This window comes from Nothobranchius furzeri, chromosome 11, assembly GCF_043380555.1.
Source record: "Nothobranchius furzeri strain GRZ-AD chromosome 11, NfurGRZ-RIMD1, whole genome shotgun sequence".
NCBI classification, from domain to species: Eukaryota; Metazoa; Chordata; class Actinopteri; order Cyprinodontiformes; family Nothobranchiidae; genus Nothobranchius; species Nothobranchius furzeri.
This window is the reverse complement of record NC_091751.1, coordinates 49,258,857-49,400,721: the sequence shown is the minus strand read 5'-3', so window position 1 is coordinate 49,400,721 and position 141,865 is coordinate 49,258,857. Positions and strand designations below refer to the sequence as shown.

The following is a 141,865-nucleotide window of genomic DNA, read 5'->3' as shown; positions in this document are numbered from 1 at the left end:
GTTTCTCAAAAGTTGCATCTAGTTGGATTGGATTACAGAAACATGATGCAGGAGATGTCAGGCTTTCAAAAAGAGCCGCTCAAATTTGAATCCGGGCAAAAAAAGTGGAATATCCACCAAGATCTTTTTAAATATTGTTCAGAATAGAAATATGTTTTATTTGTTAGCAGATCATGGTCACTTTCAGTGTGACATAATACATATTTTCTCCTTTTTTAAGCTTGAACTTTATTTCAATCTCATGAAATGGTCCAAAAATAAAATTAGCAGATCAAAATCAGCTAATTTTCTATATGATTGGCCTAGTCGCAAATTGAAATATAATTTTCTTATTTATTTAATATTTTTTAGATTTTGTTTGGAAGTGCACCTTATAAATCCTGTTTCACTGCCCCACAGCATGAAGTTATATTTTACTCCCAAGATATTTTTTATTCATCTTTTATTTGTTAGCTGCAACTTTTCAAGATACCAGCAGAAACAATAATCAGAAATTCGCTTTCCAAACCTGAATCCCATTCTATTTAACTATCTGACACCTCTGTTCACATCAAAAACCTGCATGTCTGACATCCATCTTTTTTAAGGAATGGTGTAGGATTTAATATTTACATCATTATTCTCCAGCAGCAAAGAAAAAGCTGACAGGTTTTTACTTCTGAAGAGCAAAGTGTGTAAAATACTGTAGTTATTAAACCATGTGGGTCACAGCTGATAGTAGAATAATGGTGTTATGCAGCCACTGCATCACTGTCTTCATGCTGTTTGGATTCAGGTAAAACACCACACTTCAGACACACTAGAGTAAACAAGTGCACACACACACACACACACACAGAGAGAGAGAGAGAGAGAGAGAGAGAGAGAGAGAGAGAGAGAGAGAGAGAGAGAGAGAGAGAGAGAGAGAGAGAGAGAGAGAGAGAGAGATTTCCTTCTTTTGTGGACCAGAACAAGCATTCCCCATCCGAGAGCAAAGCACAGAAACTGAAACGATATGGACCTTCAATAAGTCCAAAAAGATTAAACTCTTAGGGGTCTTCGTTGAATTAGTGTTTATTTGGCATGCCTTAAAGCATTTTAGTAAATATTTTAAGATTTAATTACATTTAGAAGAAAGTTACCAAGATGTGGCTATTTCAATTTATTTCTATGTTGGCATTTAATAACATTTGTATTGTAGGTTATTATAAAAACATTGAAAATTTCACTTTCATACAAATGAATGTCTCAAAAATATGCTTGTTTGCTGAACACAATACTTAGCTCAAATTGTGTAGTCCTTCTGGGATTAAAATACATGTTGTTAAAATGATTGTACTTCATCTACATTTTATTACCAGCCTTTTCTGAATATTTGCTGATTTTATCGTTATTTTATCATATCTGCTTTACGTTGCAGCTAAGCTTCTGAAATGCTCTCTGCTTTAGTTTCTCCTCCACCTTTTCTACTGAAAGGACAGGCCTTACTGGTTAGGTCGTTGCTCAGAAATGATGCACTGTGAACCGACTGCTCAGTTTTGCTTGGGGCATGTCGCTAGGCAAGCATCATGCTAATGTATCTCATGATGATGTGGACAAGTTAACAGAGAAAAGTGGTAGTGGCCTGTGGGATCTATACCAGGGTGTTTAAGAGAAGCTGAGACAGAAACTATGACTGTTTGGAAGCCCAGAAGAGGAGAGGAGACTGCCTTCTGCTGGAGTAAACAACATCCATGGTTTAGAGACCAGAGCTACTTCAAATCTGAATAATAACCCACAAAACAAATTCATGAAGATTTACTCGCAGCTACAGAAATTGTTTTGTTTTGGCAAAAATAAAACGCAACCTGTTGAGGTTATTTGAAGATGCACAGTTTCTACAACTAGAAGCAGCTGGAGACATTCCTGAAGAAGGAGAGGAACAACAAATATTTCGTATATTCTCCAAATGTCGAGGAAGGATCTCGTCATTCAAAGATGTACCAAGTTCCCAAAGACCTGAATGCTGAACATTCTTAATGTGATATTTTATTATTATAAATTGTGTTAAAATAAACTACAAAGACTTTTTGCTTCAGATTTTCTATATTTATGTGATTTCTGGAATGTCCGTTACTCTTTAAAACAAATCAACATGTACACACAACGGTAGAACATCATTTTGTATAGTTAGTATATTTCAGAAAAAAGAAAATACTAAGATTAGTGTAACCCTATAAGGGTCCTAGACCTTAAATAACAATATTTTTATCTAGTTTTGAAGGCTGTTCTTTTCTTATTTATATAATGGGAGGGGTAAGGTTGACAAAACTAAAAAAAAAAAGTTTTATTTTAATCAAGCAATTATATAATAAGAGTGAAAAAAGAATAAAATAGACTCTTGCCAATTGTAGATCCACCACCAGAGGGCAGTAGACATAAAGAGAACTGTATATGGCTTAGGACTGCATGGTTGTGCAGTTTTATGGCACTGTAGCAAGAAGGTTGCAAGTTCCAATCCAAACTGTGGCATTCCCTGGCTCAATATGCATACTTGTCTGTACTTGTGTACTTAAGTCCTTGTGAGGTGTCATCAACGATGGCCCAAGAACTTTTCCTAAGTATGCATTATGACAAATTCGCTCAAAGTTCCCAGTTGTGTTCTTGCTCCGCCCATTAGATTGTGGATGCATCCTTTTGTGGACTTGGGAAAGCAAAGTATCCCACAATGCATTGTGTTGCAACTGTTATATTTGGAAAGTCAGAGGAGAAATCTACGGTAATAACCGTTTAGTTTTATATCAGAAATACTAATGACGAAATATTAAGTCAGGGTTAGCGTTAAATGGTGTGTAAATGGTAAAATGTGATGTGTGTATTTAGGTTTTTACTTTTCACAATCCCTCAAAATGCTAATTAGCTAACCCACTATATAAAAAAAGCAGAGTAGCTCTGTTTTGATGAAAAATAAAATTTTGTATTCATTTAACAGCCGAAAATGCTGGTATTTTATCAGTGGAAAAAATATAATACAAATAATGTGTTTTCATTGTTGTTTTGTTATTTAAGGAACAAACTAGATGTCATGTTCTGTGTCCCCTTGTTCCCCAGCTCCTCCAGTTCCCACTCCAGGTTTTCCTTGTGTCCCATTATTATCCCCAGCCCTCCGTAGACTTCCCTCAGGTGTCTTTCTAATCATTCCCCATTCCTAATCTATCTTTATTTAGTACTCCTTATCCCTTTAGTTATTAGTTGTTTATTTTTGGCCCTCAGTCTTTAGGTTTAGTTTTTGTGTTTTATAGTGCCCTCCTCTGGTTCTGTTCCTCATTTAGATAATATTATGCACCTGCTTTCCCTCCAGCCTTCACTCCACACACCTGCTGCCTGTTTCCCTAATTGCTCCTCTATGTGTATAAAAGCCTTGTCTTGTCATTCAGTGTTTATTGGTCCATTGTTGTTTGTAAGCGTTGTTTTGGTGCTCTGTGTGAGCTTGCGTCTCGTTCTCCAGGTTTTGTGCTCTAAGTGAGCTTTTGTTCTCCTGCTTTTGGAGTTTTGGATTTTGGCTCGCTGCCTTGGATTTATTTTTGTTCATCCTGCAAAAAAAGGATTTTTACTTTATATCAACTCCTGCCTCTTGTCATCTGGGTAAATCTGCATTTTGGGTCCTAACCATCCCTCAACGTGACACTAGACTTTTATTTTTTTGCCAGGTCCTTTAACCGAAGCTAGAAATAAGCAGCACTTGTTGCCATGACGCAATGGAGTACGGTTCTGTTCCAAATGCCATCCTCATCCTCCGATGCTCAGTAGAACCTGCCTTCTGGTGTCCTTGCCAAGAACATACTTGTCGAGTATAGCGAAATGGACCCTTTTCTCCCCATGCATGTTTGAGTTTTCTCCTGATTCTCTGGTTTTCTAAAAACGTGCATGTTATGTTGATTGGCAACCCTAAATTGCGACCTATAATATCATTTTAGAGACCACATGTTTTCTTTTTATTATTGATTTTTTTAAAATTTATTATCACATTATGTTCTTATGTTGTTTTGTGTCTTTAAAAGCCCAGTTTGGACTCGTCTCAGCCTAAAAATGACAGACCCATTTCCAAAAAGCTCTTTCTTTCTAAAATGTTGGATAAAGTTGTGTCTGATAAACTGATTATTTTTTCGGAACTACAATTTTGATAAGTTCCAATCTGATTTTCGTACAATGCATTCAACAGAAATGCCTTTGCTCAAAGTTTTCAGTGACATCATGATAGCTGCAGACAACAAGGAATTTTAGTATTGTTGGATCTTTCTGCAGCTTTTGACCCTGTTCATCACAGCACCTTAATTAACAGACTTCGTGACTCGGCGAGGACCTCTGCAATTGGAGAAACTAGACTGGTTTAGATCATACCTGTTTCAGTGTGTGTATAAACCAAATCATGTCAGATTCTACCAATCTGCTCTGTGGGGTAACCCAAGGTTCTGTTTTAGGTCCCCTCCGGTTTTTACTATATATATATATATATATATATATACACCCTTTGGACAGATAATGGATTCATTTCATAATGTCTTCTATCACCTATAAGCAGATGACGTTCTGCTGTACTGCTCATTTAAAGAGTTTCATAAACAATCTGGGTCTAAGTACTCAAGTGTCTATCAGCATCGCCAGCTGGCTAGAAGATAACTTCCTTCAGTTAAATTCTGAAAAGACTGAATGTCTGATAATTTCCCCTGAGAGTATGGTTCCCCTGATTAATCAACAAGTCAAACTTGAGGAATTTGGGTGTTGTTGACTAATCAATGTATCTTGAGGTTCACTCAAAAGCACTGGTCTGAAGCTGTTATCATTTGAGAAACATCTCCAAATTGAGAAGGTTGGTGTCGACATGAACTTGAAATGGTTATCCATGGCTTATTCTCCACCCATCTAGATTACTGTAACACACTTTTCACATGTTTTAACAACAAAGCCCTTGACCGACTTCAGTTGGTCCAGAACTCTGCAGCAAGGCTCATTACTGTAGCAAACAGAAGAGCTCACATCACTTCTATTCTGATGTCTCTGCACTGGTTACCCGTTAACTTTAGAATCCATTTTAGAATCCTGACTATAACTTTCAGGGCTCTACATGGTCAAGCTCCTCCCTATATTATTACTATATTACTCACTATATTACTGAAAGCCTTGTGATTCAACCCAAGCCCTCAGGTCCACAAACCAGCACCTTTTAGAAGTTCCAAAGACCAGATATAAAATTCAAGGTGATCACTCTTTCCAGGCTGCTACACCCTGACTTAGGATTGAACTTTACGTTGCGTTGACAGTCTGGACACCTTTAAAAGGCAGCTGAAGACCTTTTTATTTAAATCTGCTTTAACTGAAAAATATTGTTTTTTTTTATAATCTGTATAATTACATTTTCTGATTTTAAATAACTTTCATTTGTTTTATGGTATTTTGTTGTTTTGACTTAAGGGTCATTTTATGATGATTTAGTGACTTTATGATTAGTTTTGTTGATCTTTGTGAAGTACTTTGTGTTTTTTCTTTCTGTGATAAGTGCTGTATAAACAAACTTTACTTGCTTACTTACTTACTTTTATGGGTATCTATGTTCTAAATAAACTTAAATCGTCCCTACTTTTGAGTATAAATGTTGTGTCCTGTTTGTCTCCATGTGGCCTTGTGACTTGTCCATGATATTCCCCCACACTTTGCCCAATTACTGCAGGAGCTAGACACCAGCCCCTTGTGACCTCACTCAGACTGAGTGAGTGAGTGAGTGAGTGAGTGAGTGAGTGAGTGAGTGAGTGAACGAACCCTGGGGCTTCTTGCAACTGATTAAAGAAAACTTTTGTCCATTTTTGAAACTTCAACAGCAGTCTGGTGTTGTTGTAAGACTATCCTGTCCCGCTTTCAGCTCTGGCTTTATTCTCATTATGAATGCATGTTAAAGGTTGCGCTATATTGACTATTATTAGAGTTGTCACAAATAAATAGCTCTGAGAGACGATTGTTCATTTGCCATGCAGAAGATGGCGGCGCATCAGTGTCTCTGTGGGAAAATGGAAATCCTCCAAGCTCTGTATGATTAACAAGCAAACGTGTGTTCATGACACCTCCTGTTAGTTTTTAATCCGTGTATCGAGGTCTGTCTCCTTCTCTCACCCAAAAAATGAAATATTGTAAAGGTTAAATGTGCCTTTTGGCTAATTACAAAATCTCTGCTGCACTGCTGCTCCTACAGCCGTGTTTGTCAGAGAAACAGAGCTTCTGATCCTTGACATCCATCTGGCATGATTAATGTCACCACCAGTATTTATCTGCATGTCTGCAGTGACAGACTTCTTGGGATGTCTTACCTTCCAGACCCCACCATCTATCATCTCTCTCTTAGAACCTGTATCTATTTATCTGATGCTTGACAAATTACCTAAAATAAACAAAACACACAAGAGCTCGTTACCAAGAGATAACCATGAAACACATTTAGCTGGTGTGAGAGCTGAATATTACAGGATCCACCAGTCAGGTAAGTTCATCAAGTGTTATTTGAGCCCGGAAAGCAGCCATCACACTGCAGAAACTTCACAGAATCATCTCTCCTTGCATTTTGATTACCTGAATAATGGGACTCAGGTGTCGGTGTGTGTGTGTGGTGGCCGCTTCCCTGGAAGTGCATAATTGGCAATCTTCCAGGGCATTTGACACAGGTTCATGTCAAATATTACACTCAGGAGATGAATTTTTCCTCTACTTCATCTACTGCCATGCATACTCATTTAAGACGACTGCCATTAACACACCACTGCTGTTTTCCCCTATCTAACATCATCATTCATGGTTGTTCGTTGCACAAAATATCCTTTAATTCAAAGAAAAATGTTAATTTATGAGTTAATCATGACATCTTGTTTGTAACAATGATACTTATTTTGAACAAGTATTACAAATACAACGTTTTTATAGAACTGTTTCACATTAACAGGAGAAATTGGCATTTAAATTAAATATTAGAAATTACTGGCATTAGCTTTTACTCTTTTAATGACATAATATTTACATGTCATACACATATTATATATCGAACTCTTCAACTACTTCTCATCTCACTCATAATGTCAAGGTAAAGTGTCTGACGGTGTTATCATGCACTTATTACATCAAGACTGGATTACTGTAATTCATTACTCTCAGGAAGTCCACAGAATGTAGTTAAAAGTCTTCAGCTTGTCCAAAATGCTGCAGCTAGAGTTCTGATGAGAATTAAAAAGAGAGATCATATCTCTCCTGTCTTAGCTTCCTTACATTGGCTACCGTTAAATTCAGAATAGATTTTAAGATCCTCCTTCTCACATATAAAGCTCTTAATAATCAAGCTCCATCATACATCATATGTGGTATATTTGCCATATTTTGCACAGATAATGTTTGATGTTTACGTATGATAGCAGATCTGTTATGTTATGTTATTTATGTTATGGGGCGACGGTGGCACAGGAGTTAAGTGCTCGCCCCGTACTCGGAAGGTTGCAGGTTCGAGCCCCGCTCAGTCTGTCACTGTCGTTGTGTCCTTGGGCAAGACACTTAACCCACGTTGCCTGCTGGTGGTGGTCGGAGGGACTGGTGGCGCCAGTGCTCGGCAGCCTCGCCTCTGTCAGTGCGCCCCAGGGCAGCTGTGGCTACATCGTAGCTATCACAGTGTGTGCATGTGTGTGTGAATGGGTGAATGACTGATTGTGTTGTAAAGTGCCTTGGGGGTTCCAGAACTCTAGAAGGCGCTATATCAAATAAAGGCCATTAGTTACCTAAAATTATGTATTCTTTTTTTCTTTTTGAGAATGGGACCACATATTATAAATTAAGAGTTGGACTTCATGGGGATATATTAGGTATAACTAATTTAACCAAATACCAGTATGAATCACAAACAGAAGAAAATAAGATCCCAAATCTTTAAAAAGTGGAATTTCTAATTAAAAACATCCCTATGTTTCCTTTTTTGCAGCATTTAATGAAATGTGTGAAACTTTATTTTTCATAATTGGTTGTTATTTTTTTAACACAATAAAACACCTAAATAAAACCTGAAGCATTTATTTTAGTGAACTTTTTCCTGTGAGACAGGTTTTGCATTGCTAAATTGTGCTTTATCCAACATATCTGAGAAGTTTTTTTTTATATATTTTTCATCACATCTTCAGTTTTTCTTGTAACTTCAGTTTTCATTCAATTCAATTTTATTTATATAGCACCAAATCACGACAAGAGTCATCTCAAGGCACTTCACATAATAAACATTCCAATCCAGGTCAGTTTCTTAAGCCAATCAGAAAAAAAAGTTTCCTGTATAAGGAACCCAGCAAATTGCATCAATTCACTGACTAGTGTTAGTGTCTTTACAGCAATCCTCATATTAAGCAAGCATTTAGCGACTATGGAGAGGAAAACTCCCTCTTAACAGGAAGAAGCCTCCAGAGGATCCTGGCTCAGTATAAGCAGCCATCCTCCACGACTCACTGGGGATCGAGAAGACAGAGCAGACACACACACACACACACACACACACACACACACACACACACACACACACACACACACACACACACACACACACACACACACACACACACACACACACACACACACACACACACACACACACACACACACACACACACACACACACACACACCAAGCAATGTGTCTATGGTTACATTGTGATTTCTTGTAAGTATTTCATTTGGCGAGAGATAAACTTTATTGTATTTATCCTGGTGAATCTATAAATAAACAGGTAAACCAGCAGTAGCACATCCAACGTCAAGGAAAGCAAAATGCTATTATCAGGAGAGGGAGAAAGGTTAAGTGGTTAGCAGCAGTGTGCTAGACGATGGCCCCCTCCATGAGGTCACCACAGCTCAGCAGAACATCATTGTAGCTTCTTCTGGGGAGAAAAACACTTAGAGAAAAAATTGAAGTTAACAGCTGAAATTGCATAAAATAATACAGTTAAAAAGCAGATTGTAGAAGAATGTAGTAGAGTGTGAAGAGTGGTTAGTGTATCCTCCAGCAGTCTAAGCCTATAGCAGCATAACTACAGAGATAACTCTGGATAACCTAGCCTTTTTAGATGGAGGCATGTTGGAGGCTGGGCAAGGGAGAGCCGTCTTCACCGACTGTACACACCACCCCCCTCTACTCCCCCACTTGTCCAGATCTAGGCTAACATCAGATTTTAACCATAGGCCCTATCAAATAAAAATGTTTTAAGCCTAGTCTTAAAAGTAGACAAGGTGTCTGCCTCACGGACTAAGGCTGGGAGCTGGTTCCAAAAGAGAGGAGCCTGATAACTAAAAGATCTGCCTCCCATTCTAATTTTAGATATTCTGGGAACCACCAGTAAACCTGCAGTCTGAGAGAGAAGTGCTTGGTTAGGAACGTATGGAACAATCAGATCACTATGTATGATGGAGCTTGATTATTAAGAGCTTTATATGTGAGAAGGAGGATCTTAAAATCTATTCTGAATTTAACAGGTAGCCAGTGTAGGGAAGCTAAGACAGGAGCGATATGATCTCTCTTTGTAATTCTCATCAGAACTCTAGCTGCAGCATTTTGGACAAGCTGAAGACTTTTAACTACATTCTGTGGACTTCCTGAGAGTAATGAATTACTGTCATCCAGTCTTGATGTAATAAGTGCATGAACTAGTTTTTCAGCATCACTCCTGGAAAGGATGCTTCTAATCTTAGCAATATTCCGAAGGTGGAAAAAGGAAATCCTACAAACCTGTTTAACTTGGGATTTGAATGACATGTCCTGGTCAAAGATAACACCAAGGTTCCTTACTTTGTTCTCTGAGATTAATGTAATGCCATTAAGGTCAGGTGATTGACTAAGCAATTTCCTTTTCTGGTCCAAAGATGAGAACTTCCGTCTTGTCTTGATTTAAAAGCAAAAAGTTTAGAGTCATCCAATTTTTTATGTCCTCAAGACAAGCCTGTAATCTACCTAACCGATTAGGTTCATCAGGGTTAATGGATAAATATAACTGAGTATCGTCAGCATAACAGTGGAAGTTTATCTCATGCGGTCTAATGATTTTAGCAATTGGGAGCATATGTATAGTAGAAAGAAATTGTCCAAGCATTGAACTCAGTGGTACTCCACAAGTAACCCTGGAGTATGAAGGAGATCAGACAGGTCTATCAGACAAGTAGGATTTAAACCAGCCTAGCACTCTTCCTTTGATCCCTACAACATGTTCAAGTCTTTCTATAAGAACATTGTGATCTACAGTGTCAGAGGCAGCACTGAGATCTAACAAGACTAGAACAGACACAAGATTCTTATCTGAGGCCAGGAGAATATCATTTTTAACTCTCACTAATGCAATTTCAGTGCTGTGATACTCTCTAAAACCAGACTGAAATTCCTCAAACAGATCATCAGTGTTTAAATGCTCACATACTTGGATGGCCACTATTTTCTTCAGGACTTTGGATAAAAATGGAAGGTTAGATATTGGTCTATAATTCTTTGGGTCATCTGGATCCAGAGAAGGCTTCTTAAGTGAAGGTTTGATGACACCAACCTTAAAATCCTGTGGTACATATCCATTTACTAAGGATAGATTGATTATATCTAGAATAGCGGCAGTAACCAAAGGAAATGCATCTATAAATAATTGACTTGAATCTGCACCGAAGGGCCTTGAGTGTCTGTTAGTGCCTGTTTTTGTCTTCTTAAACTTTTGCTTTGCACTATCTTCCATTGGGAAAAGAGAAGGAAACTCATCTGTGGGTTATCCTGTTGTCTAGTAGCTCCGGTTTGGGCCAGTTGAAAACAATAAGTGCAATCAGAGGCTGTAAACAAGCTGTTTTTGTCCTCCCTGAAAGCACTCATCAGGTGATCTAGGTGGGCTGTCCTCTCACCTAAAGCAAAGCTTAAAAGCGACTGCAGGCACTTTCAAACAGACTTGAATCTGCACCGAAGGGCCTTGAGTGTCTGTTAGTGCCTGTTTTTGTCTTCTTAAACTTTTGCTTTGCACTATCTTCCATTGGGAAAAGAGAAGGAAACTCATCTGTGGGTTATCCTGTTGTCTAGTAGCTCCGGTTTGGGCCAGTTGAAAACAATAAGTGCAATCAGAGGCTGTAAACAAGCTGTTTTTGTCCTCCCTGAAAGCACTCATCAGGTGATCTAGGTGGGCTGTCCTCTCACCTAAAGCAAAGCTTAAAAGCGACTGCAGGCACATTCAAACAGACTTGAATCTGCACCGAAGGGCCTTGAGTGTCTGTTAGTGCCTGTTTTTGTCTTCTTAAACTTTTGCTTTGCACTATCTTCCATTGGGAAAAGAGAAGGAAACTCATCTGTGGGTTATCCTGTTGTCTAGTAGCTCCGGTTTGGGCCAGTTGAAAACAATAAGTGCAATCAGAGGCTGTAAACGAGCTGTTTTTGTCCTCCCTGAAAGCACTCATCAGGTGATCTAGGTCTCAAACATTGCAATCAGCTGCTGCATGAACATCTCTTTCCAATTAGTAGCACAGCATAAGTTTGGTGGCATAACTGAAGCGTCAGCGGAAGCGTCAGCCCTTGTGTCTTAGCCCCTCCGGTGTGAAGACATACGTGTCTACCTGCGCGTGTCCACAGAGCAGGTACTCAGAGCAAACAAACACAACCCAGACGCTGCTCCATCAACACCTAGCAAAATGTGCCATTATCCTATACCTGCGATCACTAGCATCAGAGGAAGGTCACACACAGCAAACCGTTTTCAAAACCTTCAAAACCTCCGCTCGCTAAAACCAACACCCCCTGAAGACACCCACCTGTCCATGGGACTGTGGAACTGCCAATCAGCTGTAAACAAAGCTGACTTCATTACTGCATATGCTAACCACCTGTCACTCGATGCACTGGCTCTCACTGAGACCTGGATCAAACCATGTGACAATGCTACCCCATCTGCTCTGTCAGTTAACCACACTTTCACCCACACTTCTCGTGCATCTGGCCGAGGTGGTGGAACGGGCATGTTAATTTCCAATAAATGGATATATAGTCAGTTGCTACCAATCACTAAGTACAACTCCTTTGAATACCATGCCATCCAGGTGACTGTACCGAAAAAATTCTTTTTGGTTGTCATATATCGTCAACCAGGTCAACTCAGAGAATTTCTTGATGAACTCGACACCCTGCTTTCCTCCATTCCTGAGCACGACTGTCCCACAATGGTCCTTGGAGACATGAATATTCACCTGGACAATCCCAGCTCATCAGGCTTCCTCTCACTAATGTCATCATTTGATTTAAAACTAGTACAAAGCCCTCCAACTCACAAAGCTGGAAAAGCACTTGACCTCATTTTCTCCAGAAACTGTGCCATAGACACAATCTCTGTCACACCGCTGCATCTTTCGGATCATTACTTCATCCATTTCAGCACGACTCTACAAGGGAGGTCCACTGCTTCCTCCCCAATGGTCTCATTCCGCCGCAACCTCCGCAATCTGGCACCCAACTACTTCTCCTCTCTTGTTGCCTCCACTCTTCCATCTCCCAGCACATTCTCTGCTTATGAAGTGAATGAAGCCACTGAGTCACTCTGCTCCACACTCGGCTCTTGTCTTAATAACTTGTGTCCTTTAGCCACTAGACCTGCTAGAGCTTCTCAGTCGCACCCTTGGCTAAATGATACCCTCCGGGCTCTACGCACCAATCTTAGAGCTGCGGAACGGAAATGGCGCAAAACAAGACATCCTGGTGATCTATTGAAATTTCAGGAATTACTGTCCTCATTCTCTGCCAGCATCACTGATGCAAAGAAAGCTTTCTACACTGACAAAATTCTCAGCTCTACTGACTCTCAGAAACTATTTTCAACATTCAAAACTCTGCTCAACCCTCCTTCTCCACCTCCTACCAACAATCTATCAGCTGACACCTTTGCCTCATTCTTCACTGACAAAGTGGCAGCGATAAGAAAACAGTTTTCTCAACTGGCCACTCCTGAACATTCACTACCACAATCTCCTTCAAGCCCAACCATCTCAGACCCTACTGCTTCATTTTCCTCTTTTTCCCCTGTCACTGAGAACTGTGTGTCCAAGTTTCTCACGTGCAGCCGCCCTACTACATGCCCACTTGACCCCATTCCAACTAAGCTGCTCCAAGCTATTGCTCCCACAGTAGCCGCAGCAGTCACACATGTGAGCAATGCATCACTGATATCCGGTACATTTCCCATCTCTCTCAAGCATGCTCAGGTTAAACCGCTGCTAAAAAAAAAAACATCTCTTCCTCCAAATCATGTGGAGAACTACCGACCTATCTCTCTCCTCCCTTTTCTGTCCAAAATCATTGAAAGGGTGGCTTTCAAGCAGATTACAGAATACCTCTCACAAAACTGTCTGCTTGACCCTTACCAATCTGGGTTCAAAAAGGGCCACTCCACTGAAACTGCTCTGTTAGCAGTGAGTGAATCCTTAAAAGAAGCTAGAGCGACTGGCAAATCCTCAGCACTTATCCTGCTCGACTTATCGGCTGCATTTGACACTGTCAACCATGGCTTCCTTTTGTCCGCACTCTCTACCATGGGCATCACAGAGAAAGCACACGCCTGGTTTGAATCTTACCTCACAGGACGATCATTCAGCGTATCTTGGCTTGGACAGTCCTCTACCGTGCACCACCTTGCCACAGGAGTCCCCCAGGGCTCTGTATTAGGACATCTTCTCTTTGCCATATACACCACCTCACTGGGTGAGATCATTCAATCACATGGCTTCTCCTACCACTGCTATGCGGACAACACCCAGCTCAATCTGCCATTTCCACCGGACGACCACACTATCTCAGCACGAATATCAAACTGTCTCTCTGACATCTCAAAATGGATTAAATCCCACCATCTCCAACTCAACCTCTCTAAAACTGAACTGCTTGTCATCCCAGCAAAACCATCCATTCAGCACAATATCTCAATCCAGAATGACTTCCTATCTCTGGCTCCTTCAAAGGCAGTTCGAAATCTGGGTGTTGTGATTGATGAACACCTGGCCTTTAAAGATCATGTTGCCTCTGTTGCCCGTTCATGCCGCTTTGCGCTGTACAACATACGTAAGATCAGACCATACCTAACACAACATGCCACCCAGCTCCTGGTGCAATCTACTGTCATCTCCCGCCTCGACTACTGCAATGCTCTTCTAACTGGTCTTCCAGGCTGTACTGTGAAACCTCTTCAAATGGTCCAGAACGCAGCGGCGCGTCTGGTCTTCAATCAGCCTAAAAGAGCACACGTCACCCCTCTGTTCATTGAGCTCCACTGGCTACCACTAGCAGCACGCATCAAATTCAAATTGCTAACACTAGCATACAAAGTCCGAGACGGTACGGCTCCCATCTACCTGAATCCTCTTGCAAAGGCTTACGTCTCGACCCGGCCGCTCCGGTCATCACAGGATTGTCGGCTAGCAGTGCCTACACCACGCTCAGGACAATCCAGACTTTTCTCATGCATCGTTCCACAAATGTGGAATGACCTTCCTAACACTACCAAAACTGCGGCTTCCTTTTCTATTTTCAAGAAACTCCTGAAGACCCTGCTCTTCAGAGAGCATCTTCTCAACTAGCACCTTGTCTGCACCCGTCCCTCCTCTCTACTGTCCACTCCTTGTTCCCTCCTCTCCATGACTGATGTCAATTTGTTGTTGTTACTATTGTTGTTAGCCTCAAGGGCAAAATGTCGATTATCACTTGTAAGTCGCTTTGGACAAAAGTGTCTGCTAAATACATAAACATAAACATAACATAAACATTTGGTTGGGATTGGATCTAAAATGCAAGTTGAAGGTTTAGATGAAGCTAATATTTTTGATAACTCTGAAAGCTCAACTGGATCAAAACGGTTCAAACACAGATGAGGTTCTACATTTACCTCTGATGCTGCCTCACTTACTGAGGAAGAAGAAATCGCACTAAAGAGGATGCTAAAGATTTTGTTTCTAATAGAATTAATTTTACTTGTGAAAAATCCCATAAAGTCGTTACTGCTGATGGCTAAGGGAATAGATGGTTCAGAGCTATGATTCTGTGTAAGTTTGGCAACTGTACTGAAAAGAAATTTAGGATTATTCTTATTCTCCTCAATTAACGCTGAGAAATAAGCAGTTCTAGTTTGTCAAAGCTTATTTTTATAAAGCACAAGACTATTTTTCCAGGATAAGTAGGACTCCTCATGGTGCGTAGAGCGCCATGTTCTCCAATTTTCTAGAGTTTTTTTTAAAGCTCGGAAATGAGAATTAAACCAGGGAGCTAACTTCCTGTCCCTAATTACCTTCTTTTTTAAAGGGGCAACATCATCTAATGCCACATGTAAAGAGGAAGTAACATTATGAACTAAGGCATCAATTTGTGAGCGGCTATAAATGAAAATATTGCCCTCTGCTACGTTCCTCTGAGATGCTGAGGACAGTAAAGATGGAACAGTTGATTTAAAAGATGCAACAGCATTGTCAGATAGAAACCGACTACAGTGAAATTTACTTTGTCTCAAGAACTCAGTTATAAAAAACTCAAAGGTTATCAGAACGTGGTCCGAGAGGACTGGATTATGTGGAAAGATCGTTATTTCCTCACACTCTATGCCATAAGTCAGCACAAGGTCTAATGTATGATGGCAGGAGTGGGTGGAGCTATGTATTCTTTGAGTTAAACCAATTGAGTTTAAGATATTACTAAAGACTACATTGAGGCTATCATTTTCAGTGTCCACATGAATGTTAAAATCCCCCACTATAATGACCTTATCAGTATTTAGCACCAAATCAGGTAAAAAAAAAAATCAGAAATCTGATCCAAAAACTCGGAGTAAGGGCCTGGTGGACGATAAAAAACTACAAACGAGAGTGGTTGTACAGTTTTGCAATCTGGATTAGGAAAACTAAGAATAAGATGTTCGAACGAACTGTAGATATTAATTGGTAAGAGATTGATTAATAAGTCCGAATGAAAAATGGTTGCTACTCCTCCTCGTCGCCCTGTACTTCGAGCAATATGATGATTTATATGATTAGAAGGAGTTGACTCGTTTAAACTAACATAGTCCTCTTCCTGCAGCCAGGATTCTGTGAGAGGGCAAAGAAATCTGACTATCACAAATCAAGTCATTAACTAAAAAAGTCTTAGAAAAAATTGACCTAATGTTCAATAACCCACATTTAATTTTTCTAATTTTCTGCTCAGTTGAATTTGTTCTAATATTTATGAGATTTCCATGATTTGCTTTATTAAGCCTGATATTTAATCTGTGTGATTTTGGCCATGGGCAGGACACAGTCTCTATGGGGTAGTGGGTGGGTAACAGTACAGAAGCTGCAGAGGGGTGTGTTAAACTACGACTCTGCTTCCTGGTCTGGACCCTGGGTTGTCATGGAGGACTAATAAAACTGGCCATGTTCCTAGAAAGAAGAGCTGCTCAGTCCAAAGAGGGATGGTGTCACGTTGCCGGTTAGGAGGAGGTTAGGACCCAAGATGCAGATAACACCAGATGACACAAGGCAGGAACGTTTTAAAGGTAAAATCTTTTAATTAGGATGAGGAACCAAAAATCCAAAATGGCAGGAAGTCAAAAACCAAAGTCCTGAATACCAGAACGAAAGCTCAACATAGAGCACAAACCAAGAAACGAGGCACAAAAGCTCACATAGAGCACAAAACAACGCTGACACAAAACAATGGACCGACAAGATATTGAGACACAGACAGGGCTTTATACACTGGGGCATGATGGGAGGCAGATGGGCTGCAGGTGTGTGGGGAGGGAACCAGGTGAAAGCAATTAACTAATCAGGGAGGAAACTAACATGACCTAAGAGTAAAACCTAAAGACAAAAGCAATCACATAACTAATATTCTAAGGGGAAGGAAAACTACCAACACCGGTGGGAAAAAACACACTAAAGAGACTATTAAAACGAAAAGCTGAAACTATAAAAACTGCATAAGGGTGACTGGGGAGGACTGAAGGAGCACAGGACCTGGGAGAGATGATCTGGAGGGCTGTAGATCTGGGAACACATGAGGAAGATGTAGACAATGACACAAGAGGGCGCTAGGATACACAACAGGAGAACCTAGAGACGAAAGGAGAACACCAGGAGACATATGAGGGGAGACCATGACAGATGGATGCCGTCTCTTCGTATCAGACCAGGTTTTCCCCAAAAATGTTTCAAATTATCAATGTAGCCCACGTTGTTTTCAGGACACCACCTAGACAACCAGCGGTTGAAGGACAGCATGCAGCTAAACATGTCGTCACTGGTCCGATCAGGCAGGGGGCCAGAGAAAATCATGGAGTCCAACATCGTTTTGGCAAACTTACACACCGAAGCAACACTCATTTTAGTGACCTCCAATTGGCGTAACCGGGTGTTGCTACCTCCAGCGTGAATAACAATCTTACTGTATTTACGCTTATCCTTAGCCAGCAGGTTCAGGTAAGATTTAATGTCGCCCGCTCTAGCCCTAGGTAAACATTTAACTATGGTTGCTGGAGTCTCTAATGCCACGTTTCTGACTATGGAGCTGCCAATGATCAAAGTCGGCTCGTCAGTGGGTGCGTCACTGAGCGGGGAAAATCTGTTAGAAACGTGGACGGGTTGGTGGTGGCCCAAGGGCTGGGTTCTATGCTTCCTGCATACCGTCACCCAGCCGGCCTGAGGTCCCGGCTGCTCGAGTTCTGTTGCAGGATCGCTACGGGGTGGTTCTGAGCTAGTTAGCCCCACGCTAGCTAAGTAGCTACAGCTGTTTACGGGCTTTTCAACAGCGCAGAGCCGGGCCTCCAATTGCGACAGCCTCGCCTCCAAAGCTACAAAAATGCTACATTTATTACACACACCATTATCACTAAAGGAGGCAGATGAGTAACTAAACATCTGACACAGAGAGCAAGAGATAGGAGACGGAGAAGCAGAGACAGAAGTAGCCATAGCTGTGCTGAGGCTAAGCTAACTGGACGAGCAAACTGTTCAACACCAAATAAACTGCGTGTGGTTCCCTAAAAGCTAGGTAGAACAACAGAAAATGTGTGTTTTAGCATGCTTATGTGCTACAATAACTCAGAGATATCCTAGTACAGAGAAATTAAATCAGTTTTAGCAAGCCACAAACACCAAACAGCTACACGTAGTGCAACACTGAAAACAGGAAACGCCTTACCGCCAGGGAGCGTCAGCCGACACGGTACTCGGACCAGTGAATAAAACAGTCTATTTTAATATAAAATCTTTACAAACAGGAATATGATTTGAACAAATCCAACCTGTCACAAAGCAGCAGGGATTACATTTGGAATGACTTTATTCCCAGTTTATTTTTGTCGGGACTTTTCAGTCAGAAAATGCAACGTTCACCCGAGACCATACACGGCCTTTGTCTCAAAACAAGTCATGAAACACCTCAAGGGGAAGATATTTCTAGCTGGATTCAGGTCAGTTCTTTTCATCTGAAGCATCGTTTGTTGTTATGACAGCTCGCCCACTCAGGTTTCCCAAAGGTGCACCACAGAAATGGAGTTAAAGATCAAATCTGGTCAAAAGACTAAGGAGACCTTCCCTCATACAAATAAACATTTTACATCAGGAAGCTGGTCAGTAAAATGTTTGAAATGAATGCCGTCTTCATGACATGTTAAAATCATGGCACTGAAATGACAAATATCGAGTACTTTGTCCATCAGGCGTGTTGTTGGAGACTTAGGCGTCGGGGATGTTGTAGACACTCTCTTTGGGCCACCTGCTGCTCCGCAGAGTAAAAAAGATTTTCTCAGGAGAGTTGAACAAATCTTCTTCGACTGAGGATGACATCAGAAGAACCCCAGGACACGTTCTTATACAATGCTCTCTTGGAAATGTCAGACTATTTTTGTAATGGTGTGACACAAGTCTCCAAAATTGCATTTTATTTATATTTTATTGACGTGAAATCCTCTTGTGGACCGTTGGAGGGCAATGTGATTTAGGTGCTGTGTCATCTGTTTAGCAGCCCTAACAAGATAACTGACATCTGAATGAAGATCACGGCCGAGCCATTTTTTCTTATGTGGTATCTGTCACGCACAAACCTACAAAAGTTATGCATTGATAAGAAGTTGTTGACCTAAAAATTTGCAAAGAATCAACATAAAATGTACCAAACCCAAGAGAAACCACACTAGTGTCGCACCTGCATCAGGAATAAAAAATAACAGCACAGTTTCAGTGACACATCAGAACACTCTTACTATTTTTACCACTCGTGCTTTTAACCAGACTGCATGCAGCTGCACTGAAGGTCATCTAATGTGTCCAAGTAACAATTGGCTTTGTGCACAAAACTGGAGTCTTTCCAAGTGACATACCAGCCAGACAACAGACCAGCTCCAAAATAGCAAACCTAACAAGACTTAAATGTTTCAAGATCTTCTCTTGATGCGGTTGGTTGTGTCATGAATGGTTGCTGCAGCAGCCTGTCAACGACAATCACCAGGCAGGGCCCTGAGGAGAGAGGTCAGCAGCGGGGTTGGATCCATTTTTACTCAGATTGACAAAGTTTCCATTTGTGTTTCCAGGTTAATCTCAGCCAGACGATGACAACTTTAGTCATGGTTGTTTTAGGATGATGAGGAACTAACAGTATGTTTTTCCTTCAACTTGTGATTATTTTAAGAAAAATTGTGCCCTGTTCATTTTGAGCAAGACAAAGAAACCTAAAGAGGAAGAGCAGGCATCTGTTCCTTTTGTAATTATTGACAGCATAAACTAAAAGCAATATTAGAAGTCTATTTTCTGCCTTTTCCTATTATATACTATTCAAGTGAGCTGATTCGTTCTCTTTGTCCTCCTCCTCCTCATCCTCCTCCTCCTCGTCATCATCATCATCATCATCATCATCATCAAGAACAATAAAGACACAATTAAGAATAGTGGGAAAAATTTCCATTAGCTTAAATTTTACCTTAAGCTAAAATCAACTGTTAAAATGATCTTTCACACATTATTAATGCAAATGTAGACCCCTAAAAGAAATATGGTGGATTTAAAGGTGCAATATGTAAGGATGGCCCCCTGTAGTCAAATTTGGTAACTGCAGTCCATTTTTCTAAGAAAAAAAAAATTTCTCACTGCCTTACCTTGAGTTTCATGGCTGTTGCCAGTTAAGTATCAACAGCAGAAGATTCTAGATGACAAGCAAAGATGAATCACACACAGTAAGTTAAAAATAGATAAATACATTTTTATATCTGGTGTTAGCACTCTTGAGTGTTTTATGGTAGGGAGCACTTACTAAACCTATTAAGGTACTTTGTCTCTGGCATTAAAGGACATGTGGGAGTTTGTGATCTTGCTGTTAGCTTGCTGTTATAGCTCTGAACGACTCATTAAATGAAATAAAACTCAATGATTGACTCATAATTCACTTCACACACATTTTACTTTAATATTGAGTTGTTGGTATTTGGAAAAAGTAGCTTGAGCTATTTTTAGAGCCTCCAATTTGCTCCAAATTTACCTTTAGCTGTTTTAGCTCAAAGTTAGCTTCAAGCCTGCTTCACCCGATATTAGAAACGAAAGGATGTTGGGGCTTCTTAGGGGTACAACTTCTGGGTTGCTCCTGTTTAAATGGAATTATATCTTTAAACAAATCTGGAGCTTTATGTTTGCTGGTGTTCAATTACAAATGCCTGCGCTGGAGTCTTAGCTCAGTGAAGTTTCAGCAACCTCACAAATTCACAGAGTGTAAACAGTTGCTATGTCCCTCTTTTGAAAATATTTTGGTTAATTTTAGGTATTTTTATTTAGCTACGTCCCTCTTTTGTATTTTTTTAGGAGAATAACCGACAACTCCCGAGCCGGCTGACAATAAAATCTGTTTATGCATAACCACCCTTCCAACGTGATTGAGACAATAGACTGTTTTGTGATTATTTCACAGTAGAATTTTTACATATTATGCCTTTCACTTTCAACTCAAAGATTATAAAGGGAAAACAATTTGCTTAGGAATTCCTCTTGTTTAGATTCCTGATTTGATTAGTTCATCATTTTTGTAACACGATCCTGATGTCTGTCCTTTTAAAGAGAAACCCAGAGAGGAAGATAAATCCTTCAGATCAAACATGTAAGAGTATTAAAATGAGATGACTAAGATCAGCTAAGCCTGATTATTATTTTTGTTTGATTTTATGTTTTATCTTTGCTCTCCTTTAGAGATAGGATGAGAATCTTGGTCTTCCGGGAGGGGCTCGGAGTAGATCTGCTGCTTCTCCACATCGAGGTGCCAGTTGAGGTGGCTCGGGCATCTGGTTAGGATGCCTTCTGGACGCCTCCCTGGTGTGGTTCTCTGGGCACGTCCAGCCAGGAGAAAACCTAGGACACGCTGGAGGAACTATGTCTCTCACGTAGGGAATGCCTTCAGATTCCCCCAGAGAAGCTGGCCTGAGTGGATGGGCCTCTCGGCTGCTGCCGAAAATGGATGAACTGTATTTGAAATTAAAAGAGCTCCTTCTGCAAATAAACAGCATGTTTAGTCTCAAAGAACATTCTTCAAATGTAGGGACTTCGCTTATGAATGAAATTTCATGATAAAAAACAATAAGGGACTATGAAATCTAGTCAGAACTAAACTGATTTTTTTTATTTACAAGTTTCTACTTCAGATAAACCTAAATTATCACAAATTATGATTTTTATGATATAAAAATGTGTTTCTCACATCTAAATTTCAAAGAGATAATATAACTTTCCCTACCATTTTTTGTTGGCAGCACTTGAATTGACATGTCACCCATTACTGGTGATAATATAAAGTATGACACTTAAAGGAATGTGCTTGAATGAATTTACATTTTAATTAAATGTTTGCTTTATTCCATTCTTGCATGATTTTTACAGCATTACAACATAGAACACTTGAGTATCAATGACAACTTAAACTATCACCTTGATCAACAACAATTACTTCCCAAACTTTTATCTTTGTAGACTCTGGACTTTTAGAGCATCTGGTTCTGATGCAACAACCCTCGTAAAGCTGAGATCCGACAGGAACAACTCCCTCTGACCCCATTCTGATCTGGATTTAAGTTTGAGTACTGCGAATCCCTCTGATCAGACCAGCTAAATGCTCGTCATCCTAATAAAGACTCACCCTGGCACGTCATGTGAGCACTGCTTCCCCACTTGAGAGTTTTAACAACAATCAGGGATAATTGCTGTTCATCACGTCGCATTGTGGCATGCAAACTTAAACACCTTCAGCAATCATGTCTGCTTTCCTCCCCTCCTCGCTGATAACTGTTACACTTCACCGGACAAGGTCAACGGGTGAAGATAGGTGCGTTTCCACAAGGTCTTACTGGTGCTGATTAAAATAGCCTGGTTATTAGAAGAAATCTTGCACTGGAATTTCAGCTAATGTAGGTTTCCATCCTATAGGATGCACACAAATACTCCCTCTCTTTCACACACACACACAAAGACAGCAACAAAGGTTTGTCTTAAATAGAAGCACAAAGACATATCCTTTTATAGTCCTCTCCCTGTTGTTGGCAGCCTGGTTGGTTGTGGAAAGGGGGGAGGTAGAGGTGACACCTGTGGCCAGAGGATAAAGGGGCTCTAATCGTTCACCTTTCTTTGCAGCGTGAAGAGGGATCCTCATCTCTGTCGGTCCTGAGTTTCTCCTCTGATGGCCCCGAAGAAGAAGGAAGAGCCAAAGCCGGCAGCACCAGCGGCCCCTAAACCGCCAGAGCCAGAACGCCCCAAGACTCCAGAGTTCGACCCAACATCAGTGACGGTAAACCTCCATCTTCATTTAATCAGACCAATTTCATGAAAATGATTAGAAGTAATAACATCAAACCTGGCAGTGCAAGCCACATTTCTGAGCAGCTTTTATTAACAGAGCTGCAGAGAATACGAGGTGAATTGCAGACACGTCATGTCACTCAGCCCCACGAGTCTCAGTCAGAGCCAGTTGTAATTACTGAATCGGACGTCTTGGAAAATGTATTTTCTGCTGACTTGGCCCCTTCTCAATGGATGAATGTTTTCCTTGTTAAGCAAGCTGCCGTGTTACAATAGAGCGTGGCTAAAACCACAGTATGATTTTCATTATGTCTGTGAAACGCAGACCACCCGCACCTCCTCTCAGAGAGGGGAGGGGAGGTACACAGATTATTATAGGTTTACTTTTTCTATCTTTAAAAGTGTGTTAGATCAGTTTTGGGTAACGGTTTCTTAAAGTTTGTGGTTTGCAAAAAAAACCAGATGTTAAAGTTCGGGGCACCAAATGACTGGAAACCAAATGCAGTGAGATTAAAACGTTATTGTGAAAGATATTTGGTTTCTAACAGGAGTGCAGAACATGTGGTAAATCTAATTTAAAACACATCTGTCTAATAATTTTGACCTTTTTTATTTTTAACAGTCATTTAAAATGTTGTAATGTTTAATTTTAGTAATAAGCTGAAGGAAAGCCACTCCCAGAATGAAAAACTAAATGTTTTTGTCATTCTAAATTTGCATGCTGTGCAAAATGTCTCCAACCTTTTGCTTTGATCTTGACATTTGAACTTTTTTTAGATCCCAATGAAATTAAGTAGCGTCTCTTTACTGCAAACTGCAGTAAATATAAAATCAAATGATGCAGACTGTAGTTATTTAGAAGTGAAGGTCTTCTTCTCGAAGATGCACAGGTTTTTTTTCTTCTTTGCTTTATTTAGTCTATATTATTTAAATAAAGTCTGTTTCGTGGAATGATCTCCATCCTCGTATTCCTTTGTTTATTTTGTTTTTTCTCAGCTGGAATTCACTCCTGAACAAATTGAAGGTGAGGCTGTGTGTCGTGTGTGACCCATGGACTGTGAGCTATTTATAGAGAATAAATGGTTGCTCACACACTAATCTCCTCATTGTGTGAGAAACGTTTGGCAACAGCTGGTGATGCACTACTGTAGATCAGACTTTGGCTAAATAGTTATTTTTAATCCTTTCAAGTCAGTTTCCCATAGAGTCTGGCTTCCATGGTTTGGATTCTTCTAGTTATCGTTTTTATCTGACGTGTGCGGTTACAGATGATTTATCTGCTTTTGGACGACAATGAAATGGATAAAAATGCATCATGGCTGTTTTGTTTACAGACTTCAAAGATGCTTTCCAGCTGTTTGATCGAACACCAGCAAGTGAGATGAAAATCACTTACGCTCAGTGCGGGGACCTGATCCGTGCTTTGGGCCAGAATCCTACTAATGCAGAGATCATGCATGTTCTTGGAAAACCTAAACCTGAAGGTTGGTTATGTGGCATGTTAAAGGAGCAATAAGTAGGAAGTTTACTGTGAAATACTTGCCAAACAGTCTAATGTCTCAATCATGTTGGAAGGAAGGTCACATTGAAACAGATTTCCTTCTCGGCCGGTTGGGTGGTTACCAGGTTTTCTCCATTTAAAGCAACACTGATTAAGTTTCCCCATTTCTTCCTCCTACCTGTTAAAAGAGGAATTACAATGATAGTAAACAACCCTGGTGCAGCCTGTTGTAGCTAAGGCAAACAACAGGTGAGTTTCCTTTGCCAGAACTTCAGGGTAAATGCAGCAAGAGGGAAATTGACTGGGCGATCCCAAGGCCCGGTCTTCTTAGCTGTCCTGCCTCCATTTACAGTTTGGCCCTGTAAGGAATGTGCTGAAACACCAGCACATCCCAACTGCTGCATCGTGAGTTACATCACCGATTGGTGCAGAATGCACCAACAACTCATGTTTTCCTAAATACAGGTTCTCCGCCCCGTATGCATTTCCTTTTTCCTACGACAACGTCATTTTCGACTGAGTTGCTACCAATAGACGGTGTTCCCAGCTACCAACTGCACCGAGCCTTTTGCTGGGCCACTACGAGTACCTATTTCTGAGCAGGTACTTAGAAGTTTCCTGAAAACGACCCGGAAAATTGCTATTTGGCCTGCCCGGTCAAGTGGAACCATGCACATGTCAAGAGGTTCTGGTGAGTTTACCCTGAAGTTCCAGAAATGGAAACACGGATAACGAGATAACTTATGCCAAACCCACAATGTCAAAAGATCCACATTGTTGGAAAAACAAAAAATATTACTTACGAGTCCAGTAGCAAAGAAGCCAGGTCACTATCAGTCCATGCTTTTATAGCCTCCTAGCTCCCTCAAGCTAGTGTAGGCTGTGCCGATGTTCACTCTTTGCTTTCCATCCAAGACACTACTCTTCCTTTTTTACTTCCAGGCTCCACCATGATGTCAATGAAACAGAAAATTCTTCTTTTTCTTTCTCTTGTGCGTTTTATCAGTGAACTGAATTGGCTAATTGCTAGCCTTTATATTAGCTACCAACACAGTAAACAGCTAACAGCCTTTAAGCAGGCAGCTCCCCTTGGTAAACCTACCCAAGCCACAAAACTGTTAAGTGTGATTTCTGGTCAGCAGAGGGCTGCAAAGTGCTGTCCAGTCTGAAGTTGGTAAACTTTCTATCTCGAGAATAACTGAATCCAATTTCAAAGCAGTAGCTTACATGAGTAAAACCTCTTTGGTGTTGCTTCAGAAAGGCCAAAGAGGGACGAAGTCTTTGTTTACAATCTACCCTGCCTCCAGACTGCCTGGTTCCAGAGCAAATCATATGTGAGCCCACAAGGTTGCAAAGTCTTCAATGGAAGTACTGCCCCGACAAGATATTTCAGCTGGCAAATAGAAGCAGCGTTGTGGGCAGGATGTTAGCTAGTAAAAGGAGCGGCCCAGAAGATATTTCTTGTAAACCTAAGAAGCCACAGTGTCCTTCCCAAAAATTGAACAACAATAGGAGAGAAAAAAATACTAAATTCAACATTCACAACCTTTTTTAAAAGTGAAATTTGAGGGACCAAATAAATTTCAGGACAGATGAGAAAGAAATAAGTCTGCTCTAAAAATATCTCAAGCTACTTTTTCAAACACCAACAACTCGAAATGCATTCATCTACCTATCAACTTACTGTGAATGACTCGTCTCATTTGTCTCTAGAATCTTCTGGCAGTGACCCATAAATGGCATCCACCATGAAACTCACAAAGGGGAGTGGCTGAGAGCAGGCTCTTTTACTTAAATGCATGGACTGCAGTATCTAAATTAGACCACAAGATGTCACTCTTACTTCATGCAAGTTATTCTTCCCTACATGCAAAAGATTAGATCATTTTCTTGCTGCTTCCCACAGATATGCAGACCAAAATGCTTGACTTTGAGCAGTTCCTCCCAATCCACCAGCACATCTGCAGAGCCAAGGATCGTGGCACATTTGAAGACTTTGTTGAGGGTTTAAGGGTTTTCGACAAGGAGGGGAATGGGACGGTCATGGGTGCTGAGCTCAGACACGTTTTAGCAACCCTCGGTGAGCCTATCATAATATGTGATGATCTCAGAAGGTTATGAACTAAACGACTCAGGCTGAATGGAAATGTTTCCTGATTACAGGTGAGAAGATGAGGGAGGATGAAGTGGAGCAGCTGATGCAAAACCAAGAAGATGCGAATGGGTGCATAAATTATGAGGCTTTTGTAAAGTACATCATGGCATCCTAAAAAAGCAGTTATCTGTTTTAGACTCAGTGCAAATCTGGTGTTCACATGACATATTTAGAACAACGGAAAGTGAGTCTAGAAACCCAAATACATCCCAGGAGATCTGTGTTTTTAAGTAAATCCCATCCTTGTATATTTTCACCTTTATTGTCGACTCATTATTGCTTCACCTTGTTTTAAAGCCTCCTAATTAATGATGTGGTGGTCCTTTCTACGTTTTCTTTATCTTAGTAAATGAATGTAGTTATGCTGTTAAGAGCATGGATCTGTAGAGTTCAAAATTACAAAAATGGTTTCAGACAATGTTAAATAAATGAAGAGAAAACAAAAACTTTAGCTGTTTTTAATATTTCCTAATAAGGGCAGGTCATTTAAAACAAAATGTTATCATGTTACAAATATATATTAACAATTAAAATATGGCAAACAGGATATAATTCTAAATATGTGCAAAAAGTATCCATTACATTGCAAGGTAATGTACAAAATATCTGTCAAGAATGGCACTTCCTCTCTTCAGCCAGCAGAGGGAGCTGGTATTCAACGTTTTATTTCATTCCAAACACTGGGGATCTTTCATTCACTAGCCTTTTTTTAAAAACACCCCTTTTGGCTGCAGAACAATGAAATATAAATAACGTTGTTTTCCTTTCTCTGTCAGTGCAGACTGAAATTCAAAGTTGAATTTTGTTTATTATTCACCTGAAATCTTAACAAACAAAGTATTTTACAGTTTTAAAGCCTTTGTCTGGTACTGATTTGATGACAGGTGTTTTATTTTAATTAAAATCACTTACAATACTGTATAAATATGAAAATAATATATGAATATGAAAAGTAAAAAATATTTAGAAAGTTGTATTTTCACACCCGTATGTAGTTTGATTATTTTTCCCCCTTTTTTTCAGCCCAGATGCATGCTTTTGGTGCTAGACTGTTGTAAATGTCCACATTTTGGTATGATCCACAGCTCATTTTACATCAGGGTTTCACTGTTGGTTAACTCACCGTAGCAGGAAAGAGCTGGGACCTCAATATGGCTGCAGGTACCAGCAGTGTTGTCACTCATAAAATCAGATGCTAAAAATAAGATGTTTTATTTGAGGTTGTTTATGGGATTATTTGGAACTCCTGCTTTAGCATGAAGTGAAAAATGAACCCTAAAACAGTCAAAAGTACTTTTATGAAGACTGCATGATCATTATTTTTTTGACCAGGGTCTCATGTTGAAGACAATTTTCCATTTTTGCATAAAAGGGGTTTTCATAATATTCCACAATGGTCAATATTTAGCACATTGTTAATGATTATGTTTATGTTTGGGTATTTAGCAGACGCTTTTGTCCAAAGCGACTGATGAGTGATAATCGGTATGTTGACCTTGAGGCTAACAACAATAATAACAACAAATGGACATCAGTCATGGAGAGGAGGGAACAAGGAGTGGACAGTAGAGAGGGGGGACGAGTGCAGGGAGGTATAGTTTAGAAGATGCTCTCTGAAGAGCAGGGTCTTCAGGAGTTTCTTGAAAATTGAAAAGGAAGCCCCTGTTCTGGGAGTGCTTGGTAGGTCATTCCACATTTGTGGAACGGTGCATGAGAAGAGTCTGGATTGTCCTGAGCGTGGTGTAGGCACTGCTAGCCGACGATCCTGTGATGACCGGAGCAGCCGGGCCGAGACGTAAGCCTTTGCAAGAGGATTCAGGTAGATGGGAGCCGTACCATCTCGGTCATTGACCTTAAAGATGAATCAGGATTCATCCTGGTCAAGCTGTCAGTTTGCACAGTCGATGCAAGACCACACACACACACACACACACACACACACACACACACACACACACACACACACACACACACACACACACACACACACACACACACGTTCAACATAAGGTCACTTTAGAATTGCTAATTATCCTGACATGAATTTTCTGGACTGGCAACCAGAGTGTTTGGAGGAAATTCACACATGCATGGTGCAGAATAATAAACCCACACAGAGAAATGCCACCAAAGAAATTCAGACCCGAGATGTCTTTTTGTGAGGCTGCAGTATCCCTGCACACAACAGTTTATACTAAAAATTATGCATCTATTTAAGTTTAAAATGCTAATGTGTTATTGTTCAGAGGGTGGAAAACATGCAAAGGATTCAATAAAGCACAAATTTTAAGAATGTACAAATTATGTTCAAGAAGTAGAGATCTTAAAAAATATGCGTTTACTCCTGCTGGTTAACTGGAAATGCTAACGTCTGTGGCGGAAATCCACATTTTTTATATTCTCAGACTAACTTTCGTGGATTCACACAAAGAAGAACACAACTATTTTCACAAAGTTTTCCTCTCACATTTGGTAGAAGAAAAACAAAAGGGAAACGTGACACTGGTCTGCAGCTTCAGCGTTCCGGTTACCTCCTACGACTCTCTCTCAAGGTTGTAAATTGCACCAATTTGACTGGTCTCCCTTCTGCGCCAATCCAGAGGCGCAGGACGAATATCAGAAAACTGGCCTGTTTTACATCAACCTCAGACTGACCCTTTTCTCAAGATAGGAAAACAGAAAAGGTAGGAAAACTACTTTAAATACTACTTTAGGGTTTTTCTTCTTAATTCCATGCATGAAACAATAAGATGTGTTTGGTCCTTTTGTCCATGCCTTAACTGATGTTTGTAATAAACTCACAAAAACGTAAAAAAAAAAAGCCTGACCATTTCAAGCAATTCTCGAGAATAATTGGCACATTCTGTCAAGAATTCATCCTTTAGATTAACTTGTGGTGTTAACTTTGAGACTGAATACTATGAGCAGATGTAGATAGTAAATCCAATGGTCTAGTTCCACAAAACTGGTGGCGCCCCGATTAATTAATATGAGGTTATAAACAATTAAACAAGCTAAATCTATGACACATTTGAAATCTAGATATAAAGTTATCGCTACACGCCTATGTGGCCATGTAAAGTGCACATGGGCCCTGGATTAGGTTTTGTTTCCATAGGTTTGACCAATCCGAGGGTCTGTTTGGAGGCATCTCAGGGAGGAGGGGTACTGTCATGAATAACTCTAGTTCTGTCACATTCTCTTGCTCCACCTCATTCTCAGCTTCACTAATAAGGCACAGCTGAGCCTCTGAATTCAGTAGAGCAATGCCACCTGCGTCTGCATCTTACGAGGAGCTCTGCTCCTCAGCACAATTGCCAGATGGACTTCCTGCCCAGCATTCCAGTGTTTCACAGTTTCTTGATTTCCTCACAGTTGCAAACCCAGCCTGCCTCTAAGTAAGCCTTCTGTCACCATCCTTGTCAGATTTAGTCTGTGGATTATCAGGTCTGAAGCTTGCCCTTCTCTGACCTACAGTAGCATCAGCCTTATTCTCATCAAACTTGTGCATTCTCATTCTTGTGTGCACCGACCTGGACCTGCCTCACCAAAAAATGGAATAGTTCATCCAACTTAAACAAATTGAGTAGAGTAACACTAAATAGTTTTTTTTTACATTAAGCTAGAGCTTTAACATTGATCTCAGTGATTTTTGGGTTAGAAACTTGACCAGTTTCATATTTGGCACCACTTTGCAGCCCACTGCTGGTCAGATATTGCACTTACCAGTTTTGTGGAGTGGGTAGGTGCTCTAGAGGGTGCTCTTATACCTGCATTACAATGTTAGCTTTTTAAGTTTGATGATCATCAATTAAAAGCACATGAAGAAGAAAAATAAGAAGTTTGCTTTACTATCATGGCAGAGCCTGGAAGTAAAACTAAAAGGGTAACGTATTTGGAGGTGAAGTAAAGAGCTAAAACCAAAGTAAACATCGCCGTGGTCTACACTAGCTTGAGGAAGCTGAAAAAGGCTATGAAATCACAGGCTGATGGTGACCTGGCTTTGTTGCTATTGGAAATGTAGGAATTAACTCAGTAATAATGCTGTTGGTCCAACAAAGTGGATCTATTTGATTTGTGGCTTATTTAGTTAGAGTTGTTTCATGTCAGTGTTATCTCGTTTTTTGGTAGCGCTTGGCTACATTATGCTGCTGCAGGGTTGCTTACAGTAGTTGTAATTCCACTTGTAACACTGCTCTGCGTTACATAAAATTGGTAAAAAGTACTTTAATTAACCGTTTTGTTAAAATGTTTAACTTGACAAATTTAATAACATTAAATAATTTATCATGGATGAACTTAATTCAATAACTCTTTTCCAATTGAAGCTAATAATTGAAGTTGAATAAACACTATTTTCTTTAGTGCAGGCCCAGTTAGATTTAGTATGATGACTTGAGTGTATCCTTGTTAAAATAAAAACATCCTTACTTTATTTCAAGCATGAGTCAAACTCCAAAAATAGACGTCCCATCTCCCACAACAACCGCTACAGCATCTCTTCAAGACCCAGAGTCGGATAAAAGTGTCTCAGGTTTTCACAACTCCGGTCTGTGATCCGGGTTCACTCAAAAAAGTTTCTTTCAGCTTGAACTTGTCAAACTAAAAGTTGACAAGTTCAGACTTCAAACTGAACATAAAAACATGACTTTTTTATAACTAGTCGTGTAGTTTATGCCACATTAGATACTAGCACTCAGACACATACCTTTAATGTGTATGAAGTTACTATGGAGGCCTGTAATGGAGCCCATTAAAAGTATGTCGCACTTAAAACTTGAAGCAATTAAAATTTTCTGACTGCTGTTTAATTTTAGCTGATTGCACTTTAATATAAAAATGATGAAAATTAATTAACAAGGGGACAGATCACATCTGCTGTTTTTTTGTCTGATTCTTTGTTTGGGGATGCGTACGTTTAGTCCTGAGGGTTCCAGCATGGCAAAGCCTGAAGTTTCTGCTCCATTTCACTGCAGCTCAGCCTGAAATGCATGAAACTGCATCCAGCAGGAGCTCTCTCAGGGCATCTTACCTTCCATGATTAATTTAATATAATTATATCTTTAGCTGCTATGTTTATAAGCCACGAAATGACAAGCTTCAGTAGAACAAATTAGTGGTATTAGTTTAATCAGAATGGTTTTTCTTTACATGAAAGTACAAGTGGAAATATCACAACGGCATTGAATATAGTTTTCAAAAACAGGAAATAGCTTACTTGTCACAAAAATGCACTTCCTTTTGTTTTTAAGGCAACATGGGTCAGTTTCTTATTTATCAAATAAAAAGGTTTGACATCAAACCGTCTCGTACACTTAATGCACAATAACTAATGTATAAAATAAGAAAAACTTGGTTTCATTTGAACAAAATCCATTGGAAACGTGACTAAAAAAATACGAGTGATCTCTTTGGTGAGTTTGAAGAAATGACTTGTTAAAACTTGTTCATGAAGATGTTGTTTTTAATAAATGCAATGTAATTTTCTTCGTTTGTAGATCTTATTGAGGTCATGGAGGGATGTGCAGGAAATTACCACTGCACATGTTGTGATGATGCAGCGATGCAGGTAAAATATTTACATCAAATCACTCCAGATCATCAATATTTCATAAACCAGCCATCATCAGTCCAGTCAAGCAGAACACTGGTGCTCACTGCCATTTAACAAAGATTATAGAATACAAATGTTAAAAGCTCATGAACAACTGAGTAAAAGTTCTGTGCAACGTTCACAAATACAACATGTTAAAAAATATGTTCATTAAGTTTCATTTTACATTTTTACACCCAAGGAAATACTTCAAAAGTTCAATAAATACATAAAACTAAACTCCAAATCTTTAGTAAGTGCTTAAGAAATACACAGTAATACATCAATACAACAAAAACAGCTAAATGGGCTAAAAAATTCACAATGTTATTGTTTCATCTATCTAAAATATTAAAATGAGCTTTTTGGCCCAAATCTTTCCGCAAACATTCTGGGTGACATCATGACAAATCAAATCGTCAATGCGATGACTCACAGAGGAATGCCAGCATGAAATTTGAAGTTTGCAACACAGAACAGGCTTTCATATTTTGTAATCCCTTTTGAAATGAATCCAATCTGCTTTCTTTTTACCCATCAGCAAAAAAGTGAAGTTTTTGTTGTTCCAAGTCACAACACTGACGAGCCTGTTTCCGGTGGGATTAGCCTTGTGAGGCATGATAGCCGAGATCACATTGAGAGAAAATGGTGACCTGAACGGAGCGAGGCTTAAGGGAGAGCCTGGTTCCCGCTCCTCCGGCTTCTCCTCTTCAGCAGCAGAGGCTTAGTTGTGACACTGATTATGAGAAAGCCACAAGGATTTCATAAGCCCAAATAAGAATTTAATCTGCTTTTACTGTGCTTGCACATCAAAACCCGTGCACATCACCTAATGTACCATGTGTATACATTGCATAAATGAATAAAAATCATTTTCACTTTGTAAAACAATAACATTTATTTTATATTTATGTTTTGGGAAAGCACTACAGTACAGTGTGGGACTGCTCATCTTGCAGCCTCGAAGAGTTCAGACATCCTCCTTCTGTTTCTTTTGACTTTAATTATCTTGCAAACCAAAAATTGTGAAGAACAAATAGCAAAATGAAAAATAAATAAGACAGTAAATCTGTAACAAAATCTTTGTCAGAGGAAAAGTTAAGTCAATGTGTAACTTTTTGCTTTTGATCATATTTGAAACAAGTTGCTGGTTTGATGGATGCATCGTAATCAGTTACATTTCAAGTATTATTGGTTAAGTGTGTGAACTGTAGATCCTGCCTATGTATTAATCACTAAACAGCAGAACAGTGATAAAATCACTCAGATGTGCTGCATTGTGATCGTTCTGCAGAAAATCTGTTTTGCAGTTTGTTGCTCGTGCTGAAGAAACTCATGAAGTTTATTTCCATTTAGATGCTTGTCAGGTTCAGGGTGTTTGTTTCTGTGCTCACACAGCGGTGGTCTGTTTGATGCTGTGAAAGCTAATCCTGGTCGGAGATGTGGGGATGGACATGGCTCGAGCCACTCGCACTCGAAGAGCATGGTTGTCCTGCCAGCGATGCCAACGTTTCCTAACAGCCGAACGAACCTGAAACAGTTAGGACATGTTGTAGGATTTAGCATAAATACAAATGCATTCATGCAAATGATGTGACATGATAAATAAAAAGTTAAGTGGGTATGCCCAGAACATTATTTGATATAGCCAACATGTTGATTATACAACTGACCGGCGAGACAGCCTCAGGAAAAATGAAAATTTAGGTAGAAACAGCAGAGTTCACAGATTTAAACTTAAACGTTTCATGAAATTATTTCTCATTAAAGGTGCAATATGTAAAAATGACCTCATGTAGTCACATGATGAGGTAACTGCAGTCCTTTTTTCTAAGCAATAAAATCACTTTCCAACTACCGTTCTGTAAGTTTCATGGCTGTTGGCCATGATCAGCACCAGAAGATTTTAAGTGGCAAAAACAAAGACGAGTCATAAACAGTAAATTAATAAGTAGATAAAAACATTGTCATATCTGGTGTTAGCACTCTTGGGTGTTTTACGGTAACATACCATACCATATATATTTGTAAAGCACATTTAACCACAGAGTGTCAGCTGATCAAAGTGCTGAACAAAGAAGGGGCAGTAGAACTAGCTAAATTACTACAAAGTTAAATGCCCCCGACAAACGGTGAGTAAAACAAAGTTTCAAAAAGCAAAACACCTAAAACAAGAGCATAAAGCAAGGCAGTATAACGTACAAAACATCGAAATAAAACATAAAAGGCAAACCAAACAATTAAAATATGGGTAAGGCACTAAACTGTGCAACGGATATAGAAAAATAAGCAGAAAAGCTGAAAACACACTGTTATGGCCAACCGGAGGATTTCACCACCCGAAAGCCAATTTGAAGAGATGTGACTGTCAAATCGAGCACTTACTAAACTTATTACGATAATATTTCTCCTGCATAAGAGGAAAATGTGGTTAGCCGTTTTTATAAAACAATGCCGCCAATTTGCCGCAACGCTGAAGCGGCAATCAGGAGTCTCAGGCCGTTTATAAGTGGTCAGACAGACAATTACCGTAATATTACTACCACGCGAGGCAGAAAGAAGGCCGCAAAATTCGCACATCGTTATGCTGGCATGGTGTGCTTACTGTATAAGACACACCGTTACGGTAATATTACGCTGATTTGCTGGCACAATGTGTCTTGTAAAAAGGGTTGTTGTTTGCCATCTTGCTGTTAGCTTGCTGTTCTGAATCCTAATCCCTAACCCTGTTCTCATTAAAATGAAGCAAAACACCTCCATTGACTCATTATTCATTTCACACATACATTTCACTGTAATATTGAGATGTTGGTTATTGAAAAAGTAGCTTGAGATATTTTTAGAGCCGGCTATTTGTTTCTACTTCATCATTAGCATTGTTACCTCAAAGAATACATACTGCTCCTTTAAACCTCTGGAGGCAGGCGTTGCAGATTTGCAACGTTAAAACCTACCTGTTACTCCACAAATGTATTTCATGAGCTTTTTTTTTAACTCAGAAGTACCCCTGAAGGACTTGGTTGTTCATCCTTTTATCAAAACTCATTTTGAGCCTGAGAGGGTTAAAACATGTAGTCAAAACAAAAAGAGAACATGTTGTTGCAATAAACTGTGAGATTGGATTACAGAATGTGCAGAGGTTTTAAAAACACAGCGGTGAACGACATTATGAAGGCTGAATTTGCTGGTTAAATTAGGTCTATAAGAACAGATGATTTTATCTAGTTGCATTCAATTCATAATCTTTCATTCGAATGAAAATCAGACTGATTAAACACCAGAGGCAAAGCTTTTGCTTATTTCCTGTTTCCAGTCTGTCTGATCGTAGCACTTTCTTTTAGGGACAGATTCTGGATTTACACTAAATAGCACCTTAATGTGTAACAGATTTAAAATTTTAAAATAAAACATGAACTACAAAATAAAGAACAAGATCATTGTTTGAGTTTGATTTTAAATAAGTATGGCCAATTTATTACAAAAAAGTCTTGCAATAAAAAACAAAAGTTGCCCCTTGCTTTTATTTCTTTTGCTAAAAAAAATTGCAAAAATGAATACTTTCTACTAAATTGCAAATCCTCATCAAAGTTAGTAATTCTACATTCCCAACTGGGATGAACGAGAGCATGGAGAGGGTTCATCATTTTTCATAATTACCATCAAATGCTTGTATTGGCTTTAATCACTTTCAAACAGCTGCTGGGTTTCTGGTAATCTGCTTTTATTTTAATCAGAGGAAAATGGCAGCACTTAGTGAAGGATTTCTCTCAGGTTTAAGGCCTGAAAACAGAGCAAAGGTAAAATATCTCTTCTTTTATTTCTGTTGAAGCTGCTGCTACTGCCAGACTGAATTTAAACAAAAATATAACTCACAGTAGATTAGATATAAAAGGGAATTTAACAATTTCAACAAGTCCACGAGGCTAATTATTAAAATTATAAATCAAAAGGCACATTGCTGACAGTCTGTAGTGACTCACCTCTCCATTTAGAAAGCAGTAAAACACCGACACAAAGAATCCCTGAAACAGTAAGACGCATTATAATTAGATGAAAAGATCACACAATTCAAATGATGTAGTCATTAGAGAGGCAGAAACATTGAAATTAAGAATTTATTTTAGGAGTGAATTTTGTTATGGCAAAAGTGCTGAAACTCTGTCTGAAATTATTTGTTATTCTTTTACTCGGTTCAACAAGATCACAGAAAGATTTTAAAAAAAAGGGAAGCGCACGGAGCAGTAATCATGCCCACATGGCCCCGTTAATGTTGACAGCTGAGAGCACTGAACATAAGGCAGGAGGGACGGAGTCAGTGTAAGCACCGCCAGGATGCTAGCCAGAATTATCCTCCCACAGGAAAGCTCAAAATCAGCTCAGAGACATGATAAAAGTCCACAATAATGGTTCCTTACAGACACAGAGTGTCAGGTTTGCTTATTTAAAGTGGATCACTGTTCTACTACATAAATATTCTCACTCTCACCTGAAAAGATTGCAAAAAGGAGTTAAAGTAGATGAAAACTATTTGTGAGATGTCATCCCCTCCTGGATTCACGAAGAACAGCATGTAGGTGATACCCAGCAGAGGTAGTAGGACTAGCGTGGCTTTCACAGCTTTTCTGTTGAAACAGGGAATGGCATTTTTTAAAAGGTAAACGTTATTTGATTCATCCCTGTTAAACATTGTCATAGTATAATATAGAAGAGATGTTGACATTCTGTTTGCATTTAATTTAATGCTACACCCTCCTAAAAATAAAAATATTAAAAATAATGGTGCTTATGATTATATATATATATACATATATATATATATATATATATATATATATATATATATGTGTGTGTGTGTGTGTGTGTGTGTGTGTGTGTGTGTGTGTGTGTGTATGTGTATATATACATATGTCAAATCGCTCTTCTAAAAAAAAGAAAGAAAAATAAATAAAAATTTAGGAAGGTATGTCAAATTTATTACAGCAGCATACATGTAGTATTCATCTTATAACTCTCAGCAGAACTTCCCCTGAACTCTACACTACACCTCTCTCTCTCTCTCTCTCTCTCTCTCTCTCTCTCTCTCTCTCTCTCTCTCTCTCTCTCTCTCTCTCTCTCTCTCTCTCTCTCTCACACACACACACACACACACACATATATATATATATATATATATATATATATATATAATATATATATATATATAAGCAGTGCTCTACTGCCACCTAGTGTTCAGCATATATAATAATAATTGAACTTATATAGCGCTTTTCAAGACACCCAAAGACACTTTCACACACTCACATTCACACACTGCTAGTGATGGTAAGCTACTTGTAGCCACAACCGCCCTGGGGAGGTCTGACGGAGGCGAGGCTGCCATTTGGCGCCATCAGCCCCTCTGACCACCACTAACACAGGCAAGTTGGGTGAAGTGTCTTGCCCAAGGACACAACAGCAGGATACCCCTGGCGGGAGCTGGAATCAAACCCATGACCCTCCGATCATGAGGCAACCCGCTCTACCACCTGAGCTACTGCTGCCCAATATATATATATATATATGTGCAATGTGCAAATATATACACATTCCAACAAATCCCACAATGCTAATGTAACGTACCAAAAGGTCGGTTTTGACCTATATATATTGACCAACATAGTAACCTTTCATCTACAGCATGAATCCACTTTCTATTTGGCCTTCTAAATCCAGACGGTTCTGTTCAGTGCGTGTTTACATACAGAAGACCAAACATCCAGACAAATGTTCTCTCCCAAGGTTCTTGCACTCTCTGTGAAAGTCAGACGTCAACATTCTTCACTCTGAATAAGTGAAGACTCCACGATTTTATAGTTATAAGTTAAATAATCATATGTGATTAATGAACAAGATGTTTAAATGAAATGTTTGAATAATCTGTGCATAAATCAATGAATTTGAAATGAATATTGTTCTTACAATGATCCATTTATATCACAAACCAGTAAGTGTTTGATTTAACAAGTTAATTATTGTTTACACTCATACACATTACAATAAAATACATATTAAGGTTAAAAACATCTTTGTATCTGCAAGAAGGCATGGCTTTCTGAGGAATGTTTTGGTAAAGTCTTCCAGACATGGCCCATTCTGATGTGCCAGAATACACTGGAAATGATAAATAATGAGTTTATTGAAACAGGATTTACTTCCCAATTAATTCAGTTTCTCACTGACCCTTGAACTGGCCAATTCGGGAAAGAAGCATTTTTGAAACCATCTTCCCTTTTGACCTCCTGTCAAAGCCTCTCTGCAACGCTGCGGCTGATACCAGACAACCGGCTCTTCTAAGAGCCAAACAAACATCAACCTTAGATGCAAATAAGCATTCCAGCTTTTGGGCTTTACCTAAAGGGATCTCAGACTGGATGGGTCTTATCGGAATTGTCTACGGGTTCCTGATATCAGAGTTCACTCCACCGGCAGTGACCATCGACCCCCCGGATCGAACGAGAACCTCCACACCAAGGGTGTGTAGACTTGGCATGACAGATTGCGTCTGATGCTGTTTTTAATAAACAACAAATTCTTTTACATCCAGATTTCACAATTTCTCTTGGATACGAAGGACGGTTGCTACAACATCTAGCTTCCATCACAACACCTCACATCCACCACACCACATCTCATTATTCACATCTTGTCATGTATAAATTATTAGTTTAGGAAAAAGAATTAAGTTCATTTTATAAACTATATACTGACTTTGTCTGAATTAATACAAAGTGTGTTTATGGTCCCTGAACAAGTAAAAGTATAATCTTCTGATTAAACATTCAAAGATCAATCAGATTTAAATTTCACAATTATATGGAATCATCACATCTTATTGGTCATAATTAATATGTATTAATTGCTACATTAACGTATATAATGAGACCTGTGGTTACAGTGATATATTCATTAAAGTGTAGGTATATGTCGTATGTGCCTCATTAACATTATTTTCAATTTAAAATTGCTTTGAGGCAAAATGTCTAAAATGATTAAAATGTGATTAAGATTAATTATTTACAAAGCTTCTAATTCATTAAATTAATTTTTATTCAAGTCCAACCCTAATATATATATATATATATATATATATATATATATATATATATATATATATATATATATATACATCCATGTAACGTCCAGCAATGGTCAGTTTAGGTACAGTCTGACCTTTCAACATCTATTCAACATCTGGTCAGAAAAGAGACACAACAGTGCATATGTTCCCTTTAAATGAGCCTGGCTTCATACCAGCTGGGACTCACAGACTCTGCAAGTCTGAAAGATAAACAATAGCTTTCTTTCCCAAGGTCCCATCTGTCTGCCTCCACAGAAGGAAGAACTCCAGCTCGAATCAATTGCCAAATTCAAGAATTATTTCCTAAATAAATATATACTTCTTCCATGACATATAATCTAGATAATCATTAAATAAACATTTGTTTATTACTACTAATAATAATTATAGTATAATGAAATGATTCATTAATCTGTGCTCACTGAATGGATGTTATGTTATGTTATGTCTATCACTGCAGTGTGTTCAGCATGTTTATACGGCAAGGTCCTCACACCTGCATTCACACAAGAATGGGCTCGACACACGGGAGGCAACATCGCCTCTCCTCCATTCATTTTCAATGAGACATGTGCGACAAAGCGCTATTTGCGGGTCTCCCTCCTACCAAGCGAAACGCGAAAAACCTGCGTGTGAAATTTTGCGCTCGTGCACGTGTTGTGCACAGGCGACCCAGCAACACGATCCCAGAAAGTTGAAACATTTTCAACTTTTCATCGCTGTCGCTCGGACGAGGACCAATCAACGGAGGTTTTATTCACTGACCAATGAGCGGACAGGATGCTCCGTACATCTCCGAGCAAACATGAAGGAGAAGTTGATTATTATTATGTTTTATATAGTAAAATCAGAAGTAAGACTTCACATAACTCTAGCAGCACCTTGTGAAACATCATATCTACCACTTTTTTAACTCTGAACCGCTTAAATAACCTTAAGACCCTCCAACCTGACACAGCCAAACAAAACAACGGAAGTTTCGATTTCGCCATGGAACAGAACGCGTAGATGGCTTTGCCGCTGGCTGCTGCCGCGGATCACCTCCCGTGTGTCAGGTAATAAAAGCGACGGCGACAAATTTCGCTGATCGCGGTCATTTGTCGCCTCCCGTGTGTCGAGCCCATAACAAGTACGGTTAAGTTACTCCAACACATAACTAGGCCTTTTAACCAGTCAGAACATCCGGTATCAAAGAAGGTGTGTTTCTGAGTTGTCTTGGTAACATCTCCCAAGCTGTCAGCCTTTGATTGGCTGTGCAAATCATAGCATCAAAACCTTAAAACTGGCTCATGCTGAGTGATTCAACAGTTCTAGAGAATCGCTCAGACCGGCCATCTGTAGCAAAACCTCTTTAACCATCAAAGATTTTGACACGTTGTCAAAACCTTTTTGCCTCTGCAAAGCTGATGAGCAAACAGTTCCTGCAGAAACAAAGCTGATATTGTTAGACTCCTTAAGTGTCCACCAGATGCACGGTTCCATCCAGCTGTTGTGACCCGAGACATCTCTGGACTGAAGAAACGGTACCACGGTATTCTACAGCCCTCCGGTGCCATAGGTCAGCCGACCCCTGCGACTTTCGGATCCACCAAGAGGGTCTCTCAAAAACGGATGAAGTAGACATGACAGATTGCGTCTGATGATCTTCTGATGATGAGAACTTTATAGCTTATAGAGCAAACCAAATTCTTTTCACCAGAACTCAGCTTACTTTGATAAGGAAGCTCTGACTGACATCGCATTCACACATAGGTTCCTTCATCACGTTTAGTTGCATCCACTCACAGTAAATGCTTGGTTAATTAGTCGTGTTTTAAATTGTTTGTAAAATAAATTCTTACTTTTATAAACCTGACTCTTTCTTGTAATAACACCAAGTGTGGTTGATCACTGAAAAAGCAAAGAACCTAGATCTTCTGAATTAAATCCTAGAATCTTCTCAATAATTACAATAAAGATATTGCAGGTTAATATTTTATATTTACATAGAATATTACATCTTCCTGGTCATAACAAATAAAAATAATCGATTTGCCTATATAAAAATCATCGATTTGCCTATATATTCAATTCAATTCAATTTTATTTATTTAGCGCCAAATCACGACAAGAGTCGTCTCAAGGCACTCCACATAATAAACATTCCAATTCAGGTCAGTTCATTAAGCCAATCAGAAATAATGTTTCCTATATAAGGAACCCAGCAAATTGCATCAAGTCAGCAATCCTCATACTAAGCAAGCATAAAGCACACTTTGCACACTCACATTAGAAAGCAAAGCAAAGAAAACTAAATGTGATGAAAGCTACAGATGCCACAAAGTAATGTGTCTATAGTTATATTGTGATTTCTTAGTAAATATTCTATTTGGTGAGAGATAAACTTTATTGTATTTATCCTAGTGGATCTATAATTAAACGGATAAACTAGTAGTAGCACATCCAACGTCAAGGAAAGCAAAATGCTATTATCAGGAGAGGGAGAATGTTTAAGTGGTTAGCAGCAGTGTGCTAGACGGTGGCCCCCTCCATGAGGCCACCACAGCTCAGCAGAACATCATTGCAGCTTCTTCTGGGGAGAAAAACACTTTGAGACAAAATAAAGTTAACAGCTGAAATTGCAGAAAATAATACACAAAGAGCAGATTGTAGAAGAAAGTAGTAGAGTGTGAAAAGTGGTCAGTGTATCCTCCAGCAGTCTAAGCCTATATCAGCATAACTACAGAGATAACTCTGGCTAATCTATCCTATTTAGATGGAGGCATGTTGGAGGCAGGGCAAGGGAGAGCCGTCTTTACCGACTGTACACTCCACCTCCCTCTACTCCCCCACTTGTCCAGATCTAGGCTAACATCAGATTTTAACCATAGGCCCTGTCAAATAAAAATGTTTTAAGCCTATTCTTAAAAGTAGACAAGGTGTCTGCCTCACGAACTAAAGCTGGGAGCTGGTTCCACAGGAGAGGAGCCTGATAACTAAAAGATCTACCTCCCATCCTAATTTTAGATATTCTGGGAACCACCAGTAAACCTGCAGTCTGAGATCGAAGTGCTCGGTTAGGAACGTATGGAACAATCAGATCACTGATGTATGATGGAGCTTGATTATTAAGAGCTTTATATGTGAGAAGAAGGATCTTAAAATCTATTCTGAATTTAACAGGTAGCCAATGTAGGGAAGCTAAGACAGGAGAGATATGATCTCTCTTTTTAATTCTCATCAGAACTCTAGCTGCAGCATTCTGGACAAGCTGAAGACTTTTAACTACATTCTGTGGACTTCCTGAGAGTAATAAATTACAGTAATCCAGTCTTGATATAATAAATGCATGAACTAGTTTTTCAGCATCCTGCACTGGAACACAGTTTAAACACACTTTAAATATTCTTTCTCTGCCTAAAAAAACGTTGTGTCTGATTAGAAAAAAACATAAATCCAAAGCAGTCTGGAAGCCTTAGATTGAAGTTGTCTTTACTGTGACACTACAAGTACTTTGTTCTCTTGTGTGAGTTCCTGTTCCACTTAAAAAATGAAAACAATGATAGCAGGTGCTGGAAACAAGCTTGCCATTTCAGCCATCAGGAACATGAGAGGTTTGCTACTTCTTTCCAGTGGCTAATGGTGGGGCTAAATTAAAGAGTCTCTCGCAAAAGGCACAGTAATTACCTTGGCCTCTGCAGATACAGGATTTAAGTATGACAGACATATCTAATCCAGAACCTTTTCACTGCCTTCAGAATATTATCTCAAATCCTGATGTCTGCCATTGGCTCTTTGTGAGGTTACTGAACCAGTTGCAAACAGAGGACTCAGAAAGATGAAGAGGTCATAATCACGGTGATTCATTTCCATCAGGTTAAATGTTTGAAAATGAGAACTGACTGAAAAGCATACTTATTTTAAGCAGATGTTGAAATTTGTTCGTTTTATATTTGCACAGCATCATTAATATGTGCTCCTTCGGACACAGAGTTTTTTTTTTTGAAGGGATCCATTTACAACAAGGTTTATTTGACTTAAAATTATGTTGGTTAAAGCAGCAATTCAGTCTCCCCCAATTAGGAATTATGTATGATTTCCCATGAATCCATATAAGTGATAATCTTACTCTGTACTGAATATAATGTAAGCAATATGTCAATGTTTTCTTACTTAGCCCACTCCTTGTCCTGTACAACCCCATACAATTTGAATGGAGCGCCACTCAACATTAGCAAATAGTGTTCGACATCCACTTACGTACATAAGTCAATAATGGAGCATGCACGCTCGTTTGCAAAAGTACCTAGACTGAGAACATGAGATTTTTTGTAAAACAATGGGTTTTGACTCTGTTGATCAGCTTAAGGTGAGTGTTCATGAATGAGAGGCATTGCTTCCAGTCATAATCACAGAAGTAGGGAAAGGGGCTAAAGGTGCAATGCTTTGTTTCAGCCTCTAGGTGGTGCCCTCTGAGAACTCTGGATTTCTTTCATTAAGCACAAGTTTTTGGGTCTTCTGCATGTTCTGTTGACAACCATCGTGCACATCTACTGAAATGGAATGCAGCGCTGATCATCACAAAAATGTGTAATGGTGGCATTTAACGTCAAATTTTTTTGGTCATGTAGAAAGGTGAAAACTAATATTCTTTGTAATGCAAATCAGTATTTTCCCAACAGGAGCAGACGATGTTAGCAACCAGGTGTAATTAAAGAGCAAGTCACCCCCAAATCAAGTCTTCTTTGCTGATAAACTACATAAATGAGTGTCTAATTGTGCTGAAGACATGTGTAGTCAATAATTTGGCACTTCAATGTATCTTAGTTAAAATTTAAATATTCTGCCTAAAACTGTCAGTGTTGCGCTGTCATCAGGTAAAAACTCTGCGCTGTATTTGAATTTCAATCTGCCACCACTATTGGCTAAGAGGTATGCTATTTTAACTGATACATTATGATGTCACAATGCCATTGTGAGCCTGTGTGTGTATATTTGTCAACGGCTCTGCCCTCGGTCTGCCAGGCAACAGCATTAGTAGCATTTTTCAAACATGAAGTGGGAGTGGAATAAGACTCTGGTAGGGGGTGACTTCTCTTTAAAGAGCAAGTCACCCCCTACAAGAAACTTACTTCACTCCCACTTCATGTTTGAAAAATGCAACAAATGCTGTTGCTTGGCAGACCGAGAGGGCGGAGCCGCTAACAAATACACACACACACACAGGCTCACAATGGCATTATGACATCATAATATACCAGATGACATCATAGCATACCTCTTAGCCAATAGCGGTGGCAGATTTAAATTCAAATACAGTGCAGAATTTTTCCCAGACGACAGCGCAACACTGACAGTTTTAGGCAGAATATTTGAATTTTAACCAAGATGCACTGAACTGCCAAATTACTGACTACACGTGTCTGTAGCATGATTCGACACTCGTTTATATAGTTTATCAGCAAAAAAAATGTGATTTGGGGGTGACTTGCTCTTTAAGTTGTTAAAATACCACAATAAAAATAAAAAATAAATGTAAGACTATGTAGTGTACTTATTGTTTTTTTAATGTTGAAACAAACAAATAAGTAAAACAGGCATGCCTTTATTTTTACACTTTTTGGAAAGCTGAGATGTTAATGGATACATGATGAAGGAAAAACAAACTCTTCACTAAAGACCATGTAAAAGCTTTAGACTAGAAGCATGGATTTTTGTCTGGAAAAGGTTTTCCAAGCATTTTTTCTATACTAAACCCAACCGCAGTTAAAATCAAGTTCAATGAAAAATAATTTTGCGATTAGAGATTAAATTAATTCTGTGTATCACACTATAAACCAAAGAGTCCAGAAAGAAGCAAATCCAGATCAGGGCGACGGTGGCTCAGGGGTTAGGATTTCGCTCACTCTCCTCCTTCACCCTCCTTACCTGCTAGTGGGGGTTAGAGGTGCCGATGGTGCTGGTTGTGTGTAAATGGATGAATGATTCACTGTGTAAAGTGCTTTGAGTCTTCTTACTCAACATTTTATGGTTTGTTTTTCAATAGTTTTTTCATACTTTTATCCTAATTTAACCTGAGCACCATTTAGTGCTCCAAACATTATGGAACACTGCGTCCTTTTCATTAATTTCTATCTCAAATGATTGTTTACTTTGCTTGTAGAATCTGTTCTAGCAAGGCCCATTAGAGAAACCATTTATGGGTTGATTTTGTGATTTATTGTTTTTAATTAAAATTCTTGGCCTGAGAATGAAATGGAAAAAGAATAATTGATGGAAATGTGGAGCATTAATGGAAACATTGTTATTTTATTGAAAACAAAACAAAGTGTGACATTTAACATACTTACCTGTATTGTATGGTTTCAGATGTGGTTGACGCTCTTAGTTTCGTCATGAGAATTCTGACTATGTTGAAGAGAAAAACAAAGTTTATCTGGAACAAAAAAAAAGACAAAAAAATAAGAGGTGATGAATTTCTCTAAAGAACACAGAGGACAATTATCGTGTGTGAACAGACAAAGCTGTCTGTGAACAAGTGATGAGAACAAAACAAGTCAAAGTAATGGTGCAAAACATCACAAGTCGTCCAGATAATCCAACATGAAGGTGAATCTTTGATTGCATTTAGTGCAGCTCACCAGGAGCACAAGTATAACGGGTCCCTGGTAAATGTAGTCCATATATTTTCCTGGTTCTTTACCAAACCAACATCTGGTGGTAGAGAAAAGGTACATTAAATGAAAGAAACGGTAACACTTTAGTTTAGGGAACACAAATTAACCATTAATTAGTTGCCAATCAATAGGCATATTAGTGGACTACTAAGTCTGAACTAATCATTTTAAGCACTTATTAACAGCTTATTAATAATGCCGTAATTCTAACAGTAACAGGGCATAAATTAAGAGTTTTATCAAAATAAGCCATTCATAATGGTTTGTTAACTGAAAGTAAATGGTTTGTTGCTGATTAACACACATACTAAGTAGCTCAAATCAATATCTGGGGTAACATATTCTTGCCTTTAAGTGGTTATTTAATACTCAAATACTTGTAATTAGGTATGAACACAATCTGACTTTAGAATGGGGAACATATTCTTGCTCTTGCTCTATTAACATGTGGAGTTTGGTGTTTATTTACATAATACCAGAACATAATATTTTTGGTTGTTATTGCAGAATAACAACTCCCCCTTAATTACTTCTTTAAAAGCCACATATTGATCTGAGCTAATTAGCATGTGCGTTAATCAGCAATAAACCATTTACTTTCAGTTAACAAACCATTATGAATGGCTTATTTTGCTAAAACTCTTAATTTATGCCCTGTTAAAATTAGAATTACAGCATTGGTAATAAGCACCTAACAATAGCTTCAAAACAACTAATTCGGACTTAGTACTCCACTAATATGCATAATAATTGGCAGCGATTTAATGGTTAATTTGTGTTCCCTAAACTAGTTACCAAAGAAATATTCATTGGTAGATAAAATGTTTATTTTTATTTGAATGCTTACTGTTCATTTTCATTATACAGCTTTCCAATGGCCCAAGCCACAATTATTGGACATGGAATACCTGAAAAAAGTCATCAAGTTAAAATAAATTATAAAATCAACATATCTGGACATAGATCTTTTTACATTTTCTAACAATAATTAACATTGTATAAGATTATTTCTTGATGTGGTAACCTCGCTGCAGTCAGCTCTTGTTTTTTTTTTAGAAAAGTAGGTCAGAATAATCCCATAATGTACTTAAATCAAACCCTTTTTCTTCTCTGAAAGGGTAGTTTATTAGTTGAAGAAACAACATTTTGATGGCTTGAGAGGCTACAGAGAAAATACATCAATAAGGAGTCAAAACTACTTTACTTTAAAAAGGTCGAGTAGGCAACTAATGGATCCACGTATTAGAAAAAAAATCTTCTGCTGCTTTGTCAAAGGAAAATAGAAGTATTTGTGTCATAAAATTGTTAATAATAATAAAATAGTTTACATTTCATTTGTACACCCTCATAATATATATGTGTGTGTGTGTGTGTGTGTTTATACACACACACACACATATGTATATATATATATATATATATATGAGAGTAATGAGTAATAGAGTGAAAGTCATCCATGATACATTTTTTTAATGTTATTACGTTTGTCAAGTTAAACAACTTTAACAAATTAGTTCATCCAATTACTCTTCACAAATTTAACGTAACGAAATTGGCAGGAAACAAAATCAGGTTTTTGATATGTTCAAAAAACATTCTAGATTTTCTGCAAATGAATATAATGTGTGTGTTTTTTTATTTATGGTCAAAATTTCTAAAATAACACTTTAGCTTTGTGATAATAACCATGTGTCATGACATGAGCATGAATATTTATAGGCTCAATCAAAAACAGCTGGACCTTTACCAGCCCCAGGTTTTTCTTTATATTGAGGTAAAAAAAAAATATTATTTCAGTCCTTTTTGTTGAATTATGAACATCTCAGTATTAAAGTCACCAGACTGCATTAAACAGGCAAGTCAGGAAATGAGCTTCAGCTGTGTTAAATCAAAATATAGAAATGTTACAGATATATCTTAGGTACGATCTCCTCTCAGCCCATTCTCACAGCTGTTAAACAAATTAGGGTTTAGTGGTGTTTGCTTAAATACTTTTTTTTTTACCACAGCATGAACTGCTTGTAGCAGACATTCAGCAAATGAAAGACCAAGTTCACAATTTTTTCAGTACATTTAAAGTGGTCTCTAGTTTTTAAAAAAATGAATGGATTGTGAGTCCACCTCTGTTTGAAAAAAGCTCTGGCGCTCCTGTTTCAAGAAGTAGAAGTTAGACGAGAGGAGAGCAGAAGATGGCAGGTTTTGGATTCGTATGTCCTGGTGTTCAGACATCTCACCTCTGATTGGCTAACAGCAACATAACTCTACCACTGACTCTGTTTGCTGAGCAACATTCAGTGCGTTTACATGCAGCCAGTAACCCTTTTAAAACCCGAATATTCACAATAACCCGGTTCCGCAGGTCCTTGTAAACACCGCCAAAAACCCGGATATGCTCATAACTGTTTTTTTAAAAAACCCGGTTACTACACCTGGGGTAACCCTTTTCCAACCCGAATGCTTGGTCGTGTAAACGCATACCGGGATATCCCCATCAAATCGTGTGTTCTGCGCATGCTCTGTTCGCAATGAATCTTGGCCTTTTGAGTAGCGAGACGTCTTGTACGCGCCAGAACACCGGAAGTAAACAACAAGCTGGGAGCAAACTGGTGAGTCGCGGCACAGCACCACACTTTGAGTGACGAGGAAACTAAAGCGCAAACAAACGCGGTCACTGTCTCTTCCGAACTGGGAAACATGTTGTTGTTTTCACGGATACCAGAACAAGAAGAACCGGAAATGACGCATATTGCATCTGGACGTAGTACATACGTCCTGACGCTACCCCAATGTCCGCAGTTAAATTGGGTTATGCACGTTAGAGGTAACTCTTTCTATTTATGCTTGTAAACGGGTTATTCTGATCAACTCAGAAACCCGAATCCCGACTTTAACCCGATCATAACCCGGATATTGGCTGCATGTAAACGTACTGATTGATGCTTTATTTCCACAAATACCACAAGCCTGAAAGAATTCTGCCATGTTGTGGAGTTGCTAATGCTAATGGTTAGCTTCTACTAAATGAGATGTGCTCTGCTCTCTCCGGGATGCTAAACCAACAACCTTCCCCATGCTGAGTCAAGATGGATGAGTCCATGAATGTTAAATTGATTATATGTTGTAGATCTGACAGGCTTTTCTAATCTGGGAAGTTTCCGCGTCAATATTCCATCTACGGCTAATGCAGAAAAATAGGTTAGAAGATAATGTTCACATTTGGCTTGCATGTGAAACTCAGAGTGACTAATTATATTTCTAAAATAACAAGTAAAAATTGAAGACTGAAAACAAAGGTTATTAAACCACCCATATCTTCCTTGAAAGTATTTTTCTTGCAAAGAAAGTTTAATTCTCACTTTGTTATATGTATTAATAGTAAAAGGGAAATTTAGGGGCTGAGGGACGTTTCATTAACCCTGTAAAGGGTCGTTTTAGCACATACTGGCTTAAGAACATGATTTAAAAATATGAAAAATTTGCTAAGTATCCCTTTAAAATGTTAGATCATCCCAATAAAAAGAAAAAAAAAGTAGTTTAGTGCAACAAAAAGACATTTCTGATCAGGGTTATGTCTGACTGGGTGATGGAACTCCCTCCAGGATTAATGAAGGCAGGTCTGAAGCAGACTAACTAAATTAGTCTGTATTTTCGATTGTGTGACTCTGCTTTTGTGAAAACAAATCAAAGATAAAGTAGAGATTACCTAAATGTATTTTTTTTTGTTTTTACACGTTTCTGTCACGTTTTATTTCTTAAACCAGCTGAATTAAACATTTACTGCACTAAAAGAAACTGACAAAAGTAGAATTGGATGCTGCGTTAGGCTGGAGACAAGTCAAGCTTTTCTGCACACATCCACACTTTACTACTCTGCATCCCAGTTTAAGTGGATTCGGGCAAACCCAAGAATGTGTGTCCCTCAACCTAAATAAAGTATTTGAAGTGATCTTCATGAGGTTGCCTGACTGGCCGATGTGGAAACCATTTTGCTTACTGTAACATCCTTTCATACACTCGGTTATGCAACTCGACACAAACTCAGCATAATCTCCTACAAGTTGGTTGATTGAACATGGCGGCTTCTTTGAAGCTTTTGGAGACTGCATTTAAAATGAACTCCACTTGGCCAGGCTCCAGTCTGCCTCACTGATGGTTTGTTTTTAAGAAGCAAAGGTTGGTGAAGAGAAACAAGACCATTAGTAAGATGGTCAAAATTTTCTAAGAGGAGTGAATACTTGTTTGATGTTGTGTAACGCCAATTTATCATTTTCTCTGCTTACAACTCCTGTTGGTAAAAATATGGCTTGAGGGCCTTATTATAGTGTCCAGAAATAATAAATTGCATGTGCGTGTTTGAGAGAGAAGTTGTTGATTGCTGCCCTGTCACTATTTAATTATGGTGACACTGTTTATGTCCACTCTTCTTCATATATTCAGAATTCTATGGAGGAGGATTTTCACTGAGCAGTTGGTGGTAACAAGCTTTTATTTTCACACACAAAGTTCCATGTGTGACAGTAGCATAAGGATCCTTCCCAAATGCAAAAGCAATGCATAATTCAGTATGGATTTCTTTCTGGATGGCCTCTTTTCGGGGGGAGGGGGTGTTCATCCAGCAAAGTCCGAGTTTAGCCAAGAACAAAAGTACTGCTGCCACGGCTTCAATTACCAAACTTTCACTGCAGTTCATGCAATGTCATTTTACAAGCCATGACGCCAGTTTTTCATCACACTGGGAATTATAAGGGAATATTCCAATTATTTTTACTAAGTTAACACGGCCAACAAAATGTAGCATTCCTGGTGAATTCCATGTGCATACTTACACCAGCCGATGAAGAGGAAGACCCACTTTCTCAACTTATCTGTTGAATAAGTCATCACGATGGCTGTGTGAAGGTAGCATCCTTCGACAAACATCCAGAAAAAGTTTGTCACCACAAAATAGTTGTATACGGTTGTAATTAGTCGACACCAAGGCTGTGAAGGACAAACTTCAGAATCATTCAAAGGAACAGTTTGGAGTTTTTAAGACAAATGATTAATGATTAAAATGCTGAATAATTCTGTTACCTCATTACTCTCATGGATGTTATGGTCTATCAGCTGAAGCAAAAACCACATAACGTTCCGCAGGATGAAAGTGGTGATCAGATTCCAGTGGATGATGTTTCGAAGACATCGTATGCTCCTGAGGCATAAACCATATTGTGATGCTTGATTGCGATTAAAGATATTTATTTTTAAAATCATGCATGCAGAAGGAAATCTGTTACATGTTGCTATCTCATTAATAAATTTATTGTAATTTCAATGAATCTCTGCAAACAATCTCTTCAGGTGTGACATGCTGTCTTTGTAATTAAGAAATTCTGTCTTAAGCATTTTTTGCAGATATTATTTAGTCTCCGAGAACAAAGTAAGTTATCTTTGACCAGGAGATGTCATTCAAATCCCACGTTAAACAGGTTTGTAAGATTTCCTTCTTCCACCTTCTGAATATTGCTAAGATTAGAAGCATCCTTTCCAGGAGTGATGTTGAAAAACAGGTTCATGCATTTATTACATCGACTGGATTACTGTAATTCATTACTCTCAGGAAATCCACAGAATGTAGTTAAAATTATTCAGCTTGTCCAAAAGGCTGCAGATAGAGTTCTGATGAGAATTCAAAAGAAAGATCATATCTCTCGTGTCTCGGCTTCCCTATATTGGCTGCCTGTTAAATTCAGAATAGATTTTAAGATCCTCCTTCTCACATATAAAGCTCTTAATAATCAAGCTCCATCATACATCAGTGATCTGATTGTTCTATATTGTAGTGGAAATCCACTATTTATATCCTCAGGTTAACTTTGTTCGGATTTACACGAAGGAGAACATAACTATTTTCACAAAGTTTTTCCTCTCACATTTAGCAGAAGAAAAAAAGGGGGAATTTGAAACTGGCCCGCAGTTTCAGCATTCTGGTTACCTCCTACAACTCTCTCCCAGGATCGTAAATTGCACCAATTTGACTGGCCTCCCTTCTGCGCCAATCAGGAAGAGCAAGAAATATCAGAAACTGGTCTGCTTTCCATCAACTCTCAAACTAACCCTTTTCTCAAGATGGGGGAAGTTGTAGAGCTTCCCATAATGTCCTCCTGGGAGCTTCATGACTTGAGTCTTTATAAACCTTGCATTCCTGTTTATCTACAAACAATGAAGGTGTTTAGGATGTTTACCTTTAAAATAGAAATCAAGGTGCTCTAAGTTAAAATCTTATCAGCCATAGACCTAAACTGTTTGTTTTGTGTTTTCTTTTATGTTAAACCTCTGTCATTTTGTGTTTCTCCAGTTAAAATTCATGTTAATGGTAAAACTGTCCAGTTTTAAGACAAAAATTTTGTTCTTCTCTGTTTAAAGTAATAGTTTGACCCCCATCTGGACCAACTTTGGTAAATTGTGATCATTGTTGGAAAGGCAGAGGTTATGTGTAAGAGCCTCAGTGCCGTCAGGTGGTTAGGGAGTGAAATACATGTGGGTGTGACAAAAAGAAAGTTTATAAAACCAGAAGTTCAGACCTCGTGTTAGCAGAGCAAAGAACAAAGGATGCCTTAAGCAAATCTCTGCGCGCTGTTTCCATCTTGGCCCAGCAGAACCCGGCAATTTACAATTGTCAAGTAATTAGCTCGCAAAAGTTACAGTTAAACTTAGGAGCAACTCCGTTTGTTTTGTTTTGACTTCCTACGTGAAACCGGAAGTCTGCGTGTTCGGTCGAGTTCTCACATTAGGAGTAAAAGCAATTTGGAACAGTTTGATGATTCGGCTCCGTTTGGGATTATTTGGGCTCGCGATCTGAATTCCACGTTTCGAGGCCGCTGAAGTGAAGGAACCTTGAGTCAAGCCACTACAGGAGCACCTCCTTCTACATACCACAGACGCTGTTGACCTAAGCTGAGGTGCCAAAGGGTCCTACGGCCCCTGAAGGCCGCATTCAAGCTTCTGGACCCGGCTGAACCAGCCCACAGGACACCTCTTTGGCGACGGAAAAAAGGTCTGTGAAGCATCTCATCTGGCTGAATTTTGTGCTACGCCCGATTAGTGAATTCAGATTAGTCCATTTCTTTTATGGCTTGTCTTATTTCGATCCGAAATTCACGTTTAGCCCTCAAGACCCCCTTTCTTCTTCTGCCATAACGAGCCACACGAACACACACACACACACACACACACACTCCCTTTTTTCCCCTTTCAGAAATTATTCCTAATAGTTACTATAATCCTATGTGTCAGCAAATGTCCATTTTTATTACAGACTAGTTATGTCATAGCCCTGCCATAAAGCTTTGGATTCATTCACTTACTTATTCTCATGCATGAAACAATAAGCTGTGTTTGGTTCTCTTTGTCAATTGTCACAAATGATGTTTGTAATAAACTAACAAAACACAAATAACGCCTGATCATTGTCTAGCAATTCTCGGGAATAATCGGCACATTCTGTCAAGAACTCATCCCTTAGGTTAATTTGTGGCGTTAACTCTGAGACTGATTACATTGCGAAGATATAGATATTAAATCCAACGGTCCAGTTCCGAAAACTGGTGGTGCCCCGATTAATTAATATAAGATTATAAACAAGCTGCCATGGTCCGTGGTGAGCTGCCTGCCTGTAACCCTGTTTTCTTCTGAGCATTGTTCACAGTTGGGCGTGTCTGAGAGCTACCAGCTGCAGCTGATCCCGTCATCAAGGCCCAGGGGATTTAAGGAGCAGTGTGACACTACACCACGCCGGATGATTACTCAGTTTGGGTATCTCTAGCCTTTAACCTGTCTCAATCCTGTTTTATTGATCCAGTATTTGCTAGTTCCTGTGTGCCTGCTAGATCCTACATATATGCTGGATAACCTGACACCTGACAGGTCCCTTAAGACTCTCTCCTGCTCTCCTCCAGGTTTCATTCCACTCCCCACAATCTCCACGTTCCCGCGGACTCCTGCATTCCAGATCACACCGTTTCCTCTCCTGGCCGCCCGCTCTCAGCCGCTCACCTGCCCTCACCTACCTCCGTTTCAACCCCTCCTCTGGACTAACAGTTTCTTCGCCTTCTGGATCTCCTCAGCTCACCAGGACCTGACCAAGCCCTCCCGTGCATCTTTCTTCTATCCGCAAACAGAAAGCTCCCGCCTAACTACAGATCCTCCTATTATCTCCACTGGATATTCACCCAGTCTCCCTCCTCAGAATCTTGTTCCTGGAGTCCTGCGACCAGTGCAGAGCTGCTTCAGTTCCCGTCACTCCTCTGAGCTCCCCGTTTTAAAATAAAACTCTTTTCTTTCACTTATCTGTTTCCTGTGAGTTTATTCTGCATGTCGTGGATCAAGAAACTACCACCCAACATGACACAAGCTAAATCTATGCCACATTTGAAATATAGATATAAATCTATATTTATCACTACAATAACTTCTTAACCGCGCACTTCGCTCTCAGACTGCAGATTTACTGGTGGTTCCCAGAATTTCTGAAAGTAGGATGGGAGGCAAATCTTTTAGCTATCAGGCTCCTCTCTTGTGGAACCAGCTCCCAGCTTTAGTCTATGAGGCAGACACCTTGTCTACTTTTAAGACTAGGCTTAAAACATTTTTATTTTATAGGGCCTGTAGTTAAAATCTGGACGAGTGGGGAGTAGAGAAAGGTGGAGTGTACAGTGGAGAATACAGTCGGTAAAGACGGCTCTCCCTCCAACATACCTTCATCTTCAGCGCCTTGGGCTTCCCGACAGGGTCGCGGAAGGTGCTTTATAAATAATGCTTTGATTGATTGATTGATTGATAAAAGGCTAGGTTATCCAGAGTTATCTCTGTAGTTATGCTGCTATAGGCTTAGACTGCTTGAGGACATACTGACCACTTTCCACACTCTACTACTTTTTTCTGCAATTTGCTTTTTAACTGCATTATTTCCTGCTATTTCAGCTGTTAGTGTTTTTCTCCCCAGAAGAAGCTACAATGGTGTTCTGCTGAGCTGTGTTATGTTGAGAGCCAGGGGAGATGGACCCAAAATACCGATACCCAGAACAACACGAAGCAGGAGTGGATGTGAAAGAAAACATTCCTTTATTAGGATGAAAAAATAAATAAAATCCATGCAGGGCACGAAGCCAAATAACCTAGAGACCTAGAAACCTAGAAGGGCAAGAAGCCAAAACCTAGACACCAAGAAGGAGGGGGGACAAAACAACGCTGACATGAGCAATGGACCAACAAACACAGAAAGACAGGACAGGGTTTTAAACTCAGGGGCTGGGTGATTAGGAGGATTGGGCACAGGTGATACCAATAACCAAGAGGAGCAGAACAGGGCATGTGAGGAAACCCCTAACTAAAACCTGTTAAACCAAGCTACTGAACTGAATAACTTAAAACACTTGTAGAAATTAGACACTGGAGAACTAAAGATAATAAAACTAATGATCAATGAGTAAGAGAACCAAAAACACTGGAAGACAGGGGAGGATGATACCTAAAGGGATAAATGAAATAAGGATGATACCTAAAGGGATAAATGAAATAAACTATCAACAATAACAGAAAACTAATGATAAGAAAAGTGACTAAGGGAAACATGAGGGAAACCTGGAGAGAACCTGGAGGGGGCTGGGGACCACAAGGAGGCACCTGAGGGGGGATGCAGACAAGGAGACACATGAGGAACACAAAGAGACACATAAGGGGAACCTAGAGAGGGATGGAGAACACAAAGAGACACATGAGGGAGACGCAGACCATGACATGCTGTGGTGGCCTCATGGTGGGGACCATCGGCTTGAACACTGCTGCTAACCACTTCAACATTCTCCCTCTCCTGATAATAACATTTAGCTTTCTTTGACATTGAATGTGCTACTACTAGTTTACCAGCTGAATTAATTATAGATTCACTCTTGCTAAACAGAATGTTTACTTAGAAATCCCAATGTAGCCATAGAAACACTGCATGGTATATATGTTGTGTGTGTGTGTGTGTGTGTGTGTGTGTGCGCGCGCACGCGCTCTATCTTCTCGATCCCCGGTGACTCGTGGTGGATGGCTGCTTATACTGAGCCAGGATCCTCTGGAGGTTTCTTCCTGTTAAAAGGGAGTTTTCGTCACCACCATCGCTGCATGCTTGCTTAGTATGAGGATTGCTGTAAAGTCACTGACACCAGTCAGTGACGTGATGCAATTTGCTGGGTTCCTTTTATAGGAAACGTTTTACTGATTGGCTTAGGCCCTGTCCACACGTAGCCGGGGATCTGCCAAAACGTAGATATTATTCTACGTTTTGGCCTGTCATCCACACAAAAACGGAGTTTTTTCACACGAAAACGGATCTTTTTAAAAACTCCGGCCAAAGTGAAGATCTGCGTTTTCTCCGTTTTGGGTGTCTGCGTGTGGACAGACAAAACCGGAGTTTTAAGGTCCGCAACGTCACTTTCCACGACAAAAAAATGCTGACATCACGTGTGCGACCTGTGTTTACACTAGCCGACAGCATGGATGCCCTCAGAGCTGCGCTCGCTTTATCAATCGTCCAAGCGCTTTTTGCTTGTTTGCTTTTGCAAGCGGAATTACTGCTCCTTGCGGAAGACCACAGACGAAGGACGAGGTTAAAAACGGGGGAAGTACTGCCGCCTACAGGTCTGGCATGTCCTTAACAACGTATTTATCCGGGTATGTGTGGACAGAGTTTTTTTTTAAAACGAGGTGGTGTGGATTTAAGTTTGTGGAGGGGCGGATATTCGTTTTAAAAAAACGGCTACGTGTGGACTAGGCCTAAACAAACTGACCTGTATTGGAATGTTTACCATGTGAAGTGCCTTGAGACGACACTTGTCGTGATTTGGCACTATATAACTAAACTTGAATTGAATTGTTAAACAATAAATACCAAAATATAAATCCATCTGCATGTAAAGAAATGTTTGACAGTCCTAAAATATGTTCAAGCTCCTATAGTGTTGAAACTGTCATGTGTTTCATTTTCATTGAAGGGGCTACTTTTAACTACCTCCATTTGTGCCTGATTTACCTGAGCTACTGGTTTTTGCCAAAGTACGTTTTCCAGACAGCACTGGCTGTTACTAACATGAAGACTTTTGGAGGGAATGTGAGCTGATTTGAGCTCATGACAGATTTTTTTTGGTTGTTTTTTCACTTAATGGAGATTTTTTTTAAAAAAGAGGTGATTTTGTATCTTTTCAGCTACACAGCAATTAAATCCCAAAACAAAAAGCAAATGAGGGTGTGCGTGCGTGCATGCATGTGTGTGTGTGTGTTTGTTTGCCGAAATCACAGCTAGTTCAAAAACAAAAGTATTGAAGAAAATGCATCAAGCCCTTCTAAGTAGAGTGGTCCACTGAGCTGCAGATTTAGATTTTGTTTTTCTTTTCTTTCCTTTTTTTCCCCCATTTGACATGAGCGAGTTAATGGTAGGCAGTCTTAGGATGTGGCATGAATTTCTGTGATTATCTTCTATCTGTTCTCATGCATTCAGGCCTCATTTAGACTACTTGTGTACTTGCCTTAAGCACAAGAAGAGAACAAAGGCCACAACGAGAGCTCCCACAGAGATACAGTGGCCTAGGTAGTTGATGATCAGGGCTATTTTATAATGCATGGGATAATTTCTCTGAAAGGAAAGCACAATAATTACTCTGTATATGTTGCAAACAGATAACAAAAAGTAAAAACATTGAGATGTATAAATAATTTTTAATAGATAAACCTTTTTGTTCTCATTGAACTAAACCAATCTTTTGATGTTATATAAATCAAATGTAAAGCATTGTGTCCATCAAATATAATTTTACTCACAAATGCTTATAAAAATAATAGATCTGTAACAAAAATACCAGTTTATATTGTTTTATTAATAAAAACAGATGTTGTGCATGGTTTCCGTTTGACTGGACTTTATTAGCAAAGACATGACCAAATAAAACCACAATCTTCATTAGAATCATGAAAAGTGTTCACTAACTTTCAAAATAGCTAAAGTGATTTATAGTTTACGAACCAAAGATTAAGAACATGACATTAATCAGAGCACTGGGAAACTCTAAACAGCAGCATAGGATCCTCAGTGACTCTGCTGTTCCTACATCTGTTCAGTCTGTGTTCGTGTCTCTCAAGACTTAAAGTTTCACTAAAAGAGAGATCCAGCGTCATTGGCACACTTCAAATGTCTTGGCTTAAAATTATCCAAGAAAATGGAGCAGGACCCAGAAACACTGGATCTAGAGATGACTACAAGTAACCAGGCCAAAGCACCCTTTCTGTTTCCTTTAATCATTGCTAACAATACATGAACTTTATGTGTGTTTCCTCAATTACATAAATGAAAATGCATTTTAATTAGTGTTACACAGTGGCACCAGCACAGTTTCCAGTGTTGAACATGCATAGAAAATGTTGGTTAGTTTGATGTTTCCACACTAACCTTCTCCTCCAAAATAGGTTCACAATTTGAATAATTGATCTTTAACGCCCAAGTTCCATTATCCATGCATTCCCTGTAAGCGCTTCCTGCAAGAAGAAAGAGGAAGCAATTAAAATATGCAACATGCAAACACTTAATGTTCAAAGTACAGTTTTAACCCTCAAAAAGGAACTCGAAGGAAATAAGACCCTGAAAGTTTCTTTGGGGTCCTGCTTGACAATATATGTAATTCATGGAGGCAATCGTGTTCAAGCCCAAGTTCAGTTTGCAATATTCAAAATACAGTGTGGAGGCATTTTGTTTCTCATGTGCAAAGTGAGTTAGACGACTACCAAAACAATTGTGTGATGTACGGTCATGATCAAAGCTTCCAGATAATCATTATGTGGATTCAGCAGCCAAGTTCCTATAGTTTCTGATGTTTTTCTAGGAGATAAGAGGATTCTTTGGACATGCGCATTGTCCCCAGATGCCATCACACCTGACTGCTGCCATTCAAGAGAATGCTGGTGGAATATGGAAGAAATACAGTTTCACCAGAAAAAGACTTTTTTTTTTTACATATAGAATATTTTTACATTGAATTTATATTCTGTGAAATTATGTATTTGACATATTTTTATTTAAAATTCGCCAGCAACAATTTTGGCTTTGAGCCAATCAAATTAAGTTTCTCTGATCATGTGACACCAGTGAGGTATCAACTCCATCAATTTGTTGGTTTGGGTCACCTGAAGGTTTGCTATGGCTGGTGCCATTTATGTTTTTATTTCATTTCTTACTCCTCTTTTTTATCCCTCTTGTGTGGAAGGACCGCGCCATACTGTTTTGCAGAACCTGGCTTCTCCCACACCTGTCCGGCTCCACACTGAGGTCCCAGCTGGTGGCAATGACAATCAGCAGCTGAATGAAGACTCACTGCATAAAAGCCACCCAGCCCTCATCATCAAGGAGCAACAGGCTGGACATGTGGTCTCTGTCCTGTTGGCTCCTCAGCGTGCTTTTGTTTTCATCTCTTTTAGCCAATTTGTGTCTTTTATGTGCAGGGGGGTTCCCTGATTCGTAGTTATATTGGCTAAGTAGAGTTTATTTTGTTTTACCATTTTAGTTGCCACTGATTAGTCCAGTTGTGTTTATTAAATTTCCTTGGTGTAAATACATTTGTTTAAGTAAACTTTTAAACACCTGAGCATGTGTCCTCCTTGTTACCCCAGGCCCCCTAGACAGCCTGGAGCATAATAAGGTCACCTCATTTATTGTTGAAATTCTACAGTTGAATTTTTACACATGAAATTTTAGCTGGTGAGAAAAATTAAAATACATGATTTCACCAAATAATTCTATGTTCTGAACGTCATCCTAGTGAGACTGTATTTCTTCCTTAGTGGTACGACAATCCCTCAACTGGAACCACTTTAGGAGGCGGCCCTGGGGCTTGCTCGGCTTTTTGGGGGCTCTTCAAAAATGCATGCTAAGATATTTTGGGGAATGTGTTAATTTTGATGACAGAGACTGAATTTGTAAATAATTTGGAATTCATCTGATCACTCAGTAACATTCTGAAGTACTACAGCAAATCTAAATCTCAGGCAAAAATTTGTGTAAAGGTTTCTGACTGGCTCAGCTGTTGTGTCCTAGAGCAAGAACTTTCAACCACTTTGCTTACGTTGACGGTGGTCAGAGTAGAGCTTTGGGTTCTTGCAAAAGTGCTGCACAAATCCAAACCAGTATTATTATCACTAACTTTGTCCTCGCCAAAACATTGGCCACATCTTTAGCACAAAAATCTAAATTCACAAAGTGCTTCTGGCATGAAGCACTGCTTTACAAAGTCTAAAAAGCTCTGAATATTGAACCAAAACATGTTTTTATTGTCCAGATGACAGTTGCAGGGATTTTAGCAGCCGTATAGATGAGGATATCAGACCCAGCTCATACCTTATCACACCTCATCCATCTCTGGAAGCGCAGACTCATGCTTTTCTAAATAGTCCTAAAAGTGTGAAACTTTTTATTGTTTGATAAATTAATTTTCCTATACATTAATATAAATAATGATCAGAACATATTTATCATTTTTGTTTTACATCACACCAAGTTTTTGGCTTTTCCCTTTAAAAATATTCTTTTAGTCAGAGGTTTAAACTTTTTTCAACGCAGCAGTCTGACTGTGTCTAAAAGAAGGATTAGCACAAACCCTCTGTGACTAAACTGCAAAGTATTTCAGAGTTGTGTTTGTCAGTGTGAGCCATGATGAAAACTTTAACAACAGAACAAAAACTAAATGCTTTTCTGTTTCTATTCAATTTTGCCTAAACCTTCTTGGAGAACCTATTAAGACTGAAGGAAACGATGTCAGCTTGTGAAAACGGGGTGTCTTATTTACAGATAATCTGATTTCACCTGGATGTTCGCTCATTTAGTGCTGAGGTGAGACGTGTATTCATCTTTGAGAACCATTTTGGGAAAGGCGCCTCATGGGTCGGCTGAAACGTTTCAGGAGTTCTACTATCTGGCTGACGCTCACACTGAATACTAATTCACAACACAAATTTTTATTCATAGGAAAGAAATGCAAATCCTCTTACTGTTACTTTCTTTGCATATCTTTTAAAACCTGCTTTCCACAATCAACTTTGAACTGAATGTTTCCTTATTCAAATTCCTCAGTTTGTTCGGCGAGCTCCTTATCTCCTTCAGACCGAAGAAACACAGGAGCACTTCAGAAACCTAATTTTATTATGATCGTCCTCAAAGTGATTTATTATTGTGAAGATACACGAGCCACACACAACTTCTTTATACATATTCTAATATTACTATGCAAGCATTACAAATGTATTCATCATGAAAGCATTTTTTCCTCTATTTAGTGTTATGTTCATGCAAAATTGGATGAATGAGTAAATAAGTTGATCTCATTGCGTATTTACACATTTGTTCCCATAGCGATGAGCAGTTTTGATAAATCTGACTCAGATGTGGACAGAACATGAATTTCCTCTGGAACAAACACGTAACAGCAAAGCAATGTGTTTGAAACTGATGGAACCTCAAAGATGCTCGCAACAACAGAAAAATATCCTTGAGAGATTGCTGTTATAATGTGACATTTTCCAAAGAACAGAAAACTGCTGGTGGCCGGCCAAAAGAAAAACAGAGAAACTGAATCATTCTCAAACCGCCAGTCTAATCACATATCGTTGCTTCTCTACGTCATCTGGTTTGATTCTGTTGGTGCATAATCAAAGTGAGTAAACTGTCAAGAACTCTTAAATAAGTGAAGCAAGCCAAAGGACGATTAAACAGCCAGAGACACATTGTGTGATTTTACAAAAAGGGTGGTTTGACTTCTTTCTGGTGCATTATAGAAAGGAGCAATGCATGCAGGTACATTCTTTTGAATTGCATTTCAATTAAGAATTGGACCTGAAAGTCTGCATAATTGCATCAGCAGGATACTTGCATGGCTTTAAATTACCAGCAGCAAGAATTTCTTCAGTGTGCAACATCCTAGGTAACCACCCAGCAAGTCAGACGACAGGAATTTTCTGGACACAAATCTCCTTGATTGTCCAAACATAAATTTATTATTTTCAAAACCTTACAAACATTAAAGCCGCATCACATCTCCACACAGCACTGAATTAATAGCACCTCCAAGATGGAGCTTCAGGTTGTGAGGCTCTTGAAGTAAATATCACAGTGTGTTTGTGAAGTAAGCTGTGATGCTGCACAGACACGAGGAGCAAAGGGAGCAGGTTACAAGGCTTGTTTCTCTCAGCTATTCCACCGAGGCAAGACTAATTCAAAGCACGAGTGCAGGAAAAGCACATCTCCGGCAAACCATCTGTGCATTATAACATTTACTCACCTTTTTTTAATAATCACTGTGCATTTTATCTTCTCACTGCTAAAATTAATCGCCTTCTTAGTCATTTGGATGAGTTTAGCAAAAAAATAAATCTGACATTTGAGGTGTTAACAGAGCTGAAAAGGATGCAACATGACTTACACTTTGATGGTGCAAAAGTGTACAGGAGAAAGGAATGCACAATTACCAACTGATGCACAGAGTGTCACCAAAGCCAAGCGCTTCTTCCTGCCAGTCTTCCAACTTTCAAGCTTTTTATGCATTTTTAAGCCCGTGCTAACATGCACCAAATGAAGATTGGAATGATAGATCAGAAAAAAGGGGTAATTTAGTTAATATCAGGTTTGATTAGCTATTCATGCAAAGCTGAAATTTTGATTCAAATGTATCTGTTGTAAAATAAAATTATATTGCATCTGTTTCAGGTATTTGCTCGATTTATTATCCCCGCCATCTCAAGCTCCTTTTTCTCTTCCTTTTTCTTTTCCTCTGAGGGTTTAGTTTCTGTGGCGGGGTATAAAACAAAGAAGAAGCAAACACCAAATGACAGCGACGCCTCCTCAAAATGCTACTTACGCCTCACAACAAATTACCCACTTCGTCTGGGTGTTTTGGGGAATAGTCAGTAAATCTGCAGCTTGAACCTGAAAGTGAAAGCAGTTCGAGCCACACACCTGAGCCACTCATCGCCACCTTTCCTTCAAGCCACGTGAAGTTTAATTTCATAAGCTGAGTATGGGGTAAACTAGGCCAAACCAAAACATGGGAATCTCACTGCTCACTGCAGCCTGACATTTTATGTTGGCAGCAGGAAGTGGAGCAAAGCCTCTATCTCACACACAACTGCGTCACAAAGTGTGAGAGAACAGAAAATCACAGCAAGATGGGGAAAAATACATCGAATGACGTGCTATATGTAGCATTTTTATTAAATAAGACCGTATTTTTTCTTAAAACTGAGTTTCACACAATTTAAATAAGAATAATAATACAACTAAAAAGGAAATATGTTTTTTGTAGTGTAATTGTTGCTCATGTTGCTCCAAAAGCTAAACAATTGAAGGAAAAGCATAGTTTTTCCTGTAAAAACAATGCACAACCCCAAATGTATCTCATTTTTTGTTTTCAGTATATCCCAAATGATTTAATGTTTCTGTGTTTTATCAACTTTTTACTTCAGCTCTTTATTATGGCATTTCTGTGTCGCTGGTTCAACTTTAGCTGGTTTAAAATGTGATCAGTTGACTGACAATTGTCCAAAATCTTGTTTGTTGAGAGTTTAGAAAAATAGACTTGTTTCATGTCTGTTTGGCTTCAGAATCTAAATGGACCATTTGTACCATTTAAAGTGGCGGTGTGTAGTTTCCTGGCACTAGGGGGCAGTACATACATACATTTCAGGGTAGTTTTACACCATATCGCCGTGACTGTTGCTAGTTTAAAAAAATATTACAGTAAATGTCTTACCCGAGGAGCAGAAAGCATGCAACCTTGGCGTGACCCCTCAGACTTTGATGGTCCTTCAGTTAATTCCGTTGAGCGAAAGCAATGGTGATGCTAATTTTCTGATGCTGTAGTTTGTGAATCTGCTCGGGGTACTGTTCCTGCTGACGACATCTTCATATACGGCAATACCACTTGGCCAAAATATATTGCATCTCTTTTCCGATTCTGTTCATTTTCACAGTTTTGTTGTTACATTTGTGTTTCTAATACTGCCTAAATGTTTTTGAACGTGGTACTGTAACTTTCGTAAGTCGTACATCCAGCCTATCATCTAGTGTGATGTCATCAACAGGAGCAGGACCCCGAGCTGGCCAGAAGGAAGCATGACGACTAAAATGGTATCCCCCAATGATGCTAGACCCGTGCCCCATCTACTTTACACACATTTTTATGGTTAAACGTTACAAAGCCTCCAATATTTTTCAACAACTGGAAATCCTTTTATTCATTTTCAACGTTTCGATGGATATTTCCGGAGATTAATGGTAAAAAAACACATGGTTACTTTAAAGTATTTTATATACGATGGGCTGCATGGTGACGCAGTGGTTAGCACTGTTGTCTCGCAGCACGAAGGTCGCAGGTTCGAAACTCGGCTGCGGCCTTTCTGCGTGGAGTTGCGTGTTCTCCCCATGCATGCGTGGGTTTCCTCCAGGTACTCCAGTTTCCCCCACAGGTCACAACATGCCCTATAGGTTATAAATTGTAAGTCGCTTTGGATGAAAGTGTCTGCCAAATAAATAAAAACATTAAAAAAAAACATAAAACATGTGAAGAAAAAAGAAAACTTTCAGATTGCAAGTCTAGAAGAAACTAACCCAGTGGCTCTGCAAGATACAACAAAGCTGGAAAACAAACAACCCAAAAAACTAAACCAAGATAATTGGAGCTGGATGTGCTTAAGAAGGTGGTGGTTTTCTGCAGCAAAGAGGCTTTAAAAGTATCAACAGAAGAATGAGAAAAGAAAAAGCACAACAACTTCCAACAATAGAAGAGACATTCCCTCGTTGGCAAAGCCACAAAGTCTTTTGTTTTGTATTTAAGTAGGTGTTGAAGAATGAGCGGTGTACTGTTGTTGCTTCTGGTTCATTGGTTTGAACTTGTTTCTGTTAAACTACATGACCAACAACATCAAACTGTTGAAGCGCAACGTTACATTTGGAAATTGTCATGAGGTGGTGCAAAAGAAGACCTAAATCCAGGCTGACGATCAGGAAGCAGCCAAGCAGTGATGTAACAAATATGTTTTAAAACAACTACAGGCGCCTTGGGGCAAGAAGTGACAAACTAAAACGCCCACGATTGAAGAGAACCAGAGCCAAACTTGGTGCTAATAAAAGGGGGAAGGAAGTAAAGGGATTTGACATGGAGCAAAAGAAACAGGCAACAGGTGTGGCAACTAAGTTGGACCAGATGTGGGGGGAGAGCACGAGAAGTCAAAAAAAGAGTAAAGAATGAAAAACAGAACACCAATATTCTCTTGGCAAAACTAAAAAAAGCACAAACGTCATTAACTAAAACTACTGAAACTGTCATGGTCTGCATCCTGCGTCCCCCTCGGGTGTTCTCCAGCCCCCCTCTAGGTTCCCCTTATGTGTCTCCTTGTGTTCCCCAGCCCACTCCAGGTTCTCCCCTTAGGTTTCTGTGCCCCTTTAGGTCTCCAACCCCTCCAGGTGTCCCTCTAGGATCCCCCTCATGTGTACCCTAAGCTTCCTGTGCCCCTTTTTGTCTCCAGCTCCCACCAGGTTTCCCAGGTTCACTTATTCTTTAGTTTTCTTTGTATTTATATTATCTAGCATGTTTTCCCTGTAGTTTTCATTGGTCCTTGGTCCTTCCCCACTGTCACGTTTTGTAGGATGGTTAGGACCCAAAATGTAGAACCCAGGATGACACGAGGCAGGAGTAAATGTTAAGAAAAATCCTTTTATTGGTAGGATGATTCCAAAAGGAACATAAATCCAAAGGGCAGGAAGCCAAAGTCCAAAAATACAGGGGATGATCAGGAGATCCAAAAAACACTAAAGGAACGAGCAGGACTGACAGAATAAGTCACACTGACAGCAACAGTGGACCGACAAGAGCAATGAGACAAGGAGAGGGCTTTATACACTGGGGCTGGAGTGATAGGAGACGAGGAGCAGGTGTGTGAGGAACTGACACAGGTGAAAGCAATAATGAGGAGAGAAGAAGAGGAGGACACCAGACCTGACTGGGAAGGACACACACATACACACACACACACACACACACACACACCGAGCTGGGGAAGGACACACACACACACACACACACACACACACACACACACACACACACACACACACACACACACACACACACACACACACACACACACACACACACACACACACACCGAGCTGGGGAAGGACACACACTAACGCGCACACCGAGCTGGGGGAGGACACGCACACACACACACACACACACACACACACACACACACACACACACACCGAGCTGGGGACAAAAAAGGCTGGAGCTACAAGGATACAGAACGTGAAGGAACACCTGGAGGGGCTGGGGATGACTGAACACAGGACCTAGGAGGAATGATCTAAAGGGCCACAACCGAAGACACATGAAGAACACAAAGAAACACATAATGAGACGCAGACAACGGACACATGAGGGCGCTATGAGATACAAAAGGAGAACCTGGAGTGGGAACTGGAGGGGCTGGGGACAAAGGGACACAGAACATGACACCCACCAGTTTATTAGTTCTCCTTTTCTCCTTAGATCATTAGTTATTGGTCTTGTTCTTCTAGTCTTTAGGTTTGGTTATTATTCATAGGTCATGTTTTATTTCCCCTCCTCAGCTTAGATTCCTCTCCCTGATTAGTAAATTGATTTCACCAGGTTTCTCTCTCCCCACGCACCTGCAGCTCATCTCCCAATCATCCTGCCCCTGTGTATAAAACCCTGTCTGCATCTCAATGTGTTTATTTATTTATTTATTTATTTTTAATATTTATTTATTTATTTATTTTTGTATTTATTTATTTTTATTTCGCTCTTACTCCGACTCACACTCCAGCACAGTAGGTGGTGGTAATGCACCTAGCAGTTAGATGCCACCCGCCATTAAACTCGTAGAAGAAGAAGAAGAAGAAGAAGAAGAAGAAGAAGAAGAAGAAGAAGAAGAAGAAGAAGAAGAAGAAGAAGAAGAATGTGTTTGTTGGTCTTTAGTCCTTGTCAGAGTTGTTTGCCCCCCCCACCCCCCCCACCCCCCAAAGTCTCTAGGTTTTGGCTTCATGCCCTCTTAGGTTTCCAGGTTTTTTTGGCTAGGTCATTCTTAATAAAGAATGTTTTCTTTTACATCCTCTCCTGCCTCCTGTCATTCTGGGTGTCTGCACATTGGGTCCAACTCCTCCAACCCACAATGCAACAGAAACAACTCTAACCAGAATAAAGATAGTCAGTCCTTAATAGAATAGAATAGAATAGAATAGAATAGAATAGAATAGACTTTATTAATCCCAAAGTGGGGAAATTCACTTGCCTCAGCAGCACATACAATTTTAAGGTTACAGGTAAACACAAAGGCAATAAGCTATTATTCTAACCTCCAACCACTAAAAACAACAACTATAAAGGAAACTTGGGTTTCCAGAACTCTGCAACACAAGGAACACAGACATACCAATGTACATCAGGTATTGCACAAGTATTGAGCACACACAGAATATTGCATTGATGTTATCATGTAACAGGATAATGTCACTACCAGTTAAACTGAGGAGTTATACACTCTTACTGCAGAGGGGATGAATGACCTACGGTAGTGTTCTGTTTTACATCTTGGATGTCTGTCTGCTACTGAAGGAGCTGCCCATGGTCTCCAAAGTGGAATGTAGTGGGTGGGAGCGTTTTTCTTCATTGTTTTATTTTGTGTGTGTGTGTGTGTGTGTGTGTGTGTGTGTGTGTGTGTGTGTGTGTGTGTGTGTGTGTGTGTGTGTGTGTGTGTGTGTGTGTGTGTGATCCACACACACTCTTGTATATTTTACATGCTTTTAAAATAAGCCATCTGAGATTTCTTTTTTGTTTTCTCACAAGAAAATAAAATAGTAATAATTTTATCACCTCTGAAACATACAATCCTGAAAAATCCTCAGCCAATCCAACGCTGGTCCCCCTTCTCAATGACTGGATCATAACCCATCCATCAAACTGCTGCTCTGAACATCTCTCACCTTTAACCCTGTGCGTTTTGTGCTCAGACAGCCGAACAGAAAGCTAACTGAATTGCCTGGTGTCACGGAGAGTCCCTTTTGTGTTCTGGAGGTGTTGTTAGTGGTGGGCTTTTCCTCAGATTGTTGGTGATGCTGAGCTCTTCTAAGATTTATAAGTTAACCTCTTAAATTTCCAGGTTTAATGAACTGTTCCAAGAGTGGGATGCTGGTATGCTAAGGGGTTAAGAATAAAGCAGTTTCTCGTTTTTCACCAGACTATACATGCTAGCCTGTTAATTAGAGGAGTGCAGGAGGCAGAAGGACACGAAGTGAGTGGGAGAAGGTTCAATTCAGCGTGTTTGTGTACGAGTGTGTACGACAACATCAAATTATGTGACTCTGAAGAAAAGGGTTGGCCCTTTGACTGAATTCTTTCTAAATGTAGCTTGCTAACTAGCTTTTTCCGTGAACAAATACTGCACCTTTACTGTTTACTTGAAATACTATTTTTCAGACAAAACAGTTTAGATTTGTTTGACCTTTTTGTCCACATATTTCTTTTCTATTTTTGTTTCCTCACCTAAAACCAGAATTGCTAATCTGGACCAAAGTATTAAAATAAAGAATGCAGAGTGAGCATGTCCGAAATGCAGTCCAGGGACCATTTACAGGAGAGTGATTTCACTCAGCCCCCTTTTGCATTTCTAAAATTATGTATTTTATTTTTCCAGCATAGTTTTGGTGTAGAACACTTTTGTAGCACTTTTGTGTTCAAGTGTTATGCCTATATTTTTTAATACAATTAAAACATTTCACCATAAAATATGTTTTCACATTTTTGTGGCAAGACTATTAACTTGACAAATTTGGCCTCCTATCTTAAAACATTTGGACTTCCTTGGTGTGGTGGATTTTTATCACATAGGACTACAAAAACAGAGAACATTCCAGTGTGCAATAGACAGTAATTTTATTTTAATGGTCTTCCCTAATAACCTGTCATCATGAATGCGTTGACACAGAACTGTTCCACGGCCTTTGAGTAACCCACCTTTGATCTAATAAAACATGGCAGATAAACAACTTAAAAAAAAGTGCACAGCCCCGTCCTTGTCTCATTCGCTTTGTCACGCAAACCATTGCATCAGAACAGAGGTGCTGATCTTTGACTCGCTGACATTAACATCATGCAGTATGACCGGATCACGTAGAATGAAATATTTCTAGCATTCACACACAGAACAAAGCCGTGTCTTTGTAGCTCATCAGCTTCTTAAATAATTAAAAACCATCAGATGAAAAGCTTTCTGGTGCCATCGCATGCTCCTGGAGACAGCAGTAATCACTCTGGTCTGAAAATATGGAAAAATGCCTTTAATAGCTGAGTATATTCTCAGTTTTTTACTGATTGATCATTTTCTTGAAGAACTGTGTGTGGAGAATGTTAGATGGGGAACACAAAGCAAACAAGGGAAGTCAGCCATTGAGCAAACTGAACAAAAAATCAGCGAGCTGTGATCAGACTACTCTGTGGAATCGATGCTCACTCATGGCTTCTATAAAGAAAACAGCCCACGGAAAGAAATAACTCTAAAAGACACACATCATTTTGTGCGTCATGCACGGCAGTACTACACACAAGCTTGTGTGAAGGAAGGTCGCTGACATATATCTGCTGCCAAAATTAGTTACCTCTTACAGTCATGCTCATTTCAGTCTGAAGCATACACTCTGAGGCTTTAGTATTGTCTCAGGGTGACTGTGAGCCTCAATGTCATGCTCCTCCTCCTACGTGTAGCAATTATTTCCATGGGAGACGTTGCTGAAATGCTTCAGCAGGTATGTGGAGCAACTGGGTGGACAATCTAACCACAAAGACAACAGTCAACCTCTACAGAGCAAGTCAGTAACAGATATATGGAGCTATTGTAATGGCTTTGACAACAAAGGATGCTCAGTCAAGCAGCAACTGGATCAATAAAGTATCCTTACACCACATGGATGCTTCCAGAGGCATTTCTCGTTTTCTCTGTAGTGCTTTAAAATGCATAAATGTGTCTCCTAATGGGTGGTTTCTTATTAACACTCAAGGGCTCAGTCTGTCATGGTAAAAAAAAGTGTTTGTGGCATTTTTAGTTAGACACGTTGAAACCTATCAGAGTTAGAGCCCTTCGGAAAAATGAGCTTTGAAATTAAATTACATACATTTCAAGGACTGAGTTCAAATGGCAAATATGATTATATGGATCAGTGGGGGTGTTGAAAGTATGCAGGTGGCACAATTATCTAAAACATGTTTTTTCACACTGCAAACTGACTTCTTGCTTTTAACTTTAATGGAAACAGCAGTCACAGCCATCAAACAACTGTTTTTCAGCTTTCAGTCTGCAGTAATGGATGTGTCGTGATGCAGTCGAGGCCATGAATCCTCGTCACCTCATCAGTAACTTCTGCTGCTTTGAAGAAAAGACCTAATAAAAACTGTCTGTGGTCAGTTTATGTCATTAACTATAGATTGAGCGCATTAGTATTTTTCTGACTTCTGGCCAAATCTAATATATATATATAAATAAATTTAAAAAAAATATATATATATATATATATATGGAATGCTTCCCGGCCTGGGATCTTTCTGCATGGAGTTTGCATGTTCTCCCTGTGCATGCGTGGGTTCACTCTGGGTACTCTGGCTTCCTCCCACAGTCCAAAAACATGACTGTTAGGTTGATTGGTCTGTCTAAATTGTCCTTAAGTGTGAGTGTGTGTGTGCATGGTTGTTTGTCCTGTGTGTCTCTGTGTTGCCCTGCGATGGACTGGCTCTGTCCAGGGTGTACCCCGCAATCCTGCGTGGACAAAGCGGGTTTAGAAAATGGATGGATATATATATATAATTTTTTTTCATTGTTTTTAGGTCATAGGAAACCAGTCACAAACTATTTATAATTTAATTGTTGGAATGTGAGGTTCGATGACAGTTCACTTCAGAGTTACCCTCAACAGAGAGGGTAGCTATGCAAAAAAACACCTCAGACAGAGATGCACACAGACTTCAGACATTACACAACATAGTGTCCACTAGGTGGGGCGGTAGGGTTGGGACTCTCCTCACTTCAGTGCGTGGAGCCACATGGAGCAGCACCCATCACCTCCATTTGGACAAGGGAGGGAGATAATGGGTTAGAGAGCACATTGACTCCTAGATAAAGTTCCACAACCTTCACCAGTCACAGTCCCGCCCAGGCTGGGATAGGGAGAAAGAATTTCCATAGCGACGGCATCATTCCACATTTCTTCTGAGGGGGAGTTTTCACTTCAGCCTCACAGGCTCCAAGGGCACCAGATTCCGATAAGAATTGTTTTGGGGACAGATAGAGATAATTTCCTCTCTGCCTTAGAGTTCTGTTAGTCCTCAACCCCTCTAGATCCAATAATGGTGTAATTAATCTATCCCGATCCGTGCTGATCCGTCAACTCTGTCCTTGATGGAATCCACCTTCTGTGCCAGAGCCTGAATCTCAGCCAAAGTTCCAAGCTTACGACTCAGCTCGACAATTATATGAGTTTGTGCGTCCACAGCGCGATGCATTCCATTCCTGAGCTCCGGGATTGAGCCAATATTCCTTGAAAGCTCGTTAATTTTCTGGTAAGCCAGGTAACCGCTCAGGCCAAACAGCAGGAATCCCGACACCAAAACGACGAATATCTAGACATCTTCAGAATCCTCTACAGACAGTTGAGAGCGGTGGCGGGCGATGCGTTCCACCCCTTGGCCTTCGGTGATTTCCTATTCAGTCCAATCTAAATTAATACATCTTAAAATACCCTCAATAGGACATCACAGCTGGAGAAACCTTACACACACACACACACACACACACACACACACACACACACACACACACACACACACACACACATGCACACACACATAGTGGCTGGTCAAGACACGTCATTTCCGGAGCCACTCGCATTCCCAATTGAGAGTAGGTAACTAAGACCACAGATACTGTCAAATCTCAAAAATGAAAGACAGATTTAAGAGATGAGACAATAAAATAAATAAGTAAAGCAAACACATTATTTGCATTTTTTTGGGAGAAAATTGCACAGCGAAACAATTGAACATGTTGGCGCAGCTGCGGACACCACATTATACACAATATAAATTGCATAGAAACAGAATACTTTCATTTAGCCATTTTATTTCGTTACCATTTATTGATTATTAACAAAATAAAATGACAAAACATTAAAACAATGCTAATAAAATGTTTCTTCTCACCAACATAAATGTCCAGCATGGATCTCCTCCTCTCCTGCTCATTTGAAAATAAAATCCATCCTTCTTTCTTTCCTCAGGAAAACCTCAATGGCTCTGTACAGTTTATCTGTGCGCTTCAGGTCCATCAGTACATCCTTTTCTATGGACATGGAGGCTAATGCTGAAAGCCGCGTCTGTCCGGTCGTGTTTCTGGCATACGTTTTAACGCGCTTTAATGCTGAGAATGAGCGCTCAACAGAGGCAGTGGACACCAGGATAGTCACAGCCAAACAGGCCAGTGCGTGAAGTTGTCCCAAACTCTCACTCAGGTCTTTGTTGAGAAGAAAATTGTGTAGATCAGTGGGACTTTTTCCTTAAAAATCAGCCATGGCATACATTACAGTCAGTTCTGTTTTAAGTCGGGGAAGATCAAACAGTGGTCCGTGGCTCTGTGTTAAGCTGGAGAAGGCTACTGTCGGGAATTTTTTTCTGTATGTCTGAAAGTGCTGGGGGTCGAGATTGGAGAGAAACATCAACATTTCATGGTCCTGAGATCGATTCCTAGTCTGGGAAAGAATGTTGTCCAGAATGCTGTTGTGGAGTTTTTGGTAGTATGCACGGAGATCGCCTTGTGCCGTGCTTTGGCCTCTGTGCACACTTGGACCACTGGAGGCGCGCATTGCTTCTTCATGTATTTCACTGAAAGTGCCCCTCTCTTGCTCAACTTTGTCACAAAACTCGTTCAGCCTGGCCATGCTGTATTGTACATCCAATGATTAGGTCTGCAGTATTCCAAAAAGCACAGCGGCATACTCAAACAGCCCATTGAATGTGTTGAGCAAAAAACAAAACTCAAAATCGTCCAGCCGTGCGTTAAATCCATCTGCAGAGAGCACGGTGTCCTCATCATACTCGTCGTGGTGGTCTAATATGTGACCAAACAACTCCTTTAGAGCAACTCGCTTCTTAAAGACTGCATTCACCAGTCTTGATGAATATTGCCACCGTGTTGGCGCAACACGAGGAAGACGCCGTTTGCACACATCATCCAGCAACCTTGTGCGCTTCGGGGATCTGGAGAAAAACGCAGCGAGGCCATTCAGATTGGCAAAAAAAAACTTGCACTCTTTAAGCTTTGAGACCCCTTGAGTCAGCACTAAATTAAGACGATGTGCATAACAGTGAATGAATAAGACCATAGGTGCCTTTTCCTTAACTTTAGCCTGCACCCCGTTTGGTCCAGATGCCATCACCACTGCACCATCGTAACACTGTGCAACAACTTTGTCCAAACAGCATTCATATTCCTCTAGAATATGGAAAATAAGTGCAGCAAGGTCATCAGCTCGCCTGCCACTAGTTACATCCACAAATTTGACTAAACGCTCCTGGACACCTGTGGCTGTCACATAGCGCAGGACGAGTGCCAGCTGTGCCATGCTACCCACGTCTGTGGTTTCATCAACCATGATGGTGACGAAATGGGCTCTTCTGATCTCCATTTTGATCTCATCTCCCATCACTTCAGCAATAGCATAAATGAGGTCATTCTGCATTCTGCCTGATGTCCCAGTAAAGACCCTGCTGGTGGTCAGGTGGTAATGCAAGTCGGCATCATGTACAGCAAGAAAAGATAGAAGCTCTGCATAATTCCCTCTATTTAATGACTGGGGGTTTTCCATCATGTCCCCTAAATTAAAGTTCCTGTTTACTCAAAAACATGACACAATCCATCAGCCTTTTCAATATCTCCCTATTTTTTTCACCTTTTCATTGTGGAGCTCCGTGTCCCTGCGCGCCTGTTCACTGAGCTGCAGATCCACTCGCGTGTCCCCAAAGGTTTTTAAAAGCACTGTAGCTTGTAAGTGCCCAGCCGTGCTTTGGTGTCTCTTTGCTGCCTTGGTGAAACAACTTAAATTGGCAAATCCAGTAAAGCTCCAAATACCAAATCGATCTGATGTGAGCAACATGCATTCCCAGCAGAATAACCGGCAGTGGTTCTCTGAAGCTGTTAGCCATGGGTACCGTTCATAGTTGCTTGCCTGAAAATGATGAGCAAATCCTTTCCCCTGCTGGGACAAGCCAGCTAGCAATGGAGTCGGACGACCTGTTCTCACAAGATCCATTTTTTCTTGAATGGTCCGTCTTGAAAATGGTGTGGCAAGTAAATCTGCAACCAAGTCTGTCCCTTCTCCTCTTTCAGCCATCATGTGTTAAAAAGTACACCGATGGCCGCCTATAGATACAAATCTCCGTGTTTAGTTTTGATATTTTGCTTGATGCCGCTACAAAAGTTCAAACTACTGCTTATCCAATCACAGGATGCGTTCATGTCAACTTTTGCGTGAGGCCAGCTAGCTGGCCTGGGCCATGCTGACTCGTGAGCTGATTGGCTATCGCAACTGGATTGTCTCTGTTCACTTACAGCGGACAGTGGGCTTCTGGATTGATTCTGAAGGGCTAGGGCAGACTTAATCTGCCTGAAAACACAAGCTAACTGAAATCTGATTGGATAACACCCCGCCTTGGTATTTTAACACTGGAAGCAGTGCAACCACATGGGTATAATAGGATATAAAGAAAATAGACCAGTGAACATTTTTTTATTTAAAAATATTTACCAAAGGAAAACAAATACATTTACGTTTTTGAGTAAGTTTAGGCCAGCAGAGTAAGCTTTGCTGGCCCTGACTGCCCACCACTAGTTGAGAGAGGCATATCAGGTTCCACTGTTTCCAGGAGTCCATGATATACCCAGCTGGTTCTGTCCCAGAGGGGCATCCGGGAGCCCCTTCTCCCATTCTCATCGTTGAAAAAATTTTGTCAATCGTGTTGAGAGACCAAGTGACCAGATCCATTTTTAATAATTTCCAGTTTCCAGAAAAAATGCAGAAAGTGTACACAAAGACAGGACAAAGAGCCTTGGGATGAGGAGGGAGGGAGAGGAGAAAAAAAATGTCTGTACTCTCCAAGAGCCGGAAGGTAAAAAAATTATAATAAATAACATGTTCAAATTATTTGCAGTTTTTGTTTTTGCCACGAGCCACTTCTTGGACACACAGTTAACGGGGCTAGACAGGAAGTTACACAGTTTCAGAGTAAAATCCCAGGTAATTTTCATAATTCAATTCACTTCTAAAATACTTTATTAATCCCAGAGGGAAACTGATTGTTGTAGTAACTCAGAATAAAAAGAATAATCAAGTCGTCAAAGAGTTATTGTATATTACAATGGTGGTTGGCAGGAAGGATCTCCAGTGGCGGTCAGTGTTGCAGCGATACTGAAGACGCCTCTGACTGAAGACACTCTTCTGTTGTCGGACAGTCTTTTGAAGAGAATGCTCAGGGTTGTCCATAATTTTATTGATTATCTGGAGAATCCTTTGCATTATCTCCTTCAGTGGTTCCACAGTCGTCCCCAGAACAGAACCAGCCTTTTTTATTTGGCTGTTGAGCCTTTTCAGGTCCCTGCTTCTGATGCTACTACCCCAACAGACGATGGCTGAAGAGATTACACTCTCAACAACAGACTTGTAGAAGATCTGGAGCATCTTGCTACAGACAGTGAAGGACCTAATCGTCCTCAAGAAGTGAAGTCTGCTGTGCCTCTTCTTGTAAACGGCTTCGCTGTTCTTTCTCCAGTCCAGTCTGTTGTCCAGGTGAACTCCAAGGTATTTGTATTCCTTGTAACGGAACGGAAGACTGTGTTTTTTCCCTTCTTTGCTCAAGACTAGTCTGCATGAGATATAACTCAAGGTCTCATGCATTCCTTCTAACCTGCTTATTTTCAGCTCAACCGAAGAATGAACTCTTTTCTTTTAATTAATCAAAGAACTCTATTTTAAAAAAGCTAATCCATCAAAGAGTTAGTCAATAAATATGATGTGACCGACCTGTGAAATCAAAATATTAATTACTTTATTATAATCCTATAGAATATAAAGGTACTGTGACTTTAAGTGTTCCAACAGGACTTATTTCAAGTAGTGTTAAAAAGACATAACACATTCCTTTCACTGATCCAATCAGAATCTTACAGATCTGACGGAGGCGTGGTTCTGATGATGTTTGGTAATTTTTCATTCGACAATAAACCATAACATCTGAAGTATAAAACTATGCCATGTCAGCTCTAACACCAGTTCAAAGCGTTCCAGAGAAAGTGACAGAGTGGCCAATCCTGATTTAAACTCTTTAACCGAAAGAACAACGGCAAGCTGAAAAATCCAGTCGCTATTCCAACAGCCGCAGCAGTTCCTTTCAGAACAAAAGCTCTACCATCCGGACCCCGGCTTGGGTCTCACCAGATGCCAATAACTTGTCGTGTACCCGGAAGTAACTCAAGACGGGTCTGATCGGAACCGCGGCTTTTCCTACCGGCTCGGTTCCAGAGAGGGTCCACTGGACCTCGATATTCCTGATCTACAGAGGACTTCCACGAAGGGTAGGTACCGGCATGATAGTTTCTCATGTGTTTCTGAACTTCCGAACCAAAGCTTAATGCAAAAACAACATCTTCAGTTCCCGTCAGAACAATCGCTTCTTCGGATTTGTTGGTTCTGATTTAACATCACACGTCATCCATTCACCGTCCCATCCATTTTAGTTACACTATACATTTGGTTTTAAAGTCAGTCTAGTTTAATTTGTTAGTAATAAAATTCTTAACTTTTAAACTTAACTCTCTATTCTGTTGTCTCTGAGTGAATACGTAGCGGTTATCTAATCTCTGCATTAAAAAGATCCAATCTTCTGGTTTAAATAACCCAACGATCCGTAAGGTGGATTTCATATTTCCTATGGAATCCCACGCCTTATGGCTCATTAAATGACTGTAATCTATTTCATTACATCCTCAACCACCTCCACTTCTTCTCCCATGATGGAAACAGTGTTTGACTCCACCCTGTTTCTTCTGAAGTCTAAAATCATCTCCTTTGCTTTGTTCACATTCAAGGTCAGATAATTGTTTCCACACCATGCCACAAAGCGCTCCACCAGCTCTCTGTACTCAGCTTCCTGCCCATCTCTGATACACCCGACAACTGCAGAGTCATCTGAGGATTTCTGTAGATGACAGGTCTCTGATTTGTACTGGAAGTCTGAGGTGTACAGGGTGAAAAGGAATGGTGAGAGTACAGTCCCCTGTGGTGCTCCAATGTTACTGATTGCCTGGTTTGATGTGCAGTTTTTCTGCCTCACAAACTATGGTCTGTTTGTCAGGTAGTCTTTAATCCAGGCGATAGTTGAGGCCCCCACCTTTGTCTTCTGGAGTTTCTGGCAAAGTACATCAGGCTGGTTTGTGTTAAATGCACTGGAGAAATCAAAGAACATGATCCTCACAGTGCTGCCTGCTTTGTCCAGATGACAGTGGGTTGGTTGAAGCAGCTAGATGATGGCATCTTCAACTCCAACTCCATGGCGATAAGCAAACTGCAGCGGGTCCTAGTTTGCTTATTCAGATGGACCAACAGGAGTCTCTCCAGGACCTTCATGATGTGGGATGTCAGGGCAACCGGTCTGTAGTCGTCATTGACTGATGGGCGAGTTTTCTTTGGAACTGGAACAAGGCAGGATGTCTTCCACAGGACTGGAACCTTCTTCTGGGCCAGGCTGAGGTTGAAGAGGTGCTGCAGAATCCCACAGAGCTGCTCTGCACAGGCCTTCAGTACTCTGGGGCTGACACCATCTGGACCTGCAGCCTTGTTCCTGTTCAGTCTCTCCAGCTGCCTCTTCACCTGACTTCTAGAGACAGATAGGTGGGAGGGGGAGGTAAATGGGGCAACAGGATCTCCTGACTTGGTTGAAGACAGATTTATAGCACAAGAAGAGTCCATGACTGCATTAGAGGACAAAAGACCTGGCGTGTGACAGGAAAATGTTGGATCAGAGGAGATGGGATGTCTGATTGGCTGGGGACAGGCGAGGAGGATGCTGAGTTTGTTCCTGAGCTGAACCTACTGAAGAACTTGTTCAGTTCATTGGCTGTGTCCAGGCTGCCATCTGTGCCATCCTTCCTCTGCATGAAGCCTGTGATCTTCTTCATCCCTGAGCAGACATCTCTGATATTGTTCCTCTGTAGTTTGTTCTCCAGCTTCTTCCTGTATGCCTCCTTGCTGTCTCTGATCTTGATATTCAGTTGCTTCTGTATACTCCTCAATAATTCCCTGTCTCCCTCCTTGAAGGCTGTTTTTTTCTCATTTAGCAGATTCTTCAGTTCACTGGTGATCCAGGGTTTGTTATTAGCAAAGCATCTCACTGTTCTGGTGGGTATGATGTTGTCCACACAGAAGTTAATATAGTCAGTGACACATCCAGTCATGGCATTAATGTCCTCTTCATATCCTTGGCAGAGAGTCATCCAATCTGTGGTCTCAAAACAACCCTGTAGGGTTTTTTCAGCATCCTGTGACCATTTTCTCACAGTTCTTCTTGTCACGGGTTGCCTCTGAACCAGTGATTTGTATTCTGAGCAGAGAAAAACAAGATTGTGATCTGATTGTCCCAGAGGAGGTCTAGGTTTGGACATGTATGCATTCTTTACATTTGCATAACACAAATCCAATGTCTTGTCTTCTCTGGTGGAGCAGCTGACAAACTGATGAAATGTTGGAAGTGTAGCAGAGAGCAAGGCATGATTTAAATCACCAGATATAGCCACAAATGCATTGGGGTGCTGGGTTTGTAGCTTAGCGACAACAGAACTGATGGCATCACATGCACTTTCAGCAATGGCTAAAGGTGGAATATAAATGGTTGCCAAGATAACACTGGTGAACTCTCTTGGCAAATAATATGGGCAACAACTTACTGCCAAGAGTTCACCATCTGGGCTGCAGAGACGACATTGCACTGAAACATGACCTGGATGGCACCATCTGTTGTTGACAAGCACTGCTACTTTTCCAGCTACTGCTTTCTTTTCCTGCTCCTCTTGAGATCTCTGTCTGCTCGTACAGTCAGGAATCCTGGCAGAGAGATGCTGAAATCGGGGATATGGTCCTGCAGCCACGTCTCAGTGAAACACAAAACACTGCACTGCCAATACTCTGGCTGAGTCCTTGAAAGGACTTGGAGTTCATCCATCTTGTTGGCCAGTGATCTCACATTGCCCATTATGATCAATGGAAGAGATGGTTTGAATTTCCTCTTTCTCTGTCTCCGTTTTGCTCCTTCTCTGCACCCACGCTTCTTGCGTTTTAGAGTATAAAGCAATAAAAACACTGCGGCAATGCAATTTCATATATATGTAGCTGACGTGAGCAAATGGCTTGTTTACTCCTTGCATCATTCCAGGAGTGCGGTGGTGTGTTTTTATGATTTTACCTCTGGCAGTGGAGAGGAACAAAATCATATATGACATCAAACTGCGATATCAAATGTGTCCTGGAACCCCCCAATGCGCTTTACAACACAATCAGTCATTCACCCATTCACACACACACTCATACCCTGGTGGTAACTACATTGTAGCCACAGCTGCCCTGGGGCACACTGACAAAGGTGAGTCTGCTGTACACAGGCATCACTGGTTGCACCACCAGCAGGCAAGGTGGGTTAAGAGTCTTGCCCAGGAACACAACGACAGCGGCAGACTGAGCGGGGCTCGAACCTGCAACCGCAAAATGGTGGAATGCATAAACAAACCATGATCTTTGAAGTCTCGAGGGATATTGTGACCTCAAGAGTCAAGCGAGGATGGTGGCGGAGGTCTCGAGGGATTTTGTGATCTCGCAAGTCCAGCAAAGAGCACAGTGAGGAAGCCATACCGAGGCTAAGACTCTCGATGTGAAATGGACCACCTTGAAGTTTGCGAGTAATGAAGAATGGCATCCCATTCCTCCAAAGATTGTTGAAGGTCAGGTAAGCAGCAGTTCCATTTTTACCTATTCATTGCAGCTGGACTTGATTCAACTCAACTCTACACGGTTCAGGTGGTGTTCTGTTACAACTGAAAAATGTTTCTGGGTACACTCTTGAGGTATTAGAATTCTGCTCACTCTGCTCAGAATCAACCCAGAAAAGGTAGGAGGCAGAAAACTGTGGAGCACCCAGTGGCTAACAGTCACTAACATCCCATTTTTGGCCCAGCTTGGTATGCTTGAAATTACATCAAAGCATGTACTGAAAAGTTGGCAGCAACCATGGGAATGACGTCCAAATTGATTCAAGTTGCTATGTAGGTAGGTAGGTACTGATAAAATTGCTGGTGTTGGTCACTCCAGAGTAAACTACGTTGCTGATCAATCTGTCAGTCGCGTTTTGGTGCTACCCAAAGGTTTAGCACCATTGCTTGCATCTCACTACAACAAGACTTGGTATCTCATTGTAAAGATGAGTGATCAAGCCTCCAGTGATTCAAAATGTTTTTCCAAGCAGTAACAAAAAGTTACAACAAAAAATAATCAAACAACCAAAAAACTGGTACAACATTGCAAAGAAAACTCCAGGTTAAAAAGTGAGGGTACGATGTAGCGGAGCGATAATCAGCATTGTGATGTTTAAAGCATCAATATTTGAGATCTCTAAATAAATGCTGCATTAAGTGTTGACTGTTCCGGAATTCCACAGGATTTCACTTGATTGATGATGTTCGGAGGAAACAGTCAGACTTTTCATCTTTACCACCCATGAATAAACATCACTGGCTTTGTGAGAATATATCGACGTTAGCATTTTGTTCAAAGCAAGCTGGAGCTGAATGCATCATTACAGGCTCATGTTGTCTTGTTAGTGTAGACGGTGTTGTCCTGTTAAAAAGAAATACCAGCCAGTCCTTTGATCTAATATTTTCTCTAAATGTTGAGGCTTTTACACGTTTACATTTTGTACACATGGTTAGGCATGCTTGGAATCCTTGACATTTCAAACTATCAGATCAATAAAACACATGGGAGCATAAAATAGCTTCAAACAGTACTTTAGCATAAAACTCCTGGGGACTGCTGGAGATTACTGATTTTCACATGACCTCTATTGTCTCCTGACATGTCGAATGTGGAGACAAGATTGAATTCCCCACAGGTGAGAGGGAGGGGAAATATTTGATTGGCACTGACACTGAACTTCAGATGGTTCGTTTAATCTCAGGAATAAACAAATGACCAGGAGCAAAGCGTAAATTTATGCACAAATATTAACGTCATGTTTCTTATTCCATGTGGCAGAAGTAAAGCTAATGAAGACACCCACATCCTTAAATAACCTGTTGCTAAAGAATAATGAACTTGAAATGAGTCTGTTTGTTTCAAAGGAACTCAGGAATCTGACGGTGATAAATTGTAAAGTGAAAAGGAGAATTTTCAGCTCAACATGGAGAAGAACAAAAGCTTTTTTGAGTTTCTAAGACACAGAGGGAGGCACAGGGCCACATTCAACTGAAATGTTTTGTTGCATGTAGATGTTTTCATCACCAAACATGTAGAATTGGAAGATCGTAGAGCATAAAATAAAGTTTCTGTTCTTTAGAAGAGAAAATGTCAAATGCATAATGCAGTGCTGCAGTGTTTTATATAGATAATAACTAATGGTCTTGGCTGGTTTTCTTATTTTCTGAATTGTGTTCTTGGTTTTTAAGCAAAAAATATTCCAATAAGTTCCAAATAAATTCCAAAGAGGACAAAAATTTATTTCATCAGATGTGAATCATAAAAGGAGTTCTGTGAACTATTTTGGTGAAGATATTTATGTTTACGAAGAGTAACAGTAAAAATTAGGTTTGTCTGTTTACACTAAGTTCTTTCTTTGTTTCCTATATTTCTTTGGTTTAGTTGTAATTTTAAGAGGAAGGTAACAAAATACAATGCATTGCTGTAACTTATTCAACCTAACATCACCTGTGACCCAAAAGACAACAAAACCATGTCACAAAGCCACTCAACAAAGATCAGAGCATGGTAATGAGCTCCTCTTAAACAGTAGGTGTTGCTACTGATAAAAAAGATTTTTACATTAGGTGCCTTATACAGTTTTTCAAATGCAGAGCTGCAAAATTGCTTGCAGGCTTTTCCCCTGCAGCCCTTCCTGTTGTATCACACAGGACTGAAAAAGCACTAAACCACCACCCATCGGTACACTGAGCACAGTGACGTTAGTTTTGCTGCTTTTGGATACATAAGATCAGGAACATCAAGCACTAACTTTGCATTTGTCTGATTAGGAACGCTCAGATTATCATTTTTTTTTTGTACCCTGCTGCCCAGAAACGCTTTGGGTTGGGTTTTGTGTCAATTTGTCTAGAGAATGTGTTTGAGGCATAGACATAATTTTTTTTTGGGGGGGGGGGGGGGGGGGCATGTCCCCCCACTTTTTCCAAAGTCAAGTTTTGACCCCTGCATTTTTTACCATCCAAAAACAATATTACGCTATATTAAATTGACACTGGTTGAGCTCTAGGACCAAGCAGAAAACAACCGTTTGTGTTGAAGCCTGTTTCCCATTAGAGCATACTGTAAAGATACCCCCCCACCCCCCACCCCCCGTGTCCCCTCCACTTCTAAAGTGAAAATTATGTCCTTGGTTTGAGGAGAATGCTTAGGAAATATAAAAGTAAAAACATGAATGGACGGTGACTGTATGAATTTTTTGTGAAGGTTATCAGACGTATTCATGTTAAATCACATGATTATGGTGAGAAATATATTTTTTTAGATATTCGGACTACTGGTAAAGTTGACAATTCTTACAAAAGTAATTGTATGGAAATACATTTGATCCGAGTTACACAAATGCTTCTTTTTTCGGCTGTGAGTGATGTCACTGATTAGCACCAAAAGGCGTCAACGGACAATAATAACACTAACAAAAGTTTTACTCTGTCAAAGTACTCTGTAATTTCATTCATTGAGTTAAAGGGGAGAATGGCTGTGTTATGTAAAAAGCAGCGTTCAATGACCAGAAAGCACTTTGTGGGGAAACTACAAAGTACGTTGAATTACGACGTTGCGGTGGGGGGGGGGTTCTGACGCACTTTTCAGCATTGGGAGTTTAGAAAAGCAGCATCAATGCTCTTCCTTCCATTCTGCGTTAGCAGCAACTCTTCCTGTTTTACAGATGCCGATTGTTTGGCGAAGTCTGTTGATGTCATTTCCTATTGAGTTACAACCAATCAGCAAGAGTTCACCACAACTTCCAACAACTCTACCACGCCATTTTCGAGTACATACTTCAGTTCAGGTTTTTGGTTGGTTCTTGAAATGGCCTGGAAAGTTGTCCTTCCGGGACAGCCTGTTAAAATGCAGACACGTACACCATGATGTTCAGGTATAATTACCTGGAAGTTACATTAATGGAAACAAGCCTGTAGTGAAGTAGAAGTGGCTGGAAGTGACATGTCCTCTCAGACAAGGAAGTTATTTTGATTTCAAAAGTAGGAAGGGGGCACAAATGGCTTGTGCGGTGATGAGGGGGGTCAAGGATCCAAATTATAAACCATAACATTTTATCTCATTTCAGTATAAATTAGTCAGAATCATGAATGGAACAAAACTGCCTTATGAAAATGTATGGGGGGGCATGTACCCCATGTCCCCCAAAAAATTACGTCCATGCCCTTACATCAACCTTTCTTCCTCAACCTTCCTAACATATATATGTCTCCTCTTCTTTTTACGGTCTATATGGACGGCCTGTCGAAGCGGCTAAATGAATGCAGAACTGGATGTGTGATTGGTGGGACAGTAATAAACCACCTAATGTATGCAGATGATTTGGTGATCTTCTGCCCATACAGTGCTGGCTTTCAGCAGTTACTGACGGTCTGCTTTCAGTATGGGTCAGAAGTTGATATCACTTTTAATGCCAACAAGAGCCGTATTTTAATTGTGAGAAGTATGGAGGACAGTAAGCGTTTTTTTTTCCGGATATCCTTTCATCCGGTGTTGTTCTAAATGAATGTACTGTGATTAAATATTCGGGACATCGCATATCTGCTGACCTGATAGACGATGTGGAAATTTATAGACAGCGCCGTCTACTGTATGCGCAGACGAACACACTGATATGTAGATTTGGAATGTGTTCTGTACCTGTGAAAACTGCACTGTTTAACCCTCTCAGGCTCACAATAAGTTTTGATAAAAGAACGAACAACTAAGTCCTTCAGGGGTACTTCTGAGTCCAAAAATGCTCATGCAGTACGTATGTGGAGTAACCAGGTGGGTAGGTTTTAACGTTGCAAGTCTGCAGCGCCTGCCTCCAGAGGGTTAAAGCATATTGTACCCCTATGTACACTGGCCCTCTATGGAGGCACTACAAGCAAAGCAGCATGAGGAAACTCACTGTTGCATATAATGATGGGTTATGGACAATGCTTAGAATGCCAAGATGGTGCAGTTCAAACACAATGTTTGTTAGTGTGGGTGTACCCACAAGTCCTGCAGTGAGATAAAATCTCATGTATGTGTAGATTAAGGGGCCCTAAGAACAGTATAATCCCGTCCCTGACAGACCCTACATAGAGTTCTGTCATGTTTTATTCTAACATGTTAAATTATTGGCGTTTTAACCTTTATGTGAGCATAAAATAGCTTGCACGTATTAGACCTATTTTACTTATTTATTTTTTTGCTGTCTATTATGGACCTTCTTGTGTATTTAATAAAGTGACTGACTGATTGATTGATTTTTAAAAGCATGTTCAATTTATTCCAATTTTTTTTTGTGTTATTGCCTGGTCAGCTGAGCAACTCGACAACTAATTTACATCAACTGGCTGAAAGAACAAAGGTCCAGATAAAAGTATTACTATGTGCTTCACTGCACAATGGCCGCTAAATGAACAAGTGGCATGAAAGGGAGACTGGGAAGTTGTCAGTCTGTTTCCTCTGTTTTAGCAGAAAACACTAATTCGCTCTTAAGAAGCCTTGAGGGATGTCCGCTGAAGCAGACAGTCCAACAGAGACTACGAAGGAGATGCTGTATAATCTTTTACTCACAGTTGCGTTGCTTGATTTCTCTCCATGCCCTCATGATGCATTAAGTAAAACTGCAAGGGCAAACACTTGCCTCCCTGTTTGCTGTCAAATGGTAACTGCTTGCAGCAGCACTGAAATCAGTTGGTGTGAGAAAGTGAGTGAAAGGCTCCATGTTAAGTCTTGTGCCTTCAGGGATGCTAACAACCTAAGGATAGTGTGTCTGGATAATGAGAATATATTATTCCACTCTAGAGCAGGCTGTCACATTTTAGAAACCCTTTGTCAAAGTCATGGTCGTAGCTGGTTGAAGTAAAACACTTCTTTTCTGACCCCTATAACAGAAAAAACAACACGTCTTATGTCTTTTCTGATGACTAGGATCAATAAAAGTGTGTTTTTAGAGCAAATATTGCAGATTAAATTTAAAAAATGAAGTAATAATGCCGCTGGGCTATTGTCGGACGGTGGAAGGAATACTTTGAGGAGCTCCTCAATCCCACCTACGCACATTCCGAGGAGGAACCAGAGCCGGGAGACCTGGGAATGGACTGTCCAATCTCTGGGGCAGAAGTTGCTGAGGTAGTCAAACAACTACACAGCGGCGGAGCCCCGGGGGTGGAAGAGATTTGTCCTGGGTATCTCAAGGCTATGGATGTTGTAGGGCTGTCATGGTTGACACGTCTCTGCAACATTGTGTGGTCATCGGGGGCAGTTCCTGTGGAGTGGCTGACCGGGGTGGTGGTCCCCATCTTTAAGAAGGGTAACCTGAGGGTGTGTTCCAACTATAGGGGGATCACACTCCTCAGCCTCCCTGGAAAGGTCCACTCCAAGGTACTGGAGAGGAGGGTCCGATCGATAGTTGAATCTCAGATTGAGGAGGAGCAATGTTGTTTTCGTCCTGGCCGTGGAACTGTGGACCAGCTCTATACCCTTGCAAGGGTGATGGAGGGGGCATGGGAATTTAACCAACCATTTCACATGTGTTTTGTGGATTTGGAGAAGGCTTATGACCGTGTCCCCAGGGGCACCCTGTGGGGGACGCTCCAGGAGTATGGGGTGGGTGGCTTTCTGTTAAGGGCCATTCAGTCCCTTTACCAGGGGAGCGTGAGTTTGGTCTGCATAGCCGGTAGTAAGTCGGACCTGTTCCCGGTGAGGGTTGGACTCTGCCAGGGCTGCCCTTTGTCACCGGTTCTGTTCATTACCTTTATGGACAGAATTTCTAGGTGCAGCCGTGGTGTGGAATGTGTCGAGTTTGGTGGCAGGAGAATCTCGTCTCTGCTTTTTGCGGATGATGTTGTCCTCCTAGCTTCATCCAGCTCTGACCTTCAGCACTTGCTGGGCAGGTTCGCAGCCGAGTGTGAAGGGGCTGGGATGAGGATCAGCACCTCCAAATCTGAGACCATGGTTCTCGATCGGAAAAGAGTGGCTTGCCAACTCCGGGTCGGGAGAGAGGTCCTACCTCAAGTGGAGGAGTTTATGTATCTCGGGGTTTTTTTCGCGAGTGAGGGTAAGAGGGATCGGGAGATCGACAGGCGGATTGGTTCAGCGTCTGCAGTGATGCGGACGCTGAGCCGATCTGTCGTGGTGAAGAGGGAGCTGAGCCAGAAAGCCAGGCTCTCGATTTACCGGTCGATCTACGTCCCAATCCTCACCTATGGTCATGAGCTTTGGGTAATGACCGAAAGAACGAAATTGCGGATACAAGCGGCCGAAATGAGTTTCCTCCGTAGGGTGGCCAGGCTCAGCCTTAGAGATAGGATGAGGAGCTCGGACATTCGGGAGGGACTCGGAGTAGAACCGCTGCTCCTCCGGATCGAAAGGAGCCAGTTGAGGTGGTTTGTGCATCTGTTCAGGATGCCTCCTGGATGCCTCCCTGGGGAGGTGTTTCCGGCATGTCCTGCCGGCAGGAGGCCCCCGGGTAGACCCAGGACACGTTGGAGAGGTTACATCTCCAATCTGGTCCGGGAACGCCTTGGGGTCCTGCCGGACGAGCTGGTGGAGGTGGCCGGGGAGAGGACGGTCTGGAGCTCCCTAGTTGGGATGCTGCCCTCGCGACCCGGACCCAGATAAGCGGAGGAAGACGACGAAGTAATAATGCCAGCAACTTTAATTCAGCACATTTTCAATCAAAGAAATGGACAAATTCTCGCTTCAATAGTGTCCTTGTGAGGTTGAAAAACACAACCGATGCCTGTTTTGGGATGCTGTGCCAAGATGAGCAACAAAGTTTTAATTAAAGACTGAAATCCCATGCTTCCTCTAACCTTTGAAGTTGCTCTGTGGGGGGAAAAGTAAATGTATAATGATGAATTTATATTCAAGTCATTATGAAAAAAAATATCTTGCCTGTGTTAGTGGTGGTCAGAGGGGCTGACGGCGCCAAATGTTAGCCTCGCCTCTGTCAGACCTCCCCAGGGCGGCTGTGGCTACAAGTAGCTTACCATCACTAGCAGTGTGTGAATGTGAGAGTGTGTGAAAGCATCTTTGAGTGTCTAGAAAAGCGCTATATAAGTTCAATGCATTATTATTATTATAGTGTGTATTTGAGGCTGGAGGCTAAGCCTAATACCAAGGATCTTGTTTAGGAAAAACCTCTGTAGGTCTGTGCACAAAGCAACAGTGGGATTTAGACCATCAGACTCATTTAATAGCAGCAAGGAGTTGATTGTGCTGTACAGCCAAGACTGGTCTCCATGATGCTGTGAAATGATAGCAGAAAAGTAGTTGTTACGAACAGTGGTGGTGTGCATCTCTACCTGCCTCACGATTCGATCCGATTCCGATTATCTGCCTAAAGATTTGATTTGAGTCTGAAATGCATCACGATTCTTCACACAAATATTTTCATTACTTAATAAAAGCAGTAGAATAGTTTTCAATTTCTTTTTGATTTCAAAATCCCTGAAAAACAGAACATTCATCTATTCACTATAGTGAGCAATAATTTTTTAAGTGTGCTGCCTATAATTACTTAAATAATATAAGAAATAATGTTTTCGGTAGAGCAGCTTTAAGATAGAATATTACTGAACTTAGAAATAGTAAACAAATACTGTGTTAAGTGATTCTTTCACATCCAGGATCCCAAAACCGAAATTAGCCCAGACAGCCGATTTAAATGTAACGGGTACATATTTGATTACTGGTAATGTTGGCCCTGTATCCCTGTCCGCCATTTCTGTTTTAAATTGGCGCTAGGGCAACGCAGTGCGCATGTCATTGCAACTCTGCCCCCAGAAGTAATTGTAAAACCTCAAAACTTTATTGTCCTCGCATAGACATAGACCAGGGATCGGCAACCTGTTCCCATCAAAGAGCCATTATTACCCGTTTCCCACAGTAAAGAAAACACTGGGAGCCACAGCAGCCACGGCGTTGTGGGCGGGGCCTACCCTAAGACAGCAGAGAGCTGCTTTAACCAATCACAACAGGTGACAACAGCCAGTACCGGTCGCTCGTGTACGTCAAAGTTATCTTTCATAAGATGATAATCAATAAAACGATTTATATAAAATGGATCCAAAAGTTGTAGCCCATCTCTGCCTACAATAATTTGATATTTTTCACCCTGTTGGTGGTTTTACTGAGCAGGTGCCACTTTTGTCATACGTTTCTTTTTAAAACATGTTTAGACTGTTCAAAATACAAATCCAGGCTCTGTCACGTTTGATTGTTGTAATTAAACTTTGTAGATGGGGAAGGTCAGAAAAGCATCCGATCATTTTGTTTTTCCCTCATTTACAGTGACGGAGATAACGGCGCAGTGTGCCTGGCTCTGGTGTTAATCAAGTTAAATTATATCTCTTTGCAACAATTTTCACAAGAAAACAAAACAGTTAAAAGCAGGGCTTGTGTTGTGTTGACCGGACAGTTCCCGTATTTGACAGTTTATTTTGACGGAGAAAGAATAGAAAGAATTACCCCGACGCATGCAGACGAACTGACAGTTTATTCGTTTCGCACATCGCAGATGTAGCTAAATCACTCAAGAAAAGATTCCCATCAGAACATTTGAGCCGGACACTGCTCAGCACAGCTCACTGTCAGCGCGTACGTACGGTGCACAGCGAGCTGAAGATGTGGAGAGGGGCTTGGAGCGCGCCGCAGAACCAGAGCGCATGCGGGAAGATTCCTCCGACTGAAGCGAGACTTGTCACTTAGAAAATGTTCCCTGATTATGAAACTTTGTCTGAATAGTGCTTGTTCCTGTCTCCAATGTGGCGACACATCCAGGAGCCATCTGAGGAGAAGCCCAGAATCTCACATCCTCTTCAGCTCAGAAAGCGCCTATATGATTACGCACAAGCGTGACCCGTCAACCCGGTCTCACAGTCAGACCGGGTTGGAACTGTCCAGGTTTACGCAGACAATCTTTACATTTAGAATTGGCATACAGATGTAAAATTAATGCAGTAAAATATAAAGCTTTTTATTTAAATATCCATTCGTTATTTTACAAGCACAGAGAGCCGCATCAGATGGATGGAAGAGCCGCATGCGGCTCCAGAGCCGCGGGTTGCCGACCCCGCCATAGACATAGGGCAAAAATCTCATTATGTCACCTTGCTGCATCGATGCGAAATCATGCACGGCTGAATCGCGATGCATCTTAGAATCGATCATTTTTCCCACCTCTAACGAGCAGATCTAACTGCTCTCTGGTAGCGTGAAAGTGCATCAACCAGGAACAGCCGAGAGCATGACAGTCTGTCTCTCTTCCACCTCCGTTCCAGTACCCTACACTGTCGCCTGAGGCTACGGGTGTAATCATTCAGCCAAGGGTCGGATGTTGTCTGTTTCCGCCTCGGTCTCAGAGGGGCAACAGCGTCCAGAGCAGCAGAGCAGGACACACTGAACCGATGCAGAAGGCCATCTACATCCATGCAGGAAACTGACAAGGGCGGAGCGAGGGCATCAGTGTCCAAAACCGACAGAAAGTTGGAAGTTGTACTTGGAGATAAGCACCTGGAGTAATGAGCAGACCGTCGCCGGGCTGGAGGAAGGAGACGTGAGATGCTGAACATGATCACAGCATGGTCGGAAAACGCCACAGGATCCACAGATAAATCATGCACATCCAGTCCAAAAGATAAAACAAAATCCAGGGTGTGAGAGTCAGCATGTGTGGGAACATTTACCAATTTCTGTAGTCCAAATGAGTCTAAAACATTGATAAAATCCCTCACCAGTGGTTTCAGAGGGCAGCAAACGTGGATATTAAAATCCCCCCAAATAATCCCCTGTTTCCTCTTCTTGTACTTTTTATTTCTCACAATGAAATGTTCCTGATCAGAAATGATCAATTTGGGAAAAACCAACCTTGCAGGAAATGCTTATGGGGATATTTTTTACTTTTGTGTGATTTAAAGGAGCAATATGTAAGGATTCTGCAGTGAAATAATCACTTAAAGGTCTGACGTCTCAGTCATGTTGGAAGGAAGGTTACATTGTGACAGATTTCCTTCTCGGTTGGCTGGGAGGTTGTCAGTTTTTCTCCTTTAACAAAACAACGGCAGAGTTACTCTTTGAATTCGATGAGTTTGTGAGGTTGCCGTGTTTCTGGCAGGCAATGCGCTGGCATTTGCATTTGACACTAGCAGGCAAAAAGCTCCAGAGTTGTTTATAAAACCAGAGCCAGTAAACAGGAGCAACCCAGAAGTTATTTCTTGTACCCCTAAAGCCTACTTCACACTGGAGCAATGCTATTTCATATTTATGTAGATTACGTCAATACAAGTGAAATAATGGCTTATTTACCACTGGCATCTTTTGATAATTGCAACAATGTGTTTTTCATGGCTTTCATCCTGGCTGTGGAGAGGAACAACATCACATTTGACAACAAACAGCAATATCAAATGGGATTTCCTTCTTTTTGATTTAGTGGCAGATGGCATGAACAAATCAGAACCTTTTGAAGTCTCAAGGAATTTTGCCTCACGAGGTTGGTGGAGAAGCCAATCCCAAAACTTTTATTAATTACCAACAACTCAATATTACAGTGAAATTTATGTGTGAAGCAAAGAATGGGTCAACCATGGTGTTTAACATCCTTTAATGAGTCATTCAAAACTATAACAGCAAGCTAAAAAAAGACTGTAAACAACCAACCCTAGTCCAATGCCGAAGAAATTTTACCGTAATAAGTGTAGTAACTGCTCCCTAGCTTATCGTAAAACACCCAATAGTGCTAACACCAGATATGACACTTATCTACTCATTAAGCTACTGTGTCTTTGCTTGCCATCTAGAATCATCTGGTGTTGATCTGTAACTGGTAACAGACATAGAACTGCAGTGAGAAAGTGGTTGCAGTAACCAAATTTAACTACAGGATGGCATTCTTACTTCATTCTGAGATATTGCACCTTTAAGTTTGTGGGAGTTTGATAGAAACCTGACTGACAAGTAAACCCACTTTTATAAGCATTTTGGGAGTACCTGAGTGTAATCAAAGTGAAAATTTACAACTACTAATTTAAATCTATTTCTGTTTCATCCAACTCCACTTAATGGTTGCTTGCTGTGTAATGGTTTCAATTCTCCAACTCATCTATCAGCATATATGTCTTTTGCCTGCTGGTGGTGGTCGGAGGAACCGGTGGTGCCAGTGCTTGGCAGCCTCGCCTCTGTCAGTGCATCCAGGGCAGCTGTGGCTACATCATAGCTCATCCTCACCAGCGTGTGAATGTGTGTGTGAATGGGTGAATGACTGATTGTGTTGTAAAGCGCATTGGGGGGTTCCAGGACTCTAGAAGGCGCTATATCAAATACAGGCCATTTACCATTTTTACCATTTTAGGATTAGAGACAGATTTAATCTTTGGATTTCACTGCAAGATTCCTCCCAACAGGAATCCTCATCAGACAGCCTACAATCATCTAAACCAGGAAGTTCAATATCCAGTGAGGAGAATGGTACCAAACTTTCATCAGGGAGGTCATATTGGGTGTTGAGCTCAAATCAATAAAATTTATTCTGGTAAGGAATTCATTATTTTCAGACTATTTGAAGAAGGATTATGGGCCATTGGGGATTAAATCCTCCATAGAGCTGTATGATCTGAATGCAGACCGGTTAGGTTGAAGCTGGCTGAACTGTTGGATATCTCAGGCTACATCATCGAAACGGGGGCGATCATTTTCCGGAAATGGATAATAACTTGGCAGGAGAAGCAGAGAAATGTGGCCTGAAAATCCAGAGAGACGATGTGGGAGGGCTTTGTAAACACTGCCAGGGGTATTTCATTCTCTTGGTGGGAAGTGGAAATGTGGGAGAAATTTAGGCCAAACATTTCTGTGGTTTGTGTTGTTAAAACCACCAGTTATGGTAAAAATAGTATAGCATTTTTCCTGATTTTCCTACCTAGAGAAATATGATGTGATGAATAGCTTTACAGTTTTTATACAAGTTTTAAATGTGTCCTTCTTTGACATGTTTACCAGCAAGTAACACCGATGTAAATGAACAGGCTGTTCTTTAATAAAAAAATGTATTTATTTATTTTTGGGTTGCAGGTAAGAATGTGGTCAAAAAATGTTCCAATTTTCTGTTTCTTACTGAAACTTGGTTTCACTATTTCATTTTAGTGCAGCTGTGGCTGATAGGTCTTTGGTCTAGGACTCTTACGCTTCTGTAAGGTTGATCGCATGAACAAAATTACCTTAAATGTAACAGAGAAAGCATTCGAGTGTCTGGGAGAAATATGAACACAAGAATATTTTAGCAGTAAGGCACGCTTCATATATATTTGTTACTGATACTGATACTAAATCTAGATGGTACCACATGATAATGGGTTTTATTGCTGAATCGCAGCTGCTTGTAATGCTGCTCTTCTCTGGGACCTGCACTCATTAGGATCGTCATGCTCACCTGTGCCTGATCTGATTATCTCCACCTGCCCCCCCTCACTATTTAAACCCTCCACCTCCCTGTCCTCTCTGCCAGTGGAACATGTTTTATGTGACTGCATAAAATATGAGGAAAGTAGAGGACAACTCAGGGAGGAATTGAAAAACATAGGAGGTGGAGTGATGAATGTAAAGAGTTTGTTAAATGGTGAAGAAAGGAAATATAAGTTGGTTGTTGGGTATCTAAAGCACAGTGGTTTGTTGAATAGAATTTAGTTTTTTTTTTTTTTACGCTCTTACTCCGACTCACACTCCAGCACAGTAGGTGGCGGAAATGCACCTAGCAGTTAGATGCCACCCGCCAATAAACTCGAAGGAGAAGAAGAAGAAGAAGTCCTCTCTGCCAGATTATCTTGTGTGCTTCTCTGCTACAGATATCCAGCCATCTGACCAAGACCAAGACCAAGTTCATGTTCCTGTCTTCTGTTCTGACCAAGTTTATGCCCCTGATCTTGCCTCTTGCTCTACCCTTCCTGGATCCTGTTTGCCTCTCTGCCTCATGGATACCTGACCCGTTTTCTGGAGATTGACCACCGAGACCTGCCTAATCTAACTGCAAGTATTCAAATCTCTGCCTCCTCGTGTATGACCTCTTGCCTGCCTTGTGTGTTTCAAATGAATTCTGGTTCTATTTCGTCTAGTCTTAGCCCTTAAGCTAGCTGCTATTGGAAGGATGATCTCCGCATCAGCCAATCATGAAGAGCTAAATGTACGCCCACCAATAGTGGGCCCCCTCGTGGTATATAACCGCAGTGACCCCACTGCTCACCTCCTTTTTCTCTTCATGCCAAGCTTGAGAGCTTTATTAAAGAGCAAATATTATCCCAAAAGAGCAAAATTATCCGAAGACGACTTACCAGCCATGTCCAGCGACGCCAGACCCTGCCCGACCTGCCAGACGGGCTCCATTTCCAGCGGCGACCTGCACGCTAAGTGTGAGGTCTGTCTCGGGGCTCACCACGCTGGCCTGGCCTTGACCCCGCAGGCCTCATGCCCGTTCTGTGCCGCTCTGCCCGTGGTGGAGAAGATTCGCCGGGTCGAGTACTTCACTCCCGCCGCCGACGAAGAATTTCCGGTGGCTGACTCCTACCCGCTGGACAAGGCTTTGGTTTTCTTCGACGCCGGTCAGGAGCCGGCTGGCTTCAACCGGCTGGATGACGTCACCGACAGCGAAAACTACGATGAGGCGGCATCCCTCCTAGACATAACGGAGGTCAACGAGCTTCGCTCAGCGGGTCCTTCTGCCCCAGTGGCTTCTCGCTCCTCCCTGCCAGCAGTAAGAGCACTGCTCCAGGAGCTGCCCGCCATCATTTCTGCGGCAGCAGCCCGCAAGGGGCTAGCTGTGCCAGAACCGGCCCTGCCTGAAGCGGATGATTTGGCGGGAATTTTCGGGGCAACTCAGACACGCTGTCCAGACCCTATCTGGCCGCGCTTCCCCGCTGCTATGAGCTGCTGGTCTGCCGCCTTCTCCGAGCCTGCCAAGCTCAAGGCGCCAGTCTCCACGTATGCGCCCATCACCAAGGTCGAGGGGTTTTCCGACCAAGGCTGGCCGTCCGTTCCTCCACTAGAGCCGGATTTGGCTTCGCTGTTCGGCGCCAAGAACCACCTCGCTGGCCCGCGAGCTGTTCCCGCTTCAAAACATGACCAGCTGCTGATGCGGCTCACCGACCGCGCACATCAGTGTGCCTTTCATACCGGCGCTGCAGGGAATAACATCGCCCTTCTTGCCTTTGACGTCTCCAAGATGATGGAGGAGCTGGAAGCTCCCAAGAAGTCGAAAGCCGTCATAACTAAGACTGCTGATGCTATCCTCAATCTGTGTGCTGCTGTGCTCACCGGTTCTGCTCGCATCGCTGCCTGGCAGACCCTCATCCAGCGAGCGATCTGGCTGAAGGCCCTGCCCTCCATTCCGTAACATCTGCAAAGGGAGATGCTGGATGGCCCCATCACCACCGATGTTCTGTTTGGTCCCCATCTTAGGGGCGTCATTGAGAGGGCTCAGAAGACGGCCGAACTATCGGCTACGGTGCGAGACCTGGTCCACCCTCAGTCAGCCTCGCACTCCAGCCGTTCAGCCAGAGGATGGGACGAACGGCGCGGAAGCTTCAGACGTCCAGCTGCACCGCCCGCTCCACGGAGCCGGCCTCCCGCTTCGGCTCCACATCAGCGGGACCAGCGAGATGGCGGACAACGGTTCCGGCGGGGCCAGCAGACGCCGTCTTGGCAGTCCCAGGTGCAGGAGCCTCGCCGAAAGCAGCCACGGAAGTGACTCTTTGGGGGGAATGTGTGTGTTACTGATTGTTCTGATGTTGTTGGTTTTGAAATAAAACCCAAAAAACGTCACTCAAAGAGTACAATCCTACAGTCCTCCGCAGAATCCTCTGCCGAGTTTTCACACATGTTCCCCACACCAAGCACTGCTGCACGCACACATGTTCCTGCAGGTAGTCATAATACACGGCCAGCCGTAAGGGTGCGCTCCATTTGCGCTCTGGCCCCAGCATCCGGCCAGGCCCAACTCTTCCCGCTCTCCCCACGCCGTTGGGTTGGGCGGGATGTCATGTCGCTGTCTCGACCACGTGCGGCGGCACAGTGCGCGGCTCCATCCGCTAGCACTCTGTCACCCCCGTGCACAGGCCCGGCTCCCACTCGTCCTTCACTCTCGGACTCCACGCTCCGCGGTGTGGACCAGCCTGTTCCAGCTGTTTCGCACTCGCCCTTTCGAGCGCAGCCCTCCATGGGTCGCCCCCAGTTCTCTGGTACGGGCGACGGCGGTAAGGGCGCATGCACAACCCTCAGACGTTGTTCACGTGACCGCGCACACGCGTCCACTGTCGGAACGCGCGCACGAGTGGCGCCGCCTTTGCATCGTGAGCAAATGGTTTTCGGACACCATTCATTGCGGTCACACACTTCATTTTCAGGCCACTCCACCTCCCTTCAACGGGATCGTGGAGACGACGTTCACATCGCAAGTACAGTCTCAGGCGCTAGAGCTGGAGCTGCGGGAACTTCTGTCCAAAGACGCTATTTCCCGAGTCCCTCGCGGACAAGAACTCTCGGGTTTCTACTCCCGCTACTTCGTAGTACCGAAGAAGTCGGGAGGAATGAGGCCGATTCTCGACCTGTCCCTGTTCAACTGTTCCATAGCAGTAATGCATTTCCGCATGTTAACGATGAGACAAGTCCTGGAATATGTGCGCCCCGGGGATTGGTTCACGTCAATCGACCTGAAAGACGCATACTTCCACATACCAGTAGTTCCAAACCACCGGAAGTTTCTGCGTTTTTCGTTCAAGGGAGTTCAATATCAGTTCAATCGCCTCTCTTTCGGCTACTCGCTAGCCCCGCGCACCTTCTCCAAATGTCTGGAGACCGCGCTGCAGCCACTGCGCACGGAGGGAATGAGGGTCTTATTTTACCTGGACGATCTTCTCCTGTGCGCTCGGTCCAAGGACGAGGCGTCACAGCAAACCAGGAGGTTGACAGGGCATCTGTCAACCCTAGGGTTTTCTATAAACTGGGAAAAGAGCTCCATCCTTCAATCCCAGTCGATTGTGTATCTCGGGGTGGAGTTGGACGCCTCCCTAATGAGAGCACGTTTGTCGCCTGCAAGAGCGGCAGATCTCTCCACGGTGATCTCCCGTGTTCAACCCCGCAAGATCGTGAGAGCCCGGTTAGTCATGAAACTCCTGGGCATGATGTCCGCAGCCCATTCAGTGGTGCCGCTAGGTTTGCTGTGCACGAGGCGCTTGCAACGCTGGTTCGTCCGCCTCCGGGTACACCCGATACGTCAGAAGAGACGTATGTTGAGGATTCCCCCTTCAGTGGGCGGGGACCTCGCTCACTGGGGGAACCCCTGCATCCTCTCACGCGAGGTTCCCATCGGACGTCCTGTGTCACACGTATCTGTGTTTACGGATGCGTCACTGTCGGGGTGGGGGGGGCACGTGCTTGTCCCATACGGTGGCAGATCGCTGGCCCTCCCACATGCACGAGCACATAAATGTGTTGGAGCTTATGACAGTGAGGAATGTGATCAGACACTTCGCTGCCCTTCTAGAGGGCCGTCATGTCGAAGTTCACACAGACAACCGGGTAGCGGCAGCCTACATAAATCGCCAAGGGGGAGTTCGATCCCTCCCACTGTTGCGTGTCGCCACAGATTTACTGTGTTGGACACATGTCCACCTGCTGTCCATCAGAGCCATCTACATTCCGGGGGTACTGAATGTAGCGGCAGACATCCTGTCAAGAGGGGGACCCCGCGACTCCGACTGGCGTCTACATCCTGCACTGATATCACAGATCTGGATCAGGTTCGGGGAACCGTCTGTGGATCTGTTCGCGGCTCGCGAAAACGCTCAGTGTCGCCTGTGGTTTTCCCTGAGTCCCCGGGACGGAGCCCCGCTCGGGGCGGACGCCTTCTCACACCAGCCCTGGCCTCGAACGCTCCTTTATGCGTTTCCACCAGTCCCTCTGATTCCCCGTCTCCTGGACCGAATTCGGTCGGAACAGCTCTCGGTGATTCTGGTGGCTCCCAGACGCGTGTCCGCGTCATGGTTTCCGGACCTGCAAGCGCTAGTGTCCGGCTCCCCGTGGAGGCTCCCGTGGAGGGCGGACGCCCTTCTCCAGCCAGATGGGATAATCAAACATCCTCCGGAAATAGGCCAATGGCTGTGGGTCTGGCCGCTGAGCGGTCACGCTTAGAGGCTTCTGGGCTGCTGCATGATGTGGTCGCCACGATTCAGAGTGCGCGGGCGCCCTCTACCATTGCGTCTTACGCTGCTAAATGGGCAGCTTTCCAGAATGTTCAAGCGCTCTCCTGCCAGCTGGCAGATGTCCTATCGTTTCTGCAGATACTGATGGACAGGGGCCTCGCATTTAGCACTGTTAAGACATATGCTGCAGCTATCTCATCATGTCATCAGGGTTTTGGAGATAGATCTGTTTTCAATCATCCCCTCACAAAACGTTTTCTAAAAGGTGTCAGGAGGAACAGACCTGTGTCCAATAACAGCTAGCTTAAGGGCTAAGACTAGACGAAATAGAACGTTGGTTACGTATTGTAACCCCAGATTCTATGAGTCTAGTCGCAGCCCATAAGCCACTGGCCCCACTGGTTGTGATGGGAAGAAGAGCCATTGGAGGTGAGCAGTGGGGTCACTGCGGTTATATACCACGAGGGGGCCCACTATTGGTGGGCGTACATTTAAGCTCTTCATGATTGGCTGATGCGGAGATCATCCTTCCAATAGCAGCTAGCTTAAGGGCTGCGACTAGACTCATAGAATCTGGGGTTACAATACGTAACCAACGATCTCGCCCCCTGTGAGCATTATTGCCTTGGCTCTCCTCCCTCCACTTCCCACATGGAAATAACCCCCCACCACCTGTCTGACGTCCCTCCTGCTTAAATTCTTGGCTGCCAATCTCCACTGCAGCTCCTCCAAGCAGTTGTTTTCATCCCAAGCAACCATCCTCAGTTTGTAAAACATCATCTTTTACTGCTTATCCTGTGTTGTGTGGCTGAATTTCCAGGTCTTGCCAGTGGATCATTACAGCTGCTATCGTTCACATGACTCAAAATTTCAAACTAAGAGCTCCATTTTTGCCTAAGTGTGCGTCTTGTTAAAAAATGTCTCTTTACGGTGTAATGTGTGGCTGCTGAGCCAGTGGTGATCGCAGCCAGAGGAGGCTGGTGCTGACTGGACCCTACAGGGCACTTTGTGTGCAATGGCTGCTGAATGTTTGGCCATAAGAGGGTAATCTGTCAGGAAATTTAGGTCAAATGTGTTCCAAAATGTGAAGAGATTCAATGTTTCAAGAGGATAAATTCAGTGCTGGAAAACACAACACACAGTTGTAACATAAACGGTGGTCCATAACTTATAGCATTAGTGTGTGACGTTCTACATGAGAGACCACTTTGGAGGCCTAATGCATTAGTGATTTCCAAAATGGAATTAAATATTAATCCAGGTTTAATAAAGTAAAACTCCTGAGTAAAAGAAGGATGCATTAAACCAGGATTTCAGTGGGTTTTTTTTCTTTTTCTTTTACTAAAATGTACTCTGTAGGAATATGAAGATGGGTAAATTTTTTGCATTTCAATATGAAAGATTATTTTAATTAGACAAAATGAGTTACTTTGTTATCAGTAAACAACAGCTAATGTAAATGTTCTGTTAGGAAAAGCAAGAACTAAGCTTTGACATTCCTCTATAAAGATGCAGTGGATACAACACAGATGTTCACAAGTTAATTTGCCAAGTCAGGTCTCTGAAGGCTCAAATTGATATTCCCTCACCGGGTTCTTACCATCTAGTTATATTTCTGTTATAAATTATAATTCAGCTCACCTGTGTGCCCTGAGGTACAATCAGCTGCAGTTTAGTGATGTCCAGGTCGATATTGGTGATTCTGCAGTTTGTAATTATTAAAAGTACTCCGCATGACTAATTTCCAAATTAATTGTAAGATCAGCAAAACCCACACATGTTGGAAATATTGAATGAAGACTCATAAACACCTTTTTAATGAAATTACAGAAAGTCTGACTCTCCAAACAAAAAGGCAACAGATGCTAAACACCCATGCAGACTTTTCATTTCATAGTTCAATGGATCAGATTTTGTTGATGCAAAGGCCTAAAAAACTAATGCATCTAGATTTAATCCTGAATGGCATCGCATCGCGGCTGTCTGCTGCTCCAATGGTCCAGTCGCACCTGTTGGATCAGTGGAAAAGCAGAGTTCCCGCACTAATCTGTGGCTCACCAGCATACTGTCACTTCTGTTCACAAGTTCCAAACCTCACATCTTTGGTTTTGTGACTCAAGTCTTAATTTCTGACTCGAATCGTCATTACTGATGAAGTTTGGGTTGAAGTTAAATTAGGTTATAGATGAAGATGAGGAGGCTGGAAGTGAAGTTTGCTTCATACTTAAGAATTAATGTGTTATTAATATCATTTAGAAACGTCGAGTCTTTGGTTGCTTCAATCAGGAAAAAAATGGTATATTTCACAATAAATCCTCCTCTTAGTTTGGTGATACTGTCCATTGTCATTTTAGGCTCATCCATTTCAGTGTTTACCTTTGACACCACAGCAGAGATGCACACACACACACACACACACACACACACACACACACACGCACACACACACACACACACACCCTGTCTGATCAAAGAGAAAGGGGCAGAGTTTGATCCGCCCAGTGGCACTGATATGCCTCGGACTTTATTAATCCTGATAAGAGAATCAATAACATTCTATTGTGCAGAAAGCAATCTGGACGTTGTGTTGTTTACTAGGGACAGCATGTGCAGAGAGGATTTTTACAATCACAAATGAAACAAAACAAGCATGTGGCATATTAAAACTAAAATACTTGAATCATTTGTACAACAGTACAGTGAACATTTTGGTTTTGCCTAAGGCTTAAATGCATTTCAACAACAAAGCAAAGAATTAAATGCCCTTAAACCAGGGCTTAATTTGAGCCAGATCTTGCCGGAACAAGATCCGGGAACTATCTTATTTTGAAAGGACCGTTCCCGCAACTGTCTGCTAGGATCCGGCAACTCACGCGACAAACTTGTGCTATACGCAGGGGGAGTCCGAAACGATCCTGGTTCTACTTATATTACATTATCTATGTGGACACTCTGGGGATTATTTAGAGCTGAGTCTCTTCATTGCTAACTGTACCTCACAGGACGATTATTCAGTGTATCTTGGCTTGGACAATCCTCTACCCTGCACCATCTTGCCAAAGGAGTCCCCCAGGGCTCTGTACTAGGACCTCTTCTCTTTGCCATATACACCACCCCACTGGGTGAGATCATTCGATCACATGGCTTCTCCTTCTACTGCTATGCAGACGACACCCAGCTCTGTCATTTCCACTGGACGACCACACTGTCTCTGCACGAATATCAAACTGTCTCTCTGACATATAAAAATGGATGAAATTCCACAATCTCCAACTCAACCTCTCTAAAACTGAACTACTTGTCATCCCAGCAAAACCATCCATACAGCACAATATCTCAATCCAAAATGACTTCCTATCTCTGGCTCCTTCAAAGGCAGTTCGAAATCTGGGTTTTGTGATTGATGAACACCTGACCTTTAAAGATCATGTTGCCTCTGTTGCTCGTTCATGCTGCTTTGCGCTGTATAACATACGAAAGATCAGACCATACCTAACACAACATGCCACCCAGCTCCTGGTGCAATCTACTGTCATCTCCCACCTCGATTACTGCAATGCCCTTCTAACTGGTCTTCCAGGCTGTACTGTGAGACCTCTTCAAATGGTCCAGAAAGCAGTGGCACATCTGGTCTTCAATCACCCAAAAAGAGCACACGTCACCCCTCTGTTCATTAAGCTCCACTGGCAACCACTAGCTGCACGCATCAAATTCAAATTCCTAACACTAGCATACAAAGTCCGAGATGGTACGGCTCCCATCTACCTGAATCCTCTTGCAAAGGCTTACGTCTCGGCCCGGCCGCTCCGGTCATCACAGGACCGTCGACTAGCAGTGCCTACACCACGCTCAGAACAATCCAGACTCTTCTCATGCATTGTTCCACAAATGTGGAATGACCTACCAAGCACTACCAAAACAGGGGCTTCCTTTTCGACTTTCAACGCTGCCTTTGAACTTTCAACACTGCCTGTCAGAGAGCGTTTAACCACTGGTTGGTCAGCTGATGCTGTTGTCAGTCATTGAGGGAATGTGTACGGTGTGGGGAAACAGTTTTAATTTCTCTCCTCTGCCTGAGCTGATGGTGACGCGCGGCGCGCCTCGCGGCAGTGATGCGCCTTTTGCGCAAAATGCGTCCCTTCATGGAGCTCGTGCCAGACTGTGGATGACTGATGTTAGAGGACACACAGATATCTTTTCAAAAATCTCTGAGATTTCGACTAATGAATACCTGGAAAATTTACCGGTATGCACTGTACCCTAGAAAAAGTACTGACATGCTGAAAAGTTATTTTTAGAAGTGGCAGCGGTGCTGGTACCGGTCCAATGCACTGCTTTCTGTCCCTAAAGGATGAGTCTGATGATCTGATCATCATGATCCATTACTGACAGCCGCCGTTTCTCCCTCCCCAACCCACCCCACGTGCCCCAGCATTGTGCAATAATTAAACTGGCCCAAAAACTCCACCTTAAACTGGTTCTCCCATCATGCCCACATACAGGTGTTGAGGGTCTGACCTCAAGAGGAAATTACTATGCAGTGATTTTCTCCAAAATGACTGTGCTTAAATTGCTCTGAAAAGCAAATAACCACATCAGCGCCAAGAAACTTCATTTCCCATGATGCTTTGCACACGGAAGCATTGGGATGATGTCACCGCCTAATACCAGAAACACGTTCTGCGCATGTGCGGGAGGCCGTGGAGCTTTTCCCGCGAACTAAGACCATAAATCTTCAGCAGAGACAAAGAAACCTCGTTCTTTTGCCCAGGATACCTGGCGGTAAGGACACGCTTGTCGAACGCTCCGACAACTTGAGCACGCGGAAGCTCAAGTTGAGCCACGCAACCGCTGGAAACCACTCCAACTCCCATCGGGACCTGACTGGGAACGAGCGGAGCTCCATCCAGCTCTCAGAGACGCTGTAAGTTGTCAAACTCAGCACAAAAGAAACTTCGTTCTCTTTGTGTCCAGGCCGTGGAGAAACACTCGTGGAGGTAAACAACGGAGAAAGCATCAAACCGACGGATGACGCCAAACTGCGGACAAACACGGAGAACCGTCAAATCAAAACAGTGAGGGACGCTTCACTGTTCTGGTGATCAGAAAACTCATTTCTCTCTCTCCTTTTCTTCTCCCGTTTCCTCTATAGTCCAGAATAAGCAATAAAACCGCGCTATTGCTTAAAAAGTAGCTTCGTGTTTTCCTCTTTCGTTCCCAAAACACGTCCGCCGGGTCATTTTGAATAAATAAACTGCTTATTGATCATTGTTTGGTATCTTTAAATGTTTTCTGCTTGGCCACGTGGTTAAACTAAAAGATATTATTCGTGATTAATCCTTTGTGTTGTTTCATGATCCTTTGAAATGTTTTGAGTGAATTTAAGGTTAAGTTACTGATGATTCTAAGTGCCTTGGAAGTTAAAGTGCAAGTTGCCACTCACACTTTAGCCAGACAAAGGGGTCAGCCATCTTGCATACAGACTCCATTTTAGAAACACACACACACATACATACACACAAAACACCTTGAACATTATTTTGAATATACATCCTTTTATTATATCACATGGTTATTATTCATTTATGCCACTGTTTATTCATTTAACAAATTGTTAATTAAACGTTATAAAATTCAGATTTTCGTCTCCAGTAGCTTTGTTGTGTCGAAGAGAAGTCTCTGCTCCAAGGATTCTACGAACTTCAAGAAAGACTGATAAGAGTTTTGGATTCAATTTTTCCCCGGTTAAAGGGGAATGGTGCCCCGTATATCTAAGAATATCTTAATTAATTAATAAATCAGTAAATATTCCCATATTTACAGAATTTATTGAAGAATCCAAAAGTAAGTTAAAGCTTACGAATTGTTCGCTCCTAATAACCCCAACATTAATTGGTGCAGCCCGCGTGAGGCTTGGATACACAGAGACTTTCTATCCGGCACAAACAAACAAATAAATCCAAAGAGCTTGAATTAAAAATAATCAGTTGTTCAGCCTTGAACCAGCAACAGAGTGGTGCTGATTTCGCTGAGCAGGAAGCTGCATCGAACTCTCACCAGTAACTCAGTGCTTCTTTAAAGGTGCAACGTGTAAATTAATTCTGGTTGACCTTTTAGGTTAAAATTCAGTTTTTCCTTAAAGGTGCAACGTGTAATTAATTCTGGCTAACCTTTTAGGTTAAAATTCAGTTCCTCATTAAAGGTGCAGCGTGTAAGTAATTCTGACTAACCCTTTTAGGCTAAAATTAACTGCTATTTTAGCGACTTTAACTCACAGTGGCTATTGTAACTAACTGAAACCTTCACTCAAAGACTGATAACACCCTGTTTGCTAATATTCTGAAGGAATAACTAGCATATTTAACACTGCAAGTGTTGTAAGACATTGCTACGGCAACGCACCAGCTTTTGCTAAAATACTTAAAGGAATAGTATTTTAAGCGTCAGTCACGGCATTCCGTGCAATTTAAAACGCTAAAACCTGTGCGCACAAAGGTTAATTTAGTGTTTTTCTGCAACAAAGCTAGCAGTTGCTGCCCAAAAGGTGCAGCTTGAGCTATCTGCAGAAGCTCTACTAGGCTATTTTGGTTCGGTTGTTAAAATGGAGGGACAGAGTAGTGAACTGACCAACTCCCAGCAACCAGGTGGCGCTGCGGCCCACGAATGTGAACCTGGCCTACTTTCTAGACAAATATTGTCCAAACTGGTCGCGGTTGCTCGAGAACCCGACTACCCTTCTAGGGATTTCACTGAAGAACAGCGTAGCGACGAGCTAGAAGCTGTAATCGATCAAATAGAAAACCTGGATGGTACAAAACCAATCCAGGTTCACTTAGCTAAGTTAGCCCTGATCCTCTATCAGAGAGGACTCCAACGTGGTCAGAAGATCATGAACCTCCAGAGTATGCTAGCTGAAAAACAGCGAAATGGAAGGCTGATCGAGGAAGACAACACCGATTCTGGGGAAGATGGGGAGAAGACCCCGCCCCCCTCTGCTGATGACAACAGACAGTGGGAAGGGGGGAAACACCGTGACTCTCTGGACGGACGCACGCCGCAGGGGAGAGATGAAGCTTATCTGTCCCAACCTGCGGCCCCGTTCCCTACACACACTCTAGGGCATTCAGGACCACCTAGGGGCCGAAGGCAGTTCGCCCTCGAACCCCAGGTTGGACCACCACCCTCATCTTCACGGCCTTCTCAATCAGTGAGAAGTCGACCAGCTGAGCGGCACCTCTATTTAGACCGCTCCCCCAGTCCACGAAGGGTGCAAGGTGCCGATTGGGGTTATGCACCCCAACCTGCACCTCAACCATCCACCCATCCTAGCTACTCCGGTATTCGGCATGCCGATAACCAGCTGCAGGACAAAGCATCCTACGCCAGTCTTTACCCGGACAGAGCGTATTACGCAGAAGCCCCAGTTGAAAGACGCAGGCTGCACTATGCAGACGTGCTCCGGGAGGAGGACCTCCCAAGACACCCACGTGACGTGCCAGCAGCCCGCCACAGCATGCCGAACCCCGATTTGGGCCCCAGGAGTCAACATTGGGAGCCCAGAGCACACCAGCGATATCCAGCTCCCTCTGAGACAGACCGTGGGTCAGAGTCAGAGGATGACGCGCCGTACCGTGAGTCAGGGCTCCGTGTACGTCAAATTGAATCGCTAGCTAAAGACATAGAACGCTTTGATCCTAACACCAGTGAGTCCAACGTCGACGATTATCTAGGGCAGATAGAACATTGTCTGCTTGATCTTCCAGCACCCTCTTCAAGGGAAAAGCTCAAGCTAATTTGGAAAACCACATCTAGAACGGTGCACGGTTTCATGGAAACTCTACCACCTGACATTCGAGATCGGTACTCCTCGCTCTGCCGAGCGTTGAGGGATGAATACGCCACGTATGCAGACTCTGCGTCAGCTACAATGGGGGCCTTCTCCATCAAACACGGGAGGAACGAACCCCCCAGAGAGTATTATCGCCGACTCAAAAGTGCTTATTTCCAAGGTCGAAACGGCCCTGGGCTCGAGGAAGACCCTGCCTTCAGATCCCTGTTCATTCACAACCTGCACGAGTGTGTTCGCTCCGAAGTCTCAATGTATTGTCGGATGAAAAAACTGACAACTCAGGAGATTAGGAGATACGCTCAACAGGCTTGGGAAGCCGGCGGAAAGCCCCAAAAGCCTGACGCACATCACCGCGTCATGCACCTAGCTCCCGACACCGAGCCGCGTTTGGAGCTCAAAGGCACAGAAGCTCCACCCACTAAGCCAAAATCTGCTAAACCTAGACCTGCTAAACCGCGAGAGCAGTCCCAATCTCCTCAACAGGGGAAGGGGGGTGCTGATTGGCCGCCTAGGTCTGGACAATCAGACAGGAAGTGGCCCAACCAAAACCAACGGCAGGCAGGTCGGAACAGTGGAAGGTTTAAGGAGTGCCGCCAACAGGTAAGTCCTGAACGCAAGTCCGCAGGTGAGTACTTGACCAAAGCCGACCTCCAGGAGATGTTTCAGCAGTTCCTAGCTAAACAGAAGGAACAGCTGAGATCTGCAGAAGAGACCCCTGCACCAAAGTCTTCTTCTAAGAAGCCAGACCCAGAGCCAACGTCCGCATGACTAGGCGTGGCTCAAACCCCCAGCGTGGCCAGGACCTACCTGATCAGCTGGGGGAACACTACTGGTAGATCACAGGAGTCTCCTGAAATCTACCCCCCAGAGAAACCTGATACTAAATTTCTGAAGTTCCTTGGTGACTTAACAAACCTTGATCATGCTCGCCGTTTGTACTGTAGCACCAACGTAGGTGGATGCATACAGGTTGATGCTCTGCTGGATACCGGCTCAGAAATCACCCTGATGTGCTCCACACTGTTCCATCGCGTGTCTGACACCATGCGGTCGCTCGGGAAACCAGTCCAGGTTGAACCTTGTGACCTGAAAATCACCAGCTACACCCAGACCCGGGAGTGTATCACTCACCAGGCGTGGCTGGACATCACCTTCCAAGACATGACTCTGGTTCACCCGTTTTATGTCTGCCAGCTAGACACTGAACCACTTCTCATTGGTCAGGACCTGCTTGAACGTCTAGCACCCCTCATCGACTGCCAGAAGGGTCAACTGTGGGCCCAGGTGGACACACCGAAGCCCTGGAACCCAGATAGCAGCCGACCATCCTCCATTCTTGAAGTCAGCCTAAGTGAGCCGCAAAACCCTTGTTCCAAGGTCATGCCCCTCCCTACAGCTCCCACAGACGATGTCCGCCTGCAAAGGCACGAAACCGCTCCTGGAACTCCGCTCCGCACACATTCATCTTTTCTCTGCTCGCTAAAGAACGTCAGCCTGCAGCCATATGCACCACACATAGTTGGTGGTCTTACCATCAACTGCACCCACATCTCAGATGCTCGCCTTGCTCTTTGGTCAGAAAAGTCAGCCATCAGCCAGCAGACGTTTGAACACCTGCGTCAGAAGGACCCCCTTCTGGTCAGTGTGACATGTAGCCATCGGCTCTTGTCAGCTACTTGGCCGCAGAGGCTCCTGAAAGCGCCAGAGGTCTGCTCTCTGACTATCCAGCTTGGAGCAAGACAGCTCACACATACATTCAGCATCATACCACAGCTTGATCCACCTGCACTCATTGGAGCAGATCTGCTGGTTCGACTAGGTGCCCAGCTGGACACTTGCAATCAAGTCCTTTGGGCCCGGGCCACACCATCCTCTGAGCCTCGCTCAGAAGGCCCTTAACACTTGCTGTCCGGTCAGACCATTCCACAGGCCTGCCGTGCAGTGGTTGAGGCCAGCACGGTTCTGCCCCCACTGGTCAAAGGAGTGCCTGTTCGTCTGACTCTGATGAAGCATCAGAAGCTGCCAGGCACACAGGCCTTCTTCCAGCCATCACCACACTTCTTGGAGCTCAACTTAGCCGTCTGTGGCACGCCACTCTTGGAGCTGAACAATCGTTCTGCGTACTTGTTGGTCGAAAATCCGACCCAGAGTCCTATCCACATGCCGGCAGGAAAGCCCTTGGGCATGCTGATAGATAGCTCATTCCATGACTTCGAACTTTCAGTCCCCGTGATCGGACAACTTCCGTTGTTCTTGAACGACCGACAGGTTGGTGCAGACACATTCAGTACTTTCCCCTCACAAATGATTACCATCAAGCGGCATGAAGCCCTTCCTGAGGAACCCATTTGCAGTGCAACCTTAGATACTGACGGCGGTCAGTGTCTAACGGTTTTTGCAATAAATACTCAACCCTCTGAGTCACCGGTTGAAAGCCCGGAAGACCAGAGACCCTCCTCCTCTGAACCTTATGACGGCTTCGAGGCCGAAGTCAGCCAGCAGCTTGACAAAGCGGATGCGCTGGAGTCAGAGGAGCAGAGAGCAGAGCTTAGAAGCCTGTTCTATGAGTTTCAGTCCGTCTTATCCAGGGACTCCCTGGACTGTGGACTCACAAACCTGCATACGGTTCGCATTCCAACGAACCCGAATGCCTCTCCTACTTTTGTACATCAGTACAAGATTCCCCTCGCTGCTTATGAGTCGATCCAGGAGATCCTCAATCAGCTGAAGGAGAAAAACATCATCAGAGAGTGTAACTCCACTTACAACTCTCCCATCTGGCCAGTTCTGAAACCGACTGGGAAATGGCGTCTCACCATAGACTATCGTGCACTGAACAAACAAGTACCTCTCTCCAGGTGGCCTATGATCCATTTAGATCAGGAGCTAGCCAGAGTCAGAGATGCTCGTTTCTTCTCTACGGTTGACGTAGCCAACGGCTTCTGGACCATGAAGGTAGAGCCGGCGGACCAGTATAAACTGGCTTTCTCCTTTGGAAATCGCCAATATACTTGGAACCGCTGCCCCTTTGGCTACTCTAACTCACCTGCCGAGTTCAACATCTTCCTCCACAAAGCCATGTCAGATGCTGCTTCCAGAGGGAACCTCATATATGTCGATGACATCTTGATGAGGAGTCGAACCTTCGAGGAGCACCTGGCCGAACTCCGTCACGTGCTGCAACAGCTCGCTGACGCCGGAGCTAAATTGGCGATTCTCAAAGGACAGTGGTGTAGAACCAAAGTGGAGTATGTTGGACTGCTGGTTGGCCCTAATGGAGTCGAGCCCCAAGCAGGACGCATTAGAGCCATTCAGGACATCAAAGCCCCAGCTAATCTGACTGAACTCAGGAGCTTCCTCGGAGTCTGCAACTACTCCAGGCAGTTCATTGAGGAGTACGCTGAAACAGCGAGGCCCCTCACTGAGCTGCTTCGGAACGACACACCTTTCGTGTGGGACAGACCCCAAGAACTCTCCTTCCAGTTCCTAAAACAGAAGTTGGCGTCCGCACCCTGTCTGGCTTACCCAGACAAGGATAAAGAGTTCTACATAGAGGCTACTTTCTCCTCTCACTGCCTGAGCGCTGCTTTGAAGCAGAAACACGATCAGGACATGAGAGTTGTGGCATACGCCAGCAAGCCTCTGAGCAAGGTGGAACTCCAATTCTCAGACTGCGAGAGAGCTCTCCTCTCTACAGTCTGGGCCGTCGAACACTTTCGTAGTTACATCGGTGGACAGAAAACGTGTCATCAGCCTGTCACCTTCCTAAACAGCCAGCATCTGCACGAAGGAAGAGTGTCAAACAGTCGCATTGTGACGTGGATGATGGTGCTCCAAGGATACAACATTGAGGTCAGGTATGGTCAGAACACCAAGCTAGCGCTAGGACAAGGGCTAGCAGGCTGCCAGCACTGTGACTCTGACTCCGTCATGGGCCCCCTGGACACACCTGCCGCAGTCTACCCAACCGCATCCAATCATCGCTACTTTGATGAGAATGTTTGCCAAGGGCTTCCGAAAGTTTACACTGATGGATGCGCCTACCTTCACGAAGGCCAGCTCCGTGCCGGGGTTGGAGTCGTTTGGGTGGACTGTGACACTAAGCAACCAAATCACTACCGGTTGGGCCAAAAGTCTAGTCAGTCCGCCGAAATTGCTGCAGTGTTGATAACCCTCCAGCAGGCGGCAGCCTTGGACATCACTCAAATCGTCCTTTGCTCTGATTCAAACTACGCTAGACACAGCTTCATTTCTCACTTCCCCATGTGGAAGGAGAACCACATGAAAACGCCAGGAACAGAGATGTGAAACACTCGGAGTTATTCCTAGCGTGTGATCTGCTCACCACTGCGAAAGGCATAATGGTCTACTGGAAAAAGGTCAAAGGTCACTCCAGGACCCTAGGTCCGGAGAAAGATGGTAATGACAAAGCAGACCGCCTTGCTAAACTCGGTGCTGACCAGGGAACCTGCTGGGAATTCAAAGACGAGTGGCTTCCACCCAAGGCCATTCACGAGGTCTGCGCGATTACTCGTCGACACGCTAAACAGGCAGACGAACCTCGGACCGTTGGGGTACCCGTGTTTCTAGGCAGACAACCACAGGACGCGGACCTAGTCACCATGCAGGAACAAGATCCTGACCTGAAGCTCATCCGCGAGCTTCTCCAAAAGGGCCCGATGTCTAAACAACCATCACCACCTACTGGCGCAAGCCGAGATTTGGTAACCCTGCATCGTCAACTCGCGCATCTGAAACTACAAAATGATTTGTTAGTTTACAAGCGTGACGATCACAGCCCGCCGCGCTGGGTTGTTCCACTCGACCACAGAGGAGTGATGCTTGCCTACGCCCACGACACTCCGGTTGGAGGTCACCGCGGAGCAAAAGCTACCCTCGCGTCACTGACAGAAGTAGCATATTGGCCGTCGATGTCCAAGGACGTACACAGCTATGTCCAAGGCTGCCTCGTCTGTGCCCAGTTTCAACCCTCCCAGCCGCTTGCTAGAGCACCACTGCAACGCAGGGGAATAACCTTCCCTTGGTCCCACCTGCAGATCGACTGGGTTGGACCGGTTCCCAAATCGGCAAGAGGAAACAAATATATGCTAACTGTAACTTGCAGTTTCACAAAGTGGGTGGAATGCCTTCCAGCGCCAAACGATATAGCCGTCACAACCGCTGTACTGCTGATTAACCACGTTTTCAGTCGATGGGGACTTCCACTCTGCATTGACTCTGACCGGGGAACTCATTTCACATCCAGTGTAATGACGTCCCTGTTTGAACTTCTGGGAGTGGAAGTGAGATTCCACCTCCCCTATCACCCACAGTCATCCGGACAGGTCGAACGGATGAACCGCACGGTCGTCTCTATGCTCAAAAAGTACGTCTGCTCCACTGGGAAGGACTGGGACGTCAAGCTCCCTCTGGTCCTGATGGCCATACGGTCTACTCCCCAGCGATCCACGGGGGTTACGCCCTTTGAGATGATGACCGGCAGACTGATGACTCTACCACTGCACCTCCTGTATCACCCAGAGGATGTCAGTGTTGCCACTGCCTATACCGCTCATCAGTATGTGGCAGACTTGAAAACACACCTTAGAGCTACGTTCGCGCACGCTCAGAAGAAACTGGAGACCAACGTAGAAGGTGCTAATGCCTACTATGACCAAAAGACAACCAGCCGCGAATACGAGGTGGGTGACAAAGTATTCTACTTTCGGTTCGCCCAACCGGCACGCAAAGCTAAGAAGTTCCTGTCCTGCTGGTCAGGACCATTTGAGATCGTGGCAAAACTCTCTCCAGTTGCATACAGGTTACGCATCACCAAAGCGAGACAGGAGCCTGTCTACAAATGGGTGCATGCAAACCAAATCAAACCCTACGTCAAACCATCCCCGCGGGTACAGAGACCAGACTCCCCGCAGGAGGTAGACGTAGTCTCTACATAGTTCTATGCATGGAAATGGAAAGGGGGGGGAAGTGCACGTTTAACCCACTAACATGTACTAACCGACAAAGAACCAGCCCCCCCCCCCCCCCCCCCCCCCCCCCCCCCGCCGTCACTTTCACTAACCAAGAGAAACTCCCTCCTACAACGCTAACAGGAAGTACTTACTAAAACCTTACAGGGTACTCTTGTAACTGTCAACCTACATTCTGCTCTGATTAATGAATCTCTACGTGCAATCAAGACTTTGTCTGACACCATACATCAGGATATTGTGTACACACGAGTGGTGAGAGATTTGATGCAGGACCTGCTCAGGGAAGTAAGTTCCACGCTAGACAGCTTGGTTGAAAGTCGTATTTCTCCGTACTTACCCCTCTACTGTGCACCTTTCACAAATCCACCTAGCGTACAGCCTAGGTAGTGCAATTCCCATTCACGTTGATGCAGAAAAATTAGAACTCGGTTTCCTGTTACATGCTCCCATAATTGTGACACCTCACATCTATAGGTTTAAGTCGATGCTTAACATTGGTATTTGAAAGGACGGTAGGCATTTCCACTTTGAACTAGAAACCTGGCACTCCATCATCTCAACCTCGAACAGCATTACTCAGAGATTGAGATCATGGACGCTTTCCAGGGTTATAACTTTGCCTTCGATTTAGAAATTGACCAACAATTACTGATTGAAGGAACCAAATTTGTTAAGTTCACACAAACCCCGCGTGAACTTACGTTGACGCCCAAGACGCTACATTGACACAGATTATACCACCTTAATCTGCACATTGGTCGCCCTGGGGATGGAATGGCTCATCACGGCCGTGATAGCTTATTCCGCCTACAGGCGTGTTAATAAACTCCAAGATAAGATGCACTTGCTCACCTACGGTGTGCCTCGTGACCGCGTTCGGGGAGACTCCAAGCGTGAATGTACCACACCTGTCTAAAGGGGGTGAGCAACATTTTCTTTATTATTTTGTAACCCTAAGAGTAGTTCTCACTTTAGTCTACCTCACATTTTTATCTGAGTGTTGCATTATGTCACATTCTTTATAAGCTACACACTGAATGTATGACCTAAGAATGTATTCTATGAGACCTCAAGGTTGCTATGAATTTTCTTGGATGTTATATGTTACATGTTTTTTTTTTTTTTTTTTTGGGTTTTCTGTATTTTTGTTTCTTACTTGGTCACATATTAACTAGTGGTTATGTGCCGGCCCAGCTCAGTCTGTCAATGACTCTGTCTGACGCACCAGCACATTGTAGTACCTCTTAGTTTTATGGTCCTTGTTTTAGCCCAAAGACTGTCCTGATCCGCCCTTTGGACCAAAAAGGGGGGAATCTTGGGACCACATAGGTCAATGCGCGTTTGCGAACTATGGACCTCGTACATCACCGCGTGCTCCATAAACTGAACTGTATGGCCGGCGGTGAGATGCCTTTGTGTCCCCTCGTGGAGTTAACCGCCCACCGACCTTCCTCCTTCTACACTACTACCTCTCGCATGGACGACATCTTCATTGCGTACCACCTGCGTGAGTGGCTTCTTCTCGTTATGCGCGTTGGGGACTATCCCGTTTCCTATCCTCTTTTGTTTTGTGCCTGACCAGGATCCAAGACAAAGACAAAGACCAAAGGCGTCCAAGGAGACCAACGTCCTAAGGGACAAACCCACCTGTGCTTCCGACAATCAAGTCGACCTACGTTCATGAGGAACAAACCCATCTGTGCTTCCGACGATCGAGCTTTGGGCGCGATCCCCGAAACCAAAAGGGGGAATGTTGAGGGTCTGACCTCATGAGGAAATTACTATGCAGTGATTTTCTCCAAAATGACTGTGCTTAAATTGCTCTGAAAAGCAAATAACCACATCAGCGCCAAGAAACTTCATTTCCCATGATGCTTTGCACACGGAAGCATTGGGATGATGTCACCGCCTAATACCAGAAACACGTTCTGCGCATGTGCGGGAGGCCGTGGAGCTTTTCCCACGAACTAAGACCATAAATCTTCAGCAGAGACAAAGAAACCTCGTTCTTTTGCCCAGGATACCTGGCGGTAAGGACACGCTTGTCGAACGCTCCGACAACTTGAGCACGCGGAAGCTCTAAGTGCCCAAGTTGAGCCACGCAACCGCTGGAAACCACTCCAACTCCCATCGGGACCTGACTGGGAACGAGCGGAGCTCCATCCAGCTCTCAGAGACGCTGTAAGTTGTCAAACTCAGCACAAAAGAAACTTCGTTCTCTTTGTGTCCAGCCCGTGGAGAAACACTCGTGGAGGTAAACAACGGAGAAAGCATCAAACCGACGGATGACGCCAAACTGCGGACAAACACGGAGAACCGTCAAATCAAAACAGTGAGGGACGCTTCACTGTTCTGGTGATCAGAAAACTCATTTCTCTCTCTCCTTTTCTTCTCCCGTTTCCTCTATAGTCCAGAATAAGCAATAAAACCGCGCTATTGCTTAAAAAGTAGCTTCGTGTTTTTCCTCTTTCGTTCCCAAAACACGTCCGCCGGGTCATTTTGAATAAATAAACTGCTTATTGATCATTGTTTGGTATCTTTAAATGTTTTCTGCTTGGCCACGTGGTTAAACTAAAAGATATTATTCGTGATTAATCCTTTGTGTTGTTTCATGATCCTTTGAAATGTTTTGAGTGAATTTAAGGTTAAGTTACTGATGATTCTAAGTGCCTTGGAAGTTAAAGTGCAAGTTGCCACTCACACTTTAGCCAGACAAAGGGGTCAGCCATCTTGCATACAGACTCCATTTTAGAAACACACACACACATACATACACACAAAACACCTTGAACATTATTTTGAATATACATCCTTTTATTATATCACATGGTTATTATTCATTTATGCCACTGTTTATTCATTTGACAAATTGTTAATTAAACGTTATAAAATTCAGATTTTCGTCTCCAGTAGCTTTGTTGTGTCGAAGAGAAGTCTCTGCTCCAAGGATTCTACGAACTTCAAGAAAGACTGATAAGAGTTTTGGATTCAATTTTTCCCCGGTTAAAGGGGGTTGGTGCCCCGTATATCTAAGAATATCTTAATTAATTAATAAATCAGTAAATATTCCCATATTTACAGAATTTATTGAAGAATCCAAAAGTAAGTTAAAGCTTACGAATTGTTCGCTCGTAATAACCCCAACATTAATTGGTGCAGCCCGCGTGAGGCTTGGATACACAGAGACTTTCTATCCGGCACAAACAAACAAATAAATCCAAAGAGCTTGAATTAAAAATAATCAGTTGTTCAGCCTTGAACCAGCAACAGAGTGGTGCTGATTTCGCTGAGCAGGAAGCTGCATCGAACTCTCACCAGTAACTCAGTGCTTCTTTAAAGGTGCAACGTGTAAATTAATTCTGGTTGACCTTTTAGGTTAAAATTCAGTTTTTCCTTAAAGGTGCAACGTGTAATTAATTCTGGCTAACCTTTTAGGTTAAAATTCAGTTCCTCATTAAAGGTGCAGCGTGTAAGTAATTCTGACTAACCCTTTTAGGCTAAAATTAACTGCTATTTTAGCGACTTTAACTCACAGTGGCTATTGTAACTAACTTAAACCTTCACTCAAAGACTGATAACACCCTGTTTGCTAATATTCTGAAGGAATAACTAGCATATTTAACACTGCAAGTGTTGTAAGACGTTGCTACGGCAACGCACCAGCTTTTGCTAAAATACTTAAAGGAATAGTATGTTAAGCGTCAGTCACGGCATTCCGTGCAATTTAAAACGCTAAAACCTGTGCGCACAAAGGTTAATTTAGTGTTTTTCTGCAACAAAGCTAGCAGTTGCTGCCCAAAAGGTGCAGCTTGAGCTATCTGCAGAAGCTCTACTAGGCTATTTTGGTTCGGTTGTTAAAATGGAGGGACAGAGTAGTGAACTGACCAACTCCCAGCAACCAGGTGGCGCTGCGGCCCACGAATGTGAACCTGGCCTACTTTCTGGACAAATATTGTCCAAACTGGTCGCGGTTGCTCGAGAACCCGACTACCCTTCTAGGGATTTCACTGAAGAAAAGCGTAGCGACGAGCTAGAAGCTGTAATCGATCAAATAGAAAACCCGGATGGTACAAAACCAATCCAGGTTCACTTAGCTAAGTTAGCCCTGATCCTCTATCAGAGAGGACTCCAACGTGGTCAGAAGATCATGAAACTCCAGAGTATGCTAGCTGAAAAACAGCGAAATGGAAGGCTGATCGAGGAAGACAACACCGATTCTGGGGAAGATGGGGAGAAGACCCCGCCCCCCTCTGCTGATGACAACAGACAGTGGGAAGGGGGGAAACACCGTGACTCTCTGGACGGACGCACGCCGCAGGGGAGAGATGAAGCTTATCTGTCCCAACCTGCGGCCCCGTTCCCTACACACACTCTAGGGCATTCAGGACCACCTAGGGGCCGAAGGCAGTTCGCCCTCGAACCCCAGGTTGGACCACCACCCTCATCTTCACGGCCTTCTCAATCAGTGAGAAGTCGACCAGCTGAGCGGCACCTCTATTTAGACCGCTCCCCCAGTCCACGAAGGGTGCAAGGTGCCGATTGGGGTTATGCACCCCAACCTGCACCTCAACCATCCACCCATCCTAGCTACTCCGGTATTTGGCATGCCGATAACCAGCTGCAGGACAAAGCATCCTACGCCAGTCCGTACCCGGACAGAGCGTATTACGCAGAAGCCCCAGTTGAAAGACGCAGGCTGCACTACGCAGACGTGCTCCGGGAGGAGGACCTCCCAAGACACCCACGTGACGTGCCAGCAGCCCGCCACAGCATGCCGAACCCCGATTTGGGCCCCAGGAGTCAACATTGGGAGCCCAGAGCACACCAGCGATATCCAGCTCCCTCTGAGACAGACCGTGGGTCAGAGTCAGAGGATGACGCGCCGTACCGTGAGTCAGGGCTCCGTGTACGTCAAATTGAATCGCTAGCTAAAGACATAGAACGCTTTGATCCTAACACCAGTGAGTCCAACGTCGACGATTATCTAGGGCAGATAGAACATTGTCTGCTTGATCTTCCAGCACCCTCTTCAAGGGAAAAGCTCAAGCTAATTTGGAAAACCACTTCTAGAACGGTGCACGGTTTCATGGAAACTCTACCACCTGACATTCGAGATCGGTACTCCTCGCTCTGCCGAGCGTTGAGGGATGAATACGCCACGTATGCAGACTCTGCATCAGCTACAATGGGGGCCTTCTCCATCAAACACGGGAGGAACGAACCCCCCAGAGAGTATTATCGCCGACTCAAAAGTGCTTATTTCCAAGGTCGAAACGGCCCTGGGCTCGAGGAAGACCCTGCCTTCAGATCCCTGTTCATTCACAACCTGCACGAGTGTGTTCGCTCCGAAGTCTCAATGTATTGTCGGATGAAAAAACTGACAACTCAGGAGATTAGGAGATACGCTCAACAGGCTTGGGAAGCCGGCGGAAAGCCCCAAAAGCCTGACGCACATCACCGCGTCATGCACCTAGCTCCCGACACCGAGCCGCGTTTGGAGCTCAAAGGCACAGAAGCTCCACCCACTAAGCCAAAATCTGCTAAACCTAGACCTGCTAAACCGCGAGAGCAGTCCCAATCTCCTCAACAGGGGAAGGGAGGTGCTGATTGGCCGCCTAGGTCTGGACAATCAGACAGGAAGTGGCCCAACCAAAACCAACGGCAGGCAGGTCGGAACAGTGGAAGGTTTAAGGAGCGCCGCCAACAGGTAAGTCCTGAACGCAAGTCCGCAGGTGAGTACTTGACCAAAGCCGACCTCCAGGAGATGTTTCAGCAGTTCCTAGCTAAACAGAAGGAACAGCTGAGATCTGCAGAAGAGACCCCTGCACCAAAGTCTTCTTCTAAGAAGCCAGACCCAGAGCCAACGTCCGCATGACTAGGCGTGGCTCAAACCCCCAGCGTGGCCAGGACCTACCTGATCAGCTGGGGGAACACTACTGGTAGATCACAGGAGTCTCCTGAAATCTACCCCCCAGAGAAACCTGATACTAAATTTCTGAAGTTCCTTGGTGACTTAACAAACCTTGATCATGCTCGCCGTTTGTACTGTAGCACCAACGTAGGTGGATGCATACAGGTTGATGCTCTGCTGGATACCGGCTCAGAAATCACCCTGATATGCTCCACACTGTTCCATCGCGTGTCTGACACCATGCGGTCGCTCGGGAAACCAGTCCAGGTTGAACCTTGTGACCTGAAAATCACCAGCTACACCCAGACCCGGGAGTGTATCACTCACCGGGCGTGGCTGGACATCACCTTCCAAGACATGACTCTGGTTCACCCGTTTTATGTCTGCCAGCTAGACACTGAACCACTTCTCATTGGTCAGGACCTGCTTGAACGTCTAGCACCCCTCATCGACTGCCAGAAGGGTCAACTGTGGGCCCAGGTGGACACACCGAAGCCCTGGAACCCAGATAGCAGCCGACCATCCTCCATTCTTGAAGTCAGCCTAAGTGAGCCGCAAAACCCTTGTTCCAAGGTCATGCCCCTCCCTACAGCTCCCACAGACGATGTCCGCCTGCAAAGGCACGAAACCGCTCCTGGAACTCCGCTCCGCACACATTCATCTTTTCTCTGCTCGCTAAAGAACGTCAGCCTGCAGCCATATGCACCACACATAGTTGGTGGTCTTACCATCAACTGCACCCACATCTCAGATGCTCGCCTTGCTCTTTGGTCAGAAAAGTCAGCCATCAGCCAGCAGACGTTTGAACACCTGCGTCAGAAGGACCCCCTTCTGGTCAGTGTGACATGTAGCCATCGGCTCTTGTCAGCTACTTGGCCGCAGAGGCTCCTGAAAGCGCCAGAGGTCTGCTCTCTGACTATCACGCTTGGAGCAAGACAGCTCACACATACATTCAGCATCATACCACAGCTTGATCCACCTGCACTCATTGGAGCAGATCTGCTGGTTCGACTAGGTGCCCAGCTGGACACTTGCAATCAAGTCCTTTGGGCCCGGGCCACACCATCCTCTGAGCCTCGCTCAGAAGGCCCTTAACACTTGCTGTCCGGTCAGACCATTCCACAGGCCTGCCGTGCAGTGGTTGAGGCCAGCACGGTTCTGCCCCCACTGGTCAAAGGAGTGCCTGTTCGTCTGACTCTGATGAAGCATCAGAAGCTGCCAGGCACACAGGCCTTCTTCCAGCCATCACCACACTTCTTGGAGCTCAACTTAGCCGTCTGTGGCACGCCACTCTTGGAGCTGAACAATCGTTCTGCGTACTTGTTGGTCGAAAATCCGACCCAGAGTCCTATCCACATGCCGGCAGGAAAGCCCTTGGGCATGCTGATAGATAGCTCATTCCATGACTTCGAACTTTCAGTCCCCGTGATCGGACAACTTCCGTTGTTCTTGAACGACCGACAGGTTGGTGCAGACACATTCAGTACTTTCCCCTCACAAATGATTACCATCAAGCGGCATGAAGCCCTTCCTGAGGAACCCATTTGCAGTGCAACCTTAGATACTGACGGCGGTCAGTGTCTAACGGTTTTTGCAATAAATACTCAACCCTCTGAGTCACCGGTTGAAAGCCCGGAAGACCAGAGACCCTCCTCCTCTGAACCTTATGACGGCTTTGAGGCCGAAGTCAGCCAGCAGCTTGACAAAGTGGATGCGCTGGAGTCAGAGGAGCAGAGAGCAGAGCTTAGAAGCCTGTTCTATGAGTTTCAGTCCGTCTTATCCAGGGACTCCCTGGACTGTGGACTCACAAACCTGCATACGGTTCGCATTCCAACGAACCCGAATGCCTCTCCTACTTTTGTACGTCAGTACAAGATTCCCCTCGCTGCTTATGAGTCGATCCAGGAGATCCTCAATCAGCTGAAGGAGAAAAACATCATCAGAGAGTGTAACTCCATTTACAACTCTCCCATCTGGACGGTTCTGAAACCGACTGGGAAATGGCGTCTCACCATAGACTATCGTGCACTGAACAAACAAGTACCTCTCTCCAGGTGGCCTATGATCCATTTAGATCAGGAGCTAGCCAGAGTCAGAGATGCTCGTTTCTTCTCTACGGTTGACGTAGCCAACGGCTTCTGGACCATGAAGGTAGAGCCGGCGGACCAGTATAAACTGGCTTTCTCCTTTGGAAATCGCCAATATACTTGGAACCGCTGCCCCTTTGGCTACTCTAACTCACCTGCCGAGTTCAACATCTTCCTCCACAAAGCCATGTCAGATGCTGCTTCCAGAGGGAACCTCATATATGTCAATGACATCTTGATGAGGAGTCGAACCTTCGAGGAGCACCTGGCCGAACTCCGTCACGTGCTGCAACAGCTCGCTGACGCCGGAGCTAAATTTGCGATTCTCAAAGGACAGTGGTGTAGAACCAAAGTGGAGTATGTTGGACTGCTGGTTGGCCCTAATGGAGTCGAGCCCCAAGCGGGACGCATTAGAGCCATTCAGGACATCAAAGCCCCAGCTAATCTGACTGAACTCAGGAGCTTCCTCGGAGTCTGCAACTACTCCAGGCAGTTCATTGAGGAGTACGCTGAAACAGCGAGGCCCCTCACTGAGCTGCTTCGGAACGACACACCTTTCGTGTGGGACAGACCCCAAGAACTCTCCTTCCAGTTCCTAAAACAGAAGTTGGCGTCCGCACCCTGTCTGGCTTACCCAGACAAGGATAAAGAGTTCTACATAGAGGCTACTTTCTCCTCTCACTGCCTGAGCGCTGCTTTGAAGCAGAAACACGATCAGGACATGAGAGTTGTGGCATACGCCAGCAAGCCTCTGAGCAAGGTGGAACTCCAATTCTCAGACTGCGAGAGAGCTCTCCTCTCTACAGTCTGGGCCGTCGAACACTTTCGTAGTTACATCGGTGGACAGAAAACGTGTCATCAGCCTGTCACCTTCCTAAACAGCCAGCATCTGCATGAAGGAAGAGTGTCAAACAGTCGCATTGTGACGTGGATGATGGTGCTCCAAGGATACAACATTGAGGTCAGGTATGGTCAGAACACCAAGCTAGCGCTAGGACAAGGGCTAGCAGGCTGCCAGCACTGTGACTCTGACTCCGTCATGGGCCCCCTGGACACACCTGCCGCAGTCTACCCAACCGCATCCAATCATCGCTACTTTGATGAGAATGTTTGCCAAGGGCTTCCGAAAGTTTACACTGATGGATGCGCCTACCTTCACGAAGGCCAGCTCCGTGCCGGGGTTGGAGTCGTTTGGGTGGACTGTGACACTAAGCAACCAAATCACTACCGGTTGGGCCAAAAGTCTAGTCAGTCCGCCGAAATTGCTGCAGTGTTGATAACCCTCCAGCAGGCGGCAGCCTTGGACATCACTCAAATCGTCCTTTGCTCTGATTCAAACTACGCTAGACACAGCTTCATTTCTCACTTCCCCATGTGGAAGGAGAACCACATGAAAAACGCCAGGAACAGAGATGTGAAACACTCGGAGTTATTCCTAGCGTGTGATCTGCTCACCACTGCGAAAGGCATAATGGTCTACTGGAAAAAGGTCAAAGGTCACTCCAGGACCCTAGGTCCGGAGAAAGATGGTAATGACAAAGCAGACCGCCTTGCTAAACTCGGTGCTGACCAGGGAACCTGCTGGGAATTCAAAGACGAGTGGCTTCCACCCAAGGCCATTCACGAGGTCTGCTCGATTACTCGTCGACATGCTAAACAGGCAGACGAACCTCGGACCGTTGGGGTACCCGTGTTTCTAGGCAGACAACCACAGGACGCGGACCTAGTCACCATGCAGGAACAAGATCCTGACCTGAAGCTCATCCACGAGCTTCTCCAAAAGGGCCCGATGTCTAAACAACCATCACCACCTACTGGCGCAAGCCGAGATTTGGTAACCCTGCATCGTCAACTCGCGCATCTGAAACTACAAAATGATTTGTTAGTTTACATGCGTGACGATCACAGCCCGCCGCGCTGGGTTGTTCCACTCGACCACAGAGGAGTGATGCTTGCCTACGCCCACGACACTCCGGTTGGAGGTCACCGCGGAGCAAAAGCTACCCTCGCGTCACTGACAGAAGTAGCATATTGGCCGTCGATGTCCAAGGACGTACACAGCTATGTCCAAGGCTGCCTCGTCTGTGCCCAGTTTCAACCCTCCCAGCCGCTTGCTAGAGCACCACTGCAACGCAGGGGAATAACCTTCCCTTGGTCCCACCTGCAGATCGACTGGGTTGGACCGGTTCCCAAATCGGCAAGAGGAAACAAATATATGCTAACTGTAACTTGCAGTTTCACAAAGTGGGTGGAATGCCTTCCAGCGCCAAACGATACAGCCGTCACAACCGTTGTACTGCTGATTAACCACGTTTTCAGTCGATGGGGACTTCCACTCTGCATTGACTCTGACCGGGGAACTCATTTCACATCCAGTGTAATGACGTCCCTGTTTGAACTTCTGGGAGTGGAAGTGAGATTCCACCTCCCCTATCACCCACAGTCATCCGGACAGGTCGAACGGATGAACCGCACGGTCGTCTCTATGCTCAAAAAGTACGTCTGCTCCACTGGGAAGGACTGGGACGTCAAGCTCCCTCTGGTCCTGATGGCCATACGGTCTACTCCCCAGCGATCCACGGGGGTTACGCCCTTTGAGATGATGACCGGCAGACTGATGACTCTACCACTGCACCTCCTGTATCACCCAGAGGATGTCAGTGTTGCCACTGCCTATACCGCTCATCAGTATGTGGCAGACTTGAAAACACACCTTAGAGCTACGTTCGCGCACACTCAGAAGAAACTGGAGACCAACGTAGAAGGTGCTAAAGCCTACTACGACCAAAAGACAACCAGCCGCGAATACGAGGTGGGTGACAAAGTATTCTACTTTCGGTTCGCCCAACCGGCACGCAAAGCTAAGAAGTTCCTGTCCTGCTGGTCAGGACCATTTGAGATCGTGGCAAAACTCTCTCCAGTTGCATACAGGTTACTCATCACCAAAGCGAGACAGGAGCCTGTCTACAAATGGGTGCATGCAAACCAAATCAAACCCTACGTCAAACCATCCCCGCGGGTACAGAGACCAGACTCCCCGCAGGAGGTAGACGTAGTCTCTACATAGTTCTATGCATGGAAATGGAAAGGGGGGGGAAGTGCACGTTTAACCCACTAACATGTACTAACCGACAAAGAACCAGCCCCCCCCCCCCCCCCCCCGCCGTCACTTTCACTAACCAAGAGAAACTCCCTCCTACAACGCTAACAGGAAGTACTTACTAAAACCTTACAGGGTACTCTTGTAACTGTCAACCTACATTCTGCTCTGATTAATGAATCTCTACGTGCAATCAAGACTTTGTCTGACACCATACATCAGGATATTGTGTACACACGAGTGGTGAGAGATTTGATGCAGGACCTGCTCAGGGAAGTAAGTTCCACGCTAGACAGCTTGGTTGAAAGTCGTATTTCTCCGTACTTACCCCTCTACTGTGCACCTTTCACAAATCCACCTAGCGTACAGCCTAGGTAGTGCAATTCCCATTCACGTTGATGCAGAAAAATTAGAACTCGGTTTCCTGTTACATGTTCCCATAATTGTGACACCTCACATCTATAGGTTTAAGTCGATGCTTAACATTGGTATTTGAAAGGACGGTAGGCATTTCCACTTTGAACTAGAAACCTGGCACTCCATCATCTCAACCTCGAACAGCATGACTCAGAGATTGAGATCATGGACGCTTTCCAGGGTTATAACTTTGCCTTCGATTTAGAAATTGACCAACAATTACTGATTGAAGGAACCAAATTTGTTAAGTTCACACAAACCCCGCGTGAACTTACGTTGACGCCCAAGACGCTACATTGACACAGATTATACCACCTTAATCTGCACATTGGTCGCCCTGGGGATGGAATGGCTCATCACGGCCGTGATAGCTTATTCTGCCTACAGGCGTGTTAATAAACTCCAAGATAAGATGCACTTGCTCACCTACGGTGTGCCTCGTGACCGCGTTCGGGGAGACTCCAAGCGTGAATGTACCACACCTGTCTAAAGGGGGTGAGCAACATTTTCTTTATTATTTTGTAACCCTAAGAGTAGTTCTCACTTTAGTCTACCTCACATTTTTATCTGAGTGTTGCATTATGTCACATTCTTTATAAGCTACACACTGAATGTATGACCTAAGAATGTATTTTATGAGACCTCAAGGTTGCTATGAATTTTCTTGGATGTTATATGTTACATGTTTTTTTTTTTTTTTTTGGGTTTTCTGTATTTTTGTTTCTTACTTGGTCACATATTAACTAGTGGTTATGTGCCGGCCCAGCTCAGTCTGTCAATGACTCTGTCTGACGCACCAGCACATTGTAGTACCTCTTAGTTTTATGGTCCTTGTTTTAGCCCAAAGACTGTCCTGATCCGCCCTTTGGACCAAAAAGGGGGGAATCTTGGGACCACATAGGTCAATGCGCGTTTGCGAACTATGGACCTCGTACATCACCGTGTGCTCCATAAACTGAACTGTATGGCCGGCGGTGAGATGCCTTTGTGTCCCCTCGTGGAGTTAACCGCCCACCGACCTTCCTCCTTCTACACTACTACCTCTCGCATGGACGACATCTTCATTGCGTACCACCTGCGTGAGTGGCTTCTTCTCGTTATGCGCGTTGGGGACTATCCCGTTTCCTATCCTCTTTTGTTTTGTGCCTGACCAGGATCCAAGACAAAGACAAAGACCAAAGGCGTCCAAGGAGACCAACGTCCTAAGGGACAAACCCACCTGTGCTTCCGACAATCAAGTCGACCTACGTTCATGAGGAACAAACCCATCTGTGCTTCCAACGATCGAGCTTTGGGCGCGATCCCCGAAACCAAAAGGGGGAATGTTGAGGGTCTGACCTCATGAGGAAATTACTATGCAGTGATTTTCTCCAAAATGACTGTGCTTAAATTGCTCTGAAAAGCAAATAACCACATCAGCGCCAAGAAACTTCATTTCCCATGATGCTTTGCACACGGAAGCATTGGGATGATGTCACCGCCTAATACCAGAAACACGTTCTGCGCATGTGCGGGAGGCCGTGGAGCTTTTCCCGCGAACTAAGACCATAAATCTTCAGCAGAGACAAAGAAACCTCGTTCTTTTGCCCAGGATACCTGGCGGTAAGGACACGCTTGTCGAACGCTCCGACAACTTGAGCACGCGGAAGCTCTAAGTGCCCAAGTTGAGCCACGCAACCGCTGGAAACCACTCCAACTCCCATCGGGACCTGACTGGGAACGAGCGGAGCTCCATCCAGCTCTCAGAGACGCTGTAAGTTGTCAAACTCAGCACAAAAGAAACTTCGTTCTCTTTGTGTCCAGCCCGTGGAGAAACACTCGTGGAGGTAAACAACGGAGAAAGCATCAAACCGACGGATGACGCCAAACTGCGGGCAAACACGGAGAACCGTCAAATCAAAACAGTGAGGGACGCTTCACTGTTCTGGTGATCAGAAAACTCATTTCTCTCTCTCCTTTTCTTCTCCCGTTTCCTCTATAGTCCAGAATAAGCAATAAAACCGCGCTATTGCTTAAAAAGTAGCTTCGTGTTTTCCTCTTTTGTTCCCAAAACACGTCCGCCGGGTCATTTTGAATAAATAAACTGCTTATTGATCATTGTTTGGTATCTTTAAATGTTTTCTGCTTGGCCACGTGGTTAAACTAAAAGATATTATTCGTGATTAATCCTTTGTGTTGTTTCATGATCCTTTGAAATGTTTTGAGTGAATTTAAGGTTAAGTTACTGATGATTCTAAGTGCCTTGGAAGTTAAAGTGCAAGTTGCCACTCACACTTTAGCCAGACAAAGGGGTCAGCCATCTTGCATACAGACTCCATTTTAGAAACACACACACACATACATACACACAAAACACCTTGAACATTATTTTGAATATACATCCTTTTATTATATCACATGGTTATTATTCATTTATGCCACTGTTTATTCATTTGACAAATTGTTAATTAAACGTTATAAAATTCAGATTTTCGTCTCCAGTAGCTTTGTTGTGTCGAAGAGAAGTCTCTGCTCCAAGGATTCTACGAACTTCAAGAAAGACTGATAAGAGTTTTGGATTCAATTTTTCCCCGGTTAAAGGGGAATGGTGCCCCGTATATCTAAGAATATCTTAATTAATTAATAAATCAGTAAATATTCCCATATTTACAGAATTTATTGAAGAATCCAAAAGTAAGTTAAAGCTTACGAATTGTTCGCTCCTAATAACCCCAACACAGGCCAGCCTGGATATGCATCTGTGGCCAGAGCTTTCTTCTTTTTCAATCTCTCCTTTTCTGTTCCACCTTTCCTGGTCCGTCTAGGTCCATTTTGCCTCTGGGGCCAAAGGTGCGGTGGTACTGTAGCCGCTCTGGGGTAGCGGGGTGTCTGCAGTGCTTTGCCAGACCCTGAAAAAGTGAGAGGAGGGGGTGTCTTTGTGCCCAGTTTGCTCCGTTTGTGCGAGCATCAGGACAGCAGATGCCCTGATGAGCTGCATGACGGATTGCTCATTTAGATATTACGCACGTCATGACCGGCAATCACCGAGCGGGCTAGTTTAACAGCCAGGCCACCGGGAAATCTCCCGTTTCTCCCGATTACCAGTCTGCCACTGAAGAGATGTGTGTTAACTTAGAAAAAGTGGGCACAATTTTATTTTACTACCCGCGGAGGGTGAGATGGGAATTTTATATACATATATACATATTTCTTTCAGTATTCACGATACCTGGTAATTTAAGTCAAAGCGTTACGTTAATTAGCATCTGCTCGTGGGATGTTGGGTCCTAATTCTAATCTTAGTTTGACCTATTTAGTCATTTTATATTTAGCTCATGCTGCACGTGAGTTCCTTTCTGGCCCAGCAGTGGTTAAAAACCTCTTTTAGTGTCTGGAGTCATGTCACTTTGTTGTTAAAACATGCTGCCCCTGTGTAGGCATCAGTTGTGTAATTAGGAGTTTTAATGAGGATTTTCGTTCCATTTTTTTCCCAGAATCTTCAAACTTTTTTTTTTTTTTTTTTTTTTTTGCTATGAGGTAAAATAGTGAATTTAACAGCAGATTAAATTTTTCATGTCCCCAAAAAGATAAAATAAAAATTATAACCTCCCCCATATTCTAGCACTTCTAAATCCCCTTTCACTAAGCTCCATTGAATATTTCATATTTGAGAACTTTAATGCAGCATAAAGGGTTTGTTCACACAGAGCTGAACAAATTGAAGCATTTCTAAGCTCTTAAACACATTTTATGAACTACATGCAAAACATTAGCTATAATCTTCATCAAAATCTCTCGTTTAAGTAAACTGATACATTTATTGTGGCTTACAATAATGCTTTTTGTTATACAGTTTAGTTTTTAGCAGCTTTTCATGCTACAGGGCCCCTCAGGGCTGCAGCAGGAGGTGAAACGCTCCCTGAACTTGCAAACTGCAGACAGAAACTCCTCTCCATCAGCAATATGCAGCTTTGATTCCCTAAGTTGCTTCTATCTTCAAACCCCGTGAAACACCAGCAGACAGCAGGAGACCTGCAGGTCTTTGTGAATCCATTATTTGCCTCACACCTTTGTGTGCAACAGAGTTAAGGCACACACAAAACTGTCACTGTGTTAAATCCAGGACAGTCATGATGGGTTAAATTAGGATGTGTGAGGAGAGAGAAACTTTTCTCACTGAGGTCAGAGGTCACAGACTGTATGAATGCCACAGACAGTTTAAATAGAGGCCACTGCATGAGACAAATGTGCTGTTAAGAACAGTAAACAATGTGTTCTCTAATAAGGAACTGTCTGACTATTTAATTAGGTGTCAATTTTACTAAATTTTCAGTTTCATTACTTGCATTTTAATTGATGATTCATAATTATTGCATTGCATGAGAGGAACTACAGTTATTTTATTTAGTTGTTTTACATGATAAATTATGTTTTCATTCTTAGTTGTCACCTCTTTTTTAATTTTTATTCACACAAGGCCATGCCTGGAACCGTGCCACATCACTTCAGAGACAATCAAACCGAAAAGCCTTCAAAAATCAACCCAGCAGTGTAATTTTACACTGGAGAAATAAAGCGGGGAGCCATTAGAGGAAACTACAACCAGAATTGTAAATAATGTAAACAGTTGGAAAATTATTTTGGTTAATCAGGCAAAATAAGATCACACAAGAACGTCAGAGGATGTAAGCCTGGTGAGTCGTCCAATATGTGTAAATCAACCCAGTCTCACAGCAGCTTGTGACGCTGTCACAAATTTAATCAAATGTTTTGTGCTCCGTGACCGGGTCATGTACAGGTGCTGGCCAGTAAATTAGAATATCATCAAAAGGTTGAAAATATTTCAGTAATTCCATTCAAAACGTGAAACTTGTACATTATATTCATGCAATGCACACAGACCAATGTATTTCCAATGTTCATTACATTTAAATTTGATATTCATAAGTGACAACTAATGAAAACTCCAAATTTGGTATCTCAAAAAATTAGAATATTCTGAAAAGGCTGAATATAGAAGACACCTGCTGCCACTCTAATCAGCTGATTTACTCAAAACACCTGCAAAGGCCTTTAAAAGGTCCCTCAGTCTTGTTTTGAAGGCACCACAATCATGGGGAAGACTTCTGACTTAACAGCTGTCCAAAAGACAATCATTGACACCTTGCACAAGGAGGGCAAGACACAAAAGGTGATTGCTAAAGAAGCTGGCTGTTCGCAGAGCTCTGTGTCCAAGCACATTAACAGACAGGCGAAGGGACGGAAAAAATGTGGTAGAAAAAAGTGTACAAGCTCTAGGGATAACCGCACCCTGCAGAGAATTGTGACGACAAACCCATTCAAAAATGTGGGGGAGATCCACAAAGAGTGGACTGCAGCTGGAGTCAGCGCTTCAAGAATCACCACGAGGAGACTCATGAAAGACATGGGATTCAGGTGTCGCATTCCGTGTGTCAAGCCACTCTTGAACAAGAAACAGCGCAAGAAGCGTCTCGCCTGGGCCAAGGACAAAAAGGACTGGACTGATGCTGAGTGGTCCAAAGTTATGTTTTCTGATGAAAGCAAGTTCTGCATTTCCTTTGGAAATCAAGGACCCAGAGTCTGGAGGAAGAGCGGAGAAGCACAGAATCCACGTTGCATGAGGTCCAGTGTAAAGTTTCCACCGTCAGTGATGGTGTGGGGTGCCATGTCATCTGCCGGTGTTGGCCCACTCTGTTTCCTGAGGTCCAGGGTCAATGCAGCCGTCTACCAGGAAGTTTTAGAGCACTTCATGCTTCCTGCTGCTGACCAACTTTATGGGGATGCAGACTTCACCTTTCAACAGGACTTGGCACCTGCACACAGTGCCAAAACCACCAGCACCTGGTTCAAGGACCATGGTATCCCTGTCCTTGATTGGCCAGCAAACTCGCCTGACCTTAACCCCATAGAAAATCTATGGGGTATTGTGAAGCGGAGGATGCAATACGCTAGACCCAACAATGCAGAGGAGCTGAAGACGACTATCAGAGCAACCTGGGCTCTCATAACACCTGAGCAGTGCCACAGACTGATCGAGTCCATGCCACGCCGCATTACTGCAGTTATTGAGGCAAAAGGAGCCCCGACTAAGTATTGAGTGCTATACATGCACATTCTTTTCATGTTCATTCTTTTCAGTTGGCCAACATTAGAGAAACAAACATTTTTTCATTGGCCTTTAGAATATTCTAATTTTCTGAGATACCAGATTTGATGTTTTCATTGGTTGTCACCTATAAATATCAAAATTAAACGTAATAAACATCGGAAATACATTGGTCTGTGTGCATTGCATGAATATAATGTACAAGTTTCACGTTTTGAATGGAATTACTGAAATATTTTCAACCTTTTGATGATATTCTAATTTACTGGCCAGCACCTGTAGTCTGGCCACAACCCATAGACAGAGCTTGATTGTGGGGTGGAATCTGCACATGTCTTTCAAAATGTCTCTGCACGTCATCAGAGCAACGTGACATATTCATCCCTATGGAAATCAGTCGACAGCAGAATTGCTCATTATTATTAATGATATGCACACACCTCACTTCTGATTGGCTAACAGATCATGTATAGCCTTGTCGCAACATCACTATCACCAAAAGGCACTCTCCACTCTTTCCTCACTGCAAAAAATAAATTTAAACTGCCTCCCTGTGGGTGGGCGCGAGCCCAGATGAGCGAGGCCATTAATGCAAATTCTCAGTGTGACATAGATATGTGAGGATTTTCAAATCCTAGTGTTTCACTATATCTTTTGTATCAGATTCTAATGCAGGAGGTGGGTGTAGAAGACTGTTTTCAAGTTCAACCTGCATGAAAAACTCAGAGTGACTGATAACAATCAAAAATAATAATAAAAATGTTAATTTGTTTCAGTCAACCACATCTTTAAGTACCTCTATTTGCTCATCTCAAAGAAACATCTGAAAATGCCATAACAGTAGTTTTTCTCTGTCGTAGCTCTGGTGCTAATCAGTTGAGCGTCTCTCGACAAACATAGAGCGCTGTAAGTGGCTGGGCATAAGATTGTTCAGGCCAATGGGAGACCTGCTACGCCTACAATGGAGCATGGCTAAACTAACCTGTTACTGCTACAGTTTGTCTAGGTTTCTAGGCTAAGAGGATGTTAAATCAGGAAAATGTCATGCCGAAACTTCTGAGCTAATTTTAAACATGATGTATGTGTTTGCTATTGGGATGAATTCACAGCCCATCTTCAACACATAACAAAAACATTATTAATAGAAACTCGGTCATCTTATTATTGGTCTAGACCTGCACAGCGCTTTCTCCTCATATACACAATGTCACCCCCCCACCCCGATAATAAAGACTTTCAGTCAATCCCAGCAAAGTGGAGCATTCGATTTCCAACCAGCGATGTAAATGCCTGAAACAACTTTCAAAGTGAAAAATGAAAAATAACATTCTTACTGGAACAGCTTGAAAGTTACCACAGCACCGCTTCTCAAGCAAAAATGCCGGGGTGAACAGTTGCAGAGAAGCACACACACACACACACACACACACACACACACACACACACACACACCTCACAAAAGTCATTACGTTGCAAGTGCATCTGGTAGACTTGAATTTCAGCCTGACTGAAACCAGCAGAAAATAATGAATAACTAACTTATGACTCTTGTAAAACAGTAGCAATATCTTCAGGCTCTTGTGATTAATGCAGGAGTTACATAACCTGATATTCTTGGTGTTAGAAATGGAAGTGATGCTTGTTCTCAGCTTTTACTAAATCTGTTAGCAAATAGAAGTCATAAAAAGGCTCAGCATAACAAGCCTAGCAAATATTACCATTTATTCATCAAATCAACATAATTGTTATAAGTTGTTAAAACACATTTTTTTAATTGTTAAATGATTTTAATAGTGAGTTTACAGCTATTATTTGTGACAGAATGACTTTTATCATGCCATATCTTTCACTTATTTATGACAACAGTGATCCGTGAAGAAATAACCACTTCTGATTATAAATTAGGCTTGAATGTTTTAGCACAACTTTGTCAGATCAAATAATTGTAATGAGACAAACTAATTTGCTTCATCTGCAGACAAGTTTTCTATTAGCCGTGTTTTGAAATCCTGCCCATTTATTTAGATGACTTTTTTGTCACCACGACAGGCACCGACGATCCTGCGACCACAGCTCTGGTTGGCTGCCTCAACAATGGAGGCACGGAACAGGGTTCATTCAGACTCGATGTCCCCCGCCTCCCCCGGAACATTTTGGAAGTTCTGTCGGAGGTGGGAATTGAAGCTCCTTCTGACAGGAGACTCTGCCAGACGTTCCCAACAGACCCTTGCGATACATTTGGGCCTGTCTGGTCTGACCGGCATCCTCCCCCACCATCTGAGCCAACTCACCACCAGGTAGTGGTCAGTTAACAGCTCCGCCCCTCTCTTCACCCGAGTGTCCAAGACATGTGGCCGCAGATCAGATGAAACAACAACAAAGTCGATCTTCGAGCTGCAGCCTAAGGTATCCTGGTGCCAAGAGCACACGTGGACACCTTTATGTCTGAACATGGTGTTCATTATGGATAATCCATGACTGGCACAGAAGTCCAATAACAATACACCGCTCGAATTCAGATCAGTGGGGCCGTTCCTCCCAACCACACCTCTCCAGGTCTCACAGTCGTTGCCCATGTGAGCGTTAAAGTCCCCTAGCAGAACGAGGGAGTCACCGGAAGGAGTGCTTTCCAGCACCCCCTCCAAGGTCTCCAAAAAGGGTGGGTAGCCTGAACTGTAGTTTGGTGCACAAGCACAGACCACAATCAGAACCCGTCCCCCCACACGTAGGCGGAGGGAGGCTACCCTCTCATTCACTGGAGTAAACCCCAACGTACAGGCATTAAGATGGGGGCAACTAGAATGCCCACCCCTGCTCGGCGCCTCTCGGTGGGAGCAACTCCAGAGTGATAGAAAGTCCAACCCCTCTCAAGGAAACTGGTTCCAGAGCCAGAGCCATGCGTTGAGGTGAGTACGACTATATCTAGTCGGAACCTCTCAACCTCACATACCAACTCAGGCTCCTTCCCCACCAGAGAGGTGACATTCCATGTGCCAAGAGCCAGCTTCTGTAGCCGAGGATCAGACCACCAAGGTCCCCGCCCTCGACTACCACCCGTCACACACTGCACCTGACCCCTTTGGCCCCTCCCACGAGTGGTGAGTCCATGGGAAGGGGGACCCACATTTCCTCTTCGGGCTGTGTCCGGCCAGGCTCCATGGGTGAAAGCCCGGCCTTGGGTCCATGTGGCAGGGGTGAGGAGTGAGCACCACCTCACCTCTGCCACGTGGATCTCAAGAGATAAACCATCAATCCTGCTCAATGGTCAACTTTCCTTGCGGGGTCACCCATAAAGACAGTGGGAGGTTTTGAAAGACCAACCCTGCTTAGCCAACAGTGTTTTTGTCTCTGTTACAGCACCTCTTACAAAGATATCCTAACTATTCTTTCCCATGCCACTTCTAGCATATATAATTCCCAGGATTGTGTCCTGGGTTGGACCAAGTGTCCTCCTTTACGGAGGACAAGCCCAAAATACCTGACATAGGAGGTATCCAGGGGACACCCTGACCCCATTTCTGTCTGAACCACCCTGGCTGGCGCCTAGCAATATTACAGGAAATCAATAAAAAAGAAAAACTGCTCATTAATTGCAATTCATCTCTTTTAGCATGCTTCCATTCAATCTCACCAAATGCTATTTTTTAAATGAGCTGGCTCTTTAAAAAGAGACTAAAATAACATCTGAGGTCATCTTCACATTGATTCTACAGCTGTCATGTCTGATTACTTGCTGGAATAATCAAAACTATTTTATCAGATTTGCCATAACACAGCTGAAATTGATTAGAAATGATTTTTGAGTCATTGTAGTTCATTCGAAGTTGCATGGAAAGCTTGTGTGCTCGTTCTGAAGCAGGTGTGATGGGTCACTGGCATTGCTGCTTACATCAGAACAGAAGGAGGGTCATTGTGGCAAGAAAAGGCATTTAAATCACCCAGCTGAGAATGAAAGGTTATTGGAAGCTTCCAGTGGGGAATCAGATGCTGGATTTGTAATATTTTTACCAGATTTTTGCTGAAAAGCTGGATATCAGGCTATTTTATGTATTTTTAATGACCAAAATTAGACTTTTAATCAAATTCGCTATGAAAAAACGTGTATTATGAACTTTTTGCAGGGATTGTAGCATCTTACTGGTTGTGTTGTACTTGACTCCGTTGATATAAGCAGGGCAGGGTCTCTCTACAATCCTGCCGGTGCTGCTCCGTGGCCAGCAGGTTCCAATCTCATCGGTGGTGGCATTACAATATAAACCTTAAAGATGGAGAATAAAAAAGCAAAGTTATTCCATAAAGCATCTCTGATATTCCGAAGAGGAAATGAAACATAAAAAAGCTAGTCCATCTTACCATCAGAGCTCAGCAAGGACAGCGAAGCGTTTTCCCAGAAAGAGTCATTAAACTGCTCTATCAGACTACAGTTCAGGTCTCCCAGTTCTCCCACTATGATCTCATAAATGGTCGCATCCATTGTTAAAAATAAATAGAATAAAAACGATGCTATTCAGTCACAGGGGCTTGATCTGAAGTTGAGGAGGAGACGAGCGCTCTGAGCCCGGTGGTGATCGCGCGGCATGTGGATCTGAGGAGTGGCGATGATAAGCGGAGGGAGCTGGCGCGGCGCGCCGTCTGGGAGCGCATCCCAGCTCAGCCAATCACAGCCGCCGCTACCCTCATCCGTCTGCGTGAAGGACAGCCGACTCCGAGTTGAGCGCATCAGGGACGGCAGACATTTCACACTTGCCGCGCAACTGTCAGCTCCATTCAGCTTATGTTTGGGAGTGGAAGACGCAGTGAAAAGTGTGAGACATGCAGTACAAGCAAAAAGTAGATAGGCCTGCCTGGTAGCGAATGTCACTGAACATCAGCATCACGTGACTCTTTCATTTGTTTATTTATCCATAAAATCTGAAACTTCCTAGAAAGAAAAGGGGACTCTTGTCTGAAATTTATATAATAGAAATTCTTAAAAGGAGTTTGGAAAAAAGTTAAAGAGAAGCAGAAGTGACATTTTAACTGACTGGACTTGGAAGGCATCTAAGGAAACTTTGAGATCATCCCAGCGTCCTCCAGAAATATATTATCAATACAGAACATACATTTTTAAGATTTGGAGAGTTTTATTTTATGTTTAAAAAGAAGAAAACTTACCTAAATTCATGCGTTTGCAAGTTAACACCTGAACCCCTGGAGCTCATGAGTTAAAACATGACTGACAATTTTTAAAATGAGCATTTTTAGCCTCTGATGCATGTGAGAATAATCATATTACCATGTTTACCAACCCAACGTGTTTCCCTGAAAACTGAGACTCAATGTCTCTCCTTGCTAACAATCAGCTGCTGCTTGTGATCCGTGTGTGTAATTTTAGCCAAGTTGAGTGTGTCTCGTATAAAATAGAAGCCTTTCACAGTTAGAGTGCATTAGTGAGCGAGTCAAAAAAATGCTTCACAGCAAATCAGAAGTATGTTTTTTTTATGTTTGAACTTTAATTCTGAATTCTGTGGCACAGACAACCCCAGCTCCTCTATAGCCTCCATATTGTTAGAGGATAAAAGACATGAAGATATTTATGGTTTAAAACCTAACCCAAGTATGGAACTGAAGATTTCCATCTAAAACTTACATCTGGAACTGGAAATGTATCTCATAATATTGCAGCTGTTTACTTTTCAAATCATATGCATGACTTTTTCACCAGCAAAAGGTCTGCAGCACGCAGCCCACTTTAAAATATCATCATTCTGATTTGGTCATGTTGTATATAAGCATGGATCTGTCCAGCGTCTGAATCGACTTGACCATGTGGTAAAGAATCGCTCTAATTGCACGGCTAAAAATAGAACACCAAAATGTTAATTAATTCTCTCACAGCACCCATCTCTCCAAACTCAGTGATGGTGAGAAAATATTCTGTTTTATTCCATTTTCTATACAAGAAAATACCGGTTCAGTTAATGTACCAGGCAGTGTTTTTGGGATTTTTACCTGAAGCATCTGGTACAAAACACTAATAAGCTACTCATTACCATGGCGTCCATCTGGGGTTCTGCATCTAGAAGAATCTGTTTCTCTAAGCATCAAAGATGAGCTGTGGAGATTCAAGAAAAGAAAAAGTAAATTCATACTAGAAAGAAAATTAATAAAAAGGTGAGCTACAACACAGCGATGAACAAGTTCTACCGAAAATCGTCATGAGAATAACATTGTTTCATTTCAACTGATAACAGCAATCATCACCGACTTCACGTTTTATACTGACTAAATGTCTCAGCCGTGTGCGCTTATTTCCCTCTGCAGAGGTGATTGAGGTTGAATTTGACTGACAAAACGATCTGGTCTCTTTTTACTCCGTCAAATGGTCGGAGAAACGTTGGAAATTTCCTTCCATTGACTGGAAAGAAAGAGGTGAAATGCACCAGGTGATGGATTTGTGCAAATAAACTTTTGCCACTGCACCTTCCTGAGTGGTGATTGTAGGCTTGCTGCAATATTCTGTCAATCTTTCTTACTTGATGCTTCAAAGTCTGCAAAGGTCTTTATTCAAGGACTCAGTTACTTGTAATCTTTCAGAGTGGGTTTGAGCAATCTTTCATAAGGTTTTCTGAAGTTCTTGAAAACTTTTTCTATTTTCAGTCCAGTCAGTCTTAGCTCAGCACCTCTACATTTTTGAATTAATGTTTGCTTCTTTTTTCAACCCATTTACATGTAAAAGTACCCCTAACCTCACGGGATCTGACCTAAAGAGTCTCCTGTAGTCCTCCACATGTCAACTTTCCTATTTTTGAGCACAGTCATGGTCGGACATAACCCTGCAAACAGTCAACGTTGCATGGACGTGCAGATCATGTCCATATTGAGTCTGTTGGTCCAGACCACATCTATAGGATGTCCAAAGTAGGTCTTTGCACAGTGGGATAGACTGAACTTGAATGAAAATACACTCAAAGTTTCAAAAAGCAATCATTCAAAGAAGCTCCAGAAAGCTTCACTTTGAATAATTAATAGATCCTTGAGAGCAAAACAGAGAACTTAGGGTCGGTATTTCTTTGAGCACCTTTAGGAAATGCTCTGCATTTTCCATAGACTAATCCATGCTTTCAGTACTCTGTGTATGAACTTTTGAGAGCTTTTGCAATCACATCAGGCGTATTTTATTAGGGTTGAGATGACCCATGCTTTTGTTCATGCTCCTTTGATGTGGAGCAAGCTAAATCTGAAAGCAGGCAAAAAGAAGTTCAGCCTAATCCCACATAAATCTGCTCAACCAGAAGTCTAATCAGATTTCTGAGAGGTTTAAGGTGGTATTAAGCACATGGAACTTGCAGAGATACTTTCATTCAGCTTGGGATCTTCTAACCAGGTGTAATGTACAACGTACTGCAATGCAGTGTTGTACTTACTGAATTTTCACATTAACTGGATGCAATACATTATAAAAGCATAAAGTGGTGGCAGCAATTACATCATGTTTAAATAAAAGTGAACAGAAGTTGACAATATTACACATTGGCAGTGTTTGAGTGTAACACACCTTAGTGTAAAATAAAAAAGGGCAAAACAATCCTGTGAGTCAGGCTGAGAGGCTTCGCTCAGCTCCAGGGTTTTGTATGAACTACTTACTGCACTCTACAAAATGACAGCTCCTGAATACATATTCTCATGCACCGTCGTGCAGACCTGAAGACGAGTTGATCAAAGCTTGGCTCAGAAATTGCATACCGAGCCCCGTTCAGGTGACACAAAGTGATAAGCCCTCCTCTTTTGTAGTCACTTGATTCCCTGTTCATTTGGCTGTGGCTGACAGTTGAGTTCAGTTTGTTTCTGCAGCTGCTGCCAGCCGTGACACCGTCCTGTGAGTCACCGTGCCGTGAAACACTGAAACCCACAGGCGCACCTTTTGTGGACGCTAACATCAGGAAAAGAGATGACAGAGGAGCTGAGAAAGGGATGGAGGAAGCTTTCTTGTAACTCTAAACAAAGGTGGTGGCATGCATGTCACCCAAAAATAATTCTAATCTGACCTCCAACCTTTTTCACACCTTGAGTCATGATGTCAAAAAGAATCCGTGCTCTGGATATGCAACCCACAGCTGTGCAGGATCCTAATGATGTAGGGAGACACCTGGAGGAACATTGCATGAAGCTAAAGCCTTTTTATGTTTATGTTTATGTTTATTCATTTCGCAGACGCTTTTATCCAAAGCAACGTAAAAGTTTTTTTTTTATAACCTGTAGGGCATGTTGTGATCTGTGGGGGAAACTGGAGTACCCGGAGGAAACCCACGCATGCATGGGGAGAACACGCAACTCCACGCAGAAAGGCAAGTTTTGACCCTGCGACCTTCGTGCTGCGAGGCAACAGTGCTAACCACTGCGCCACCATGCCTTTTTAAGATAGAAGAAGCTCTAAAAAACACTAGAAATGCTATTCTGCAACAGTAGCATCATTTAAAATATGCATAATTAACAACATAAAAATATATTAAAAACACATTTCTAAGCTTAAATGGAAAATTCCTGCAGTGACGTGTGCAGACATCCCTTCCATTGTTCGAGCTGTCACATCAGACAGGAAACATAATCCTGCCAGACTTGAACAAAATTTACGAGCTTCATAAAATAATCCTAAGTGAAAACAAGGTGGCATAGATAGGAAGCAAGTGATTAAAACCAACCGAACCTTTTAGTTTCCTGCAGAGCATCGATGTCATCAGTGAGGCGAGGTCTTTGTGCGATGCCCATGAGGTGGTAAAAGAAAATCCCACCCCAGTCATGTTCTGATCACCCCCGTTTCTCCGTAATATCAAAGTATCAGCAGCTGCACCATCAAAAGGGCCATCTATTTCCTCATTAATTTAGTTCTAATATGGTTTTGTGATGCACGCTGACAGATAAGCTGAACTTTTAATCCTAACGATGGAAAATCTCTGACCCCTGCTTTCAGTCTGAGCTTGAGTTGATGCTGTGTACACAAAGCAGTCATTAAACTCTTCAATTCATTTCCCTATTTTAAAAAAAACTCATGTTAAACCAGCATAAAGAACCTCTCTGGGGGCTCAGGCACGCAGTCGTACTACAATGAAACCGCACTACTAAATGAGCTGTTGTCACGAGCATCTTTGTTAATAACTGCTTACACTTCAAAGCTAGCCCCACTTGCAGGAAGAGCCATGACGAATGCTAGGTGTTATCACTGGCAGCAAACTGCACTTGCATTAGCATGGGTGAATGGAGACCCCATATCTTTTAAAGCAGGTCATTAAAATTGGCTGAGCTCAACGTGAGAAGCTCCAGGTTCTGTGGATGCGTTCCAAATTAACATGCAGTTTGGCAGTACTGATGTGAGTCACTTAGTTGCTCTGTAAATATTCACCTGCCACGCTGTGAGTCACCGTACTAACTGGGACAGAGGCATTTTGTTTGCATACATTATATATGACAAATAAAACATTAAAACTGTAGAAAAAAATGCTTAATAATCTTCTCAGAAGTGTGAATGTAAATGTTAGTACATTAGTCGTGTAGCTTCAGTTTGAGCTATGAGGCCATCTGGGCGTGAATTGTAGCTGATGACTGTCAGAACAAGGTCAAAAACACGAACAGCTTACAGTTGCTGCAGTTCTCCGAGAGAATCCCTGTGACCTTCCTTGCAGAGACGAACTTCTGGAAGGACATCACTTATCACTTGTCTTTAAAAGAAATCCGATTTATGTACTGTAAAGAACCTGAAAATGGATTTTCCTATTTTTACCCAGGTCAGCTAGCTGAATGGAAGCTTTTAGATCAATTCCATTTATTGATTAGTTATAATATTTCAATTAAAATTCAATTCAAAGATACTTTATTAATCCCAGAGGGAAATTAGAGTTTCAGTACACACAATTCAGAGATCAGACATACATGCATAGGCAAAGGCACATGACAATAATTGGTGACTGTGGTCATTCGCAACCCTTTGTCATGCTACCTTAATAGAGATCAGAGGGGTTACATGGGGATTGGTTCAGTTGGAGGGAAAAAAAGGCACTTCAGAGTCACCCTCCACAGGGAGAGCAGCTTTGCTATGCAAAAAAACACCTCAAACAGAAATGCAACAGACTTCAGATATCACACAACATAAGTGTCCACTAGGTGGGGTGGTGGGTTTGGGACTCGCCACACGTCAGTGACTGCAGCCATGATAAGCAACGTACGTCACCTCAGTCTGGACAGGGGAGGGAGGTCTTTGGGGTTTGGAGGGCACAGTGACTCCTGGAACGATTCAGCGGCCTTCACAGCCCACAGTCCGGCCCAGGCTGGGATAGGGAGACAGAGTTGCCATAGCGATGGCAGCATTCCACATTTCTTCTGAGGGGAGAGTTTTTGTTGGAGCCTTGCAGGCTCAAGGTGTCACAATCTGCCCCTGCTTTCCTGACTGTGTCTCTCTCCTGCCCTGATTAGTCCGTATTGTTCTCGCCTGCCCCTCGTTAACCTGCCCATGTGTTCCGAATTATCCTTGTGTATTTATACCACCTGTTTTGCACCTGTCCTTTGTCAAATCATTGTTTGTGTTTGTGTTTGTGCCTGCTCGTTTTGTCCTGTCGCTCCCATACTACAATTAAACCATTTTTATTTTTCATCCGTGCCTGCTTTCCTGCCTCCTGTACCCTCCACCACACTGGGTCTGCCATCTCCATCCTCCCAAACATGACAGAATGATCCGACCAAACCTGGACCTGTGGTGAGCTAGCACCTGTTTTCTGGAGGATTATTTTTTCTTCTTTTTTTTCTCCTTTTCAGCGGAGGGAGATTTCGGCCTGGAGTCTTTGGTTTTTTTGGCGCATCCTACCTGTTTCGGGGTGGTCGAGCCCTCTGGGAGATCCTGGCGCATCCTATTCGTCTTCGGGGTGGTCAGGGTCATTCACACCTCCTGCTGTTTTGCCCCGTCCCATTTTTCACGGTAGCTGCTGTTTCTGGAGTTTTGATGGAGGTAACACCCCCTACGCACGCCAGCGTTCTTCGGAGTGGTAGGGCTGGTATTCCTGCTCCATGTCTGCTTCCCTTCACCCGAGCCTCTGCCCGTGGATCCAGTCAAGTCTTGGTGTGCGCCTACTCAGGACTGTTTGCCGAGTACATGCTACCGCTCCTGGTTTCCTCGCATCACTCCTGCTGTTCTTCCGCTTCCTGGTTCATGCCTGCGGGGTCTGTGCCTGCAGGTCCTTCACACTGCGGTTCCTGCTGGGTCCCATGCCTGTTGCTGCAGTTCCTGCTGGGTCCCATGCCGGATGCTGCAGTTTGTTTCCTGGTCTCAAGTCAAGTGTTCGTGTACCTGGTCTCCTGTCAAGTGTTTCTGTTCCAGTCAAGTGTTCCTGTGTTCCCGAGTCTACTGTGTTATGTGGCAATTTGGGCGTCTGGTATCCACCCCTTGGGGGGGGTACTGTCACAATCTGCCCCTGCTTTCCTGACTGTGTCACTCTCCTGCCCTGATTAGTCCGTATTGTTCTCACCTGCCCCTCGTTAACCTGCCCATGTGTTCCTAATTATCCTTGTGTATTTATACCACCTGTTTTGCACCTGTCCTTTGTCGGATCATTGTTTGTGTTTGTGCCTGCTCGTTTTGTCCTGTCGCTCCCATACTACAATTAAACCATTTTTATTTTTCATCTGTGCCAGCTTTCGTGCCTCCTGTACCCCTCCACCACACTGGGTCCGCCATCTCCATCCTCCCAAACATGACACAAGGGCACCAGATCCCGATTAGAAATTGTTTTTGGGCCAGACAGAGATAATTTCCTCTCTGTCTTAAAGTTCCGTTAGTCCTCAACCTCTCAAAATCCCAATAATGGTGTAAATTAATGTATCCCAATCCGTGCTGATTCGTCCACTCGCTCCTTGATGGCATCCATCTTTTGTGCCAACGCATGAATCTCAGCCAAAGTTCCAAGCTTATGACTCATCTCGACAATTATATGAGTCTGTGAATTCACAGCGTGGTGTAATCCATCCCTGAGTTTGGGGACAGCGCCAATATTCCTCAACAGCTCGTTAATTTTCCGGTAAGCCAGGAAGCCTCCTAGGCCAAAGAGCAGGAAACCTGACACCAACACCACGAACATCCATACGTCTTCAGAATCCTCTACAGACAGCTGAGAAGCTGAGATAGGCAAATCAGGTTCCACTGTTTCCAGGAGTCCATGATATGCCCAACTGGATCTGTCCCAGAAGGGCATCCGGGAGCTCCTTCTCCCGTTCTCATCGTTGAAAAAATTTTGCCAATCGCGTTAAGTGACCAACTGACCAGGTTCATTTGAGTAACTTCAGTTTCCAGTTTCCAGAAAAATGCAGAAGCAGCCGTGCACCCAGAGACAGAAAAAGAGCTTTGAGGATAAGATATGGAGGAGAGGTGGAAAAAAGCGTCTGTACTCTCCAAGAACCGGAAGAAAACATTAATAACAGAATGGATCAGCTCCTTCTTCTGGCTCTTGGAGAGCACAGACTTCTTTTTTTCCTCCTCTCCTCCCTATCTTATCCTAAGGCTCTTTGTCTGTCTTTGGGTGTACGGCGCTTCTGCATTTTTTCTGGGAATTATTAAAAATGGACCTGGTCAGTTGGTCTCTCGATGCAATTGACAAAATTTTTTCAACGATGACAACGGGAGAAGGGGCTCCCTGATGCCCCTCTGGGACAGAGCCAGTTGGGCATATCATGGACTCCTGGAAACGGTGGAACCTGATCTGC

General features: G+C 42.8%; 2 protein-coding genes across 2 annotated transcripts; one reads left to right on the top strand and one right to left on the bottom strand.

Annotated features, from left to right (window-relative positions):
- The first annotated feature begins 22,608 nt into the window (after positions 1-22,608).
- Positions 22,609-26,720, top strand: myl13 (myosin, light chain 13). The gene is made up of 5 exons (XM_015975197.3): positions 22,609-22,797; positions 23,805-23,832; positions 24,143-24,292; positions 26,216-26,389; positions 26,473-26,720. The coding sequence occupies exons 1-5, from the start codon at positions 22,690-22,692 to the stop codon at positions 26,577-26,579; spliced, it is 567 nt and encodes a 188-aa protein (XP_015830683.1). The 5' UTR covers positions 22,609-22,689; the 3' UTR covers positions 26,580-26,720.
- A 4,857-nt stretch (positions 26,721-31,577) lies between these two features.
- On the bottom strand, positions 31,578-133,894 carry LOC107395747 (corticotropin-releasing factor receptor 2). The gene is made up of 12 exons (XM_054741312.2): positions 133,496-133,894; positions 133,281-133,400; positions 58,297-58,382; positions 57,380-57,486; positions 50,904-51,021; positions 50,657-50,810; positions 46,678-46,738; positions 45,795-45,867; positions 45,504-45,589; positions 36,544-36,679; positions 36,038-36,079; positions 31,578-33,588 (listed from the first exon to the last, which is right to left on the bottom strand). Exons 1-12 carry the CDS (start codon positions 133,614-133,616, stop codon positions 33,448-33,450), a joined length of 1,245 nt encoding a protein of 414 aa, XP_054597287.1. The 5' UTR covers positions 133,617-133,894; the 3' UTR covers positions 31,578-33,447.
- Between the last annotated feature and the right edge of the window lie 7,971 nt (positions 133,895-141,865).

Bases quoted from the DNA above. Each gene is read 5' to 3' on its own strand.
- myl13 (XM_015975197.3), top strand. From the start codon at position 22,690: ATGGCCCCGAAGAAGAAGGAAGAGCCAAAGCCGGCAGCACCAGCGGCC. The intron at 24,293-26,215 runs GTTGGTTATGTG...TGCTTCCCACAG, and splicing joins TGGAAAACCTAAACCTGAAG to ATATGCAGACCAAAATGCTT. The intron at 26,390-26,472 runs GTGAGCCTATCA...TCCTGATTACAG, and splicing joins ACACGTTTTAGCAACCCTCG to GTGAGAAGATGAGGGAGGAT.
- LOC107395747 (XM_054741312.2), bottom strand. From the start codon at position 133,616: ATGGATGCGACCATTTATGAGATCATAGTGGGAGAACTGGGAGACCTG. The intron at 46,739-50,656 runs GTAAGTATGCAC...GACTTTTTTCAG, and splicing joins CTTCCTCTTCATCGGCTGGT to GTATTCCATGTCCAATAATT. The intron at 33,589-36,037 runs GTGAGTCACTAC...TAACTGTTTCAG, and splicing joins ACTGCTTTCTAAATGGAGAG to GTTCGTTCGGCTGTTAGGAA.